This window comes from Ochlerotatus camptorhynchus, unplaced genomic scaffold (assembly GCF_037179485.1).
Source record: "Ochlerotatus camptorhynchus isolate MF236.1 unplaced genomic scaffold, CSIRO-AGI_Acam_v1.1 ptg000366l, whole genome shotgun sequence".
Taxonomy (NCBI): Eukaryota; Metazoa; Arthropoda; class Insecta; order Diptera; family Culicidae; genus Ochlerotatus; species Ochlerotatus camptorhynchus.
The window spans coordinates 569,556-678,276 of record NW_027040854.1 but is presented as its reverse complement, the minus strand read 5'-3'; the positions used below and the strand labels follow the sequence as shown (position 1 = coordinate 678,276).

The window sequence follows — 108,721 nt, the reverse complement described above, 5'->3', positions numbered from 1 at the left end:
CATGGAAAAATCTGGGAAAACATGAGGCAAATTTACTCATCGCTGAGTTCCTGCGCTTTATTTCTTATTTCTGAGATAACTAAACTCAAATTTGGGTCGATCTCATTCGCCGTGATATCACCTTGAAATATATCGGCGCCGGTGGTTTTGCCTTGATTACCTCTCACTCCAGCAGGCCTGGGTCCAATCTCAGTCGGAGCCACCGGCATGTTCTAAGGCATAACATCTATGATCATGCCTTCCTTCGGGAAGTAAAGCCATTGGTACCCGGTTGAGCTGATGGGTCGATTGATAGGGTCCAGATATGGGAGCTGCCTCCCTGGCGTCGGTAGCATTAGAGCTCAGTACGGAAAACATATCTCGCGTCACTTTTTAAAAGGTTCTATCTATATTGATCGATTCTCTTCATCGACACTCTCTTTCGTAAATAACTCGGCTTCACAAATGTTTCCTGCCGTCTTCGTCGAATTAGATGCTAGATTGTTGCTTCTTCCATCGAAAATATCCGGCCGTAGCGATTCAAAGTTGATCAAGGTTGATCAAAATAATTTGTACCCCTACTTCCAGTTTGATTACATGAGCTTTTTTTGTGGTCGTTGGTTCTGAATATGGACAAACAGGCAGATGAATTCTATTCCTACTCTTTACTGTAATAAGCTTGGTGGCCCTGAAAAGAGCCGTTTTGTTGCCAAAGTTGGTGATGATTTAACCTCGGAAACCAAACAGAGTGCGTCTCTGTCACTTCAAAACGTAGATGAAATCCATGGCCGCTTACGCTTGACGTGTTTAGTGTAGGTGACAGCATCACGGATCTCATTTTTCAGGAACACCTTCAGCACACTTCGTAAATCAGACCTAAGATACGTCACACACCGCCACGGCGAGCCAGACGACGGATGGTGGTTATCTCGAAGAATTTGTGTTTGTTTCTGAATAAGGCGATGAGTGTGCAAAATATTACGCAATTCCATCCTCCCTATTCGCACGCGCCCGACGATCGGAGGCGAATGCCACTTTGACTTGTTTCGTCTACTTACTACTCTCTGACGACTGTGCTGGGGAAGCAGCATATGCATGTAGGTAATTGGTGGATTTGTTAGTTAATTCGACGCTTTTGGACAATGCTGGACATTTACCAGTTTTGCAATAGTTTCTTGTTATAAATCAACATTCGAAAGCATTGTTATCGATGCGTAGCCATATTTCTGATCGATTGGTGATAAAACTATTGAAATTTAACCAGGGGCAGCTGAGTTTTTTTTTTTTTTTTTGTTGGGTACATTACCACTGCGACCATTTATTTGATCTATTGTAGTATATTCCCCGGTTTTTTGTTAACCTTATTAGGGTGAAAAACTACTATTAGCTGTAGTAGTCCCTTATCAAAGAACTTTTCCCTTCTGTTAAGAAGTGCTGCACAGTTGCACAATAAATGTTCGGAGGTTTCTGTTTCCTCGTTACAAAACCGACAAATATCATCATCAACTTTTTTAATTAGTCTTAGATGATATTTGGCTGGACAGTGCCCTGTAATTACACGCAGAAAAATGGATTTTTGTTTCAGGGCCTAATGTATTTTGTTATTGATTCAAACATACTGTATCACTATTTCAACAAAACATATTTTTGAATCAACAAAATGATTTTTAGATTCAACAAACAGATTATTGACTCTACAACCGGTTTGTTGATTCGAAAATATTTTTCTTTGAATTAACCTAATAATATATTTGAAACAATATCAAAAAAATATTAGGCCCTGAGTCAAAAATATATCCATTTGAATTTAAAAACCATTTCTCTGCGTGTAGTCCTATGTAAGTACATAGGTCTTTCTTTGAGAGGCTAAGGAGTTTTTGGGTGTTTGATGCATTTGGCATCACAAACTTTCTTGATTGTCGGGCTGTGACAGTATTATTCCAATTACAATCTATCATCATCTTTTTCCAGTTCCTTAATTCCATCTTGATGGAGCTTGGAGAGACCCCACAGAATGGTTCAGGTCCTAGAAATTGTTTAGATGATCCTTGCCTGGCTAGTTCATCAGCCTTTTCATTACCTTCTACTCCACAGTGTCCTGGCACCCAGTAGAGATTTACTGTATTGTTATTAGACAACTGTTGAAGTAACTGAATGCATTCCCATACTAACTTGGAAGTACATGTAAATGATTTTAAAGCATTCAAAGCTGCTTGGCTATCAGAAAAGATGCATAGATTTGCATGTTTATATTTTCGCTTTAAACACACAATAGTGCATTCTAATATGGCTTGAATTTCAGCCTGAAAAACGGTTGGCCATCCACCCATGGAAACTGAAATATTAACACCAGGACCTGTCACACCAGCTCCCACTTTATCATTTTGTTTTGATCCATCAGTAAAGAATACAACTGATCCTGGGCGGATTTGTGGTCCTCCCGCACTCCAGAGAGAGCGGTCTGGTTGTACCACATTGAACAGTCGACTAAAATTGAATTTTGTCTCCATCCAATCATTACTGACTGTAACTAATGGATTGATTCGAATTAGTTTTAATATATGTAAGTGTCCCTTAATGTTCCCTTCAAACAAGGTTTTAGTTCGCTTAAGTCTTAGTGCGCTCTTTTCAGCATCTAATTGCACAAATTGGTGTAGTGGAAGAAGATTTAGTATCGCATCTAAGGCTTTCGTAGGTGTGCTACGCATCGCACCTGTTGTAGATACCGTAGCCAGTCGTTGCAACTTTTCTAGTTTGTTTATTGCACACTTTTCCTTAGTTTTTGGCCACCATACTAATGAGGCATATGTAATTCTGGGTCGTATTATAGCCGTGTATATCCAATGGATCATTGCTGGCCGGGCAGCTGAGTTATTAACGTTCAAAATCTTTCTTAATTTGTTACATGTTCCATTTTCGGTTTTCACAAAGTGTACCCCCATATAGAAATCAAAGACGTAGTCCTACGTCAAAAAAACAATGACTTCTCTCGATGATGTCTCGGAAGCCATAGCTCTCCCTGTCAAATCGACATCACCATCGAGTAGAGAAAGACTACTCCTACCCGATGGATATGTTGTTTTGTGTAGGCGTGCCTTGAATTCCGAGAAATCCACGAGAGAAGTCATTGTTTACAAAGGCTGTTACGCCCTAATTCCAGCTCTATCTAGAGTTTTGACTTACTCTGCGCGAGAACGTCGTTTACTCAAAAGTGAGTAAAGGTGCGCCTACTCACTTTTGAATAGCCATACTTCCCGCTGAAAGGGCATGTTCGACTCAATTTTGAGTTGATGCGAGTTACCGTGTTGAAATCCTTGAATGTACACGGTAAGAAAAAAGTACCCAAAAGTAAGTTCTTTTCGCTCATCTCGGCACTATTGATCAGTTCACGAAGATTTGCCGCACTCTTCTCTCACCCGTAAGTTTTGACAGTTTTGGGTGGTTTGTTTTGGCTCCCATTCGTTGCTATCTCTTTTACTCAGAAGCAAAATGATAGGGAGCAAAAAGTGAGGTTAGGGACCGTGCACTGATCTATTGGCGTTGACGGCGACTCTGTAGCTCTTTACTCCTATGAGAAAATCCATTAGCAAACGTCAGACTGTGCGTGAAACATGGCGGACTTTGTAATATCCTTTCACTCCACCGAAAATTCCCATAAGAAACTGTCTATATTTGCTGGAAGAGCAAATTTGAGGACGGTGCCGTCAACGCTAATAGTGCAGGAACCCAAAAGTAGGTATAGCGGACCAACGTAGTTTTCATTTACTTGTGTGCAATTCGTATGGAATTTTCAACTCGCTTTATACCCAATAGTAAGGCTGTGTTCCATTTGGTGAATTTTCACTTAAATTTGACAGATGGAAAATTTTCAAATAAACCCAGGACCAGACTTATTTCTAACAGACGACGAATAAATTTTGACAAACACCTTCTCGAAAATAGGAAGATCAACAACAGAGGGATTTTCGAACATCTTAATTTATTTTCGAAGTGTCAAATTTAAGAAAAAATTCACCAAATGGAACACAGCCTAAGGCTCTGAACCATTTGGTGGATTATTTTAACTTCTGGTTAAAATTTGACAGATGGAAAGTTATCGATTAACCCTGCTATCCGAGCGTGGTTACTTCTGACAGACAAGAAGTTAAATTTTGACAACCGTGGCTGAGTTCTTCTCGGAAACCGGTCGATCGACAGCACGGGGATTTTCGAACATAGAATATAACTTTCGAAATGTCACTTTTAACTACGAGATAAATTTAACTCGGCAAATGGTTCACAGCCTAAGTTAGTTGTACCCAAAAGTAGGTAAATATGATTATACTCAACGTTCACTGATAAATTAAACTATTCCCATTTTGCTTGAAATTTAATCAATTTGACATTATACTCAGTTTAATCATATATGGAATGATTAAAAATTGATCCTCTCTTTCTTAAAAATAAGCATCTGATATTAATCCCAGTTTAATCATGGGTGATTAGATTGCAGATTATCTTTTTACCCTTCATACAAAGAAGGGTATAGATATCACTTGAAAAACCGACTATCGATCCGAGGCCCGGAGGGCCGAGTGTCATATACCATTCGAAAAAACATGTCTATGTGTGTGTGTGTGTACGTGTGTATGTGTGTATGTGTGTGTGTATGTAACGAAATGAATGCGCTCACGTTTCTCAGCTCAACCGATTTGGACAAACTCGGCGCCAAATGATAGGTCTTGGGGTCCCATTGAACGCTATTGAACGGTTTTGCAATCGGTGAACCGGTTCCGGAGATATGGCCGGAATAAGATCCGGTGAATATGGGCCTTCACGCTGGATTTAACGGAAAACGTATCAAAACCATCATGCGACACATCAAATTACTACAGAATTCAAAAATAAGATCAATGCAAGTCGTGTTAAGTGTTCCAGACCACATTGGACACACTTGGACATGTTCCGGGTACCCCGGGGAAGTTGCTTGAATATGAATTGAATTAAAACCCATTAAATCACATTAAAATACGATGATAAGGTGATTGGTAGCCTCACCAAATAGACTACACCCGGATATATTCCGGGTACCCCCAGGCAGTGGCGTAGCGTCACTGGATGACACGGGGGTGGGGGGCTTGGTCACTGATAATGACAATAAAATAAATAAACTTGAATAAGTAAGAAGGGTCTGATCACACCAAATGATTCAAATTTAATAAATTTTGATTGAATTTTAATCTTTTTTGTTTAAATATCAGTATTGAAAAAGAATAAAATTTAATACTGGCAAGATTATTTCGATTTTAATCATTCATGACTACTGCCGAAGTAATCATGGCTCGGACTCAATAAGGTGAAGCGGAAATCTGCATACTTTTTAAGCTTTTTTGATTTAATTTATCTCTGAGTGTTGGGTTCCCAATGACGTTTATATAAGGTCTGGGCCAAAGGGCTTATTGGTGTTAGTGAAATGTGCAAATGTTTAGTGGTGTTTGTATTTTATTGCAATGTTTATCTTTTTACACGAAACAGCTGTTGGCAGTGACGTATTTCTATCTGTTCTCAGTATGTTGGCAGTGACGTATTTCTATCTGTTCGGAGATGTTCAGCAATGTTTACAACATTTTTACTTCTAACACCAGCAAACTGCCTGTTGGCCCAGACCTTATATAAATTCTATTGGTTTTGCTCCACCATTTTTGACAACACGGTGTTGTGAAAACCCATTAATGGGTAAAAAAAATACCCATTTTCAAACCACACAGCAAAAAAAGTTGTTGAATATTACATCGAAACTGATGCAACCAGGTCAATCCATCGGTTGTGTAATATCACATTGTACGATGTACATCGATTTTGCGAACAAAATTACATCCATTGATGTAATATTGTATCTGCTTTTTGCTATTACATCATTATTTCATACATCAGCTTGAATTACGTTGATCGATATTACATTTTTTTTTGCTGTGCATGTATGCAGCTGTCAAAAAATGGGGGAATTTTGAAATCATAAAATGGGTGAAAAAATACCCATTTAAAGAATCAGTTCAGTGCCAACATTTCAAAGGGGCGTAATTGCTTTTGTAAACAATGACTTTAGCCGTCAATTTCTCGCGAATGAAATCTTACCTCTCCAAAATAACAATGCTAGCTGGTAGAGGAAACATTCATCTACCTGCTGGTGTCATTATTTTTCATGAGTGAGCTGTTATTCGTGAGAAATCGACGGCTAAAGCCATTGTTTACAAATGCAATTACGCCCCTTTGAAATGTTGGCACTGAGTTCACGGTTGAATAATGGGTATATTTTTTACCAACTAATGGGTGAAAAAACACTGAAATTTTTTCGTTTCATTTCTGTCACCGATTCATTGGTGTCCGCAGCTTTTTAGCAAAAATGGGAGATCTCCGGAAAAGATTAGAATCCGGAAGGTTGGAGACCCGCATAAACGCGAACCATAAATTGACCTTACCTAAAATGGTTAAAAAAAATTATAATCCCTGCTAAACTTTAACTGAAATGGTTATGGAACTTTACATGAACGTTTAATGATAAAGTTTCAACCTTATGCATTATGGTTTTTTGGAACTGGACCTTACAAATAATGGGTTGTTAAGAACCATTACCGTTCCAAATTCTTGTTTTCTCCATACATTTTCGGAAAGAGAACTATATCAGAACCTTTTAACTTATGGTTTGAGAACTTTAATGGTAATGGTTATGGTAGTCAGTAGGGTCCACGAATGGTTTTGTAACATCGATCAACTTTATGTGGAATATATCGCGAATTGGTTGCCCGTAATTTACTGATTACCAATTCACGATATATTCCACGTAAAGTTGAGCGATAATACAAAACCATTAATGGACCTTACTGACTACCATAACCATTACCATTAATGTTCTCAAATCATAAGTAAAAACGTTCTTATATAGTTGTCTTTCTGAAAATGTATGGAGAAAACAAGAATTTGGAATGGTAATGGTTCTTAACAACCCATTATTTGTAAGGTCCAGTTCCAAAAAACCATAATGCATAAGGTTGAAACTTTATCATTAAACGTTCATGTAAAGTTCCATAACCATTTCAGTTAAAGTTTAGCAGGGATTATAACCAATTTTTAACCATTTTAGGCAAGGTCAATTTATGGTTCGCGTTTATGCGGGGAGGCTTACGTATGAGTAAATACGATTTCATCCACCATAGTGTATCATAATATTTTGGGTACTAAAATTTGATCGGAACACCTGCATTTATTTTCAATGTATTAGAAAGTTTTTAATATCAACGAGGACAAAGAACCAAGCGCTTGCATTCTCCTTTTGAAAAAATAGGTATTTTTCACCCATTCTACGGTAAACACAATTTAAGAAAATGGGTAAAAAACACCCATAGTTTACCCATTAAATGAGGAGGGGAACTTTTAGCAGAAATGGGTGTTTTTTACCCATTAATGGGTTTTTGCGAAACACCGTGAATATTAGAAGGAGAAGAGGAGACAAACTAGTCAAAAGTAGGTCAAAGTGAACTGGCCGCTGGGTACTTTTTTCTTACCGTGTCGAAAATTCTGCTCCCATCAACTCAACATCAACAGAGCAAAACTGCGAATTTTATATTGAAAACATCAAATCAACTTGGTCCGATTAAGATAAAGCAGCTTAAATAGACACGTATGGAAATATTAGTATTTTAATGAATAAAATGTTTTTCACAACATTGTTTTACAATTTCAGAAAATGTCTTCCCAGGACTCCGAATCCGAAAGTTCGCCTACACCGTATTATGGCAGCTTTAACTCAGGATCTCAATACGATGCAAAGTCAAGTTCAAGCGATGAAGATGCATCAAGCGACAGCGAACAACCGGAAAAACGGAGAGCCAGTTTGGGCGACAATGATCTGTACCGGAAGAAAGCTAAATTTAGCGATTCCGTGCCAACATATTCCGCTGCAGGATCGGAAAATGCTATTTATTCCGAACAATCCCGAAGAATGATGGATCGAATGAACTACGATAAAAACAAAGGTCTCGGAAAAAGTGGCCAAGGTCGTCTAGATATCGTCGAAATTGCATCTCAGAAAGGCCGCAGAGGATTGGGTAAGTGCTTCAGGAAATACATACCTATGTGGCGTGAACAACCCAAAATGTATTAACATAACCGAGGATATCCGAAAAGATAATCGATCAATGCAGATTGCAGATTGGACCTTTGAAATGTACCTACATCTGTAGATTTGTGTGTGATCAAGTTCTCATATAACAACTACTGTGGGAGAGCTTAGACTTGCGACTTATAATGCGTTTATTTTTCCAGGCTGATTTGCTGTAGCTTTGCGGAGCCGATATTCATTGTTTAGGTTACAAAATTACTTAAAACTATCGTTAGTAAAGCGGGGCCGATTACTTGCGGCTATCTCGAGGTTAGGAATAACAAATTGTTACAAATGGATGGCAGGGTAGGGATTAAGAACACAAGGTCTGGAGAGCAATGTACTCTTGATCTCGAACTAAGCGACATACCAGCCCAGTGGCAGGCGCGTAGGCAACATGTTATACAGTGACAGCGGACCCAGCACAGCAAAATAAATGATTTGAGCCCGGGACATGCTGCCTACTGTCAAATGCTACTGTTGGTATAGGCCTTGTCACTGGCCTGCGACATACTGATCAAAAAGACATACATGGGGGTACACCGATGGGCAGCTAACAACTTGGGAGAACACAAGATGACACTAACTACTAAATCCTTAGATCTATCCGTTTTAAAAACACAAATTAATTTCAAATAGTCGAGATCTCGGCTAACCAAGACATCTCTAACGGGTATCGCGGGTTGTTTTTCTCGGGCCCTGAGAAATATGGATAACTCAGATCTGGCAACACGGTGTAGGGTACATGACCAAACAACATGCTCGATATCGTGATAACCACTGCCACACGCACATAAATTGCTGCCTGAGAGCCCAATTCGATAGAAGTGCGAGTCTAACGAACAGCGATTGGACATAAGCCTTAACATAACTCGTATAAAGTCGCGGCTCATGTCCAACCCTTTGAACCATGGTTTGGGAGAATAGAATTAAACCATCTTTCCATTTTTGTTGCCAACTGATGAGGACTTGCTGACGAGCAATGGAGAAAAATCGTTGAAGGCAATTTGTCGCTCAAAAATATCGCCTTCCGTAGCGTAGCGCCCACCTTAGCCAACGAGTCCGCTTTCTCATTACCCGGAATTGAGCAATGAGAGGCGACCCAAACTAAGGTGATAGCCGTACTTGCTAGGGAGTGCATCCACTCCATTTTCATTCTTTACTTTGAAAGATGTGAAAAGTTCGTCGACCTCTTGTATCCAGGCCGACAATTCCTTTTTCTTCCAGAAAATTTTGAGAGGAATTTGAATGGGTCTGGGAGACAAAATCCGTCCCCAGGGCGGGGGCACGAAGCTCTGCCATTTCGGCTTTGAGCTGCTCAATTTCCTCATTTTCTTGAGGTGCAGGATTTCTCGGCATTTTACTATGTTCACTGTTCACTTAGGCAGTGAACCATTTGCCGAGTTAAATTTAACTCGTGGTTTAAAGTGACATTTGGAAAGTTATTCACCTCTATTCCCGTTTTCATACGAACCAGATTCGTTCGAAACGAAAGCAATTTCCCATTCCCGTTTTCGTTCGAAGCAATTCTAGCTTTCGAACATCGCACGTTCGAACGATTTTGTGCTATTCCCATTTTCGTACGAAAGCGTTTTTTTGTCCGCATGTCAAACGTCACTCCAAACTCGCGAATCGCGAGACAGCCAGGGGATAAAAACTTTGAAATTTTTTGTAATCCCTAATAAAAATGTTAATTTGCTTAACGACTTGTTCGGGGTTGATTGATTGATTTATCTTTATTAAGGAGGCTTTCAGCCTGAGGCTGGTTCGCCACCAACGTGTTTGGGGTATCATCCAAACTATTTGTGGAATAGTTCAATCATTTGGGTTATCGTTTGTGTATGGTATTTTTTTATAAGGGATGGCCTTAGTGTACAAAAATATCTACAACCAAATTTTTGGTGTTTGATTGTAATAATTTTACTTAAAATTGCGTGAAGTTAAAGATCTCATATGGAAATTGATTGAAAAATCATGCAATAAAAATATAATTTAGATTAAAAAAAGGATCGAAACAGCTAGAAAATTTTGGACAAAGGCATTTTTGTAACAGCTTACATAACAAATATTTATGTATTTAATAATGACCCCAAAACATTGCCATAGCCATATACAGTCAAGATTTCTATAGTGCGGATTCGTTCTTGCCGGATTCCTATAGTACTGATGCCAGTGGATTCCTACACCGAAAATAGTTTTCATGTAGCTTCCATTGGAAACGCACATGATTTTCATCCATAATCAAAATTAATGGAATTCATCTGAATTTCACATAACATTTATGCGATCACATTAATTTTATATGATTTTTCATATGAATTTCATGGACCTCATAATATTCATGTAATTTTGTGGTGGGATTTGCTGCTATGTGATCACAGGAAAGCTACACAGCAAAAAAAGTTGTTGAATATTACATCGAAACTGCTGCAACCAGGTCAATCCATCGGTTGTGTAATATCACATTGTACGATGTACATCGATTTTGCGAACAAAATTACATCCATTGATGTAATATTGTATCTGCTTTTTGCTATTACATCATTATTTCATACGTCAGCTTGAATTACGTTGATCGATATTACATTTTTTTTTGCTGTGTATGTGAAAATCACATGGATTTCATCCATTAGATATGTGATAAATTTTTTGAGTGTATAGTACGGTCGATCCGGCATTAACGAATACACGTAGCATATGGGATTAGAGCTAATTGGGACCAAACACTGATTGTACGGCAATTTGAAGAGATAACTTCCTGATGTCTCTTGAGAAGTTGTTAAGCAGAAAGTTGGCCACCTTTTGGGACGATTCAGTTTCTGGTAGGACACAAGTCTGATCCTGTGGAAGGTCCGGAATATCCGTAAAAGTGGCCAATTCATGAAAATGATCCTAGAGCTCCACGGCTTTTTCGAAACCACTCATAAATGTCTTATCAGAATGAATTCGGAGTTGTGACTGGAATATGGGCCCTGGGGACCACGGGATGGTTCACCGGAAGATCCGGAACATCCGTAAAAGTGGTCAATTCATGAAATTGATCCTAGAGCTCCGCGGATTTTTTGAAACCACTCATAGACGTCTTATCAGAATGAGTTCGGAGTTATGACCGAAAAATTGACCCTGGGGACTACAGAATGGTCCACTATAATATCCGGAACATCCGTAAAAGTGTTCAATTCATGAAACTGATCCTAGAGCTCCACGGATTTTTTGAAACCACTTATAGACGTCTTATCACAATAAATTCGGAGTTGTGTTCGGAAAATGTACTCTGGGGACCATGGAATGGTTCACCGGAAGATCCGGAACATCCTGAAAAGTGGTTAATTCATAAAACTGTTCCTAGAGCTCCGTGTTTTTGTTTATACCTTTCATAAACGTCTTATTACAATTAATTCGGAGTTTTGACTAGAATTTGGACTCTAGGGACTACAGGATGGTCCACCGAAAGATCTGGAACATCCGCAAAAGTTGTCAATTCATGAGACTGATCCATGAGTTTGCGAAACCACTCATAAACGTTTTATCAGAATGAATTTGGAGTTGTGACCTTTGGGACCACGAGATGGTACACCAGGAAGATCCTGAACATCCATAAAAGCCGTTTTTATGAAGACAAAAATATTAGCACCGAAACCATCATTTTTAGGTAGGGGAATTTACGTATTCTCGGCAACCTAAGCAGCGACCTTCTTTCTATAGCCTTTTTCTCTAAGGAACGCACACATATGCAGTATGGGTTTGTTTACAATCTTTTGCTGCCAGCTGCTCTAACAATTTCAGTCGAAAGAATTGTCAAAAACTGTTTTGAAACGCTTTTACAAAGCTCCAATCTTCTCTAGTGAGAGCGAGTATTGTCGGCAACCAGTTTTTCTTCGGCAACCGTTCCATTTGAACTGCATGTAAATCTGCTGTTCTATTATCGGCAACTCGAAATCAGCTACAATTTGTAGTACGTGTGTTGCATTTCAAGAAAACCTTGCTAGATTGCTTTTTCTCAGTGGTAAAAATATAGTCAAATTGAAGCTGAAAGCATAAAGAATCGTTTGCATGCACTCAGCGAAGTGTTTTCATTAGAAAATCCAGTGAAAATAGTGTTTCAATTTGGGTTGCCGAAAATAGTCTGTCATGCCGAAGCCGTCATTTCCCCTATATGGTGTCTTGGGGAAAGCTTATTCGTATTTTTAGCCGATTTGAAATTAGGGTGGTCCTTAAAATTGGTGAATTGAAAATTCAACCTTTTTTATTACTTGAGATAGACTAATGCAGTTTTTTTTTTAAAGTTGTAGAACAATCAATTTGAACCAACTTTGCTCACGGCATCAAATTTTTATCTCTTATGGTTCATGACTTATGGCTATTTTAAACAAGTAGGTTGGAGTGGCCTCTAGAAAATATTTCTTTAAATATTTTTATTGGTGATCAACGTATAAACAATATTTAAAGAAACCCGATTTTCTATGGGCCACCCTAACCTCTCGTAAAAACATTACTCTAAATACTTTTAGAACTTTTTATGACGCATATTTTTGCAGAAGTCACTAATTTGCATCTCCTTTATTTAAAAGTTATGGCTAGTTTTTGATAAAAAAAAGATTTTTCTTTAATTAAATTAAATACTTTAAACAAAAAATGCTCTCACAGTTTTTCCACAAATACTGAAAAAAATTAAAGGGTTGTGTCCTAGACACGACCGCAGTATGACGTAGAACCACACAAAATTGATGTTTGTTGGAAGAATAGTTGCGGATGTCGCCTGAATTTGCCGAATTCATTAACGTTTATTACCGAGTAATAGGGAGGTTATAAATTCCTAGAGGAATTAATTAACAAATTAGACATATGCGAAATTAATTACCCTAATCAACCTACTTTTAGCAATTCAACTTCTCTTCCACATAATACTCCGAATGCGTCTTGAGCATCCCTAGCTATGCGCAGCTTTAGCGTTCACTTGTGTAGATCTAGCAGTAGTTTGTAGTATTTATAGTATAGCACTAATTTCTCCTTAGTTTCTAGCCGTAGTTGTAACCTATTTGTAAGAACACTAATCTGTAAGCAAATCGATCTTTTCCCATACACTACACCTCACCTTATCTTGAATTTAGTATTTACGGTCAAGGTATAAACACTAGATAGATTAACTTAGGTTTTAGCACTAGATTATAGGACGAATTTAGATTTTAATAATAGACCTTCACTATATCATGTAATTAGTATCTTCTTTTGTCTGATTGGTTTGTTGTCTATCCTTGGTATCGCAGCCGATCCCTTCGCCAGCGCCAGGTGTGGCGCGCAGTGATGTGGCGTCGAGTGGGGGCACCGACGCTCTAGTTACCGACGGGCGTAGACAACACTCCCCCCGGAATGCGCGAAGGATCATCCGATAGCGTATTCGTCCTAACGCCTACGTCGAGCACAGCCAACGAAACTGCCGGGCGCTCGTATATTCCACCAGACGCTGTTTGTACTGTCGCCCACCGTACCTGTCCGTCTGGAGCCTGATGCGTAGCGATAACTCTGCCCTTAGGCCAGCAGTTTCTGGATAGCTTCGCGTCAACGATCACCACAGTATCACCGACAGTAATTGGAGTCGCTGGAGTGAACCACTTCGTTCTTCGCGTAAGACAGGGTAGATAGTCTCGTACCCACTGCTTCCAGAACTTGTCAGCCATAATTTGTGACTGGATCCAGCAGTTCCTCCGTAGCACGGGACTATCGTTGAACGGAACCCATGATCTGAGGCCGTTTGCTGACCCTAGCAAGAAGTGGTTGGGTGTCAATACGGGTGACTCATCACCGTCTACGGGAAGGTCCGTCAATGGTCGAGAGTTGACGATGTTTTCAACCTCCACCATCGCATTCTGCAACACTTCGTCGGTCGGTAGTCTGCTAGGTTGTACCTTAGCTAGGTTTTGCTTCACGCTACGGATCAGCCGTTCCCATGCTCCACCCATGTGTGGTGAAACCGGTGGAATAAATGTCCACTGGGTACGACTCGTAGTGAACTCGCTGGCCAGTCTATTTTGATCGAGTAGCTCGATTGCCGCCTTTAGTTCCTTGCTGGTAGCCTGGAAGTTGGTCCCACGGTCACTGTAGATCACAGCAGGAACTCCTCTCCTAGCCATGACGTTTCGAATTGCCATTACGCAGGAGTCGGTGGTCAGTGTGTGAGCGATCTGCAAGTGGATGGCGCGTGTGGTCAGACAGGTCGCGAGAACCCCCCACCGTTTTTCAGAATGTCGGCCCACCGATACTAATATTGGACCGAAATAATCCACCCCCATGTAGGTGAAGGGACGACTGAATGCAGCCAGGCGTGACTGCGGAAGATCACCCATCATCGGAGGAAGTGGTTTTGCTAGGTCATTCTTGCACTGCTGACAGTATTTCCGAACAGCGTTGTAGGTCGCTTTCAGTCGAGGAATGCGGTACCGTTGCAGGAGCTCGTTGACAATCGTTGCGTGGTTCTGGTGGTTGAACCGCTCATGGGCCTCAGCTATAATTAGTCGGGTGACTTGATGACGACGAGGAAGAATAATGGGTTCAGCAGCATCACGATCGACGAATGCGCACGCCTTCGTTCGACCTCGGAATCGGGCAACTCCGTTTTCGTCGAGGAAGGCACTTCGAAAGAGTGGGTTGTTCCGAATGATCCTTCCTTGTGGACTCGTTTGGTGATATCCCGCTGCCAGCGTGGCGATCTCGTCCGCGTAACCTTCGGACTGTGCTAGGCGGAACAAGTAGTTTTCAGCTCTAACCAGTTCCTGCTGAGTTAGCGACCCATTGACACGTTGTTCCTTTCTTGTGGACCGCTTCAGGTTCTGAACGTACCGGAGAACATACGTTGTGCGACGAAGCAGAGGACTCCAGCGAGAGAAGTATTGTGGATCGATAACTGGTTTTGTTGTTGATTCGTGGAATAGCAAGTGTGGGCGCAGCTCTTCGTCGGTAGTTTTTCCGAAGCCTGTCGAGACAGGCCACTCCTGTTGTTCTCGCCAAAGGAATTCTGGCCCCCTGAACCAGCGACTTTGTGCAGATAAATCTGGAGTTCGTGCCCACTTTGTTCCATCATCGGCCACGTTCAGCTTCGTTGGAACCCACTGCCATTCACTAATCTCCGTCGACTCTAGGATCTCGCTGACCCGGAAGGCGACAAATTGGCTGTATCGCCGATGGTCAGATCCTAACCAGCAGAGCACGTCCTTGGAGTCCGTCCAGAAAAACCGCTTCGAGACCTTGATGGACAGAGACGACAGTATAGTGTCTGCAAGCCGCGCACCAAGAAGAGCCGCTTGGAGCTCAGATCGCGGGATTGACAGGAACTTCAGTGGAGCTACCCTAGTTTTAGCTCCCGCCAAGGCACATTCGATCGTGTCTCCCTCATTGAATCGAAGGTAGACGACCGCTGCAAACCCATTCTCACTGGCGTCGACGAACGTATGCATCTCAATATCTGCTTCAACGGATGTCAAGGATCGGTAGCATCGGGGAACCTCGATGGAACTCATCTGTGGAAACACTGCCAGCCATGTCAACCATTTTTCGAACTGCTTATCTTGAATCGGATCATCCCAGCCGATCGCTGTCCTCCAAATCTCCTGCAGCAACACCTTCAGGAACATCAGTAGATGTGAGATAAATCCCAACGGATCGTAGACCATCATCAACATTCGAAGAACTTCTCGCTTTGTTGGTCGACGGCTTCCGGTTAACAAGGCTTGTTCGTATCGGGATGATACTTTGTAAGTGTAACGATCTGTCATGGTGTTCCACCACATCCCTAGCACCTTCTCCGTTGTAGGTTCCTCACCGATGTTCAGGTTTTTCTCCTCCGTTGCTTCACCTTTAAGTGTTGCCTGAACCCTTTTGGAGTTCGAAATCCAGTTTCGTATCTCGAATCCGCCACGCTCATGAATTTCTTTCACCTCTTGCGCCAGTTTCACAGCTTCCTGTTCCGTTTCCGTGCTTACCAGCATGTCATCGACGTAGTGTCGCTTGATGATGGCGTCGACTGCTTCCGGGTGATCCTGTTCAAAACGTTTCGCATTAGCGTTCTTGACGTGTTGCGCGATGCTCGGTGAACAGCAGGCTCCGAAGGTCATTACCTGAACGACATACAAGCTGGGTTCTATTTCGTTTTCGTCTAACCAGAAGAAGCGTTGGCAGTGTTGATCCATATACCGCATCAGAATCTGATGGAACATCTCCCTGATATCCCCACATACGGCCACCTTGAACTCTCTGAAGCGAATTAATACGGACAGAAGCGATGCCAGCTCATCGGGACCCTTTAGAAGGACCGAGTTGAGAGAAATGCCGTGGACCTTGGCTGCAGCATCCCATACCATGCGTATCTTTCCAGGTTTGTTAGGGTTTTCTACGACGAATATCGGAAGGTACCAGACTCGTGGATGTGGCTCTCGGAGTTCTTCAGCGGTCAGCTTCCTAACATAACCCTTGCTGATGTGTTCCTGCATCTTCGTCTTCAGCGCGTCCGCAAAGGCTGGATCCTTTATCATCCGATTTTCCAGACACTTCCACCGCCGGAGGGCCATCGCTTTACTGTCCGGGAGTCGGACATTCTCGTACTTCCATAGAAGACCACATTCGTAACGGTTATCTCCTAAGCGGGTTAGAGAATCCAACAGGGATCGAGCTCGCTGTTCTTCCTGCGAGAGCAGTAGCTTGTTTGGTTTGACAACCCCGAGGCTGTCAAGCGCGAAGTATGATTTCATCGCTTTGTGGAGATCATCATCATTCTCCCGATTGCAATCGCAGGTTTGGACACTGTGGTAGTTCAGATATCCGGCCGCCTCTTCCTTTCCGGTACAGTTGCCGTACACCATCCAGCCTAAGCGAGACTTCACTGCGATTGGCTCATTCTGCTTTCCCTCCCGGCTTTTGATTCCATGTCCGAGTTTGGCGTTGTTTAAACCGATGAGGATTCGAGGACTGATGTCTTCGTACGCTTCGAGTGGTAGTCCAGCCAGGTGCGGATATTTGTTCTGCATCTCGGTAAGTAGCAGCGTTTGCGGACGAATTTGAAGGGAAGACATGGTGTACACTCCCGACAGGTCGTACTTCTTCGAGCTTCGTACACCGGATATTTGCAGATTCACCTGCTGCGACTCGTTTTCCACCCTACGGGTTCCGCCGGTCCATTTTAGGCACAACGATTTTCTCGGCCCTTCGACGCCTAGTTCATTAGCTAAGTCTTGTTCCATCAGGGTTAGCTCGGATCCATCATCGATGAACGCGTAGGTCTGCACTGCCTTTTCCGGTCCGTATAGTACGACAGGAACAATGCGGAATAACACTGCCGACTGACCTTGGTGGACGTTGCAGCTCGGCTCCGGTCCTTTCGGTCCAGACGGAAAGATCGTAGATGATTGCGACGTTGATGACTTAGGGTCGTGGTACTTTTCCAGATTGTGGAGCAGAGGATGATGCAGGAATGTACATCCGTTAGTACCGCACTTTTTCTGTTGCTTGCATGTTCCGTTATGCTTTCGCAGACACTTGCGACAAAGCTTGCACTCTTTCACCGTCGCCCACTTCGAATCGTAGCTCAATCCCTCGAACCTGGTACATTTTGCAACTGACGGACAGCTCCCTTTGCACACCGCGCACTGCTCCTTGATCGGATCCTTCAGTATGGACGGCTTTGGCTTGCTATACGTTTCGATTGGTTTTGCGGCACTCGTTTCTGGCTCGGAGTGGAAGTTCAGGAACCCATCCTTCTTGGTACTCCGCCTTTGTTGATCGCGTCCTGTATCCACCATAACAGCACTTGCATCTTCCGCTACTGCATACAACCAAGCACTGAACGTGGCGAGATTCGGGTTCGGGTTGTTACGAGCATACCTCGCCCAGTCTAGCTTTAAAGATGACGGCAGCCGCTCTACTAGCTCGTATCGGAGAGATGCGTTGAAGATAAAGTCGTCGACCTCACATGCTCTGATTGTTGCGACCATATTCTTCACCGTTAACGCAAAATTCACCACTGTCTCAAGCTTTTCCGTGTTTGGTGGAGGCAGGTTCCTTATCTTCTTGACGATCGACTGTACTATCGCTTCTGGGCGCCCGTAGAGCATCTTTAGCGTTCCCAATACGTCTGCTACGTTTGAAGGAAAAAGTAGCTCGCACCTCACTGCCTCCAGCGCCTTCCCTTTCAAACACTTCCGTAGTCTCAGCATGTTCTCCTCATTTGTGAATCCACACATCTGCGTGGACGACGTGAACACGGAGTAGAATAAAGGCCACTCTTCCAACGTTCCACTGAATTCAGGTAGATCCTTGGACACCGCCTGGCGAGCTGCAATTTGGCTCCGATTTAGAATACAGACCTGCTCCTCTGGAATTGTAACTGGTGTGCCTGGTCTCGGATTGCCCGATCGAATCGGTGTCGAGCGCTGGCCAGGAACGAACTGGTTGGCTTCCTCCAGGGTACCCAAATTCATCGAAGGGACGAAAGATGGTCTGGAACAGCTCTGTGGCTGCATCTGCTGGCGGTAGAACAAGTCATGGCGCTGGTCGTCACTTCGTGTGCTTGGATTTAATTCCGGAACGTAGGAAGATCTCGCACCAGCTGCTGGCTCCCGAATCCCTTGACCACGATGGCTACGGCACATATCCGGTATCGTTCCTGGCATGAACACTGTTCCATCCTGGGGATGTGAAGCACGACGTTCATTCACCGAAAATTGCTCAAACTGTATTCGTTGCGCGGTCGGAATGGATTGCGGTTGTCCAATATTAGGGTGATGAGAGCTTTGCCAGAAGCGGTTGCATTGAGCACCTAGATCCAACGGTTGCATGAATGGCTGCTTTGTATGTCGTACAGACTGTGACAGACAACTCTGATGCGGCTGACCGAGCTGAACATTGCGAAGAATTGGTGGATTTCGCTGACGCTGGACGGCATCCGGAGCTCGGTGCTCCTCGGGTCTCTCCGATGTGTTCGGTGTTTGCCCATCTGCCTCCTCTACTGCTAATCCAGAATCTTCACCGTGGAGTTCGGTTTCGACTAACCACTGCTCGATCTTGGACATGTTGTCTTCGACGTCATCAGCCTCCGTAGATGTCTCGCTTCCATAAGCCTTCATTAGTTGGTACTTCCGTTCGAGGAACCGCCTTTCCAACTCGAACTCCTCCTCGAGTTTCTTCAACTCGAGTTCTTTCATCCTTCTCGATCCACTGGTGTTGGAGCTGACCTTGCTCTTTGACCGTAGCGATGTAGTTTTCTTCGGGGGTGGATTTACTTGCTGTTGTGCGGTCGTTGTATTGGTGAAACTAGTGGGGGGAATGCGTGGGACCTTACAGTTCGGACAGACCCAACTGACATTGGCAATTTCTTCCGAAACTTCCACACATATGAAGTGGAACCACCGATCGCAACCATCACACTGCACCATTTCTTCGTTATCACGCTCTTCACACAACTGACACTGGTAATCCCGGTTTCTTCGAGCGCCGCGGATTGGATTGCGCCTGACTCCGATCGCGGTACCGATGGCGGTATTGCCGACATTGACAGCGTTAGGTACCGTTGACCCAGTTAAATGGGGATTTTTATTATTGGAAACGTCAGCATTTACGTGGCCTTCGGTGCTAGGAGGGGAAACGATGACAACGGGTGGACCTGCCTGCCCAGAATCTTTTCCAGTTTCTCCTACCATCCCTGGTGTTGGCATTCCAAGGGCGCTGCCTGCAGGGCTGGACGACTTCTTCGACATTATAAAAGAATTTATAAAATGTTGGAAGAATAGTTGCGGATGTCGCCTGAATTTGCCGAATTCATTAACGTTTATTACCGAGTAATAGGGAGGTTATAAATTCCTAGAGGAATTAATTAACAAATTAGACATATGCGAAATTAATTACCCTAATCAACCTACTTTTAGCAATTCAACTTCTCTTCCACATAATACTCCGAATGCGTCTTGAGCATCCCTAGCTATGCGCAGCTTTAGCGTTCACTTGTGTAGATCTAGCAGTAGTTTGTAGTATTTATAGTATAGCACTAATTTCTCCTTAGTTTCTAGCCGTAGTTGTAACCTATTTGTAAGAACACTAATCTGTAAGCAAATCGATCTTTTCCCATACACTACACCTCACCTTATCTTGAATTTAGTATTTACGGTCAAGGTATAAACACTAGATAGATTAACTTAGGTTTTAGCACTAGATTATAGGACGAATTTAGATTTTAATAATAGACCTTCACTATATCATGTAATTAGTATCTTCTTTTGTCTGATTGGTTTGTTGTCTATCCTTGGTATCGCAGCCGATCCCTTCGCCAGCGCCAGGTGTGGCGCGCAGTGATGTGGCGTCGAGTGGGGGCACCGACGCTCTAGTTACCGACGGGCGTAGACAACAATGTTTTTCATGCATTTTTCACTATTATACTTTATCTTAAAATTTTCAAGTATTTCAATGTTTCGGTTATGGTTAACTCAAAACAATTTACACATTTTTCTTGACAAATATCCATGTGAAATTCCACATGATTTTTATTTAACCACACATAAACAGAATCCACTCAGAAGTACGCATGAAATTTATACGCAAATGAATAGTATGTGTGGTCACGCATGGTTTTTATATGTACCGTAAAACGGGGTATCTTTGATAATACGGGTAACTTAGATAATATAATTTAGAGATTAAATTTACTCGCTACGCTTTTTCCAAATTAGAAACATTGGTTCCATATTATAGCTTAGGGTATTTCCGTTGATATCATAATATAGTTTTATATAGTTTTTATATAGTATGTCTTACATATTTTACAAACATATTAAAAAACAATTTTCGTGTTTTTCGCCTGTTTGAAAAACCACTCTAACCATCACTTATGAAATGTATTTCAAATATAGCCATCACAAATTCACTGTTGTATTCTTATTGCTTATGATGTTTTCTGATTATATACTCATACAAAGTTTCATATTTAAAGAACTAAATTGTTTGAGTTTCATCCATTTTTTTCTACATCCATCGAGCATTATGAAAGTAATCCCAAATCAAAAAACTGAAGTTCGGTCACAAATCTAAAAAAAATAGTGCGAATGCTTTAAGTTCCGTTAAACATATTACTAAGGAATTGACTATTGGATCCTCAGTACTTGTTTTAAAAATATAAAATTTGAAAAACATTCATTGCTGTAAAAATTATTTGGAATATACTTTAAACAACTATCAATTTTACCCCGTTTTACGGTACATATATTAAGTATGTGGCCGACACATACACACTTAGAAATTATCGCCGACTTCGGTAATTTTTACCGAAATCTGAACAGCTGAACTTTTCGGTAAAATTTATGCAATTCAATTCAATTGCTTTTGCTTTTTTTTATAGGAGAAGTTGTTGAGGGGGGGGGGGAGATTGTTGTGAAGGGGGGAGGGGGAGAGGTTGTTGTGAAAGGGGGAAGGTATTTACATACATTACGCCGTGATCCACCTTTAGCCGCTGATTTGGTCCTGCTTACTGCAGGACCAAGTGCCACGCCGTCCGAAGCGACAATGAGCAAAAGCATGACAGCTGTTTTATATCTTTTCCGGTTCAGAACCTGATAGGATTTCCCGCAGTTTTTTATGAATGCGGCGGAGCAGAAAGTTTCTTTTGTGCAGAATATGTAAAATAGGATGGATTTTGGATCTTAATATAATTGCATTAATAGAGGCACCAGATATGTTTCACCGTCAGTTGTGTGTAATTCACCAACTGAATGTCATCGAACATGTTTTTCAAGCAATTTGTGTTCGAATTTGAAAGTTTCGGTGTGGGAAAAAATTAAGGGAAAAACTGTTGGGGTTTGTTTAAACTTTATTTTCCGGAAAAAAGTGATCGTCAAGTCCATGTCTTTTTCGGGTTATTGTTGAGGGGGGGGGGCTTAGGAGAGGTATTTGAGGGGCGGGCGGGGGTGGGTGGTTGGGGGTAGGAAAGATTGTTGATGAGTGGGGGGGGATTAGAAGAGGTTGTTTTGAAGGGGGGAGGGGGAGATTGTTGTGAAGGGGGGAGGGGGAGATTGTTGTGAAGGGGGGGAGGGGGAGATTGTTGTGAACGGGGGAGGGGGAGAGGTTATTGTGACAGGGGGAGGGTGTTTACATACATTACGCCGTGATCCACCTTTAGCCGCTGACCAGGACCGCTGACTGCAGGACCAAGTGCCACGCCGTCCGAAGCGACAATGAGCAAAAGCATGACAGCAGCGCTGTTTTATATCTTTTCAGGTGATTTGTGATTGTGATCAGTGATTTGATTCAGAACCTGATAGGATTTCCCGCCGTTTTTTATGAATGGGGCGGAGCCAAAAGTTTCTTTTGTGCAGAATATGTAAAAAAGGATGGACTTTGGATGTTAATATAATTGCATATATAGAGGTACCAGATATGTTTTACAGTCAGTTGTTGGTAATGCATCGTACATTTTTTTTATAATGTTGGCTCTGCATGTAAAAAATAAATTGTTCATACATTATTAGGGTTTGCTTCAAATTTATTTCCCGAAAAAAAAAGATCGTCATAGTCCATGTCTTTCTCGGGTTATTGTTAAGGGGAGGGGGAGGGGATTGTTAAGCGGGACGGGGTTTTACATGCACGTTTTTTCAAGTCTCATTCCTTTACATGCACGTTTTTCCAAGTCTCATTCCTCATTGTGGTGGACACGCCGTGATCCACCTTTAGCCGCTGACCTAGTCCTGCTTGATGCAGGACCTAGTGCCACGCCGTCCGAAGCCGTAATGAGCAGAGGCATGAGAGCACCGCTGATTTATATCTTTTCAGGTTCAAGCAGAATGATGTGCAACCAAGTGGTATTCGTTTATGATGACTGGGTTTGGGAAAAAGGCTTATTTCATGAAATCAGTGATAAAATTATCATTTGTACATTTTCAAAAGTTTAATTACAGAAAAATTGGAAAAATATTTATTTTAACAGGTTTGTAATGTAATATCCTATCGATTGGCGTAATTGGATTTTAATTTCATCTATAAATGACAAAGTTACAAGCGTTCAAAACCTAACACTCCTTCACCACACATATTTTTTGATTTGCACCCCAGTATAGTCGACAAAGACGTAGTTCTACGTCAAAAACACAATCTTTTAAATGAAATCGAAAGTTTGAAAATCGGTTTGCTCCATTTAGAGACATTGTCATTTTAATAGAACCATTTTTTCGAAGAAAATCTCCATTAATTTAAAAAAAAATAAAAAAAATGGCAGCCTGGTTGCTTCAGCAAAAATATGCGCCATCATAAGTTCTAAATGTAACCAAAACAAGGTTTTAACGAGAAATGAACTAATGAAAAGATAAAAAAATCATAACTCATGAACCTTAAGAGATAAAAATTTGGTGTCTTGAGCAAAATTGCTTCGAATTGATTGCTCTACAAGTTTTAGAAAATTGCATTGGTCTATCTCAAATAATTAAAAAAAACGATATGTATTTTCAAAGCTCCAATTTTGTGGACCACCCTAATTTCACTAACATAAAAAGATCGGCCAAACAATATGAAGAAACTTTCCCGAAGACACTATATACCTAATGCTGACGGTTTGGGCGCAAACATTTTTGTCTTCCTAAATACGGCTTTGGGACCATTGTGCAGTGGATGGTCCTCCGAAAGATCAGAAACATCCGTAAAAAGGCTCAATCGATGGAACTGATACAAGAACTCCGTTTTTTTCGTAAACTCTCATAGACGTCTTATAATTATGAATTCTGAGTTATGATTGGAAAACAGATCCTGGAGACCATGAACGCTCCTCTGGAAAATAATAGACAACTCATCAGAATGAACTCGGAGTTGTGACTGGAAAATGGACCCCAGGGTCCATTGGATGGTCCTTCGGAATATCCGGAACATCCATTAAAGTGGATAAGTCAAGAAAACTGATCTAAGCACTCTATGGTTTTTTAGAACTGCTCATAGACACATTTTTTTTTTATTTATTATCATGGATGATTTCTAGGTGGTATTTAAGTAATTAATAACTTCTAGACACTTTTAACGGAATTTTTGATGATCTTCCGGATCTTTTAATGGACCATCACGACCATCACGATTATGCTGGGGACATACAGTATGACCCATAAAAAAATGCGACATTGATTACAGCTTATTTTTGGGTTTATTTTAAAACTGTTTTTACCACTATTTTATATGCGTGTATTCGTTAGAATCTCTACTGTCAAGTGATGTAAACAAAACAGTGATTTTCGTTTTAAAAGTTTGCAAAAATGTACGCAAAAGAAATTGTTACCAGTTTGCTTCTCGCCCAAAAGTCAGTGAAAGAGATAACAAAGATCGTAGGATGCCACCGGTCCACTGTTCATCGAATTAAACGTTCTCTCCTTGCTGGACCACATCCACGGAAGACAGGAAGTGGACGTCCGCGATCGGCACGCACTCCAGGGGTCATCAGATCGGTCAAAAGAAAAATAACGGTGAATCCGGTAAGATCGATCCGGAAATTGGCAAAACAAGCCAATATCTCCAACACCTCGATGCAACGGTTGGTCAAAGATGACTTGAAGGCTTCGTCTAGGGCTAGAGTGAAGCGCCACCTGATAACGAACCGGATTAAGGGACTGCGGCTTGAGAGATCTAAGCGGCTTCTCTCCATCTTGAAGAAGAAAAAACCAATAATCGTGTTCTCTGACGAAAAACTTTTCAACATCGATCCGGTGTCCAACACGCGCACTGACCGGTTTATTTCGCCGAAGAAGATCGAGGAGGTTCCTGAGAACATAAAATTTAAGTTTACCACCAAGCATCCCGCAGGAGTTATGGTTTTCGGAGCAGTCGCGTCCAACGGCTTGAAAATGCCTCCGGTATTCATCAAAGAGAGTCTAAAAGTGAATACGGAGGTCTACATCGGCATTTTGAAGGACCATCTGATGCCATGGATTAAGGTCAACTTTGGAGAAGACCAATTAGTCGTTTTCCAGCAGGATGGAGCGCCCTGCCATACTTCTAACAGGACCCAAGCTTGGCTCACCGAGAACCTGAATTTTTGGTCGAAGGAGCTTTGGCCCCCCAGCAGCCCGGACTTGAATCCATTGGATTATTCAATATGGGCCTATGTTCAGGCTAAGGCCTGTGAAACCCCCCATCCCAGTGTGGATTCGCTCAAGTCATCCATTCGCAAGGCATGGAACTCGATGCCAGCGTCATATATTACGACCGTGTGTTCCAGATTTCGACCCCGCCTGGAGCAGGTGATCGAGAACCAGGGAGGACACATTGAATAAATGTATTCAAAACATGTCAAATAAACATGGGAAAGCAAAAATATATTTGTTTCAATCAGCAGTTTAGAAGGAATCACATTTAATTGGAAAAAATGTCCCATGTCGCATTTTTTTATGGGTCATACTGTAAACTGTCTGGTCAAAACTCCGATTTTATTGTGATAAGATGTCTATGAGTGCCTTCTAAAAAATCGTGGAGCTCAAGGATCAATTTCATGAATTGAGCACTTTTAGGGATGTTCCGGATCTTCCGGTGGATCATTCTGTAGTCTCCATATTCTGAAGGAAGTGTTACTACTACAACAAATTTAAACAGCACTTTTCAGTGCTCAACCTGTAAAAATTTTCTACCTTGTTCAACTCTTATTCCTCTTCGATCCTTGTTTGGACCCTACCCGAGGTAATCCTTCTTGGATATCGATTTGGAAAATTCCTCTTCGATCCTTCAGATTCTTATAGTAATCTGCTTGGAAGTCGATTTGGATAAAAATTTACTGCCGCCATGGCGCCTAAACGCAAAAGAAAGGGGCAAACTCTTGACCCCCCTTCTGATGAAATTAATTTGAGTAATCAATTTGATTTGCTCACGGATGATGAGAATGATCCTTTTGAATTTCGTGAAAGTTAAGTTTTCACTACAAACTGGACGTCGGGGAGAATGCCGTGTATTGGCTGAAACCTTGGACGGATTTAAATGTCTTCTCAAGTATCTTACTGAGAAGAAACACACATTTTTTACTTACGACACCAAAACTGAACGTGTGTTCAAGGTTGTCATGAAAGGACTGCCCAGTGGTGAATCCCTGGATCAGATCAAAGATGAACTGGCTAAATTACTTGGAGTTGTGCCACTTCAAGTAATCAAAATGAAAATGAAATCCCGTCCTGGCGATTCGCGCAACGGGATTTCTAATGATTTTTATTTAGTTCACTTCAAGTCTAGTGAACTAAACAACCTTAAGGCCTTAGAAAAAGCTAGCCTTATGCTCCATGTCCGAGTGAAGTGGGAACACTTCAGGAAGACTGGAGGAAATTTCCAAAACCTCACCCAGTGCCGTAAGTGCCAGGGATGGGGTCACGGAACTAAAAATTGCTACATGCCAGCTAAATGCATGAATTGTGGTGATTCCTCTCACGCAAAGGACGACTGTCCTGTGAAAGAAGATCCTAAGAAATTTAAATGTTCAAATTGTGGTGAAAACCACAAATCCAATTTTTGGGAATGTAAGACTCGCAAAGCGATCCTACAATCTCGTTCTAACCGTCAGGTAGGAAACGCTCCACGGTTCCGACCAGGTACAAATTCCTCTGCTGTTAACAACGGTCAGCGAGGAACAAATTCTACATTCGTACCCGTAGGTACAAATATCACCCCTGCTTCAAATTTTTCATCTGTACCTACTCCCCTCGCTGCTAACAATGTTCAGCGAGTTAATGGAGCTACCTATGCTGCTATTGCAACGGGTAGAAATCCAAATACTAACCAAAGTAATTCTAACGGAAATTTTGACAATTTTGACTTAGGAAGCATTACTCACATCTATGACACAAACGTCATTCCCATATACTTTGCGTGAAGCCGAAAAATCCTGGTTCTCTGGTTCGATCGAACCAGAGAACCAGGATTTTTCGGCTTCACGCAAAGTATATGGGAATGACGTTTGTGTCATAGATGTGGCATTACTGCCCCTAAAATGAAATTTGCAAATAATATTGTCATGACTTTAAAATTCAGTAATGGATTTTAAAGCATTAAATATTGTAAATTGGAATGCTCGATCTCTTAAAGATAATGAAGACGAGCTATTTAACTTTTTGAGAGTTCATAACGTGCATATTGCCGTTATAACTGAAACGTTCCTTAAACCTGACCATAAGGTTAAGAAGGACGCAAATTACTTGATTTATAGAAATGATCGTCTTGATGGACCCTGTGGTGGCGTTGCCATCATTATTCATAGACGAATCAAACATAAAATTCTTTCTTCATTTGAAACCAAAGTTTTTGAAACTTTGGGAGTTTCTGTTGAAACAAAATTTGGACAACTTACGTTTATAGCTGCCTATTTGCCATTCCAATGCGTAGGCCAGCAAAAGAATTTTCTCACGGGTGACCTCCAGAAACTTACCCGTCATAGGTCTAAATTCTTCATTATTGGTGATTTTAATGCAAAACACCGCTCATGGAATAATGCTCAAAGCAATTCCAATGGTAATATTCTGTTTGATGATTGTTCTGCAGGTTATTACACTATTCAATATCCAAACAGCCCAACATGCTTTTCTTCTGCAAGAAATCCCTCCACTATTGATTTGGTCCTAACTGATTCATGTCAACTTTGTAGCCAATTGGTTACCCATGCTGACTTCGGTTCTGATCACCTTCCAGTAACTTTTGAAATATCCCAAGAAATAATTTGTAATCCCAACAGCTCTACTTTCAATTACCATAGAGCTGATTGGGAGCAGTATCGAACATTTATGGAATATAACTTCGATCCAAACATTCCTTTGCAAACCAAAGATGAAATTAATTATGCTCTTGAATCTCTGACTACTTCTATAGTTGAAGCAAGAGCTGCCTCAGTACCAAAATGCGAGGTTAAATTCGATTCAATTATAATAGACGATGATCTTCAGCTCTTGATCCGTCTTAAAAATGTCCGTAGGAGACAATTTCAAAGAACACGCGATCCTGCCATGAAAGTTATCTGGCGGGATTTGCAAAAACAAATTAAAAAACGATTCTCTGCCCTGAGGAACAAAACTTTTGAAAATAATATTTCTAAATTAGACCCGAGTTCCAAACCCTTTTGGAAACTCCCAAAAATTTTGAAAAAACCTCAAAAGCCTATTCCAGCGCTTAAAGAAGGTGGTAAAATTTTGATCACAAATTTGGAAAAAGCTCAGAAACTTGCTAAGCAATTCGAGAGTTCCCATAATTTCAGTTTGGGTCTTACTAGTCCTATTGAGAATCCGGTTGCTCGGGATTTTCTGAATATTTTCTCTCGGGAAAATATTTTTGATAATTCCTGGGGGACTGATTTGGACGAAGTAAGGTCTATAACTAAAAAGTTTCAAAATATGAAAGCTCCAGGTGATGATGGAATTTTCTATATCCTCATCAAAAAACTCCCAGAGACCTTGTCTTTCTTGGTAAAATTATTTAACAGATGTTTCCATTTGGCATACTTTCCTGATAAATGGAAAAATGCAAAAGTTGTTCCAATTTTAAAGCCGGATAAAAATCCAGCTGAAGCTTCTAGCTACCGTCCAATAAGTTTGCTTTCTGCAATAAGTAAACTTTTTGAAAAGATAATTTTGAATAGAATGATGCTTCACATCAATACGAACTCAATTTTTGCAGATGAGCAGTTTGGATTTCGCCATGGGCATTCAACTACTCATCAACTCTTAAGAGTTACCAATTTAATTCGTTCAAACAAATCTGAAGGCCACTCAACTGGAGTTGCTCTTCTAGACAAAGAAAATGCATTCGACAGTGTTTGGCATGAAGGTTTGATTGCTAAATTGAAAAAGTTTAATTTTCCACTTTATATTATGAAATTAGTTCAAAATTATTTAACTGACAGAACTCTTCAAGTAAATTATCAAAATTCCAAATCTAATCGACTACCTGTTAGGGCAGGAGTTCCTAAGGGTAGCATTCTTGGGCCTATATTGTATAACATTTTCACTTCGGACCTCCCTGATTTGCCTCAGGGTTGCCACAAATCTTTGTTCGCTGATGACACAGGCATTTCCGCTAAAGGAAGAAGTCTTCGTGTTATTTGCAGCAGACTGCAGAAAAGTTTAGATATTTTCTCTTCTTATTTACAAAAATGGAAGATTTCTCCCAACGCTTCCAAAACTCAACTTATAATATTTCCACATAAGCCTAGAGCTTCGTAGCTAGTAGTAGTCACATAGTCACTATGAACGGAGTTCCAGTTTCCTGGTCAAACCAAGTGAAATATCTTGGATTAATACTTGACCAAAAATTAACTTTTAAAGATCACATTGAGGGCATTCAAGCCAAATGTAACAAATATATAAAATGTTTGTATCCTCTTATAAACAGGAAATCCAAACTTTGCCTGACGAATAAACTTTTAATATTTAAACAAGTTTTTAGACCGGCCATGCTTTACGCTGTGGCAATATGGTCTAGTTGCTGCACTACCAGGAAAAAAGCACTTCAAAGGATTCAGAACAAAATTCTGAAAATGATTTTGAAGTTGCCTCCCTGGTACAGTACTACCGAGGTACATAGAATTTCGAATGTTGAGACTTTAGAACAAATGTTCAACAAAATAATTAATAATTTCAGGCAAAAGTCGTTGCAATCCTCAATTGCAACGATTAATTCCCTTTATACTTAGATAAGATTTGTTTTAGTTTTTAGTTTTAAGATATCAATTGTTATACTGACATGCAGCTTTAAAAAACCTGTTTAAAATACTGAATTGCCAACCCTAATAAAAATGTTATGGTTAATTTTCTTAACGACGTGTTCGGGGTACCATCCAAACCATTTGTGGAATAGTTTAATCATTAGGGTTATCGTTCGTTTATGGTCATTTTTTATTAGGGAAGGCAGGAACAATGTAAAAACACTTAGCTATATATCATAACAATTAAGGCTGGTAAGTTACTGCAGTAACTGGAGCACCTAGGTTAAACTGAAATGTAATTTATTTTGAATTTGAAACAAATAAAGAGTTAAAAAAAAAAAAAATTGACCACTTTTACGGATGTTCCGGATCTTCCGGTGGACCATCATGTAGTCCCCAGAGTCCAAATTAAGGTCACAACTCCTAATACATTCTGATAAGACGTCTATAAGTGGTTTGAAAAATCCACGGAGCTCTAGGATCAGTTTCATGAATTGACCACTTTTCTGATGTTCCGGATCTTCCGGTGAACCATCTCGTGGTCCGCAGGGTCCATATTTCGGTCACAACTCCGAATTCATTCTGATAAGACGTTTATGAGTGGTTTCTAAAAAACGCGGAGTTCTAGGATCAGTTTCATGAATTGACCACTTTTACGGATATTCCGGATCATCCACAGAATCAGACTTGTATCCTACCGGAAACTGAATCGTCCCAAAAGGTGGCCAACTTTCTGCTTAACAACTTAACATCAGGAAGTTATCTTTTCAAATCAGTGAGATTTTCAAATTTTCAACCAAAACATTTCAACAATGTTATTGTTTTGTTGACATCGTTTGACAGTCCACTTGACCGAATAATGTCAATTTCATGCGCGGTCTATGCTTCGAATTGTTAAGAAATGTCAAAGTGCATCTGGTACCACTAACACTGTTTATTTTCGAAAAAGCTTGCGTTCGAACGGGTTCGTACAAAAACCAGAATGCCGTTTTCGAACTCGTTCGAATCGAGTCGTTCGTACGAACGAACGATTCGTACGAAAATGGGAATAGAGGTGATTTCCTATGTTCGAAAATCCCTTTGCTGTCGATCGACCAGTTTTCGAGAAGAACTTAGCCAAGGTTGTCAAAATTTAACTTCTTGTCCGTCAGAAGTAACCACGCTCGGATAGCAGGGTTAGGCTGTGAACTATTTGCCGAGTTAAATTTAACTCGTAGTTAAAAGTGACATTTCGAAAGTTATTTCTTATGTTCGAAAATCCCCGTGCTGTCGATCGACCGGTTTTCGAGCCACGGTCGTCAAAATTTTACTTCTTGTCTGTCAGAAATAACCACGCCCGGATAGCAGGGTTAATCGATAACTTTCCATCTGTCAAATTTTAACCAAAAGTTAAAATAATCCACCAAATGGTTCAGAGCCTAATCGATAACTTTCCATCTGTCAAATTTTAACCAAAAGTTAAAATAATCCACCAAATGGTTCAGAGCCTTAGGCTGTGAATCATTTGCCAAGTTAAATCTAACTCGTGGTTAAAAGTGACATTTCAAAAGTTATTTTCAATGTTCGAAAATCCCCGTGCTGTCGATCGACCGGTTTTCGACCCACGGTTGTCAAAATTTAACTTCTTGTCTGTCAGAAATTACCATGCTCGGATAGCAGGGTTCATCGATAACTTTCCATCTGTCAAATTTTAACCAAAAGTTTAAAAAAATCGCCAAATGGTTCAGAGCATGGACCCAAAGGTCAGGACCAATAGCGTGGAACGAATTTATCGAAAAATCATGGTTCTCGGTAATAGAATGGAAGTGCACGCAGTAGTAGGTTTTTTAGATTTGTGGGTAGTTATATTTTTGAGTGCATGGGGGAATGCTGTCAACAATGCTGTCGGTTTGTTTACCAACAATAGCTGACGTTTTGTTTTACCTAACTTTTTTCCTAACCTGAACTTCAGAGCTAGGTTCGCCAAATGGTTCAGAGCATGGACCCAAAGGTCAGGACCAATAGCTCGGAACGAATTTATCGAAACATCATGGTTCTCGGTAATAGAATGGAAGTGCACGCAGTAGTAGGTTTTTTAGATTTGTGGGTAGTTATATTTTTTAGTGCATGGGGGAATGCTGTCAACAATGCTGTCGGTTTGTTTACCAACAATAGCTGACGTTTTGTTTTAAACTAACTTTTTTCCTAACCTGTACTAACCTTGATGTTGAGCAAAATCCCACATACAGCGGGCTAGTCGCCCACGGCTCGCCCCCGGACCGCTCGGCGGACGGGGCGGAGTTGGGCGACTCGAACCTCGTGGCGCCACTTGGTCCAAATTTGGTCGCCGGCGCGCCGGGGGCGACCATATTTCAAGAGCAAATTTTCAATATGACGTAAGTAACATTCGCACCAATCCGAGAAAAATAAAGTTTTGTTTTGATGACCGAAAAGTTATTCCTATTTCCAATTAAACACATATAATCTCATAGTGATAACAATGTTTAACATATTTAGCAGGGTTTTAATCATACAAATGCAAATCGCTAGCTTTCATGATAAAAAATACTGGTTTTTGAGTCAAAAGTTATTATACGTCGTTTGGTGGCCCCTATTGTTACTTAAGTCAAAGTGTATTTACCAGGATATTCGGGAGAATTATCAATTACGTCTCCTTACGTGCAGCCCATTCATCATTTTAGGACCACCGAAATAATCTTGGCAACAAACAGTTCAATTTATTCACTTTAATAATGAGAAAGCGAAACGACGAACGTACAGTTTTCACGGGTTTCTCAGCGCTGTTACTTAAGTTTATTTATTTATTTATTTATTTGTCGTCAATCAGTGTAGACCGTTTTACAATTGTTGTCTTAAGTGCTATTTTTACAATTTTGTCTTTGTTTATATTTTTTATAATATGTCTTTAGAACAAGTTAAAACATTACTTCTAGTTGACGTTATGCGACGAATTAAAATATTGCTTTAATTTGGTTTTTGTCATTGTAAAGTCAATGTTATCGCAGTGCTTATTATATGTATCCATCATTTGGTTCAAGGGTCCAAATTTGGCATAATTCGTACGATGACGATTTGTAGCAAATATATTCCTATTTCGTAAATGCCTAGCTGTGTAAGATGGCAGAACAGTCCAACCTAACTTGCGGAGTGCATACAATAGAAACTGCTTTTGAACGGACTCCATTCTTTCTTCGTGTGTGATTGAAAAAGGTTACCAAACTATGCTGCAATATTCTAATATCGATCTTACATAAGCAATGTACAATGTTTTAATCGTATACGGATCGTGAAAGTTATAGCAGAAACGTTTTATGAAACCAAGCATGTTGTTAGCTCTGTTAATAATTGTGTTATAATGATCGATGAAAGTAAGTTTTGAGTCCAAAATAACACCTAGATCCCTGACTCTATCACACTTTTCTACGATCTGGTTTCCTAAAGTGACTGTTATATCGGGTAGCTTTTGTTTTCTACTAATGGTAATGGAGTTACATTTTTTTATATTTAATTGTTGCAGGTTTTTTTTGACACCAAGTATGGAATATTTGAATTTCCTCTTTGAATGTGATGATGTCTTTGGCATCTTTTATTTCCAAAAAAAGTTTAATTTCGTCAGCATATATTAAAACTTTCAATTTTTTAATAATGAAAGATATGTCGTTGACGAAGAGAATAAATAAAAGTGGTCCTAAATGGGAGCCTTGAGGAACTCCTGAAGTGACGTCAACGGGATTTGATATCTTTCCTTTGTATTTTACTATTTGATGACGGTCAGTTAAATATGATTCAAGCCACTTGAGGAGTGCGTAATGAATTCCCATTTTTTGAAGTTTAAAAAGAAGCATGGGTATGTCAATTCAATCAAACGCTTTGCTGAAATCTGTATACAACACTTCTACATGGTTTCCGTTATCCATTGCATTCAAGGAATAATTAATTAATTCGAGCAAATTCGTAGTTGTTGAACGGCCTTTAAAGAAGCCATGCTGCATATTAGTTATTCTGTTTTTAATTTGAAGAAAGAGTTTTTCATTTACAATCGCCTCGAAAAGTTTCGGAATGCAAGAGATAATAGCTATACCACGATAATTACGTATGTCGGATTTTTTACCCGATTTAAAGATAGGCACTAAAAACGAGTTTTTCCATATTTTAGGGAAGTTTCCGGATTCCAGTGACATATTGAATATCCAAGTCAAACGGCATCTCCATAGAAATCGGGTGACTTAAGTAACATCGAAAACTATTTTGATCGGAAGGTGATTATGTCAAAAAGCAATTTGACTGGTAAATAAATTTAAAAATGGGATGTGATCCTATATTCAGACAGTATATAGTGTAATAGCAGGAGAATCGATTGACACTGATAGCTCGACTTTGTTTACCTTTGTTACTTTCGACGTAATGAAAATTTGCTCTTGATTTGCAACATTTGGGCGCCTGAGGCAAAAACGATACCTGTCAAAAAACTTATCGTTTTAGCGAACTGAAGTATTACTGATGTGCTCTGAAAGGATCCCTGAAGTTCCCTTGTAATAACTTCAACTTCACTTATTTATAACATGTACTGCAATTTGACTTAACTCTAACTTAAGTGTCAACTAATTCTATAACAATTTAAACATAGCTTTAGTTTAAGTTTAACATAACTATCTTAACTTTAACCAAACTTTAAATTAACCTCAACTTTAGCTTCAACATGTTTAACTTAACATCAACACATACTTAACTTAAGCTTAAGTATCTATTAACATATCTTTACTTTAACTTTTACTAAACTTTAACTTAACATTTCCTAAACTTTAACTAATGTCTAACTTAAATTTGATTTAATATTAACGTAACTAAACTTTATTATATTTTTTAAACCGCAACTCATTAATTTATCGTCACTTTGAATAAGTTTTGCCTTAACTTAAACTAAATCTTCACTAAACTTTAACTTACATTTGTCAAAATTTGATCCTAACTTTATCTTTAACTTAACTTTACCTCTACTTTAACTCAACTTTAACTTAACTTTAACTTAACTTTAACTTGACTTTAACTTAACTTTAACTTAACTTTAACTTAACTTTAACTTAACTTTAACTTAACTTTAACTTAACTTTAACTTAATTTTAACTTAACTTTAACTTAACTTTAACTTAACTTTAACTTAACTTTAACTTAACTTTAACTTAAGTTTAACTTAACTTCAACTTAACTTTAACTTAACTTTAACTTAACTTTAACTTAACTTTAACTTAACTTTAACTTAACTTTAACTTAACTTTAATTTAACTTTAACTTAACTTTAACTTAACTTTAACTTAACTTTAACTTAACTTTAACTTAACTTTAACTTAACTTTAACTTAACTTTATCTTAACTATAACTTAACTTCAACTAAATTTTAACTTTACGTTAACGTTACTTTGACTTTACTTTAAACTAATTACTTATTTTACTTTGATTTTATTATAACTTAAACTGAGTTTATCTTTAAATAAACATTTATTTAGTTTTATTTAACTTCAACTCATTAATTAACCATAAACTTGAAATAAATTTAACGTAAATTTAAGTAACGCTAAATATAACATAAAACTAACAAAACTTTAACTTTATTTTAACATAAATTTAAATAAACCTTATCTAATTCATTTAAAATAAAACTAACTTAACTTTGATTTCACTTTAACTTTACTTCAACTTAACTTTAACTTTACTTCAACTTAACTTTAACTTTGCTTCAACTTAACTTTAACTTTACTTCAACTTAACTTTAACTTATCTTTAATTTAACTTTTACTTAACTTTAAACTAATTTATTATATAACTTCGTTTTTATTTTGACCTAACTTGAGTTTATCTTTAAATAAACATTAATTTAGTTTTATAAAACTTCAACTCATTAATTTTTCTTAACATTGAATTAACTTTAACATAACATAGTTAAACCTTACCTAATTAATTTAACATAAAACATACTTAACGTCAACTTAACTTTAACATGGCTTTAGCTTAACATATCCTTAACTTAACTTAAACTAATTAATTAAATTGACTCTAAGTCAAAGACACATAAGCATTAACATAACTTTCACTTAACTTTAACTTACCTTTAAAATAACTTAGTTTTAACATATCTTTAACTTAGCTTTATCCTAACCTTTACTTAATAATATATTAACTTTAACTTAACTTTATCTTTATTGAAACTCAACTTGATTTTATCTTTTAAAAAACTTTAACTAACTAATTTTAATTTTAATTTAACTTACTTTAACTTTACACCAACATGAATTTAACTTTCGGGATCTGGCTTCGGATTCGCTAACGGGATAGGGATTCGAATCCCTTATCGGGATCCAGATTCGAATTCCTGATCAGGATCTGGTTTTGGATTGTTCATGAATTAAAAAATAGCAAACTGTTACAAAAATATTAAAACACACACACACGCATACGCCTATACACAGTGTGTACAGAATAATCTCGTCGGAAGCAGTAGGCATTATCGCCGGAATGATCCCTATCGGCATCAACTTCTTGGAAGTTATTTTTAAGATAAAATTAAGTCAAAGTTAAGCTACATTTATTTTCATATTAAGTTAACCGTTATGTGATCGACAAAAAAAAACACCTTAAACAGCTCGACAAGGGTACCCGGGTACCCACAAATTGAAATACTTGCTACTGTGGCCTATTGTGACCGATTCTGAATCTTTTGACACCAATGGATTCAGAAACTTATCTTCTTTCTGGACATTGCCAACAATGTCCATCCGGAATAGTCTGGTTCCCGGAAATCCGGATTTTCTGTATAATGTTCCAGAACTAAGCATTTTCTTGGCACTTTCGCTAGAATTTTGAAGGAATCGATATCAAAGTATCAGAATTTCCTTCAAAAACAATTTCAGCTTACTTGAGGACCAGTTAAAGGTTTCTCCCCGGAACGGCCACTCCGGCACAGGTTTCCGTAGGGCCACTAGTGGCCATAGAAGTGTTTTTGAAGAAACCCCTGTAATATGGGTATCCAAATTCAAGAATTCACAGCAGGAGACTGTTAATCATAATTTTGTGATCATCCGATGGATTGTCCCCGGGACGGCTATTTCGGAACAGGTTCCTGTAGGGCCTCTAGTGGCCATAGAAGTGTTTGGGAAGAAACCCCTGCAATATGGGTATCAAAATTCATGAATTTACAGCAGGACACTGTTTATCATAATTTTGTGATCATCCGATGGATTGTCCCCATAACGGCCATTCCGGGGCAGGTTCCTGCAGGGCCTCCAGTGCCCATACAAGTGTTTGGGAAGAAACCCCTGTAAAATGGGTATCAAAATTCATGAATTTTCAGCAGGAGACTGTTTATCATAACTTTGTGATCATCCGATGGATTGTCCCCGGGACGGCCATTCCGGAGCAGGTTTCTGTTGGGCCTCTTGTGGCCATAAAAGTGTTTGGGAAGAAACCCCTGCAAAATGGGTATCAAAATTCATGAATTTCCAGCAGGAGACTGTTTATCATAATTTTGTGATCATCCGATGGATTGTCCCCATTACGGCCATTCCGGAGCAGGTTCCTGCAGGGCCTCCAGTGCCCATAGAAGTGTTTGGGAAGAAACCCCTGTAAAATGGGTGTCAAAATTCATGAATTTCCAGCAGGAGACTGTTTATCATAACTTTGTGATCATCCGATGGATTGTCCCCGGGACGGCCATTCCGGAGCAGGTTTCTGTTGGGCCTCTTGTGGCCATAAAAGTGTTTGGGAAGAAACCCCTGCAAAATGGGTATCAAAATTCATGAATTTCCAGCAGGAGACTGTTTATCATAATTTTGTGATCATCCGATGGATTGTCCCCATTACGGCCATTCCGGAGCAGGTTCCTGCAGGGCCTCCAGTGCCCATAGAAGTGTTTGGGAAGAAACCCCTGTAATATGGGTATCAAAATTCATGAATTTACAGCAGGTGACTGTTTATCATAATTTTGTGGTCATCCGATGGATTGTCCCCGGGACGGCCATTTCGGAGCAGGTTCCCGTACACACTTAGAAAAAATTACCGACTTCGGTAATTCATTTACCGAATTCTCAACAGCTGAACGGTCGGTAATGTTTTCGGTAATCGAGAATATTACCGAAAAATCTGTAAACTGAATCAGAAAAATTAGCTGTCAAATTTACCGAACGATCGGTAACGTTTACCGAAAAAATAAGCATGATTTGTAATCGACTTTACCGGAGAACTGTAATTTTGGAGTCCATATGAAAAATTAAATTTACCGAAAGATCTGTAGTTTTTTAAAAGGTTACCGACTCAACTGTAATTCGCTAAATATTGTTTCAAGGTATTTTCTTGGTTTTATCAATTGAATTAAATAATTTTTCCTTATCCTTTATTTTATTTGATTCTTACGGATATGCTTTTCGCAAATCTAAAAACCCAAAACTTACTCGTAGCGCTGGCGGTCACTGCAATCCATGCAAATATTTGGCTCCAGTTGTGGTCAATGTATTAATGTTGAAAATTGCTGCCGGTATAAAATTTCTCTTCTTATATGGTTGATATGTCGGTGCAGTCCGGTAACATAGCCTGGTACTTGCGACCGACAGAAAAAACAAGCAACAACATCGGCCATCTGTAACAATGGGTGTTTATTTAGATAACGAAATACCATTACTTACGGAAAATATCTACGATTTGCTCATCTTTATGCGTTGCAGCTGGTCCATAAAAGCCTCCATCATTTCACTTTTTGTTTTTCATAACAGTTTCCACTTACACACTTTTTTTTAAAGGTCGAAAACACATTACGGCGGATTTGACGTTTCTCGCTGTGAAAGCTACCGAATTCGGTAATGGAACGCTTTGTTTACCGAAACTTCAGTCAAATATCAGTGATTAAGCTGATTTACAGATCTGCCGGTATTTTTTTTACCGTTTTCGTTGAATTGAAATGAAATCACCGAAATTCGGTAATTTTATTTACAGTTTTCAGCAATATAGCGAGAAAATACCGAAACATCTGTAATTTTTAGGATTACCGATCTAAAACGGTAATTTTATTTACCGAACTCAGGGTCTCTGTTTAAGTGTGTAGGGCTTCTAGTCGCCATAGAAGTGTTTGGGAAGAAACCCCTGCAATATGGGTATCAAAATTCATGAATTTCCAGCAGGAGACTTTTTATCATAATTTTGTGATGATCCGATGGATTTACCCCAGAACGGCCACTCCGGAGCAGGTTCCTGTAGGGCCTCCAGTGACCATAGAAGTGTTTAGGAAGAAACCCTTGTAATATGGGTATCCAAATTCATGAATTTCCAGCAGGAGACTGTTTATTATAATTTTGTGATCATCCGATGGATTGTCCCCGGGACGGCCATTTCGGAACAGGTTCCTGTAGGGCCTCTAGTGGCCATAGAAGTGTTTGGGAAGAAACCCCTGCAATATGGGTATCAAAATTCATGAATTTACAGCACGAGACTGTTTATCATAATTTTGTGATCATCCGATGGATTGTCCCCATAACGGCCATTCCGGGGCAGGTTCCTGCAGGGCCTCCAGTGCCCATAGAAGTGTTTGGGAAGAAACCCCTGTAAAATGGGTATCAAAATTCATGAATTTACAGTAGGAGACTGTTTATCATAATTTTGTGGTCATCCGATGGATTGTCCCCGGGACGGCCATTCCGGAGCAGGTTCCCGTAGGGCTCTAGTGGCCATAGAAGTGTTTAGGAAGAAACCCCTGCAATATGGGTATCAAAATTCATGAATTTACTGCAGGAGACTGTTTATCATAATTTTGTGATCATCCGATGGATTGTCCCCATAACGGCCATTCCGGAGCAGGTTCCTGCAGGGCCTCCAGTGCCCATAGAAGTGTTCAGGAAGAAACCCCTGTAAAATGGGTATCAAAATTCACGAATTTACAGCAGGAGACGGTTTATCATAATTTTGTGATCATCCGATGGATTGTCCCCGGGATGGCCATTCCGGAGCAGGTTTCTGTTGGGCCTCTTGTGGCCATAGAAGTGTTTGGGAATAAACCCCTGCAAAATGGGTATCAAAATTCATGAATTTCCAGCAGGAGACTGTTTATCATAATTTTGTGATGATCCGATGGATTTACCCCAGAACGGCCACTCCGGAGCAGGTTCCTGTAGGGCCTCCAGTGACCATAGAAGTGTTTAGGAAGAAACCCTTGTAATATGGGTATCCAAATTCATGAATTTACAGCAGGAGACTGTTTATCATAATTTTGTGGTCATCCGATGGATTGTCCCCATAATGGCCATTCCGGAGCAGGTTTCCGTAGGGCCTCTAGTGGCCATTGAAGTTGTTTGGAAGAATGTTCCTACAATATGGGTATCAAAATTCATGAATTTTCCGCAGTAGACTATTCATCATATTTTCGTGGCTATCTGACAGATTGTCCCCGGAATGGGCTTGGATAGAATGCTCTTTATTTTTTGAAATCTAAAAAAAGAAACTTTTCTCATTATTTGTTTGTATCTGACTAAATGTCCATGGAATGGCCATTTTTAGAACAAGTGAATAATCGAGTGGTGGTGAAAAATTCAGGATGAAAGCTCATGCAATTTTTATTTTCTTGAGTTTTCCTGGGGTTCAATCTCTCTAGGGGTATAAACGTTGTGGATTAATGTTGTATGGAGTTTTTGCAGTCTCTGCTGTGCTAGAAATAAACTGACATTTCTCTGGACTTTTAATCCTCATAAAAAAAATTGTTAAAAAATTAGAAGCACATAAAAAGCAAACGGAAAAAAAATTAGCAGTTATCGCAAATTTCTTGGCAGTGCTGATTGCACACATGTCTTGAGCATGACTTCACATCTTCCTGGTCTTCCTACAGTTGATGTCTTCACTTTTGCAGATATGACAGATGCCAACTTGTGGCTCCCGTCCGGACGGATCTCGTTCAACTGGAGTAGAACTACCTGCACACTTCGATAAAAATCATATAAATTCAAGTGCTCTGAGACTGACATATATGAGCGTCAATTTTGACATAGAATTCAGTCGACTTTTCGTCGAGTAACGAACTTTTCAGTCATTAATTATGATACCCATATTATAGGGGCTTCTTCCCAAACACTTTGATCGCGCACGGGAGAGATCCCTACGTTGTGTTTATTTGTTTATCTTTCAATTGTTGATCCCGATCGAGACGGATCGTAATGAAAAGCACCGATTGCTTCGCCGTCCTGCCATGGCGGAGGCATACGAGACACTAATTTATTGTTTTTTGTTTTGTATATTGTAATGGTACAGTGGTTAGGGTAGTTGCACATATAGATGACATTGCACAAACATACTCCCCCCCCCCCCAAACTTTCGGTTTTCTATTGATGCAAACAGGTAATGCTGAAACGACTAGTGTTACAAAAATACATGCAATGGTTGCACAAACCCTGTTGAAATGAAGACTCTGACACTGACACTGAAAACAAATACGATCGTTGCTCAAGAATCCGTCATACGCACTCGCCCTTGTACGGTGAGCATGTTTCCTGACCAGAACTCTCGTGGTTCGCGGTGAGCCAGGAACGTACATACTCTGCCAGATGGCTACCTTTGGGCCACACCATCGTAGCGGGAAGTGAAGTGGTATTCTTCCAGTCGATTGCGCCATTCACTGCAGCATCTCCATAATCGTCCTCGTTGTCGTTACGGTTTTTGAGCCGTGGTTTGCCAGTCGGTCGTCGGTGGTTTTAAATGATGTAGTTTGCCCGTTGGTCACTAGTGGTTGGTCACGGCACCATATGATCGCGCACGGGAGAAATCCTTAAGATGTGTTTATTTGTTTACCTTTCAATTGTTGATCCCGATCGATACGGATAGTAATGAAAAGCACCGATTGCTTCGCCGTCCTGCCATGGCGGAGGCATAGGAGCTACTAATTTATTGTTGTTTTGTTTTGTATATTGTAATGGTACAGTGGGTAGGGTAGTTGCACATATAGATGACATTGCCAAACACACTTCTATGGTCACTAGAGGCCCAACGAGAACCTACTCAGGAATGGCCGTTCCGAGGACAATTCATCGGATGGTCACAAAATTATGATAAATAGTCTTCTAATGTAAATTCATGAATTTTGATACCCATATTTCAGGAGTCTCTTCCCAAACACTTCTATGGCCACTAGAGGTCCTACAAGAACCTACTCCGGAATGGCCGTCCGGGGACAATCCATCGGATGACCACAAAATTATGATAAACAGTCTCCTGCTGTAAATTCTTGAATTTTGATACCCATATTGCAGGGGTTTCTTCCCAAACACTTCTATGGCCAATAGAGGCCCTATGGGAACCTACTCCGAAACGGCCGTCCCGGGGACAATCCATCGGATGACCACAACATTATGATAAACAATTTCCTGCTATAAATGAATGAATTATGATATCCATATTGCAGGGGTTTCTTCCCAAACACTTCTATGGCCACTAGAGGCCCTACGGGAACCTACTCCAGAATGGCCGTCCCGGGGACAATCCATCGGATGACCACAAAATTATGATAAACAGTCTCCTGCTGTAAATTCATGAATTTTGACACCCATATTGCAGGAGTCTCTTCCCAAACACTTATATGGCCACTAGAGGCCCTACGGGAACCTACTCCGGAATGGCCGTCCCGGGGACAATCCATCGGATGATCACAACATTATGATAAACAGTCTCCTGCTGTCAATTCATGAATGTTGATACCCATATTGCAGGGGTTTCTTTTATGGCCACTACGGGAACATAATACGGAATGGCCGTCCCGTGGACAATCCATCGGATGATCACAAAATTATGATAAACAGTCTCCTGCTGTAAATTCATGAATTTTGATACCCATATTGCAGGAGTCTCTTCCCAAACACTTCTATGGCCACTAGAGGCCCTACGGAAACATAATACGGAATGGCCGTCCCGCGGACAATCCATCGGTTGATCACAAAATTATGATAAACAGTCTCCTGCTGTAAATTCATGAATTTTGATACCCATATTACAGGGGTTTCTTCCCAAACACTTCTATGGCCACTAGAGGCCCTACGGGAACCTGCGCCAGAATGGCCGTTCCGGGGAGAAACCTTAAACTGGTCCTCAAGTAAGCTGAAATTGTTTTTGATACTTTGATATCGATTCCTTCAAAATTCTAGTGAAAGTGCCAAGAAAATGCTTAGTTCTGAGACATTATACAGAAAATCCGGATTTCGGGGAACCAGACTATTCCGGATGGACATTGTTGGCAATGTCCAGAAAGAAGATAAGTTTCTGAATCAATTGATGCCAAAAGATTCAGAATCGGTTAAAATTGGCCGCAGTAGCAAGCAGTTCAATTTTGTGGGTACCCGGGTACCCTTGTCGAGCTGTTTAAGGGTAAAAAATTTCACGATGCAATTTGAGATCTTTCTTCACGAAAAGTTGTCACTCCATGAGTTCTAAGATGTCACTGAATTCTGGTTTCCTGTCGTGAAAATAACTTCATAATTTATTAACTTGAAATCTGAAAAGGTACCCGGGTACCCTGTCGATCACATAAGGGTTAATGTTTAGTTTATGTTAAATTAAAATTAAGTTATTGAAGATCTCTGAACTTCTTGACAGAGCTCCAAGACGTTCCCAAGAACTATCGGTATCAGGATCGGGATCTAGCTTTGAATTCGTAATCGGAACCCTGGATCCTACCCCTTTGGATAGGTTTTGGATTCCCTATCTCAATAACTTCCAAGAACCTCGATTCCCTATCGCGATCCGGCTACGGAATCTCCATCGGAATCCGTCTACGCAATCCCCATCGGGATCCGTCTACGAAATCCCCATCGGGATCCATCTACGGAATCCCCATGGGGACTGCTAACATGCTGGATGCTAATCAATAAAAATATCCTCTATAAAAATAATAAAAATACATAATTCAACATTGTAGCACTGATAGCGGACACACAATCAACTGCTTTCAAGTTAAATTAAACCCATCTGATGTGCTCAACCCAAACGTAAGCAACCTTAACTAATCGATAAACTATCAACAAGCCATCCACTGGCTGCTAGCTAGCAGTTGGTGAGCATCACTGTCTCTGCTGGAGTAAAAGTACACATAAAATTACTGAATTCAAAGCAATCCTCAGCAACAGATACGATTTCCCGCTGATTCCATCCGTCGTTGTTCGGGAGGCTGTTTTCCTTTTCCCTCGCAATGCAACCCTCACTCATCCTTTGGAACATATCCAACGAAGACATGCCGGAACATGCGTGGACATACATAATTTCATTTCCGACTGGGGCTAGGACATCGATTGCTGCTGCTGCTGTTGCTCTTGATCCTGCCTGCTCGCCGACGCATCGTCCGTAACTAAACCAGCTGCAACAGTTGGTCCATTTCCGGTAGCCAATGCCGTGTCTACCAACAACGCGATCAATGCCAGGGCCGGTAAAATCTGGAACAGATTCATTATCCTTTATTCCGTCGTTGTGGTTGAAACAAAATCATGGCACTTTTTTTCTTCCCTTCTTCAACAGAGGGCAAAATTTTCCGAATTTTTTTTCCCGACTAACCCCCAGCTTTTTCACGATTCCGATCTACTAACTATCACCCTCGTTCCTTGTCGCTTTTTACGATATTCACAACATTTCGGCGAACAAATTTAAGCTGGATTTACGCGATTTTGGTTCCGAACAAATTTTACGGAAAACAACCGAGGGAAAAAGGAAGTACTCACGGGAAACTACGAAGCAAACTAATTGGTGTTGACGGCACCGTAGAAAATCATCTTCTATTGTCAGAGATTGTCAGATTCTTATGAGAATTTTCAGTTGAGTGCAAGGATAGTACGATGTCCGCAATGTTTTCGCACAGACTGACGTTTTCTTATTAACTATAGGAGTAAACGGCGCCGGTGGTGTAGCGGTAAGCGTGATTACCTCTCACCCCAGCAGGCCTGGGTTCAATCCCAGTCGGCGCCGCCGGGATGTTCTGAGGCATAACATCTCTGATCACGCCTTCCTTCGGATGGGAAGTAAAGCCGTTGGTCCCCGGTTCATGAGTTGATGGGTCGATAGGTAGGGTCCAGGTGTGGAAGCTGCCCCTTCCTGGCACGTCGGTAGCATTGGTGCTCAGCACGGAAAACAAGATCGACGGAAAAAACAAACCAAAGGAAAAAAAAACCATAGGAGTAAAGAGTAGAAATCCCCAGATGGATTGCTAGTAAAGAGTTACAGAGCTGCGAACACACTCGAGTCGAGCTAAAGTCGACTCGAGTCATGTAGCCCGAGCATAATTCGACCCGAGTCATGCAGATCGATCATCATGGTCACGTCTAACGTTGGTCTAACGCTAACATTTTTCCATCTGGGCGACAGCGGGTACCGCGCTTTTTTTTTGTTGGCGCTTTTGCTGGCAGTTGTGCTGTCTGTGTCACTTTTGACACCTGTTCTGGTACAAATTGCTGTCTTTTGCTCTAGTACCGGGTGCACCAGGTACACTAAAAAAAACAGCTAGGTGAACCAAAAAAAAAAATCGCGTGAAGGAGGTCCTTACCCTTTGGGTCCATGGTTCAGAGTCTTTAGTAGAAAAATAAAAGGTTGTGGGTACTTACAGTAAGAACATGGGGTGCGCTCGTGGCGGACAGCAATGCGTCGTCCGGTGTTCAATTTGTTGCGTTCGGCTGCTACTGCTGCTGCTGCTGTTGCGGCTCGTAGATACAGGAGCTATTTTACCATAGAGGTAACTCTAAGACCAGAAGGTTCCGAAGAAATGTGCTCAACTTTTTGGCTCAGCTCTGGTACTCTCTTCGGTCCCAAGCTAATCGATTCACCTCTCGAAACATAGGAAAAACCAATAACCCCTCATTTTACCTGTCAAACTTTCATAGCGAATCAAAACAAACATTGTGTAGTACTAGAATTTCGACTAGAATGGGATACGTTAATCGTTTGCTTGGGACCAATAGGCTAGTCAAGTAGTGAGCCAATTTAAAATCGTTAGTTTCGTATTGATTGTTGATTTTACTGTCACTTTAACAACACCACACTCGCGTAATCCCACTTCTGACACCAGTTAGGATTTTCTCTCCGGGAATCACTTTTTTTTAAAGTTATGGCCCCCATAACTTAAAAAAAGTGATTCCCGGAGAGAAAATCCTAACTGGTGTCAGAAGTGGGATTACGCCCCGACTCCGGCGTAGTGGTTAGCATCCATACCTCTCACGCCAAAGTCACGAGTTCAAATCTCACTCCGGACAAGTCTCTCGTAACATTTGAAAAGGGCCTATCCTCGTTGATCGATTCTCTTAATCGATTTTCTCTTTGGTTTACCACGGCAACATAAACGAATTTCTCGCTAAGCTCGCAGCACAGTTCGACAGAAGATGATGTTAGTTTGCGCCTGAAACAACACACTGAATGGGAAATTCATTTGCAGTCGGGTTATTCGCTAAAGAGAAAATCGACGAAGAGAATCGATCAACAATCATTGGCCCTTTTCTCGTCTTGCGCGAGAAGTCACGAATGACTCAAGAGCGTTAAAGTGACTATGATAAAAAAAAGTTAGAAGTTCACAAATTTATTCTTCCTTAGTTCCTTAGGTAACTCTAAGACCAGAAGGTCCCGAAGAAACGTGCTTAACATTTTGGCTCAGCTCTGATACTATTTTCGGTCCCAAGCTAATCGATGCACCCCTCGAAACATAGGAAAATCCACGAACCCTTAATTTTATCTGTCAAACTTTGTGTAGTACTAGAATTTTAGACTAGAATGGGGTACGCATCGTTACATTAATCAACTTTTCGTGGAATATATTGCGAATTGGTTGCCTGTAAATTAATGATTACCAATTCACGATATATTCCACGTTAAGTTGACCGATGGTACAAAACCATCCATGGACCTTACTGACTACATTAACCATTACCATTAAAGTTCTCAAACCATAAGTAAATAGGTTCTACTATAGTCCTCTTTTCAAGAATTTGAAATGGTAATGGTTCTCAACAACCCATTATTTCAAGGGCAAATTTTCATTACGACGAAAGTAACAAAGGTAAACAAAGTCGAGCTATCAGAGTCAATCGATGCTCCTACTATTGCTCTATATACTGTCCGAATATAAGATCACATCCATGTATTAAATAATGCAGACCGTTTTGTTTTGCTCAGATTTCTAGCCATAAACATTTTATTTTTCAACGGTCTGCATTATTTACGACACTGAAAACAACGTCGGTCACCACAACCCCATCTTTAAATTTATTTACCAGTCGAGTTTTGACGTAATCACCTTCCGATCAAAATATTTTGCGATGTTACTTAAGTCAACCTACTTCTATGGAGATGCCGTTTGTCTTAAGTAACAGCGCAGAGAAACCCGTGAAAAGTCCACGTACGTCGTTTCGCTTTCTCATTATTAAAGTGAATAAATCGAACTATTTGTTGCTAAGATGATTTCGGTGGTCCTAAAATGATGAATAGCCCATTCACGAATGGAGACGTGATTGATAATTCTCTGGTAAATACACTTTGACTTAAGTAAAATTAGGGGCGACAAACAACGTTTAATAACTTTTGACTTAAAAACCAGTATTTTTTTAGCATGAAAGCTAGCGATCTGCTCTGTATGATTAAAACTCTGCTTAATATATTAAACATTGCTATCACTATATGTGTTTAATTGGAAATAGGAATAACTTTTCGGTCATCAAAACCAGAGATGCCATTCTGCCCAGTGTAAGCAGGGTGATGAGTTGAAAAGACACCTCGCACTATGCCAAATGCTAACTCACCCGAGAGATCTTTATTTGGTTTTAACTTCGGTTTTCACTTCCTACCGTTTCTTCCACTTCGAAAACAAACACAGTTTCTGTCGTTTGCACCTCCACCAATCCAACACAACGGACCGTATGAGTGATCACTAGGGAGCACCGTAGAGAGTTCGTTTGCTTCTCTGGGGAGAATCACCCCGGTGAAGACTTTGGTTGTTAGTTTGTTGCATCCAAAGATTTTTGAAAGGTTACTTTTTCTATTAACGTACAGTAGGTATATAGTCAATTATTTTAAAATTTGGTAAAATAATAATGTACACAGTTTGGAAATGCTAATACGGGAAGTGCATCAGCTCATCATTATTGAAATTTGCTTCAGTTTTGTTTGGCATGTACTAGTGATGTTTTTTTAATTTATTTGTTAAGGCTCAACCGAATTAACTTTATATAGCCAAGGATTCATGTTCAATATACAATACATCTTAAAACTTTCGTCAAAAGGTACAACACAATAAACATTTTATCTTCCGTTATCCAATAAGCCTCCTCCACCAGAACGGGAGCCACTTCCAGTGGTTTCATTGTAAGGCAGATTCGCCAACGGGGGTTAGAGCGCTTCCATTGCAGCAATAGAGTTCTCTACCACCGTTAGTATTAGTGAGCAGTTTCACTAATACATGCGTTTTACTGGTTGAAAATAAAAAACAAACCGCTGTCAAGTCGAACACTTTGACAGCTGATTTCGTGGTTGAAAATAATAAACAAATCGATTTTACACGAATACACTGGCAAGGTTGTGTTAGTGAGATATTGCGTCGAGAAGTCAATGGACGCAAAACGTGGTTAGCACTCACACACTCATCACTAAACGGTTGCTTTCCAAAGTCGACGACGCATCGACTAAAAGAACTGCTGATGAAGAACAACGAGGAGGACCACAAAATGGTTGCTGCCGAGTTAACAGACGATCGCGTGACACATATTGAGAGAGAGTGGTCTGCTTCTGTCGACAGCCGAGTGAACACTCCTACTAGTGATGTTATTCTATGTGATTTTAATAAATAACCTGATAATGGGATTTGACCGTTACCGTAATGTTATGTGCAAACTACTCAGTTATAACATGTTACAAGGTTCGTGCTTTTTTTTTATAATTACTTTATTTGTACAGGCTCAATCGAATAAACTTTACAGAGACGAGTTATCCTTTGCGTTATACATTATTACTGTCTTAAATTTAAAGTTAAAGGAACTGGACCGAGTACTCGCGGTTGTCTCGAGGTTAGTGGAGATTTACAATTTTTGGATGGGAAAAGGGAAGAAGGAGGTTTGAAATGTGGTTTGCGATACAACTATTTAATTAATCCTAAAGCATGAAATTATTTCTATTCATCTTGAAAACAAACATTGAAAAAAAAAACCCACACGTACAAAATACAAACTAAACACAGGTTAATCAAACTTACAATCTAAGGTTAATATCCTTAAAGTAAACATATATGAGTTTCATAAACTCCAGATCGCGTCTAGCCAAAATATCCCGAACTGGAACATTAGGTTGTCTACCTCGAGCCCGAAGGGAATCATAAAAATGTGATCTGACTCCACTATACTCCGCACAAGACCAAAGGATGTGATCAGCGTCCTGGTAACCATGTCCACATTCACAGAGATTGCTGTCTCCCAACCCCACACGGAACAAGTGAGCGTTTAGACAATAGTGATTGGACATGAGACGAGACATCACGCGTATGAAGTCTCGACCCAAGTCCAACCCTTTGAACCATGCAAACTTCGACACCTTAGGGATAATTGAATGTAGCCATCGTCCCAAGCTCCCTTCACTCCATTGATGTTGCCAGCTAACGAGCGACTGCTGACGATAAATAGAGAAAAATTCACTATAGGCGATTTGTCGATCATAAATGTCGAGGCTATCCGTTCCATGAGGCCGGTAAAGCACTTCTCGTATTTTCTCTTGAAAATACGAGAAGTGCTTTACCGACCTCATGGAACGGATAGCCTCGACAGAACTGAGACTATCCTTAAAAATAAAGTAGTGGTGTGGAAGAAGTGAAGCAATAGTTTCCAAAGTGTAGTGAATTGCTGCCAGTTCAGCCACATACACAGAACAAGGAGCTTCAAGTTTTCGAGAGGCGCTATGAAATTCATTAAATACACCAAAACCAGCGGACTCCTCTATTCTAAATCCATCTGTGAAAAACGTAGAATCAAGATGGCCAAACTTTGCAGCGTATAATGACGGAGCAATTATAGGACGATGATGCTCTGGAATTCCGCGGATTTCCTGCGTCATAGATAAATCAAAATTCACTGAATTGCCGAAATCGGAGAAGACTACACGATTGGGAATATTTTTTGAAGGGCTGACATCCTGTGTTAAATATATGTAGTACAAAGTCATAAAACATGTTTGAGGATTTAGCTCCAGAAGCTTCTCAAAATTTTCGATCACCAGTGGGTTCATTACTTCGCAACGGGTGAGGAGCCTCAGAGATAACTCTGAAAAACGGACGGATAGTGGCAACATGCCCGCCAGCACTTCGAGACTCATAGTATGAGTCGAGTGCATGCATCCTAACGCGATACGAAGACAACTATACTGGATCCGTTCCAGCTTGATGATGTGCGTTTTAGCTGCCGACTGGAAACAAAAACTACCATATTCTAGAACCGATAAAATCGTTGTCCGGTACAACGTCAGAAGATCTTGTGGATGGGCTCCCCACCACGTTCCGGTTATTGATCGAAGGAAATTGATCCTTAGTTGGCATTTTCGTCTCAGATACTCAATGTGGGATCTCCAGGTGCATTTGGAATCGAACCAGACCCCGAGATATTTAAAAGACATGGAATGAGTGATCGGTTTACCCAAAAGTTGAAGCTTCGGTTGTGCTGGGCTATGCTTCCTAGAAAAAACGACCAACTCAGTTTTCTCTGTGGAGAATTCGATACCTAAATAGCTGAATAGCCCAAGTAGACAAATTTTCCAAGGTATCCTGTAAGGGTCCTTGCAGGTCAACCTCTGATAGACACTACGCCGTCATCTGCAAGTTGTCTGAACGTGCAATTGTCACTAAGGCAGACATCAATTTCTCTGACGTAGAAATTGTACAAAAGGGGGCTTAAACATGAGCCTTGGGGGAGACCCATGTAGCTAAATCGAAAAGCTGTAGAGTTTCCATGAGAAAAGCTCATATGTTTTTCTGACAGCAAATTGTACAAAAAATTATTCATTAATGGAGACAATCCACAAGCGTGGAGTTTCTCTGAAAGAACTTCCTTTGGTTTGTATTTTTCCGTCGATCTTGTTTTCCGTGCTGAGCACCAATGCTACCGACGTGCCAGGAAGGCAGCTCCCACACCTGGACCCTACCTATCGACCCATCAACTCATGAACCGGGGACCAACGGCTTTACTTCCCATCCGAAGGAAGGCGTGATCAGAGATGTTATGCCTCAGAACATCCCGGCGGCGCCGACTGGGATTGAACCCAGGCCTGCTGGGGTGAGAGGTAATCACGCTTACCACTACACCACCGGCGCCGTTTCTGAAAGAACTTCAACGGATACTGAATCAAAAGCCCCCTTGATATCCAAGAACACAGAAGCCATTTGCTCTTTCTTAGCAAAAGCTAACTGAATTTCCGAGGAAAGGAACGCGAGACAGTCGTTCGTTCCCTTACCCCTACGGAAACCAAATTGAGTATCTGAAAGAAGATGGTTCGTCTCAACCCATTTGTCGAGGCGAAAAAGGATCATTTTCTCCATCAATTTCCGAATACACGACAGCATCGCGTTGGGCCGATACGAATTGTGATCCGACGCGGGTTTATCAGGCTTTTTAATGGCTATCACCCTCACTCGTCTCCAATCGTCGGGAACAATATTGAGCTCCAAGAGCTGATTGTACAAGTTCAACATGCGCTTCTTAGCGACGTCTGGGAGGTTTTTCAGCAAGTTGAACTTGATTCTATCAGATCCCGGGGCAGAATTGCCACACGAAAGGAGAGCGAGTGAAAGTTCCACCATTGAAAAAGGCTGACTGATTTCGTCTACCGAATTCGCGGTTTCGCGAGGAATCAACTGCGACGACACGGAATCCGGACACACTTTTCGCGCGAATTTAAGAATCCATTGATCCGAGCATTCCTCGCTTTCGTTGTTAGTAGACCGGTTACGCATTCTTCGCGCCGTACTCCAAAGCGTATTCATAGACGTTTCGCGCGACAATCCGTCTACAAGCTGCTGCCAGTAACCCCGTTTTTTGGCCTTGATGAGGCTCTTGAGTTCGCGTTCAAGAGATGTGTATGCGTCGAAATGCTCGCGTGTTCCGCGTTTCCGAAAAAGTTTAAACGCGTCGGACTTTTTACGGTAAACCTCCGTGCATTGTTTTCTTACGGATTGACGATCGCGGCACCGGTCGTGTTTGAGTTTGAAGTGCGCTGTCGACGATGAGATTAGAGAGGAAATTATATTCCTCCAACGGCGGAAGCTCTTCCACTAACGATACTGTATCGTCTATCGCGGATTGGAACTTAGTCCAATCGATGTTACGGGTTAGATCATACGCGACGTTAACGGATTCTGACGAGTTGAACCCACTGGCAATCGAAATTTTGATCGGCAGATGATCACTACCGTGCGGATCCTGGATTACATGCCAAGTGCAATCCAACGATAGTGAATTAGAGCAAAAGGTGAGGTCTAATCTGCTACCATTCGAGGATGGACCAGCCAAACGTGTTACTTCTCCATTGTTAAGTATTGTCATGTTGAAGTTGTCGCAGAGATCATAAATCAAAGTAGAACGGTTATCATCGTACAGTTCCCCCCAGCCTGTACCGTGGGAGTTAAAATCTCCCATGATCAACCATGGAGCGGGAAGTACCGCACATATGTCGAAAAGTTTTTTGCAATTAACAGAGACTCTAGGAGCAATATATACAGAAGCAATACAAAGGCTCTTACCTTTAATGGTAGCCTGACATGCAACAACTTCAATACCGGGGGATTCGGGAAGATTCACTCTATAGAAGGAATGGCACTTTTTGATCCCCAAAAGTACCCCTCCTCCACGTGAATCCTCACGATCCAATCGAATAATGTTAAAATCATAAAAAGGGAGATCAATTTCTGAAGAGAGCCATGTTTCACAGAGGGCAAATGCATTGCAATTATTGTTATGGACTAAATACTTGAACGAATCTAATTTCGGAATAAGACTTCGACAATTCCACTGTAGAACAGTGATCAAATCCCCGACCTCGTTTGGAAAATTATCCATCGAAGGAGATGATAGCTGCAAGAAGGGGCCATTTTGAAGTCAATTGCTTCAAGAAGGATTTCACAGTGGGAAGCAATGTGAGGACAATGCTTTTCAGAGGATCAGAAATGTTGAGGTATTTGAGAATACCGTCCACAATGTCATCAAATGAGAACAGCCCAGATGAAGAAGGGGTTTCTGTTCTTAAAATTGGGGCATCAGGGGTTTTGGATGTCCCCGGAAGAGGTGGAAAATCCTGGGTATAGTCAGTTCTGCGGAATCCAGGAGGAGTAGAAGTCTCCTTTTTTCCACCACTCCTTGATTTGGGCAAGCTGATTTAGGGTTCTTTATTTGCAACAATCCGCGAACGGATGCGCTTTCGTTTCCGTGCAGAACCTTCCGGAAAACTGAAAGAAGTTCCCTCCTCAGCCAAGTCAGAATCAGTCTCGTCATCTGACAAAAGAGAAAAGGGATTTTTGTCATTGGTCGCTGGCGTGGCTGTCTTAAGCATTTCTGCAAAAGACCGCCTGGAACGTTCCTTAAGGGAACGTTTCATTTTGTCCCCGAGCTGTTTGTACGCCGGGCACGACGAGAGAGCATGAGGAGGAGTTCCGTTGCAGTACACGCATTTTGGTGCAGTAGCTGCGCAGGCGCCATCCTCATGCTTCTCCCCGCATGTTGAGCAGCGTGCCTAGTTGCCGCAGTGGGAGGCTGTATGTCCCAACCGCTTACAATTCCGTCAGTTCATGACCCGAGGTACAAACAACCGCACAGGAAGACGAAGTTTTCCCAGCTCGCTGTATTGAGGAAGGGCAGATCCAGAAAAGGTCACCCGAAACGAGTCTGTGGGGGTAAAACTCTTTTTGCCCTCGCTGAGCGATACTGACTTCATCCTATGAACGGCCAGTATCTTTACCGGAGGAAGCAAGGGGTTCTTGAATCGGCCAACCGCTTGCTTCTCCAGTATCTCGGGGTTCAGGCTCGCCTCAGTGACCACGCCTTCGATTTCCACATCAGAGGCTGGAATGTATACCCTATATTCCAGTGTGAAAAACTGGGAAACAGCAATTTCATTGGCCTGTTTCAGGTTAGCGACGGTCACACGAAGTTTGTTGTGCCTAACCTTCGTTATTTCGGTCACGGCAGAGAATCGCTTTGTCAGATCATCAGATATCTGAACAACATTCAAGGGTTTGTTTTTGGGCTGAAAATAGACAACCCATGGGCCAGTCGAGTCATTCGGGTAGGCCCGCAATCTGGAGCTTTTCTCAGCCTGCCCATTGACAGACTGAGACGACGAATCATGGATGACATCATCATTTTTCTGAGATGAATGGTCATCCATGTCGTCTTCTGACAAAACATCCATTTTGTTCAACTAGTGGGAACGCAAAACGCTCGCCCACTGAACGCACAGACACAATACACAGAAAACACTACAAACACAGAAATACAAAATGAAAATTTAACTAATGGGGGAGGAAAAGAAACAAAAAAAAAACAAAAACTTATCTGATAATTCTATACTACTACCACCGAGCGTTATATGTGTAGGCGTTTACACAAATGGCTGGAAGAGATGCGCTGCGTGGATGACCTTCGTTGTGGTGCACTTGATCGAGGCTCGGTACTTAGCGCACATAGGCGCACGATGATTGATGAACGATGTAGATGTAGAAACGGGTGCTCACACTCGATGATGATGATACGTAAGCGGGTATGCGTGAGCGCGTATGCGTGAGCGCGTATGCGTGAGCGCGTATGCGTGACCACGCAACGATGATGCCCAAATTGTTTTGCGAATTACCAATAGCACGGATTAATCGTTCCGAAAATGACACTTTCTACTACAAAAAAAACTCACTTTTCGATCAATTTACCGGGAACTATGCCAGGAGTCACTTAGTGAGAAAAAACTGATAATTTATATCAAGCGAATACCGAGAAAACTTCCAAAACAACGGAGCGCGAAACAAGTCGACCTACTTCTTGCTAGGACGCAGTGAGATGACAAGGTTCGTGCTGATGGCATAGTTACAATGCCGTAGAGTTTTGCTATAACGATGATATGATGACTTACTTGATACTGGAAGCAGTACATGAACATACTTTGCATCCATAGTTTATAGGAAAGTTTGAACATACTGAGAGGTAAGCACATATCATCGGTAAGAGACGTGTGTGTGAGAAAATTTGCGAAAAAATCTAAGGTCACCGGTGGGATTCGAACCCACAATTCCCATTCAGTACACGGGTGCATTGCCAATTATACAACGGTGGACCTATGGTCTACGGATGTATTTGGCTAATGACATTTGAGTTTCGAATCCGTTCCCCCACCCTAGTCTTTTTGCGCAAGCGTTCTCTGATACACAACAATCGTCTATTATCGACGATATGTGCTTGTACCGCAACCACTCAGTATCAGTCGATGTGAATCCATAATTCAATGACTAATTATTTCAAAGTACTATGTAAACCAATGAAAAAAATAGATATTATACAATCTTGATTGTTAGATCGTTTTATTCATTTCTGTTCAAAAGTAGAATTTCAATATGCGTTAATTTGAGGTTAGAAATTGTAATTTTGATGTAAACAAACGGTTTGGTTGACGTTTCCTCTCATAATCGCCTAGCGCACTCTACATTGGTGGTGCATAGAACAGCCTATTCACAACCACCTTTTCGGTACCGTCGTCAAACCGCACTTTTTTCTTCTTCTTCTTCTTTCCTTTATTTAACGTCGGTCTCTGTTCCGCAATCTAGTGCCAATCACCGTCGGACATCGATTGCCATCCATTGACGGCAATCGAATGTGCAGGAAGGCAGCTTCCACACCTGCGTAGGATATCGCACCCATTCAACACACATGGGCTGGGACCAACGGCTTTACTTCCCTTCCGAAGGAAGACGTGACCAGAGATTTTTATGCCTCAGAAAAATCCCACCGACCTCGGCTGGGATTGAACCCAGACCCATCGGGGTGTTAGAAAGCAGTCACGCTTACCACTACACCATGTACGCGGAGACATCGTACGGGTTAGGCAAAAATGTGCGTCTATCTTTAAAAACTGTCGCATTAATGGCCCTTCGCTCATTTTCAACTTCTATTCAATTTTCATACTGCCGTACTCTAACGGAACTATCCACCTACCCTCTTCTAAAGATCATTCTCTAGCTAATAAATCATCACACTAAAGCTTCATGTTAGCATTTCCAACCAACTCTGATGTTCCGTTAATTTCCGGGAAGTACAGAGACCTTCAGAGAATTTATGAAAACTTCAGAAACATCACAGAAGTCCAATGAACTTAAGGGGAATTTGAAGGTGTTAAGAAATAAGAGCTTTATGGAAGCCTCGAGAACATCCAGATAGGTCAGAGAATTAAAGGGTAGTTCAAATAATTTCAAGGAAATATTAGAAACCTTAAAGAACTTTCGAGACACTCAGTGCATTTCCAAAGACCTTCAGAGAATTTATGAAAACTTCAGAAACATCACAGAAGTCCAATGAACTTAAGGGGAATTTGAAGGTGTTAAGAAATAAGAGCTTTATGGAAGCCTCGAGAACATCCAGATAGGTCAGAGAATTAAAGGATAGTTCAAATAATTTCAAGGAAATATTAGAAACCTTAAAGAACTTTCGAGACACTCAGTGCATTTCCAAAAACTTCAGCAAAGCTCCGAGAGAATTCCTGGAAATTTTATGAACATCCGGAAAACGTGAGAGTATTTTAAGGGTGTGTAGATTTCAAGAACTTAAAAAATGCGAAAATTTAGCTAAGTTGATTAGAGAACATCTAGTCTAGTCTAGTCTACTCATACACAGCCAGTACTTGAAAGAATCCTGGAAAATGATACATCTATCATTTTTCTTGTCATTATTAATGCCTGCTGCACATCAAGGATGTGAAACAAACAATAAAGCGGCCAGGCCTACTGTGTAGCGTTTAGTTAATTTTTGTGGAACTGAATGTTTACCATGTCTACTTAATAAGTATAGACAGTGGTTAACATTTAATCCACAGGTAATCAAAGAGCGGGGACATACCGTACCAACCGCTCCGTATGCAGGATTTGAAAATAGGCTATATAAATCGTTGGGAGTGACAGAGCTAAGAAAGTTAATGTACACTCCTTGGTTGTCCGATCTCCTGGGATGGAACACAGGTATTTACCCCTTGTGTTCGAGCGTACAGTCCTCCCTCCGTACAAGCGTGGACGGCACCGCCCACCCACTGCCATCCCTCAATCGATCCAGCCGACCTCAGTCGAAGGACAACAGAGAGCGGTGTGCGGACGTAACCTATACGGAGGGAATGCTGTATTCGCCTAGGTTATAGCGCCCTTGCTCGCTACCATTTTCTTCTAGCGGTTGGGACCTGAGCACCAACTCTTGTCCTAGCCCTATATGGCATATGGTTATAGCGCTATTACTCGCTTTCTGAAAAGAGAAGAAGGGAAGGGAAGGAGAGGAAAAGGACTTGGGAAAAGGAAATGCGGAATTCCTTTCCTCATTAGTATTTGTATCGTCAACTTTTATGAAAACTATATAAATCATTTTTCCTTGGTCAGAGGTATTATTACGACATTTGAATAAGATTGTCTTATCATTTGTTATTCAAAATTTAATGTTATAATGATCAACATAGCTTTGGATTATCCAATATAAATCGGTAACACTGTCCTGCAACCGATGATTTTTCTAATCCGAAAACTAAAAGTTACGAAAAAGCACTTAGACCTTCATTAAGTTCCACTTTCACGCGACGTTCTATGTTTCGCGGTTTGCTCTTTACGCATTGTTCAGGCTATCATAACAAGCTATGACCGACGTGACGATTGCTTAAGCCCTGGTTAAACAAGTAAACAAGTTATTAAAATGAAATTACGTTCCCGAAAGCAGTCAACAATGTATCTTAAACCGGATCAAGCGTGTGCCCTATTTTTCTAAACATTCCGACGCGTTCCGCCCAATATCTATCAATTACGTTTTTCTACAATAGCAGCCTGGGATAAATCCTAATTCGACCGACACGTGTTTGTTGAAAAATTATATTCTGCCTAATATCAGTAGTCAGTAGTCATTAGGAAACCTGTGACTATATTAGCTAAGTTGATTAGAGAACATCAACGAAAAACTTTTAGCTGGCAGCGATATCTTTAAGAAATTCCAGAGATCTATATTAAGTTCTTTAGTTATTTTTAGATTATAAAACATCAAAAAAGGTTATCTTCAATTTAATTCCACTTAATTAATTTTGGTATCTATGACAGATACGTATTTCGACTACAATGTGCAGTCTTCATCAGTGTCATTCCCACTGAAGAACTTATCAAGCACATTGTAGTCGAAATACGTATCTGTCATGGATACCAAAATTAATTAAGTGGAATTAAATGGAAGATAACCTTTTTTACTGTTTTATTTAAGCATTCCGCTAACAACCCAATTTCATTACTTCCTTATGGTGGCTACAAAGCCTTTTTGATTTTCCTTATAAGAGAGTTGTATACATTTTTCTCCTTTAGTTTACTTAAATCTTTGGTTTTTGTTAGTTAGGTAAGTTCCGATTCAACACATTGTAGTTTCATTTTTATACCTGTGATCTTGACTTTTTTACCTAAGGGATGAGTATTTAAGGGGGTTAGATTTTGATAAGTTCTTTAGTGGGAATGTCACTGATGAAGACTGCTCATTGTAGTCGAAATACGTATCTGTCATGGATACCAAAATTAATTAAGTGGAATTAAATGGAAGGTAACCTTTTTTGCTGTTTTATTTAAGCATTCCGCTAACAACCCAATTTCATTACTTCAATATTTTTAGATTGTTTAATGATATTCAGCGAAGTTGCGAGTACTCGAGGACAATCGAGCTTCAGAATAATCCCATTACCTTAAGCAAATTTGCAGAGACTTACAAGGAGTTCCGTGGAATCATAGGGTCTTCCAAGAATTCTATAATTTATCCTAAAATATCAGAAGCGTCAGGGAGCTATGAATATATATTAGAAAAATTGCTGGATTATTAAACAAATTTAGAAAACTTCAGGTAAGCATAGATAAATTTAGGAAAAAGTGAGTGTTAATAATGGTTATAATAGTTAAGGAACATTTTTGAAATTTCATGGCAAATTAATTAATTTCAGTAGAGTTGTGGGTTCTTAAAAAATACTGATGAATTTAGGGCAGTCTAGAGAATTTGAAATTCAGTATTCGTTTAGGCATCTGGAAAGTCTAGACTATTGATGAAGTTTTAGATTAGTGTCGATAATTAAAGGGAAGTTTTATGAACTTCAAAAAAAAATCTGGAGAACTTCAGTGAAAATCATAAAACTATATTAATTATTTCGTTCTAATTCCATGAAAATTGCGGGAGCACAAAAGTTTCATGAATTTAGAAAAACTTCGGAAACTTCACAGACGGACAGTGGTCTTCCGAAAAAATATTAATTTTTCAAGTTTATTTCTTACTAAAGATTAATCCACTCTGAATCTTTAAAGATCAAAGTGTGAATGAAAATAAGTAGAATTCATTATTTTCTTTAAGATATCCTTAGTATTTTTTTGACGTAGGACTACGTCTTTGATTTCTATATGGGGGTACACTTTGTGAAAACCGAAAATGGAACATGTAACAAATTAAGAAAGATTTTGAACGTTAATAACTCAGCTGCCCCTGGTTCAATTTCAATAATTTTATCACCAATCGATCAGAAATATGGCTACGCATCGATAACAATGCTTTCGAATGTTGATTTTCAACAAGAAACTATTGAAAAACTGGTAAATGTCCAGCATCGTCCAAAAGCGTCGAATTAACTAACAAATCCACCAACGCATATGCTGCTTCCCCAGCACAGTCGTCAGAGAGTATGAGAGTAAGTAGACGAAACAAGTCGAAGTGGAATTCGCCTCCGATCCTCGGACGCGTGCGAATAGGGAGGATGGAATTGCGTAATATTTTGCACACTCATCGCCATACTCAGAACCACACGCTCCCAACGTGGTGGTGTTCGGTCGTCGAAATTAGTAGCAGCAGTAGCAGTGCTTTCGGCGTGTGGCGTTGAAAATTGTTCTCCAGTAACAACGAAAGGCTGCCTGCAAGCAGCGAGCTGCAGAGCCCACATAAGCAACCATCAAAGGAGGAAGAAGCTGCACCGTTATGCTATGGATCGGAATCAGTAGCTCTTCGTGAGTCGCTGCGGGTCGGTCATCTATGCCAAGCGTGTCACCCTCGCTCCAAACGACATACAGCTCGACAGCCTCATCCGTGTTGAACACCCAGCTCAGAATTACTCAACCATCACTACAAAACGGTCCTTTTCAGGGCCACCAAAAATGTGTTAATGAGTATTATTTAGATATTGGTCAAGGGCATCAGTTCCCACAAGCAGCTAGCCATCAAGGCTCAACCTGTCTATAGAAGGTGTGAAATTGTAGGCCTGAATATATTGGTGCAATTAGTTTTTCCTCGGCTTTCATTCCGCACGATTCGTTTCTTTCGTTAGATCAATCACCCTTGTAGTGACGTCGAAAAGATTGTTTCAATCGGCGCTTACATATGCAATTTATTGTGGATCACAGAATTTTTTGTATGTTACCAAAATTTATGAATGGTTTGCCACTAAATGTTGAGATAATTTATTGATTATTGAATTATCACACTGTATACCATGAAAAAGTAGCCTGTTTGTGAGTTTTTGCCTGTTATCATAAAAAACAAATCGCCAGCTGGTATTTCCCGGCGACTTTACAAATAAATAAAATCAAACAAAAGCATCATGCAGAACTAGCTAGGATTTGTTTTACTTCATATTTCACAAAATTGCTTTCGAGTGTTAAAACATCGTCTCTCGCAAAGTTTACATTTTTCCCTCTACCAACACATACATCAGGGCTAGATAGATCTCCACAGGATCTATAGAATTCACGCAATTTCAAAAAACCAAAATACACAGCATTACGAAAAGAGGTCAGGTTTCGACCAATAGCAGACAGATTTTAATTCTAAACAATCTGCTAAAATGAACACTTAGTTAATTTTCAATAGGTCACTATTGAAAAATACCAAATGTCCAACTGTTGCAATGGTGATCAAAATTATCACCCAATGTCTGAAAACAGCGCATTCCCTAACACAGACTTAAAAATCGAATTCGATGCGGTCCCACTGAACGGTGCTCATTCAATCACCGTATGTGGTGGTGTCCAGTCCAGCAGCAGCAGTAGTAGCAGCAGCAGAAGGAGGCTAGGATCGGAATCAGTAGCTCGTCGTGCTCAGCTCAGTATTACTCAACCATCACTACAAAACGGTCCTTTTCAGGACCACCATAAATTTGTTAAAATGTATTATTTGGATATTTGTCAAGGTCATCAGTTCCCTCAAGCAGATAGCTATCAAGGCTCAACCTGTTCTCTATAGAAGATGTGGAATTGTAGGCCCGAATGTATTGGTGAGATTAATCATCGTCCGACCATTTACCAGAACACGCTGGTGTTAAAAATTAAAAATCCATGTAGAATTTGAGAGAAGTGGGAATAAATCGCTTTGAGAAAATTCGGCCCCGCTCCATTCATATAATTTGGAAGGAAATCCTGTGAGGGGTGAATTCAATACACTTTATAATACCAAAATGCACAAACCTTAAAAATTCATAAATAACAAAAAAATCTAAATACACCTTATAAAGTCGGGTAGATGAATCGAAAATACTCAAGTTGACAGTCCCTTGGATTCGCTTCATCAACTTTCTCTTTGAAATAAATACTACAAATTTGATACGCTTACAAATAAAAAACTCCTCACCGGGAAGCGATATGATTAAATTCAATCTTCTGAAAAATCTCCCAGATATCGCTAAAAGACGCTTGCTAGACTTATTCAATTTCTTACTAGAAAACAACATTATACCGCCTGAATGGAGACAGGTCAAAGTAATAGCCATTCGAAAACCTGGCAAATCAGCGTCTGACCATAACTCATACCGTCCGATTGCGATGCTTTCGTGCATTAGGAAATTATTGGAGAAAATGATCCTTCGGAGACTCGATCAGTGGGTCGAAACAAATATGGGCCTATTCTACGCGGCGTGTGAGGTGAGGTGAGAGTGAAGTGATGGTGAAGTGACAATTGTCACCTCGGGTGAGGTGACTCTCCATTTGATTTGCACGAAGAGTCACCTCACCCGAGGTGACATTTGTCACTTTACAAGTGACAGCGTGTCACCTCACCTCACACGCCGCACAGAATAGGCCTAATAACTTGCTATCAAATACACAGTTTGGGTTCCGCAAGAGCAAAGGAACAAACGATTGTTTAGGGCTGCTTTCCACAGATATTCAACTGGCCTTTGCGCACAAGGAGCAATTGGCTTCAGTATTCTTGGACATTAAGGGGGCTTTTGATTCAGTTTCCATTGAAATTCTGTCAGACAATCTGCACAGATGTCGACATTCTGGAATTTTAAATAATTTCTTGTACAATTTGTTGTCAGAAAAGCAAATGAACTTTTCCCTTGGACAACTGGCAACTTCCAGAATTAGCTACATGGGCCTGCCCCAAGGTTCATGTCTCAGCCCTCTTCTTTATAACTTTTATGTCAAAGATATCGACAACTGTTTGGCAGAACAATGCAATGAATCTAGGGATCGAATTCTCGCCGCAGAAAACTGAACTGGTAGTGTTTACTCGAAAGCGGTACCCAGCCCAAATGCAACTTAATCTTTTGGGCAGAAACATTACTCAATCATTGTCTTTCAAGTACCTTGGGGTCTGGTTTGATTCAAAGTGCACTTGGAATACCCATATTACGTATTTGAAGCAAAACTGTCAACAGAGGATCAACTTTCTCCGTTCAATTTGCGGCACATAGTGGGGTGCTCATCCGGGAGACCTCATAACGCTTTATAAAACAACAATTCTCTCTGTTCTAGAGTACGGCTCTTTCTGCTTTCTCTCGGCAAGAAAATGTCACCTAATAAAATTGGAACGAATTCAATATCGTTGTCTGCGTATTGCTGCGGAGTGACGAACACACTTATAATTGCAAATTTTGAAGAATTTTTTGGGCTGAACACACAATCTCGATTTATGAGAATCTACCACCACTACGTATCCTCGGATATGTGTCTTCCTTGTTATACTCCAGACCGTGCTCACTTCACCAATCGCAGTTCCTCAATTGAATATGATCTGTCCATGAAACAAGTGATTAACGGGATTCCAGATCAACTTCGAACTATTATTATCCCACGTATTTTTACTGAAAAGTACCAACACGTCAATTGCGTGAACAGATATTTTACAGACGGGTCTCGTCTCAGTGGATCCACTGGCTTCGGTGTCTTCAATGAAAACTCTAGCGCCTTCCGCAAACTTCAGGGACCTTGTTCCGTTTATGTTGCTGAGCTGGCAGCAATCAACTTCGCTTTGGGGATGATTTCCAACATGCCCGCAGACCATTACTTCATCTTCTAGGATAGTCTCAGTTCTATTGAGGCTATTCGGTCGATGAAACCACCCGAAAAAAAAAATTACAGTGAAATTTTCAGTGGAAACAATGCTCTAACATTAATATTTATTGTCGACAATAAAAATGATTGTTATAATGTTGTACCCTTCCGAAAACGGCAAAACTGCTACCTAGCTGTACAATGAATGTATACATAATAAAATGTTGTTACAATGATTTTTATTGTCTTTTTTCATTTATTTCAAGAGCAAATTTTCATTATGTCGTAAGTAACATTCGCACCGATCCGAGAAAAATAAAGTTTTGTTTTGATGACCGAAAAGTTATTCCTATTTCCAATTAAACACATATAATCTCATAGTGATAGCAATGTTTAACATATTTAGCCGGGTTTTAATCATACAAAGGCAAATCGCTAGCTTTCATGCTAAGAAATACTGGTTTTTGAGTCAAAAGTTATTATACGTCGTTTGGTGGCCCCTATTGTTACTTAAGTCAAAGTGTATTTACCAGGATATTCGGGAGAATTTTCAATTACGTCTCCTTACGTGCAGCCCATTCATCATTTTAGGACCACCGAAATCATCTTAGCAACAAACAGTTCGATTTATTCACTTTAATAATGAGAAAGCGAAACGACGAAAGTACACTTTTCACGGGTTTCTCAGTGCTGTTACTTAAGGCAAACGGCATCTCCATAGAAATTGGGTGACTTAAGTAACATCGAAAACTATTTTGATCGGAAGGTGATTACGTCAAAAAGCAATTCGACTGGTAAATAAATTTAAAAATGGGATGTGATCCTATATTCGGACAGTATATAGTGTAATAGCAGGAGCATCGATTGACACTGATAGCTCGACTTTGTTTACCTTTGTTACATTCGACGTAATGAAAATTTGCTCTTGATTTTGTTGTTAACATGATTCGATCACGAACAATAATGAACAACTCTATTACAAAAAAAATTGTTGTTATATTAAATATTGATATGTTTTCATTGTGGCTTACTTCACGAACAATAAAAATAAATCTGATTGAAGCATGCAGACTATGAGAGGGTCGGCAACACTGCCAATGTAATCAAGATAGGCGCTGCTCGTATGGCTCTTGCTTTGACAGTTCGTTTGGCTCTATTCGTTGCCAAGTCAATTGAACGCCTACGACCAGATCGGTTTGAGTTGAACTCAACTCTCCTGCCTCATCTAAATCCCGCTTAATGCAGACCTTTTCCGTGCAGTCAATAATCATACAATAATAATAAAACAAATCCACCACTTGAAGATGTCAGGAAATAATTCTCAGGTGGAAGCATATTTCATGGGCGATTCTCTCCAGTAGAATGCATTTACTTATCAACGACGCTCAACCACCAAGGCGACGTGACCTAGAGAGATCGAGTGCAGGGGAGTTGGCCTCCATTTCTCACAAGTTCCGGATCGAATCTCAATCCATAATCAGTAAAAAAAAGGACTCACCCGTAACAGACATACCACCCCCTTCCCTTCCCGGGGCGATGTTTTATTTTTTCGATTTATTTTTAAAGTCGATAAAGTAGATCTGTCAAGCCAACACATACACTCTAAAGTACACTGTTATTTTTTTTTAATCAATAAATTCGCCAACCAACAGTAAAATAACAATAATATATAATGTTATTGAAAAAAAAAATTATATGGGGAAATCACGAAAATTTCATTGTTAAGATACTTAACAACCCCCCATTTTTATTGTAAATTTTCCATTTACCATGAAATTTACTGTTTTGTACAACATAAATCTAGGTAAATTTATTGTAGACGTAACAATATAAATCGTTGTTAAGACAATAATTTTCGTCTTATTGTTACATTGTTTTTTATTGTATTTTTGTTGTTATATTTTTTTTTCGGGCAAGCAGGCACTCATCTTATTTCCTTTGAAAGGTAAGGGAGCAGATGAGTGTGCTGGTCGAAAGATCATATACACTGAAACAAAATCCATTGTTAAAAATACTATATTGCTGGTTTGAATTAAATACCCTCACCAATAGATTTGTGCAGAAAACAATTTCATTAAATTTTACTATTATTTCTACCAAAATTACTATGCATTTTGACCAAGCATAGTAATTTTTCCAAAATCATAGTAAATTTGTTGACATTCATAGTCAACTATACTGAATTCATAGTAGTTTTAATGGTAAAAAGCATGGTTATATTAAGAATAAGTATTTTCTGCAAAATAGTATTCCTAACTTTGGTCCTTGTTTCTGAGTATGATTACCTTTGTATGGGTCCCCTCACATTGCTCAATCCCAGGCAATGAGAAGGCGGACTCTCTCGCAAAGGTGGGCGCGCAGGAAGGCGAATTTTATGACAGGTAAATTTCACACGATGAATTTTACCATTTAGTGCGTCAGAGTACCCTTTCGAGTTTTCAAACCGATTGGGACAATGGAAATCTTGGACGGTGGTTACATTCAATTATTCCTAATGTTTCTTTGAGAGCGTGGTTTAAAGGCTTGGGCTTAAGTCGTGACTTCATTCGCGTGATGAGTAGACTTATGTCCAACCACTACTCGCTAGATGCGCATCTCAATAGAATAAACCTCGTGGACAGCAACATTATGTCGGTGTGGAAACGGTTACGACGACATCGATCACGCAGTTTGGCAATGTACGGATAATGACGCCGCCAGAGAGCGACTTTTGTATACCCTCGAGGCCCAAGGAAGACAACCCTATATTCCTATCAGAGACGTGTTGGGTACCCGCGATATCTGCTATATGCAGTCGATTTATGTGTTTCTGCAAATGTCTAGTATAAGAATTTAATTCGTTTGCCTTTTGTATCTCTTTATAAGTTTTTATTTGTCTTGTCCCCCGTCTCGATGAGTCTCATCGTCGCCCACTGGTCACCATAGCCGGTCGAACTCCAGTCGAATCTAGAACCACACTACCGTTCATACTGGCGACATCACTCTGATGAGACAACGAAACCCTACCCCAAGCTCCTCCCCTTTTCCTATCCTTCGACAATGTACCCCTCTAACCTCGAGTAAGCCGCGAGTATTCGGCCCAACTCCTACTAGACATAGAATTAAGTGAATTTTGTTACAAACAAAGAACAATGAATTATCGGCTCTGTAAAGCTAACGCGATTGAGCCTTACAAATAAACGAACTAGATAAAAAAATATTAAAAAAAAAACGGAAAGAGTTAAGATAATTGGGTTCTTGGGTATTGAGGTAAATGCATATTCGTAATCTGCATTAAAAATGGAACCCAAACCCAAAATTTGATCAACTTTGGTACACTGGAACTATTTTAAATAAGTACGATTACATTTGCAAAAAATCACCTTATTAGCGCCCCTCGGTGTCACTTTGTATGGGAGAGAGCTGTCAGTTTATCAGTTTAGTGTCAAACAGTGAAGTCATTATTTTGCTTTGAATCTTGATTTAAAAATCGAGATGAAAGTGTGTGGGTTCGAAAAAAATATCATTGTGCTCAGAAAACGAAGCTCTTTCACCAGAGACGAACCAGCCCAAGGCTGAAAGTCTCTTTAACAAAGAAAAAAAAAAGCTCTTTCAGATGAAATTCTTTGAGACTTCCAGGTATTTTAAGGAAATAATCCTGAGGATTCCCAGCTTTCCAGATTTTTGAAGTTAGTAGACACCGTGACTAATACCGTAGGTTTGGTTATAAACTTTCTATTGAATCTTTCGCTTTAAAGGTTCATAGCGTACATAAGTGTTTATGAGATAATAATTGAATGAGTCTAAAACATCAAACATTTATTTGATGCGCCTTCTCTTAGATCACTTTTTAGTCACTATTTTTACAAATTTAAGTCACTATTTGCTCACTTATTTATTCAACATGGTCACTAAAATCACTTTTTCTGACAGCAGTGATCGCTACCAGCCCTGTGAATGTTGCACGTGTCGTAGAAGCTGATATTTGTGCACTTAAAGTTTCGAAGTGCTTCAGAGAATAAAGTTGTCACAGCGATTCACTTTTATATAGGGATGTTTCTAAGCGTCACTCTTTAATTGCGCGGTATTAGGCACAAATTGTGCGGCACAATTATAATTTTCATTATTTGTTGAGGGCCACCCACATTAGATCCGTTTGCGTTGCGTTGACGTTAATTTGACAGTTAGACAATAGATTTACCTGTCACTTTACCGCAACGCGTCCGATCCGGATGTAATGTGCGTGGGTCTTTAGGTTGTAAGAATATCGCAAATCAAATTTTTATGGAAATGTATACATTGCGTATGCTTTAAAAAAAAACAAAAACACATGTCACGCGATCGACTGTTTACTCGGCAGCAACCATTGTGCGGTCCCCTCATTGTTCTTCATCAGCAGTTCTTTCGGTCGATGCGTCATCGATTGTGGAAAGCAATCGTTTCGTGATGTGTGTGAGTGATGACCACGTTTGCGTCCATTGCTGCAATGGAAGCGCTCTGCTCCCCGTTGGCGATACTGCCATACAATGAAACCAATGGAAATGGATCCCGTCTTATGGAGGAGGCTTATTGGATAGCGAAAGATAAAATGTTTATTGTGTTGTACCTTTTGACAGTAGTTTTACGATGTTTTGTATAGTGAACAAGAATCCTCGACTCTGTAAATTTAATTCGAATGAGCCTTATCAAATAAACTAATAAACAAAAAACAATATTACCTCGTGGTGCGTACTGGGTATATTTCCCCTTTTGATTTCAACATGATTTTTTATGGAGGTTGATCTATTTTTAGAGAGGTATTAATCGCTGTTAAATACGTTCCCTTTTTTTCTTCATTACAGGCCTTAAGCTCGAAGGATTAGACATGGCCGCCGCTACATGGAATGCGTCCATGGAAACTTTGAGTATGCCAGAGAAGGTCATCTGGTTGGAGAACAATGACGAAGATGACCTAGCCGATCTTAGCGGAGATCTATTAGAGGCCTGGATTAAATATGGCCCAGTAAAAGAAACTATCGATGATGAAGATCGATTTTGTCGAAAATTAGTCTTGGAGAAAGTACTCGAATGCAAGTCGGCTTTCGACAATCTCGGTGGCACAGATATGAGGAAGGCTCGTGCCAGGTCAAACCCATTCGAGACCATCAAGTCCAACATTTTCATGAATAGGGCGGCTGTCAAAATGGCCAATATGGACGCTATGTTTGACTATATGTTTACAAACCCCGTGGATGAAACAGGCAATTCGATGGTGAAGGACGATGACCTGATATATTTTGCCGATGTTTGTGCAGGTCCTGGAGGGTTTTCGGAGTACTTCCTGTGGCGTAAGAAATGGCAAGCGAAGGGTTTCGGTTTCACGCTCAAAGGAGAGAACGATTTTAAATTATCGGATTTTATTGCTGGGACTCCGGAGACCTTTGATCCCTACTACGGACCGAAAGATGACGGTGATGTATTTGAACCGGTTAACATCGAGGGTTTTACAAACTATGTGATGAAGCAGACGGAATCTGGTGTACATGTAATGATGGCAGACGGTGGATTTTCGGTAGAAAATCGTGAAAACATTCAAGAAATTTTATCAAAACGATTGTACTTATGCCAGATCCTCATGGCGCTTAACGTGGTACGTACTGGAGGACATTTTGTTGTGAAGCTGTTCGACCTGTTTACACCCTTTAGCGTTGGACTGATATATTTGGTTTACAAATGTTTTAAAAAAATTTGTATCTGTAAACCTAATACTAGCCGCCCGGCTAATTCAGAAAGATACTTGGTATGCAAATGGAAAAAGGCTGGAACTGATACAATTCAGCGACACCTTTTCCAAGTGAACAAGCTTCTGGCCAACAAGAAAGATAACATTGACATTCTGGAATTGGTTCCCCACGACGAGCTGGTCGGCAACGATACATTTTTTCAGTACATTTGTGACAGCAACAACGAGATAGGTGAATATCAGATAATAGGGCTGTTGAAAATAGCTGCCTTTTGTGCAGACCCAACGTTAAATGAATCCAAGCAGGCCGAAATCAAGCGGAAATGTCTAGAGCTTTGGAAGTTGGAAGACATTCTCCGGAAGGTACCGTCAAAATCAGCTCTGGATCAGTACGTTGGAGAACTCCTAAAGGAATGGGATGGTGAGAAAAGGTTTCTAGGAGCGCATGAAATGAAATTGCAAACATCATCTATAGAAAAGTACTTCCCGTCGGTACACGGTTGGTATTTTGCACCGCTAGAGAACAACAACGATTGGAACAAGTATATTCGTACGTTTTTTCTGGGAAAAGGTGGCAAGGAAGTATTATATTATAATACTAAAATCGGGTCATGGCAACCATTGAAAGACATGCAATTGGAACTAGCTCCATCGACGTTGGTGTACGGCGAGATTGTTACGGAATTGCAAGGGCAAGGAAACTCGCAGGTAACTATTTATGCATTTCACATAATAGACGGAATCACACTTGGTGGCGTGGACATCCGGAAAAATTCTCTACAGGAGCGAATAAAAATGTGTGAAAAGTATGCAAAAGCCTTGAACAAACCGTACAGGATTATTAACAAAGCGGATGCACCTTGCGTTTCGTCGATGCCAATTCGGTGTAAGAAATTGTTCCCTCTTTCCGAGAGTGACCGGTTCTTTGACCGATTAGAGAGCTATAAACTCAAGGGAGGCCGGAAGTCTCGCCTGGGATATCACTTACGCAATACCGTTGATCCGGACCGATTTTACGTCCCAAGGGGGCTGCTGTTTCTCAACGAAATACGCGATGATTACTTGAAAATGTTTTCAAAAACACAAAACAAATTCTATTATTTTAACAAGCGAACAAAGTCATCCTCGTTCCCGGAACAAATGCCCTGTATCGACGAAACAAAAGCTTCGCTTAAGAACACTTTCACGCACCGAATTATATGGGAATGGAGCGACGAGAGACAAGTCTCCGACGACGAAAAAGTTCCGGGGGAACCTGATCTTGCATGCCGAGTAGATATCAAGGAATTCTTACTACGTAAAAACAACCATTGACCATTACGGCGTAAGTAAACAACAACGTATTAGTTTATTCTTCAATTATCCGTTCGTTTTACTGTTTCGCCTTTTTCCGCTAGAATTTCTTCGATATTCCTCTTCCCATTCAGGTCGGTAAACCAGTTCAGATTGTCGGCAATGATGTGATGGATGCTGCAACCTTCACATGTGACAATAACCACACCTTTCTCGTAAGCTTGTCTCGATATAAAGTTCGTGTTCCTGGCTGTGCACTGTTTGCATGTATAAGTAAGCTGGAACTGCTTGCTTTCGATTGTGCCAAGCTGCTTCCCCCAACACAACGGGGTTTCTGTCGAAGTACAGTGTCCTACAATATACAATAATGTAGCATTATTCTTTCGTGATTTGGCTAATACTTAGTCAAAAATGCACAAGCTATTAATCATCTAAAATCCATGCTCATTTTCCCGGATTTTAATGAAGTAGGGTAAATGGCTCTAATGTTGGCCTATGGATTTAAAGATGTCATATTTTCTTAGAACAATCCGTCATCTGGACAAACAATTAATATTTTTGGTTACTAATAAAAAAATTAACAAAAAAAAGCTTTCCTTATAAACTTATGTATGTACCTAATGTTAGGGACACTTAGGCCAACATTAGAGACATTCATTCATGTATTGTAAAAAATTAAATAAAAATAAACTTTATTAATAAATTTGACTGTTCGACTTACTTTGCAACTGCTTGTATGTCAATGGGAGTCGATTGCTAATGTATCGGTCAAAAACTCCCAATGAACTGCTACTACGAAAAGGATGACAGTACTGCCGAGTAACATTGCATACCAAACGACCGAATGGATACATTTCCCTAATTTTGTTGAATTCTGAAATTGTAAAACAACATGACGTTATTTCAAAACTGCAAACTGGAAAGCTTATGTATAGACAGGCATGGAAAATCATTTGCATTTATTTCGTGCATTCATTTACATTCATTTGCCCCTAACTTTTTTCATCAACAGAATTCCGCAAAATGATGTATGGAGCTTTTGTAGGTTTTGTTATTAACTACAACTTTTGTCAACAACTCAAATCCCCTCCCCATGGACATGGAGGTTGACGGTACTGAAGCAAAGGGTTATGTTTAATTTCTTTATATTTGCAACGATGATGATTTCCCATAGTGACACATATCACCTTCTTAATGCTTCAGTATACCTCAAACGATTAATTCTTGGTTGTTAATAGAACTTCCTTGATGCAATCGGCTGCTTCATGCAGACTGAGCAATTCTGATTATAGTATCAGATTTGTTCTGTATACAGAGGAACTGGGAGGGCTTATTAGAAACTTCTCACCAATAAAGTAATGACCTTCTAGTAAATTTTGCATATCATTTTATTAATATTTTATTTTATTTAAGCATATTATTTTTGTTACAGTCAATTAGCATTAGCATACAATACAAGAGATTTAATATTACTTGCTCGGTTTTGCGTAAAATAATCAATATGTATTTTGCTTGTAATTACCTTTGAATTTTTTTTTGTGATTTCAAAATTTTCCTAGTTTGGTTAGAAGTTTCGAAGCTAACACATGTCAACAGGCCTAATAGAAAGATAGACAGACAAAGCGTATCATGAAGAATAGTTGCATGCAGGGTTGCTTCCACTCACTTTCTATAGATGAGTGATTTTCGGAGTTTTGAATTCGTTAGATGTTGTAATGGAGGTTTGTGTTGTTGGATGCGGGAGGAGATTGGAGGGCGGGTGTTTGACGCATAGAGCCTGTCAATTTCGCTTTCAGAGTGTCGCAGTCAGCGGTTTTATGATTCGTGAGCGCTCGCGATTCGTAGAATCGTTGATTGTGACTGCCAGTGGATTTGGCGGGTTTTGTGTGTCGGACGCTTGCTTTTTGGCCTTTTCTTGTGTCTAACATGTGCAGAGTATCATTAAAGCGTCTAATGGTTTTGAGATTCCTGGTTGCGTGAAATATACTTGTGAGAATATAAAGATATTTGAGATTTTAGTAGTCACGTTTTGTTTGTAGTTTATATGATATTTCTTTCATGTAATTATCGTAAATAATAGTTATTCAATAATAGATAATTCATCCATATATTCAATAATAAATTTACGAATGACTATAATTTGGATACCTAACAATTGGACAGAATCACTAGCAAGAATAGGTTGTGCTCGCCTTCGAAAATATCGATTCGATTTTTTCAGGGTTGTAGTTTTGGTTTTCATCAGTGGCCCGGCTCTGATTGTGAACGATTTAGGTAGTATTTTTAGGTAACTATTTAGCTTTTAGCACAACTTTGCTACTACGAATCCACAAAAGACATTAAATTGGAGGCGGATTCTGGTACGGAATTACAGGCTGCTATTTTGAGCAACTTATCTTCATAAAATTAAAAATTACATTTAGGTATTAATTAGCAAATATGAATAGTAGTTAACTTTAACATAATTTTGATAAAACAATCATTTCATCCAGTTCACTTTAAAACAAACAAGTATGAAAGGAGATTGCTTAGAATAAAGATAAAAGTAATAAGCGCAATATTAAACGACATTAAATTTGAATCTGATACGGTAGGCCATATAACAGAGTCGATAGCCATTGCAAATCAACCATCTCTACCTGCTTATTTTCCTAACTTTCACTATTATTGCTGTTACTCTGACTATCCCCTATGTTCAACAGCTTTCCTGACTATCCGGTATCGTAAACAGGATTCATTTGACCCCTGTGGTTATTATTCTGTGATGCCAAATCTATACCTCTACCCTGGTGCAGTATGGACAGCGATTTTTCGCTGGTGACTTGGCCCTATGACCCCCTTCTGTGCTTGAAAATGAAAATGAAACTACAACTTTTGTCAACAACTCAAATCCGTATCTCTTATGTATGACGGACCAGAGCGAACAGAACCACTACTGTTTTTCAGTGAATGTATTTTACATTCACTGAAAAACAGTAACAAGTTCTGCCCGCTCTAATTCGTGATGCATAAGAGATACACATTTGAGTTATGGGCAAAAGTTGTAGCTAATAACAAAACCTACTAAAGCTCTATACATCATTTTGCGGATTGCTGTTGATGAAAAAAGTTAGAGGCAAATGAATGTAAATGATTGCATGAAATGAATGTAAATGAGTAGTTCAGCTGTTCTGATTTCGGTAGAGTTTGTTGAGATCGGGTATAGTTCCTGAGTATGTTGTTTGTGGATTCCCATTTTGAAATAGCTCAGATTAGCACAGAGTAATAAGTTTATTGCTAGGGAACTTTCTTTTGGGATCGTCTTTTCTTCATATAATTCTCATTATTCATACTATATTAATCATGATCAGTATTAGAAAATGTTATATGTTTAAGCTCAGTTCTAGATTAGTTTGTTATTAATATCTTTTGCATTGCAGCTCGCGAGAGGTTACCAAATATGGGTTCTCTTTTTCATCCACAATAGTTTGGGGGGAGGGGGGCGATCTGAGAGCTGAATAGAGACAAATAAAATTGGGACACAAAACCATGACCCAAACGACTAACCAACGATTCTATAACATTCCCCAGAAAACCATTCCCCATAATCTCATTCCCCAGAATACACCATTCCCCAGAAAAGCATTCCCCAGAATGAACCATTCCCCAGAAAACCGTATGCGTAACTGTATAACCATTTTGTAACCGTGAAAAGTATGCCATGTATTAGATTGACTATTTTTGTTTATTATAGTCACTTCTGGAATCTTCTTTCGCGTATATAAAAAGAAGAGAAAAACTTCTTAATGGGTCAAGGGGTTTTAGGAGACCTTAATGGATCAAGGGGTTTTCCCTTTTTTTAAATATAAGTAAAGGAAATAATTAATTCTTTGTATTTACGATAAAGAAGGGAATAATCCCTTCTTTGAATATATAAAAGAGTACACGATTAATTCTTTAAATATATGATAAAGAAGGGAATATTCCCTTCTTTGAAAATATAACAAAATAAAATAATTAATTCTTTGGATATACAATAAAGAAGGGAATATTCCCTTCTTTGAATATATAAAAGAGAACATCATCAATTCGTTAAATATATAATAAAGATGGGATTATTCTGTTCTTTGAAACATTAAGAAAAGGAAATCATTAATTCTTTGGATATACGATAAAGAATGGAATATTCCCTACTTTAAATATGTAAATAATATGAAAAAGAAGGGAATATTCCCTTCTTTAAAAATATAACAAAAAGAAAGAATTACTTATTTGGATATACGATAAAGAAGGGAATATTCCCTTCTTTGAATACATAGAAGAGAACATCATTAATTCGTTAAATATATGATAAAAAAAGGGAATATTTCCTTCTTCGAAAATATAACAAAAGGAAATAATTAATTCTTTGGATATACGATAAAGAAGGAAATATTCTTTTCTTTTCATATATAAGGAAAATATATAATCAATAGCTTTTCGCAAGGGATTCGGGGTAATGACTATTTGCGATAATAACGTGTGGACTTATGTTATAAGTTTGTAATCGGTAGTTCTGTAATATAAAACTAATATATCAGGCATAACATTTGATAACGGCACAAAAGCATTTGTTAACAAACTTTCTAAGGCCCTTTACACGCGAACCAAAGTACGCTCACGCAAACCAACAACATCATCGGATAGGGGCAACTATCACCTTTCCCGAAAGTGGTATTGGATTGCGTGGGCGTACTTTGGTTCACGTGTAAAAGGCCTTAGAAAGTTTGTTTACAAATGCTTTTGTGCCGTTATCAAATGTTATGCCTGATATAATATCAAATGACCAAAAAAATTGATAAATTACTAATTTCATCATCTTTTCTGTGAAATGGTACATTCTGGGGAATGGTACATTCTGGGGAATGGTTTTCTGGGGAGTGTTATAGAATCTTAACCAACGCATGCGGCTCACACTCTTGTTTTATTTCTTTCTTCCTCTCATGTACCATTATTACCTGCCTGAGAACAATTGTGAACACGGTCAGATGTTCAATAGGAGGAAAAATAGCGAGAAAGCATGAGCAAGAAAAGAAAATAAAACATGCATCGGAAAGAATAAGCACACACCTAATATTGATCACTAACCTTCATATAGTTTCAGCATTATCGACATTATAATCAAAAGGTGAGTTGAAAAGTATTATTACCATGCATAGAGATAAGTTGATGTACCAGAACCTGGACGGACACGAGCCTACCCAGGGAAGGATCCGACTACGACCACCCATGTGTGTCTAGAGTATCTCACGAGCTGACGAGTGCACAAGAAGGGCAGTAGGTGTATAGACTAGGGGGTTAGACCCTAGATAAGCCAACTTAGCGGTTGGCATAGCTTATACACTGAACAATTACAATTACAATTTGGGTATTATCTTGATTAAAAATTAAAACGAAAACGGCTACATTTACCTTTTAATCTATACAGGCACTGCCAAATACTGTATTATTTATTGTAGCTTCAAGGATTTCGTTTTTAAAGCGCTTCCAAACCTACCGTAAATTCTCACGTAATTTAATGCGAACATAATGTAACAAAACAAAATATTGTTTATAGTTTCTAGAATGTTTATGCGCACTTATGTCAAATATTTTATGGCACACGACAGTATCAGAGTCAACGTTATCACGCTAACTCCAGAGTACCCATTATGTGAGTATCTTGTACTCATTTTTTGAACTGGTTCTAAGGCTGTGTTCCATTTGGCGAATTTTCACTTAAACTTGACAGATGGAAAATTTCCAAATTAACCTGCTATTCCAGCAGACTTATATCTGACAGACAAGGAATCAATTTTGACACACACCTTCTCGAAAATTGGCCGATCAACAACAGAGGGATTTTCGAACATTATAATTTAGTTTCGAAGTGTCAAATTTAAGTGAAAATTCACCAAATGGACCACAGCCTAAGGCTGTGTTCCATTTGGCGAATTTTCACTTAAACTTGACAGATGGAAAATTTCCAAATTAACCTGCTATTCCAGCAGACTTATATCTGACAGACAAGGAATCAATTTTGACACACACCTTCTCGAAAATTGGCCGATCAACAACAGAGGGATTTTCGAACATTATAATTTAGTTTCGAAGTGTCAAATTTAAGTGAAAATTCACCAAATAGACCACAGCCTAAAATGTCAAAAAATGATTATTTTCGAAATTTTGAAAAATGGGTACTTTTCCCCTTTTTTGTAAGCCATGTTCTGGAATAAAAATGAGTAAAAATTATTCATTACTGATTCAGTGAAAATTGACGCCATTTTTAAAAACGCAGAAACAAGCACAGCGTGGTAGCATAAAATCGTCAAATCAGTGCCAACATATCAAAGGGGCGTAATTGCTTTTGTAAACAATGGCTTTAGCCGTCGATTTCTCGCAAATAAAAGCCCACCCCTTCAAATTACCAATGCTAGTTGGGACAGGAAACATTCATCTACCTGCTGGTGTCATTCATTTTCATGAGTGAGCTTTCATTCGCGAGAAATCGAAGACGAAAGTCATTGTTTACAAATGCAATTACGCCCTTTTGAAATGTTGGCACTGAAATATATTTTTTCAACTTTTTATTGCACTTCTAGGATACACGGATAGAAATCCCCTTATACCTTTTGGCAAATTTCTATTGCTGATTATTCATAAAATGTATAAGTAAACTAATAAGCAGACGCATATTGCAAAAAAGTAATGAATATCATGTGTCTAATAAAATGTACAAATGACCACACATACCGTTTATGAATTCTTATAGGACCTATGTGGTATGTCTTATGGATTGTATAAGGCTGATGTTTTGGCAAAAATGTATAAGTGAAACCCATGAATAAAATAATTAATTTTTGTTTCGTGTACAGAATCTTCCCTGGCCGAGCAACTTGCACGTATGAGGTTGAGGAAGGTACATCTGTAGCACCACATATCATCGCTAAAGGTGATGAGTATTTCATACACATTCTGGGGGAACTCATAAACTGTGGAGACAGCTCAGCACAATTGCTTGACCTTTTTTTAAAATGCTTTTCAGTATTTAGGCTGTGAACCATTTGCCGAGTTAAATTTAACTCGTGGTTAAAAATGACATTTCGAAAGTCATTTTCTATGTTCGAAAATCCCTGTGTCGATCGACCGGTTTTCGAGAAGAACTCAGCCAAAGTTGTCAAAATTTAGGCTGTGGTCCATTTGGTGAATTTTCACTTAAATTTGACACTTCGAAACTAAATTATAATGTTCGAAAATCCCTCTGTTGTTGATCGGCCAATTTTCGAGAAGGTGTGTGTCAAAATTGATTCCTTGTCTGTCAGATATAAGTCTGCTGGAATAGCAGGTTAATTTGGAAATTTTCCATCTGTCAAGTTTAAGTGAAATTCGCCAAATGGAACACAGCCTTAACTTCTTGTCTGTCTGAAGTATACTTGAAAGTACTCATTAATGAGTAAAAAAAGACCCATTTTGAAGAAAAGTGGCTTAACTCATTAATGATTAAACAATTTTACCCATTAATGAGTATCTGTTACCCATTAATGATTAACAATTACTCATTAATGGGTAACAGATACTCATTAATGGGTAAAAAATTTACTCATTTAATGAGTTAAGCCACTTTTCTTCAAAATGGGTCTTTTTCAACCATTAATGGGTACTTTCAAGTTAGCGTGTAACCAAGCTCGGATAGATCAGTGCACGGTCCCTAACCTCACTTTTTGCTCCCTATTATTTTGCTTCTGAGTAAAAGAGATAGCAACGAATGGGAGCCGAAACAAACCACCCAAAACTGTCAAAACTTACGGGTGAGAGAAGAGTGCGGCAAATCTTCGTGAACTGATCAATAGCAGGGTCAATCCAATGAGATACAGAGAGAGGTGGCGCAGATCGTGAAATAGGGTTGATTAGTAAACCAAAAAATCAACGTAAACGCAAGTAGTGACGTCACTACTTGCGTGTACTTGCGTGAGTGATTGCTTCACCTCGGTAATCCAGCTCATTGGGGTCAATCGATAACTTTCCATCTGTCAAATTTTAACCAAAAGTTAAAATAATCCACCAAATGGTTCAGAGCCTTAATGTGCCAGTTTCACCACATACACGGAACCGAATTTTGTTCATTTATATCAAAAATATAAATGTTCATTCTATAAACCAGTGCTAACATTTGAAAACGGCACAAAAGCCATTTGTAAACAAATGGTTTGTGGGCCCTTTACTCACTACTTGAAGTACACCCACGCGACACAACAGCAACATCGGGTAGGGGAAATTTTCCCCTTCCTGACGATGCTGTTGGTTTGCGTGGGCGTTCTTCGGGTAGCGAGTAAAGGGCCCACAAACCATTTGTTTACAAATGGCTTTTGCGCCGTTTTCAAATGTTAGCACTGATATGAATAATGGATCATTTTAGATGGCTGAGTTTTGAACCCACCACAGTTTTCATTTGGCGCTCTCACGGTGTTTCGCGAAAACCCATTAATGGGTATAAAAATACCCATTTCCGCTAAAAGTGCCCCTCCTCATTTAATGGGTAAACTATGGTTTACTCATAAATGGGTAAATGGGTGGTCTGTCAATAAATGGGTGTTTTTTCACCCATTTTCTTATATTGTGTTTACCGTAAAATGGGTGAAAAAATACCCATTTTTACAAATGGAGGATGCAAGCGATCGTTGATGTAAAAATGTTTTTAAAACATTGAAAATAAATGCAGGTGTTCCGCTCAAATTTTTCACGAAACATTATAATACAAATTATCCATTGTATTGACTTATCCGTAAGCCTCTCCAACGTTTTGGATTCTAACATTTTCCGGAGATCGTTGCTGCGGACAGTAACTGTTTGCATCGAGGTTTGCATTCCCAATGAGCCGGTGACGGAAATGAGACGATAAAATTTCGAAGTGTTTTTTCACCCATTAATGGGTAAAAAATAAACCCATTATTCAACCGTGAACTGATTCTTTAAATGGGTATTTTTTCACCCATTTTATGATTTCAAAATTCCCCCATTTTTTGACAGCTGCATACATGGTTTGAAAATGGGTATTTTTTTACCCATTAATGGGTTTTCACGAAACACCGTACTGTATACGGACGAACCAATGTAAAATACTGTGGTAGCCACAGTACGGTGCTGTCAAAACCTCAGCATCTTCAATGATCCATTCGAAATAAATTAAAAACATGTTCGCAACAAAAATATATATCAGTGTCAACATTTCAAAGGGGCGTAATTGCATTTGTAAACAATGGCTTTAGTCTTCGATTTCTGGTGAATAAAAGCTCAATCATGAAGATTAATGTCACCAGCAGATAGAGGAATGTTACCTTTACCAGCTAGCATTGTTAATATGGAGAGGTGAACTTTTATTTGCGAGAAATCGACGGCTAAAGCCATTGTTTACAAAATCAATTACGCCCCTTTGAAATGTTGGCACTGATATGTTTAAATTCAAGAGCAAATTTTCATTACGTCGAATGTAACAAAGGTAAACAAAGTCGAGTTATCAGTGTCAATCGATGCTCCTGCTATTACACTATAATACTGTCCGAATATAAGATCACATCCCATTTTTAAATTTTTGCTTTTTGACGTAATCACCTTCCGATCAAAATAGTTTTCGATGTTACTTAAGTCATCCGATTTCTATGGAGATGCCGTTTGCCTTAAGTAACAGCACTGAGAAACCCGTGAAAAGTGTACTTTCGTCGTTTCGCTTTCTCATTATTAAAGTGAATAAATCGAACTGTTTGTTGCTAAGATGATTTCGGTGGTCCTAAAATGATGAATGGGATGCACTTAAGGAGACGTAATTGATAATTCAGTGCCAACATTTCAAATGGGCGTAATTGCTTTTGTAAACAATGGCTTTAGTCGTCGATTTCTCGCAAATAAAAGCCCACCCCTCTAAATTACAAATACTAGCTGGTACAGGAAACATCCCTCTGCGTGCTGGTGTCATTCATTTTCATGAGTGAGCTTTCATTCGCGAGAAATCGACTACTAAAGCCATTGTTTACAAATGCAATTACGCCCCTTTGAAATGTTGGCACTGAATTCTCCCGAATATCCTGGTAAATACACTTTGACTTAAGTAACAATAGGGGCCACCAAACGACGTATAATAACTTCCCAACAAACAATTGAGAGCTCTTATAAAACACCTGAGTTGATCAAACGTTGAATAATAGCTTCCAGAGTTGAACAAGAATGTAGTTGTATTGGCATTTGATTAAAAGTTTTAAAAGCTGTTGGAGCACTCTTAAATGATTGTTTACGTTCGGTTTAACTATATGCTTTATAAGACCTACGATAACTTTTATAGCACCTTAGTTAAACTGATTCACAAGAGCTATACAGAACGTGGAATAAACGCATCAAAACAAACAATTTTGAGCTCTTATAAAACACCTGAGTTGATCAAACGTTGAATAATAGCTTCCAGAGTTGTACAAGAATGTAGTTGTATTGCCTTTTTGGTTAGAAGCTTCAAAAGCTGCTTGGAGCACTCTTAAATGATTGTTTACGTTCGGTTAAACTGTTTGACAGGAGCCATATAGGATGTGGAATAAACGCATCAAAACAAACAATTGGGAGCTCTTATAAAACACCTGAGTTGATCAAACGTTGAATAATAGCTTCCAGAGTTGTACAAGAATGTAGTTGTATTGCCTTTTTGGTTAGAAGCTTCAAAAGCTGCTTGGAGCACTCTTAAATGATTGTTTACGTTCGGTTAAACTGTTTGACAGGAGCCATATAGGATGTGGAATAAACGCATCAAAACAAACCATTGGGAGCTCTTATAAAACACCTGAGTTGATCAAACGTTGAATAATAGCTTCCAGAGTTGAACAAGAATGTAGTTGTATTGCCTTTTTGGTTAGAAGCTTCAAAAGCTGCTTGGAGCACTCTTAAATGATTGTTTACGTTCGGTTAAACTGTTTGACAGGAGCCAAATAGGATGTGGAATAAACGCATCAAAACAAACCATTGGGAGCTCTTATAAAACACCTGAGTTGATCAAACGTTGAATAATAGCTTCCAGAGTTGTACAAGAATGTAGTTGTATTGCCATTTGGTTAAAAGCTTCAAAAACTGCTTGGAGCACTCTTAAATGATTGTTTACGTTCGGTTAAACTGTTTGACAGGAGCCATATAGGATGTGGAATAAACGCATCAAAACAAACCATTGGGAGCTCTTATAAAACACCTGAGTTGATCAAACGTTGAATAATAGCTTCCAGAGTTGAACAAGAATGTAGTTGTATTGCCTTTTTTGTTAGAAGCTTCAAATGCTGCTTGGAGCACTCTTAAATGATTGTTTACGTTCGACCAACCACCAACCACAATTTTGTTGCTAAAAATAGCACAAGTGATAGGCACGTTTATATGACCATAAGGCAATGATTATTCGACTGCAAGAGAAGTCACTCAAGATGAGCTTCATATACTTCTCTCATATTATCAAAATATGTATTCAAGAATAGAGCAGATGGAAACAGAAGCGGCTGGCAATCCGGGACCATGAGTTCGAATCTTGCTTCGAGAAACCCTCGGTGGAGTAGAAGTAAATTATATAAAGGTGTTATTAATAAATGCAAACATTAATTTAAGACATATATCATAATCATATAATCAACGATAACATTTCTAGATAAATTCTCTCAATTAATGATTAGAGAGATTAATTGAAAGAATATCAATCAAAGATTAAACAGATGCTTGTTACTACTTCCTCTATGATCACAGAATGTGAATTATGGCATAATTACATATTTTTTCAATGTGCACAAATAAATTAAATAAATAAAAACTGTACAAGCAATTATTTTGGCGTACCACGACAATTTTTAAACTAATTTTAATCTGTGAATATTGTGAGTACTTACGCAACGGTTATTAAGGAGTCATTAAAAAGTGCTATAAACGCTTTTCACCGCTTGCTGTATAGTGATTATTTAGGAGTCATAAAAGAGTGTAACAAACGCCTCTCAGGTTCAATCTCTAATACATTTCGAAGCAGCTGTTAGGAGGTGTCTACAAACGTTGTATTAGAGCTTTCGCCAAAACAATAAAGCTTGAAATATGTATCTATAAACGTTGTATAAAAGTTGCTTCTATCCGGTTATTAAGGAGTCATTGAAAAGTGTTATAAACGCTTTTCACCGCTTGCTGTTCAATTAATATTTAGGAGTCATAAAAGAGTGCAACAAACGCCCTTCAGGTTTACTCTCTACTAAATTTCAAAGCAGCTGTCAAGAAGTGTCTACAAACGTTGTATAAGAGCTTTCACCAAAATAATAAAGCTTGAGTTAAAATATGCATCTATAAACGTTGTATAAAAGTTGCTTCTATCCGGTTATTAAGGAGTCATTGAAAAGTGCTATAAACGTTTTTCACCGTTTGCTGTATAGTGATTATTTAGGAGTCATAAAAGAGTGTAACAAACGCCTCTCAGGTTCAATCTCTAATACATTTCGAAGCAGCTGTTAGGAGGTGTCTACAAACGTTGTATTAGAGCTTTCACCAAAACAATAAAGCTTGAGTTTAAATATGTATCTATAAACGTTGTATAAAAGTTGCTTCTATCCGGTTGTTAAGGAGTCATTGAAAAGTGTTGTAAACGCTTTTCACCGCTTGCTGTTCAATTAATATTTAGGAGTCATAAAAGAGTGTAACAAACGCCTCTCAAGTTTGCTCTCTACTAAATTTCAAAGCAGCTGTCAGGAAGTGTCTACAAACGTTGTATAAGAGCTTTCACCAAAACAATAAAGCTTGACTTTAAATATGTATCTATAAACGTTGTATAAAAGTTGCTTCTATCCGGTTGTTAAGGAGTCATTGAAAAGTGCTATAAACGCTTTTCACCGCTTGCTGTACAATGATTATTTAGGAGTCATAAAAGAGTGCAACAAACGCCTCTCAGGTTTACTCTCTACTAAATTTCAAAGCAGCTGTCAAGAAGTGTCTACAAGCGTTGTATAAGAGCTTTCACCAAAATAATAAAGCTTGAGTTTAAATATGTATCTATAAACGTTGTATAAAAGTTGCTTCTACTCCTATACCGCGTATACATATAATGCTGTAGTTGAACAGGTTCTCCAAACCAGTGTAAACAAGAGTTTTACAGAAGTTGTAATAAACAAATTGAACAGTTATTATTCAGCATGCAGTTGAATAAAATCACAATGGAAGCGTTTCTTCAACAAGAAATTGATTTTGGGTAAACGTTTTACTGAATACGTTAGACAACACCTTTGTGTTGCAGTTGTATAGGTTCTCCAAACCAGTGTAAACAAGGGTTTTATAAAAGTTGTGGTGAACACATAGTGCAATTATTATTCAACATGCAGCTGAACAAAATCAAAACGAAAGCGTTTCTTCAACTGGAAATTGTTACTTGGGTTTTGACTCAAAAACCAGTATTTCTTAGCATGAAAGCTAGTGATTTGCCTTTGTATGATTAAAACCCGGCTAAATATGTTAAACATTGCTATCACTATGAGATTATATGTGTTTAATTGGAAATAGGAATAACTTTTCGGTCATCAAAACAAAACTTTATTTTTCTCGGATCGGTGCGAATGTTACTTACGACATAATGAAAATTTGCTCTTGAATTAAAGTCAATAGCATGTTTATTTCAACAATATAGAATTTGGGTAAACGATTTTTAGCGTGCCCTGCCTTTTTTTCCATCGCTGTTAAATCTTGATAGGGCTGAAATTGGGGCGAAACAGCTTTTGTAAACAATGACTTCTCGAGATGATTTCTCGAAACTCAAGGCACGCTCACGCCAACCAACATAATCAACGGGAAGGGGAAGTCTTCCCCTACTCGATGGTGACGTTGATTTGAGTAGGCGAGCCTTGGCTTTCTAGATATCATCGAGAGAAATCATTGTTTACAAAAGCTGTTACGCCCCAATTCCAGCTCTATCTAGAAATGCGTGTTTACATTCGGAAAAAAATTGCCCGTGTTTAAACGTGCACGAGTGAGAAGTGCGTTTTCGGAAAAAATACGTTCTGTTGTGGTTTCGAGATTTGAAATACGCCGCGTAGTGAGTGAGGTGTCATAAATGGCACCAGAAGACGCTGAAGAAAACCAGCAAGCGAACCCTATCCCTAGGTCGCCAGTTAGCAGTTCCGGTTCATTTCACGGCTTCGAGTGGGAAGCAGCAATGGATCCTGAATCTGCACAACAGTGGCAGGGAATATCCAGGCAACGTGAACAAGTGAAGCAAAAGATTGTGCGATTCGGCGTTCTCTCATTAGTGGAAAACCACCAACTTAGGCGCAACTGACAAATATGTCCAAGCACCTGTCCGTTGTGTACACCGAGTACAGCGGATTCCACAGCAAAGGACTGGCGTTTCTTCCAGATGATGCGCTGGACGAGCAAGAACATGAATATGCCAACTTTGAAGATCTCTACAACAACGTTACCGATGCCGTGCAGGAGTTGTTGCAAGCAAAAGCGGCCGCTCCATCGCCGACAACCGTCCATAACCCGCAGGTGGTCGTCAAGCAGCAGCCGCTCAGCACACCAATTCCAACATTCAATGGCAATTACTCTGGGTGGCCTAAATTCAAAGCCGTCTTCAAGGATTTGATGGCCCACTCGGGGGATACAGACGCCATAAAACTGTATCACCTCGATAAGACACTCATCGGAGATGCAGCTGGTGTATTGAATACCAAGATCCTTAGTGAAGGGAATTATCAACAAGCTTGATACATTTTGGAGGATCGCTACGAAAACAAGCGGGTTCTCGTAGAAACCCACATCCGTGGTCTGTTTTCACTATGAGACATGTCATCGGTGACCCATAAGGAGCTGAGAGGTCTGTTAACCGAAGTTACTCACCACGTCGAGAGTCTGAAGTTCCTCCAGCAGCAGATCACTGGCGTTTTGGAGCACATGATTGTGTATCAGTGTGGTAGTCAGGTTCCAGTCCCGTGTATCCAATTTCCACGCAAGCCTCGAGTGTCTGGTTACCCCGTGAGTGACCGGCACGATCCCTGCATCGAGAATAGACATCACCAAATGGACGATCCCTGAAGGGGTAATCCTAGCTGATCCCAAGTTCCACAGTCCGGATAAGGTGGACTTGCTGATCGGTGGGGAGTTATTCTTCGATATCCTGAAACCTGGTCAGCTGAGCCTAGCCGAAGGTCTTCCACAATTGCGAGACACTTATCTGGGGTGGATCGTAGCAGGTGCCATCAATGATCAGCTCGTGTCAAACGTGTCGCTCCAATCCAACACAGCCGTTGAAGACATTGAGTAAAGGATGCACCGGTTCTGGCAAGTCGAGGAGGTGCCGGACGTTCCCAAGCTGTCGACCGAGGAAGCAGCATGCGAAGCCCACTTCCTTTCCACCTACCAACGTGACGAAACTGGAAGATTCATCGTGAAACTGCCGTTCAAAGACAATCTTCTCCAATTGGATAACTGTCGCAGTCTAGCTTTGAAAAGATTCCTGATGTTGGAGAAGCGATAAATCCGCAATCCCGAGCTGCAGGCTCAGTACGTGAACTTCATCCGGGAGTACGAAGCTCTCGGCCACTGCACCGAGATCAACGAGTCTGAAGATCCACCCAACAAGCAAAACTACTATTTGCCGCATCATGCAGTGTTACGTCCGTCCAGCTCGAGTACGAAATGTCGAGTCGTGTTCGACGCAAGTGCAAAGTTGTCGCCATCGGAACTCTCCCTGAACGATGTACTGCAAGTTGGTCCAGTAGTACAGAACGATCTGCACCATATCGCGCTACGGTTCCGAAAATTCAAGGTTGCCATCACCGGAGACATCTCTAAAATGTACCGTCAAATACTCAAAGCCCTGTTGGATCGTAGTTTCCTTCGAATCTTTTGGAGAGAGCACCCATCGTTACCCCTACGAGTCTTGGAACTCTGTATCGTTACGTACGGTACGGCATCGGTACCATATCAAGCAACCAGGTGTTTGCTGAAGCTCGTCGAAGAGGATGGTGAGGACTTCCCTGTCGCCGCTCGTATTGTGAAAGAAGAAACGTACATGGACGATGTACTCTCCGGTGCAGACTCGGTGGAGGACGCAATCGAGGCTCAACAACAGCTGAAGCAGCTCCTTGGACAAGGAGGTTTCCCAATACACAAGTGGTGTTCAAATTCACCGGAATTCCTAGAGCATATTCCCGTGGAGGATCAAGAAAAAAGGATCACGTTGGAAGAGCATGGAGTGAATGAAGCCATCAAGGTGCTTGGTTTACTCTGGGATCCCTCTGCAGACTCGATACTCATAGCCTATCGTCCAAATCCAACATTGCATCCGCAACGGCCCACGAAAAGAACGATGTACTCCGAGATCGCCAAGTTTTTTGACCCCCTGGGACTGGTTTCACCGGTCATTGTTTTGGCGAAGCTTCTAGCGCAGAAATTGTGGCAGCTTAAGTCCGGGTGGGACGACCCGGTTGACGAAGAAATCGCACACCAGTGGCGACAACTCCAAGATTCCTTGTCGCATCTTCACGAGATCGAGATCCCAAGGCGCGTGACGATGGACAAGGTGGTCGCCTACGAGCTGCACGGTTTCTCTGATGCCTCCAACAAGGCTTATGGAGCCTGCATCTTTTTGCGAAGTATTTTTGGCGATGGCTCGGCGAAGCTTCGTCTCCTCACCAGCAAATCGAAACTGGCTCCCCTAAAAGAGCTGTCCATCCCACGAAAGGAATTGTGCGCCGCTCTCCTACTAACCCGGTTGGTACAGAAGGTGCTACCAGTCCTGGATATGACTTTCCGTGAAATAGTCCTGTGGTGCGACAGTACGGTAGTCCTCGCTTGGATTAAGAAACCTCTCAACCAGCTACAGTTGTTTGTACGGAATCGAATCGCAATTATACAAGAGCATACCAGTAAGTACCGGTGGGAGTATATCCGGTCCCAACAGAACCCAGCAGACATTCCCTAATAAAAAATAACCATAAACGAACGATAACCCAAATCATTGAACTATTCCATAAATGGTTTGGATGATACCCAGAACACGTCGTTAAGCAAATCAACCATACAATTTTTATTAGGGTTGTATCCCGAGGTCAACTAGTTGAATCCCTGAAGCACAACAGCCTTTGGTGGAATGGGCCCGAATTCCTGCAAAGAGTTGAGTACTACGTAGATGCCCGTGAAGACGTTCCAGACGAGAAGCTACCGGAACTTAAGGCCTTGGTAGCAGGGCCAGATGTGAGTATGGACTTCCTATCTTTTCTTCCAAAGCTCAGTAGCTTCCGCAAAATCCAACGAATTGTGGGCTATGTCCTGCGATTCACTGCCAATTGTCGGAAAAAGGACCCGACCAATCGAGAGATAAAGCCCCATCTGACCGTCCGTGAGTTACGCCGCTCATCTGAAGTCATCATGCAAGTTTTGCAGAAGTCACATTTCTCCGACGAGATTAAGCTAATTCTGGCAAACAAACCCTGCAAGAGACTCGGAGGTCTTCGTCCAATTTACCACGACGGACTGCTTCGAGTACCGCTCCCAATTACCATTCGAAAGTCGCCATCCAATCATTCTGCCAGATAAGGATCCGGTAGTACGACTACTAATTCAACAAATGCACGTCGAGCTCCTTCACGTCGGGCAAACGGGCCTGATGAACGCCATGAGACAACGTTATTGGTTGTTGAACGCAAGATCCACCATCCGATTTATCACACGCCGGTGCGTGAGATGCTTCTGGACAAATCCTACCACTCCCAACCAATTGATGGGAAACCTGCCTGTATCGAGAGTAGTGCCGTCACCCCCTTCGCTGTGGCCGGCGTGGATTACGCCGGGCCTTTCTGGACCAAGCAAGGCACACGTCGTCCAACTTTGGTGAAGTCGTACGTGGCCGTTTATGTTTGCATGGCAACCAAAGCCGTCCATTTGGAGGGCGTCTCCGATTTGAGTACCGATGCCTTCATGGCGTCCCTTCGACGATTTATTGCTCGCCGTGGAATGGTCCAAGAAATCCATTCGGACAACGCAACCAATTTTCGTGGTGCTTACCACGAATTGAACAACCTTTACCAGCAGTTTTGTGACCAACACGCCGTGGAGACCATCGAATCTTTCTGCCGCAATCATGAGATTGAGTGGAATTTCATTCCACCCGACGCACCCGAGTTCGGTGGTTTGTGGGAGGCAGCCGTGAAGTCGGCCAAAACCCATTTGAAGCGGGTAGTCGGCAATATGAATCTAACGTTCGAGGAATTGTGTACGATCCTGTCAGAAATCGAGGCCGTCTTGAACTCCCGACCATTGTTCGCAATTTCCAACGACCCGGCGGACCCGCTGGTGATAACTCCAGCGCATTATTTGATTGGACGACCGCTGATCGCCCCAGCTGAACCTTCCCTGGAGAACGTCAAAGCATCCCGCTTGACACGGTGGCAACACCTCCAACTTATGCGCGAGCAATTCTGGCGTGCCTGGAGCCAGGATTATTTGAATACCTTGCAGCCTCGGAAGAAAAATCGACAAGAGAAGCCGAACATTCGGGAAGACATGATCGTGTTGCTTCACGATCGTAACCAACCACCACTCAACTGGAAGATAGGTCGCATCGTAGCCGTCTATCCTGGAACCGACGGCCTGGTCCGAGCAGTTGATGTCTTCGTGAATGGAACCACGTATCGACGTCCCATCAATAAGGTGTCCATTCTGCCCATCGAGGATAATGATCCCCGTCAAAGCCCTCCGACTTCCAAAAGGTGTTGAGATCTCTCAACCGGGGGGAGGATGTTCCGCCTACCGCCGAAAGAGAGGAGAAAAACGTCGACCAATCAGCAACGAGCAAACAGTCGGTGCCGCTCTATAAAAATCCCCGCAGTAGCGTGCTTTAGTTTAAGTTTGAATCCAACCGAGCATCCGTTCGCAGCAGCAGCAGCTGTAAAACGTTGTATTAAGAAGCAAAGAGAAATAAAACAGTAGTGTCTAGTGTAGTCGGCAGCATTCATCATTTCTACTGCATGTCCACCGTGTCCCGGAGAGCAGCGTCAAACCCCCCAGCTCTTTTCATAGCTTCTGAGTTTAGTACTTCGATTGACGCTAGCCAACTCCGTTCGCTCCAGCCCAGTACAGTCCACTTCGCCTTGACAAAACCCGTTCAGAAGGAACAAATAGCAATGTTCCTTTAATTTTTTGAAATTTTCTAAATACACCAAATCAGCATTTTTTATGATGGCATGTTTTACTTGTAACTTACACCAAGAGGCTACAAAGTATGCGTTTGAAAATTTTGCTTTCTATGAGTCACAATCAGCGATTTTCTTGTCGCTGAGTGAGTGAGTGAGTGTGTGAAAAATCGCTGATTGTGACTCTCATGAAGTGAAATAAACAGGTTTAATATGTCAAACTCATTCTTTGCAACCTCTTCTTGTATCCTACCAATTCAAAATATGATCATGGCAACTAATTATTTCATAATAAAAAAAAACATTGTTTTAGCTGAAATGAGTATTTGCAACCTTGTTATTAGCGTCGTTTTGCCGTTTCTGCCTTGGTTTCTGCCACTGGTCCTCATACCGCACGTAGAAAAAAACATAGTTCATCCAAATAAAGCACGATTCATTTCAAACAAAATTTTGAATAGAATATAGATCAATAAAATCCATAGAGTAATTCAATAAAAATATAGAATTGAAGTAATGCCAGCAGCTTTATTGAATTAAACGTCAAGTTTTATTGATTCAAAAAAATGTTTGCTTGAATCAACCTGAAGCATTTTTTAAAGCAACGAACAATTTTAGTTGTATCGAATCATATTTTTTCATTATATCAAAATCAAATTTATTTAAATTAATAAATATTATTTTCATTATTTATTCTATTTCAATTCAGGTTTATAGCAAATTGCTAACAATACACTGTCTCGCATAAAAAGCATTGTTTTGACTCGGAACCAAATTCAATCATTATTACGAATATGAAAACGTTAACGAACAAATGCAATCCATGAAAACAGTAAACCGAAGTAAAACAACAGATCAACTATTTATATGTACTTCCGCCCTCCGTCAATAGTTAATAACCTCTTAAGTATACTCGATTGTTTTGTTTTGCGGTAATTACTCCAACAAGTCGTCTGGTATTTGATCCGGTTTAGCTTATAATTGCGTGTCTACTGCAATTTGTTCCGTCACCGCTGAAATTTTAATTACATTAATTAATTTGAACGATTCAACACAATTTATAAAATTATAACTTACATTTTAAGAGCAAATAACGGAGGCATAGACAGGAGGAACTTCTTATCGTTTGCCAAACTATGCCGATACAGACTGACTGTTTGAAACGTGCACTTAAAAAAATATTCAGTTAAAACAATCAAAGTAACCATTTGGATTGAATAAAATATATAATTGTTACAAACCAAATTTCGTTTATTTAAATCAATCGCATTAATGATGCATTCAATAAAATTTATAGATTTGATGTGAATGGAGTGCTATATTAATTTAAAACTTCTTCATGAACTGAAACAAACCGAGACATTGTATTGAAAAATAACAAAATATTTTATTAATTCACTACAGAGCGTTTTTTCTGCGTGCGGTTTCTTTCCATGTTCGGTATCGGAGGAGGATCCGGAATGGATGGCCGTTTTCTGTTGAGGTTGAGCAAAGCTGGGGCAACTTTTTCCGAATGTAACAAAAAGGAAATAAAAAGGCATGACACGCTAAAAACCGTTTACCCAAATCCTATATTGTTAAAATCGAGGTTAAAATCAAGGTTGCAAAGACTCATTTCAGCTAAAACAATGTTTTTCTAAATTATGAAATAATTAGATGCCATGATCAAATTTCGAATTGGTAGGATGCAAGAAGAGGTTGCAAAGAATGTGTTTGACATATTAAACCTGTTTATTTCACTTCATGAGAGTCACAATCAGCGATTTTTCACAAACTCACTCACTCACTCACTCACTCACTCACTCAGCGATCAGCAAATCGCTGATTGTGACTCATAGAAAGCAAAATTTACAGGTTTTATGTTTCCAACGCATACTTTGTAACCTCTTCTTGTAAGTTACAAGTAAAACATGCCATCATACCATCTTTTGGTTTTATTATTCCGAAAAACATTATTTTAGCTGAAATAAGTCTTTGCAACCTTGGTTAAAATAAGCGTGCTCTTGAATTTAATTCAAACATAAATATTTTCACATGCTTTCAATTTACTTTGAATAATTCATATGTTTATAGTATAAAATTTATATTTTTGTTTTAAATGAACAAAATTCGTATCCGTGTAATCCGTTTTAAATTGAATTTTAACGTATTTATGATTCATGGTAATGAGCCCTATAAAGATTTTTTTACAAAAAAATGGGTACTTTTAACACATTACCGAAAAAGTACGATGATTAAAAATTACCCATTTTATGAAGTACTCGTCAAATACTCATTAATGAGTAATAGCCCGTACAGACTATGGCTTATATCATGTAATATATGCTGTCTTGCAATGAGCACTCATACATCTAGTTTTCACTGGAAATCCTATGTATGAGTGCTCATTGCAAGACAGCCTATATTACATGATATAAGCCATAGTCTGTCCGGGGTATAAAGTTGGTTTTACTCATTTCATGAGTTAAGCCACTTTTCTTCGAAATGGGTACTTTTTTACTCATTGATGGGGGGTTAGCGAGTCAGTCAGAGTCGATGTTATAAGAGTCCCGCCAAGAGAAAATGTTGCGAACAAGCAGCACTGTTTGTGATTTATTTTTCGTCAGAGTAAACCGCAACCAGATTTTTTGCGTTAGCATCGGATGACTTTCATTCAGAAGTGAAAAATGTCATGTCGATAACCGAGCATCTGGGAGACAAAAACAATTATAGAACCTGAAAATTTTTCAAGCAGTTCTTGGTCTAGGGGCACGCAATAACCTTTAACTCCAACGCAGGCAACGGCTGTAATTAAATTCATTCCATTAACTACTGCTTTTTTTTAACTCTATTTGTTCCAAATTCAAAATAAATTACATTTCATGTTAACCTAGGTGCTCCAGCTACTACAGTAACTTAACAGCCTTAATTGTTATGATATATATCTTAGTGTTTTTACATTGTTCCTGTCTTGGCAATTCAGTATTTAAAACAAGTTTTTTTAAACCTACATGTCAGTATAACAATTGAAATCTTAAAACTAAAAACTTAAACTAAGGCTGTGTTCCATTTGGGCTGTGTTCCATTTGGCGAATTTTCACTTAAACTTGACAGATGGAAAATTTCCAAATTAACCTGCTATTCCAGCAGACTTATATCTGACAGACAAGGAATCAATTTTGACACACACCTTCTCGAAAATTGGCCGATCAACAACAGAGGGATTTTCGAACATTATAATTTAGTTTCGAAGTGTCAAATTTAAGTGAAAATTCACCAAATGGACCACAGCCTTGGTGATTTTTTACATAAATTTGACTCTTCGAAAATAAATTAAAATGTTCGAAAATGCTTCTGTTGTTGATCGACCGATTTTCGAGAAGGTGTTTGTCAAAATTGATTCCTGGTCTGTCAAATTTAAGTGAAAATTCATCCAATGAATCACAGCCTAAATCTTATCTAAGTATAAAGGGAATTAATCGTTGCAATTGAGGATTGCAACGATTTTTGCCTGAAATTATTAATTATTTTGTTGGACATTTGTTCTAAAGTCTCAACCAGGGCTCTACATTTTCGAAGCTCTAAAATGAACTCGAGTTTTGTTTCTCTCATACAAACGTGTTCAACGCTTCATTTCTATAACGCCTGTCTATAGATAGTCTAGCTTATACCTTGTACAGACATACAAAGTTCACTGTTGTACTACCGTTGTACTGCTTTAAGCTAGTACCACAAATTGTACGTTTAGAGGTACTAGATTAAAGAAGTACAACGGTACTATTTTGTATGTCTGTCTATGGTATTAGACTATCAGCAAGAAATGATAATGAAAAAGAAGCACGCTTAGAAGGAAACGCTGGCTGTGGATCTTCTCGTCGTTGCTTTCCCGCATAAACGCGAACCATATCTTGACCTTACCGAAAATGGTTAAAAATTGTTTATAATCCTTCCTAAACTTTAACTTAAATGGTTATGGAACTTTACATGAACGTTTGTGTGATAAAGTTTTAACCTTATGTATTATGGTTTTTTGGAAGTGAACCTTACAAATAATGGGTTGTTAAGAACCATTACCATTCAAAATTCTTGTTTTCTCCATACATTTTCGGAAAGAAAACTATATTAGAACCTTTTTACTTATGGTTTGAGAATTTTAATGGTAATGGTTATGGTAGTCAGTAAGGTCCATGGATGGTTTTGTATTGTCGGTCAACTTTACGTGGAATATATCACGAATTGGTAATCATTAATTTACAGGCAACCTATTCGCGATATATTCCACATAAAGTTGATCGATGTTACAAAACCATCCATGGACCTTACTGAATACCATAACCATTACCATTAAAGTTCTCAAATCATAAGTAAAAAGGTTCTAATATAGTTCTCTTTCCGAAAATGTATGGAGAAAACTAAAATTTTAAATGGTAATGGTTCTTAACAACCCATTGTTTGTAAGGTTCACTTCCAAAAAACCATAATACATAAGGTTAAAACTTTATCACACAAACGTTCATGTAAAGTTCCATAACCATTTCAGTTAAAGTTTAGCAAGGATTATAAACAATTTTTAACCATGTTCGGTAAGGTCAAGATATGGTTCGCGTTTATGCGGGTTGCTCATCGCTTTCAATGTAAGTAACGTCGATTTTCTAGTTAAACGAAACCTCATTATGGCTTTCAATCCGCTTTCACGAACACTCTATCACCGCTCTTTCAATTTGTTTAAAATGCGTTATGTCCCGTTTTCGTTAATTTTGTTTAGATAAATATGTGGATGGAAGACAAATTAAACATTTTACGTGTAATCTTCAAGTGTTTTCAAGTGAGAAATGCTTTAAATATGTAATTTCATTTTCCATCATATACGTCATGAAACCTCTGTTGATGTGTTTCATATGTACCTCAGTAGTACTGTACCAGGGAGGCAACATCAAAATCATCTTTGGAACTTTGTTCTGAATCCTTTGAAGTGCTTTTTTCCTGGTAGTGCAACAACAAGACCATATTGGCACAGCGTAAAGCATGGCCGGTCTAAAAACTTGTTTAAATATTAGAAGTTTATTCGTCAGGCAAAGTTTCGATTTCCTGTTTATAAGAGGATACAAACATTTTATATATTTGTTACATTTGGCTTGAATGCCCTCAATGTGATCTTTAAAAGTTAATTTTGGTCAAGTACTAATCCAAGATATTTCACTTGGTTTGACCAGGAAATTGGAACTCCGTTCATAGTGACTATGTGACTACTACTAGGTTTCAAAAAGAAAGCTCTGGGCTTATGTGGAAATATTATAAGTTGAGTTTTGGAAGCGTTGGGAGAAATCTTCCATTTTTGTAAATAAGAAGAGAAAATATCTAAATTTTTCTGCAGTCTGCTGCAAATAACACGAAGACTTCTTCCTTTAGCGGAAATGCCTGTGTCATCAGCGAACAAAGATTTGTGGCAACCCTGAGGCAAATCAGGGAGGTCCGAAGTGAAAATGTTATACAATATAGGCCCAAGAATGCTACCCTGAGGAACTCCTGCTCCAACAGGTAGTCGATTAGATTTGGAATTTTGATAATTTACCTGCAGAGTTCTGTCAGTTAAATAATTTTGAACTAATTTCATAATGTAAAGTGGAAAATTAAACTTTTTCAATTTAGCAATCAAACCTTCATGCCAAACACTGTCGAATGCTTTTTCTACACGCAGAAAAAAATATTTTAAACGTAATAATATTTGACGTAAAATCAATAAGAATTTCATTTTGTTTTGGCTGCAAAAAGAAATCATTATTGTTTCAACAATCCAGTATTTTTGTTCCTCAAAACCCATGGATTGTTAAATCAAAAAGAAAATCTTTTCGAATTTACAAGAGCTTTCATGGTTTTGACGTAAGCTGTCAAATTTGGCAGCTGGGTCAACAATAAAAATATGTTTGTTTTTAAAAGAGATTTCTTGTTGATTCAATCATATTTATTTTATGAAGTCTGAAAATTCACGCAGTAGAAATAAAAATATGTTTATTGATTCAAAAATCCGGGGTGATTTGAGATTTGGGTGTAATTGCTTTTGAAAACAAACACGTCAATCACTGATTTCTTTTGAATAAAAGCTCAATCTCACAAACAAACTATACCAAATGATAGAGGAATCATTCCTCTACCGCATAGTGTTAATACTTTTCGAGATTGAGCTTTTATTCGCGAGAATTCGGTGATTGACGTATTTGTTTACAAATGCAATTACGCCCAAATCTCAAATCACTCCGGAAATAATATGGCATTTTTTTATGTTTTGTTATCTTTTTCACTGATCATCCTTCGGAAGGGAAGTAAAGCCGTTGGTCCCCGGTTAATTAGTTGATGGGTCGATATGTAGGGTCCAGGTGTGGGAGCTGCCTTCCTGGCGTCAGGAGCATTGGTACTCAGTACGGAAAACAAGATCGACGAAAAAAAAAATCAAGGAAAAAAACAGAAAATTGATTATATTTAGCAACTGCAGCTTGAACTGCAGCATACTTACTTACCTCAAGTCTCAAGATTTTCGGAAATTTTGCACTTATTTCCCGAAATTCACAAGTTTTGTTATTGTTTACACTTTTGTCCGGGTGAAAACGAGGGAATGGTTGGTAGTTATTTTTGCATTCATGGCCCGGGGAATGGACACAGCAAATAAATGCTAAATTAAAATGAACTATTGTTGGATTAATAATAGAATATAGTTATTTTTACAATAGCTGCAGTTGAAAAGTGGCTTATTAAAACAAAAAGAATCCTACTTTGAATTTATATGAATAAGTATTATTGAAACAACAAAATGCAATATAATTTCAACCGGAATTGTTTGTTTAAATACAACTAAAGTTTTGTTTGGTTCAATGCAAACAATTTTCTGTCCGTGTATGTCTAGAAAAGCAACTGCAGTTGAGTGGCCTTCAGATTTGTTTGAACGAATTAAATTGGTAACTCTTAAGAGTTGATGAGTAGTTAAATGCCCATGTCGAAATCCAAACTGCTCATCTGCAAAAATTGAGTTCGTATTGATGTGAAGCATCATTTTATTAAAAATTATCTTTTCAAAAAGTTTACTTATTGCAGAAAGCAAACCTATTGGACGGTAGCTAGAAGCTTCAGCTGGATTTTTATTCGGCTTCAAAATTGGAACAACCTTTACATTTTTCCATTTATCAGGAAAGTATGCCAAATGGAAACATCTGTTAAATAATTTTACCAAGAAAGACAAGGTCTCTGGGAGTTTTTTGATGAGGATATATAAAATTCCATCATCACCTGGAGCTTTCATATTTTGAAACTTTTTAGTTAAAGACCTTACTTCGTCCAAATCAGTCCCCCAGGAATTATGGGGCCTCCCTTAGCTCAGTCGGTAAAGGCGCAGCTACAAAGCAAGACCATGCTGGGTTTGATTCCCGGTCCGGTCTAGGAATTTTTCGGGTTGGAAAATTTCTCGACTTCCCTGGGCATAAAGTATGATTGTACTTGCTTGCCACACAATAATACTAATGCAAAAATGGTACAGGCATCGAAAGCTCTCAATTAATAACCGTGGAAGTGCATCTAGAACACTTAGTTGAGTGGACGCAATAAGCTAATATGCGATATGCAATAAGCTTGAAATGCGGAGAAGAAGAAGAAGGAATTATCAAAAATATTTTCCCGGAAGAAAATATTCAGATAATCCCCAACAACCTGATTCTCAATAGGACTAGTAAGACCCAAACTGAAATTATGGAAACTCTCGAATTGCTTAGCAAGTTTCTGAGCTTTTTCCAAATTTGTGATCAAAATTTTACGACCTTCTTTAAGCGCTCACGGAGAACAAATTATAGCAGACGCAATTATTTTTCCGGTCAAAATAACTATATTGTTCAATTGTTTTAGAGATAACCCGAAACTATAGTTAATTTGACTATATATAGAGAGCAGCAACTATAGTCCATAGTTGGCTCCTCGGTTGGCTCAACTATATTTTTCAGTAGATGAACAGACGTCACACTTCAACATACTGCTATGCTTTAGTTGATTTAAGAAAACTATTGTTAGGAAAGCAAAATTTTACAATGCTTATTAAACGAACTGCTCTTCATTATCGACATATTAAGGAAGTTTGTTTTGCTCCTTTATCGTTCTCAAAAACACAACTGCAAACTCATAAAAAAGTGAACAAGAACATTCGCTGGAAATGCCTTTATTAAATAGATTTTGATTTTTTCCGCAAAATAAATGCATTTTTAAATTGCTCACACCTCAATCTGACTGCCACGGCAGCGGGTACTTTTTTTTTGCTGGCAGTTGTGCTGTCTGTGTCACTTTTGACACCTGTTCTGGTACAAATTGCTGTCTTTTGCTCTAGTACCGGGTGCACCAGGTACACTAAAAAAAACAGCTAGGTGAACCAAAAAAAAAAATCGCGTAAAGGAGGTCCTTACCCTTTGGGTTCATGGTATTACCAACAATCAATACGAAACTAACGATTTTAAATTGGCTCACTACTTGACTAGCCTATTGGTCTCAAGCAAATCAATTAACGTGCCCCATTCTAATCGAAATTCTAGTACTACACAATATTTGTTTTGATTCGCTATGAAAGTTTGACAGATAAAATGAGGGGTTAGTGGATTTTCCTATGTTTCGAGGGGTGAATCGATTAGCTTGGGACCGAAGATAGTACCACAGCTGAGCCAAAAAGTTGAGCACGTTTCTTCGGGACCTACTAGTCTACGAAACTAACGATTTTAAATTGGCTCACTACTTGACTAGCCTATTGGTCCCAAACGATTAACGTACCCCATTCTAGTCGAAATTCTAGTACTACACAATGTTTGTTTTGATTCGCTATGAAAGTTTGACAGATAAAATGAGGGGTTATTGGATTTTCCTATGTTTCGAGGGGTGAATCGATTAGCTTGGGACCAAAGAGAGTACCAGAGCTGAGCCAAAAAGTTGAGCAAGTTATTTCGGGACCTTCTAGTCTTAGAGTTACCTCTATGGTAATTTATATGACTATATAGTATTATTTATTTATACTAACCTAAACACAACGTGGGGTGACCCAAATCCAAACGATCACTAACCAAAATAATAGACTTCGACAGTGAGCATGCATAAGGGCGTATACGCGATGATCGATTCTCTTTATCGATTTTCTCTTTGCATTGCTACAGCTAAGCGAAACAATTTTGTAGAATTTGTTCAATGTAGAGTTGTAACAGGTTGTATTGGCTATCAAAAGCAACAGCAAACGTACCGACAAACGTTAAATCTAGCGAGTTATTAACAAAAGAGAAAATCGATGAAGAGAGTCGATCATCGCGTATACGCCCTTATGAATGCTCACTGTCGACTTATCTTTTTTCAGCAGGTGTAATTTCGTTTAGTTCTGTTTCTCTCTTTTCAGCAAAACAACTACAAAAAAACCTCTATAACTCTTCTTCATTCTTTTAATCTCCTACTATCCCCTATAAATGTATCGGAAACTAGTGGGACTGTCTGTGCAAACAGAAACAGACCTGCTAGTGGAAGAAGGTCGTTATAACTCGCTTAACTCGTACTCGCACTCGCTTAACGGCAGATTGGTTTACAGTGGTCGACCAGGGTGTGTGCTGATAAATTACAAAATTACAATTACATCATTATTTCATACATCAGCTTGAATTGCGTTGATCGATGTTACATTTTTTTTTGCTGTGCACTACACCAGCCAGCAAAGTTCAACAATCCATCGTTGCTTATGCCTTTGTTGTCGTTTGGAACCAGTTTTGCGAGGTAGGCAACGATTGTGCGTATTTCTCGCGTAACTTTTGAAAAGGGCCTATTTATAGCCTGAACAATACGTAAAGAGCAAATTGAAACATTGAACGTCGCGTGAAAGTGGAACTTAATGAAGGCCTAAGTACTTTTTCGTAGTTTTTAGTTTTCGGATTTGAGAGATCGTCGGTTACAGTGGCCTGCTTACTGAGCAGGAAAACGCGTTCCCAGGTCCTTACATATCAAAGAGATTTATGGTAAAATCGCTTGTGTATCGTGTATTTTGCGAAACTCGTTGTTGTCGTTAGTTCCGGGTTTGAATGGATACAAAAATTTGAGCAACGGTATTATGTGATATGAGGGGCTCGGTGGCCTTAGAGCAACCGCTTTTGCTTACTGAGCAGAACATCATGAGTCTAATCTCAGGCCCATCCACATTCAAGATTCGTCAATCGTTTTATTTGTTAATATGACTACATGGTAATAACAGGAACTCGGTGATTAAAAATGTGCTCGTCTGCCTAGTGGCAAACGTTTTTGCTTACTGAGCAGAAGACCGTGGGTTTAGTCCCAAGCTCCTTCGCGTTATATGATCGTTAGGACATCAATTCAGCTTATCGTTTACCAAAATGAACCCTGCTGCAAACTCAACCCTCTTATCCAACATCCCAGTGATTCCTCGTGGAAGTGCAGAGGTGTTCTCGGCTTCCATCAAAACGAGTGTCATGTCAACACAATCCTTTCCATTCCTTTCTTGACCTGTGTTCGGGCGCGGCCGGCGCTGGTATTGCCTAATTTAAGAACACCAGCTTTTACACATTGGGGATGATTGCTAGTCCCAAGCATTATCTATTGGTTCTCTGTGTAATAACAGCTGATCTGGCAATAACAGAGTAGCAACCGTGGGCGGTCAATCAAGCTCAAGCTCAAGCAAGCTCAAAAATAAATTCATTTTTAATTCGGTCTTATACCCTGCCATACTAAATTTTGAAATCTGATTCATATTATTGATTGAATGATTGTCTCAAGGTGCCTCATTAAAGCTGCCAATGACCATATTTTTTAATTCACGTGGGATTTGATGTGCCGCATGATGGGTTTTACCTCAAGTTAGATTCTTGCCATTTCTCCGGTATAAACCTGATCATGTTCGGGATGTACACTTTCCCAGCGGAATCTGGATATGACTAATGTGGTCATAAGGATTATCATTGAATTCCGATGTGACTTGATTTGTCGCATGAAGAGTTTTAATTTACGTCATTTTGACCAATTTCCCGGGGGTGCCCGGAACATTTCCGGGTGTGGCCAGTGTGGAATTCTGGAGTAATTTAATGTGTTGTATTATGGGTTTCACACGTTTACGTTGTATCAAGTATGATGAACGATATTCACCGGAACTTGCTCCGGCCATTTTTCCGGAACTGGTTGACCAATTTCAAGAGCATTCAATAAAGTTTGATTAGACCATAAGACCTCTTAGTTGACCATTTTGCTCAACATCAACAATCCCCATAAAAAGTTTGACAGATGGAAAATTTCACAGTCGACCGACGAAGTCGGGTGCCGATGAAATCAACTGATTAATATACCGACTCGATCCGATTTAATCGGCAGTCACTCGTCAACAGTTTTCGTCACTGTATCAATCAACCGACTAAGTCAAGTTTCGTCTGTTGCTGTTTTCATCGCTCTATTGATCAACCAACTAAATCGGTTTTCGTCTGGTGCAGATTTAATAGGATTATTAATCGGTAGGTAAAATCGGATTGAATCAACCAATGATTTCGACAGTGAGCATTCATAAGGGCGTATACGCGATGATCGATTCTCTTCATCGATATTCTCTTTTGTTAATAACTCGCTAGATTTAACGTTTGTCGGTGCGTTTGCTGTTGCTTTTGATAGCCAATGCAACCTGTTACAACTCTACATTTAATTAATTTCTCAAAATTGTTGCGCTTAGCTGTAGCAATGCAAAGAGAAAATCGATGAAGAGAATCGATCATCGCGTATAGGCCCTTATGCATGCTCACTGTCGATTTGTTCTTTGTATATATTAGTAGACAAAGTCGGATTTCATCGAGGATTTCATCTTGTTTATTTTTTTTGTTGTGCTGTGATATTGTATGCTGGTTTCCAAGAAAAAGTGAAGTCCTGTGAAAAGTATTTAATTTGTTAGTAAGTCCTGAAATTTGTGATAGGGGAATTTACGTATTCTCGGCAACCTAAGCAGCGACCTTCTTTCTATAGCCTTTTTCTCTAAGGAACGCACACATATGCAGTATTGGTTTGTTTACAATCTTTTGCTGCCAGCTGCTCTAAAAATTCCAGTCGAAAGAATTGTCAACAACTGTTTTGAAACGCTTTTACAAAGCTCCAATCTTCTCTAGTGAGAGCGAGTATTGTCGGCAACCAGTTTTTCTTCGGCAACCGTTCCATTTGAACTGCATGTAAATCTGCTGTTCTATTATCGGCAACTCGAAATCAGCTACAATTTGTAGTGCGTGTGTTGCATTTAAAGAAAACCTTGCTAGATTGCATTTTCTCAGTGGTAAAAATATAGTCAAATTGAAGCTGAAAGCATAAAGAATCGTTTGCATGCATTCAGCGAAGTGTTTTCGTAAGAAAATCCAGTGAAAATAGTGTTTCAATTTGTGTTGCCGAAAATAGTCTGTCATGCCGAAGCCGTCATTTCCCCTAGTTAGAATGTCGAGTAGGTGGAGTACTTGGAGGACTAAGCAAAAAGCGGAAAGAAATAGAGAATATGATGAGCTTTACCGGCGTCATTTAAACAATTCCGAAGGCGAAGATTCTGATACAATAGAGGTACATTAAAGCCATTCACAACAATATTTTTTTTTCCTTTGGTTTGTTTTTTCCGTCGATCTTGTTTTCCTTGCTGAGCACCAATGCTACCGACGTGCCAGGAAGGCAGCTCCCACACCTGGACCCTACCTATCGACCCATCAACTCATGAACCGGGGACCAACGGCTTTACTTCCCATCCGAAGGAAGGCGTGATCAGAGATGTTATGCCTCAGAACATCCCGGCGGCGCCGACTGGGATTGAACCCAGGCCTGCTGGGGTGAGAGGTAATCACGCTTACCACTACACCACCGGCGCCGTTATTCACAACAATACAATATGTTTTATTTACATTAAAACTTTGCTAATATATCCTACATTTTACAAGTATGATACATGTACAATACATATTGTTGATAACCATTTTTTTTTGTATTGCATTCTATTTTACGGTACTTTCTTCCGGGATGCAACTCAACCGGTACTCTGTCAGGATGTTGATCATGATTCAGAGGGGCAGGAGCTCGACGATGTCGAGCATCGCAATGACAGTGGTACCATAGAGCTAACTCTAGTACTAGTAGCAACAATCAATACGAAACTAACGATTATAAATTGGCTCACCACTTTAGTAGCCTATTGGTCCCAAGCAAACGATTAACGTACCCTATTCTAGTTGAAATTCTATTACTACACTATGTTTGTTTTGATTCGCTATGAAAGTTTGACAGATAACATCAGGGGAGTGTGGATTCATGCAGAACATGCAGGGGTGAGTGAAATAGCTTGGGACTGCTTGGGACCGTTGTTCTGGTACTGAGTGAGCCAAAAATAATAATGATTTTCTTCGGGACCCGTTGGTCTTAGAGTTACCTCTATGCTAGTAGGTCCCGAAGAAAAGTGCTCAACTTTTTGGCTCAGCTCTGGTACTTCTTCGGTCCCAAGCTAATCGATGCACCCCTCGAAACATAGGAAAATCCACGAACCCCTCATTTTATCTGTCAAACTTTCATAGCAAATCAAAACAAACAAAGTGTAGTACTAGAATTTTGACTAGAATGGGGTACGTTAATCGATTTGCTTGGGACCAATAGGCTAGTCTAGTAGTGAACCAATTTAAAATCGTTAGTTTCCACCGGTTGGTGGTACTGTGGAGAACGATGATGGCAAAGATGAATCAACCGGAAACCGCTTTGAAGCAGTATATGATTCAAAAGTCCCTCTAAAATACCGTCTGGCTCATTTTGTGTCCCAGTTAAAGATGTCCGATAACAACAGCATGAGGCGATTCCTAGAGCGTGAGTTTGAGAGAGTTCATGCACGAATTGATAAAGGTAGCTTCAAAATATCTAACTAAAACGAAACAATTAATATGTTCTTCAATTCACAGTTGAACAGCAAAACAGGGACATCCTTGCCCATTAACGGGCCACGCGGGACCTTTTAACACAATATATCGAGCAGTATCAAGGATTGAAAGAAAGCATGGAAAAGCACTTCGAGGCTCCAATCAAGAGAACATTTCCTATTGGTTCTGTCGAAGAAGTTGGAAAACTGCTCGAAAATTCGAAGATCCTGAACTTATCCATAATTTGAAACGGGAAATTTCTTATGCGATTAGCAACGTACGGAAGGAAGATTCCCTAATAAAAAATAACCATAAACGAACGATAACCCAAATTAATGAACTATTCCATAAATGGTTTGGATGATACCCAGAACACGTCGTTAAGCAAATTAACCATACAATTTTTATTAGGGTTGGCTTCGGGCTGTGCTAACGGATCAAGTAACAGCCGAATTTCACATGGCTGACGATATCAGGAATCTTAATTTCATCAAACATATCATTCGTAAGTATGTTATATGTTCAGAGCACGAATCACAACATTAACCAACAATATTTTCCATAGATAACATCACTTTCACAAAGGAGAAGCAGTTTACCGCGATGGTGGGACAGGCAAAAGCTCCAGTGTACTCGAAGCGACGCAGATATGTCAGAAAACGCCAGGAAGTGTCGAATCCATCAGAGCCTCGCCTGAATATAGCTACGCTAAAAAATCTCGTATTATCCCCGGAACTCGACAAACAGAAGCTGAAAGCCCGAAGTCTGAGATCACCGTTACAGCACAGGAGGCTAGTTTCGGTAGTGGTTCTAGCTCTGAAGAGTCCCCCGCGTATTCACCATTGAGAACAGAGTAAGGTTTTTGGTTTACTTAAATTAAATAAAACATTAATTTATATTTATCTATTTTTATTGTTTTCCGCTTATTTTATATCCGCAATCCATAATGGAGAACACTACTTTCACAACCTATTGCTCAGCCGATTTAGTTGGTTTTAGTCGACCTATTTACTTCTTTCCCATCAACCGATTTCGTCGGGTTTCGTCAATTTGTTTCCTATATTTTAATCGACCGACGAATTGCCCTACTAAATCGCTTTTGGTCGATCAATTTAATGTACCGATTACCCGCATAAACGCGAACCATCACTTCATCTTACCGATAATGGTTAAAAATTATTTATAATCCCTCCTAAACTTTAACTGAAATGGTTATGGAACTTTACATGAACGTTTGTGTGATAAAGTTTCAAGCTTATGTATTATGGTTTTTTGGAAGCGGACCTTACAAATAATGGGTTGTTAAGAACCATTACCATTCCAAATTCTTGTTTTCTCCATACATTTTCAGAAAGAGAACTATATAAGAACGTTTTTACTTATGATTTGAGAACATTAATGGTAATGGTTATGGTAGTCAGTAAGGTCCATTAATGGTTTTGTATTGTCGCTCAACTTTACGTGGAATATATCGTGAATTGGTAATCAGTAAATTACAGGCAACCAATTCGCGATATATTCCACATAAAGTTGATCGATGTTACAAAACCATTCGTGGACCTTACTGACTACCATAACCATTACCATTAAAGTTCTCAAACCATAAGTTAAAAGGTTCTAATATAGTTCTCTTTCCGAAAATGTATGGAGAAAACAAGAATTTGGAACGGTAATGGTTCTTAACAACCCATTATTTGTAAGGTCCAGTTCCATAAAACCATAATACATAAAGTTGAAACTTTATCATTAAACGTTCATGTAAAGTTCTATAACCATTTCAGTTAAAGTTTAGCAGGGATTATAAACAATTTTTAACCATTTTAGGTAAGGCCAATTTATGGTTCGCGTTTATGCGGGTAGTCGGCCGACGTCCCTGTTAAACTCCCATAAGCGTCAGTGCAACAATCGGCCGATTAGTCGGAAACGAAATCGGCCGATCATACCGACGCGAACCGACTTAATCGTGGGGAAAATCGGGAGGATTTTTTATGGGGATGACATTAATCCTAGCTCTGAAGTTCAGGTTAGGAAAAAAGTTAGGTTAAAACAAAATGTCAGCTATTGTTGGTAAACAAACCGACAGCATTGTTGACAGCATTCCCCCATGCACTCAAAAATATAACTACCCACAAATCTAAAAAACCTACTACTGCGTGCACTTCCATTCTATTACCGAGAACCATGATTTTTCGATAAATTCCTTCCACGCTATTGGTCCTGACCTTTGGGTCCATGGTTATAACTCTCCAGTCTGTATATTAAAATAAATCATTATTAAGGTTTTCATTGTCCGGTGTCTAGCTGTGATTTTTTTAAATAAAATAGTATTGAATCCGAGCAATCTTTATTTTATCATTGACACAATTAAGAAAACTTACTTTTTACAAATTTTACTGTAAAAACCGTACTTGAAGAATGTGTAAAAATGCTCTTCTATTGACGTTTGATGGGTTTACACATAAATAATTTTATGAGTAGACCCCTTTTTTTCTAGCTTTTTTCACGAAATGTGTGAAATTTTACACATTAATGTGTTTACACTGGGTACCGTGCAACTCTTCTATTATCAACAGGTCAGTGACAAGGCCTATACCAACAGCAGCGTTTGACAGTACACTCAAAGATAAATTGAATCAAAAAAGCTTAAAAAGTATGCAGTTTCCCGCTTCACCTTATTGAGTCCGAGCCATGATTACTTCCCGAAAAAAAAATTACAGTGAAATTTTCAGTGGAAACAATGCTCTAACATTAATATTTATTGTCGACAATAAAAATGATTGTTATAATGTTGTACTCTTCCGAAAACGGCAAAACTGCTACCTAGATGTACAATGAATGTACATAATAAAATGTTGTTACAATGATTTTTATCGTATTTTTAATTTATTTTATTGTTAACATGATTCGATCATGAACAATAATGAACAACTCTATTACAATAAAAATTGTTGTTACATTAAATATTGGTGTATTTTCATTGTGGGTTACTTCACGAACAATAAAAATAAATCTGATTGAAGCATGCAGACTATGAGAGGGTCAGCAACACTGCCAATGTAATTAAGATAGGCGCTGCTCGTATGGCTCTGGCTTTGACAGTTCGTTTGGCTCAAAACCAGGCAGTCCGCGTCCGCTCATATCTTATCCTAGACCCTCTCTAAAGCTTAATGGAGACCTTGTCCGTGCAGTCAATAATCATACAATAATAATAAAAAATTCCACCACTTGAAGATCTCAGGAAGGAACTCTCAGGTGGAAGCATATTTCATGGGTGATTCTCTCCAGTCGAATGCATTAACTTATCAACGACGCTCAACCACCAAGGAGACGTGACCTAGGGATATCGAGCGCAGGGGAGTTGGCCTGCATTTCTCACAAGTTCCGGATCGAATCTCGATCCATAACCAGTAAAAAAAGGACCACCCGTAACAGACATACCACCCCCTTCCCTTCCCGGGGCAAAGTTTTATTTTTTCGATTTATTTTTAAAGTCGATAAAGTAGATCTGTCAAGCCAACACAAACACTCTAAAGTACACTGTTATTTTTTTAATAAATAAATTCGCCAACCAACAGTAAAATAACAATAATATATAATGTTATTGAAAAAAAATTATATGGGAAAATCACGAAAATTTCATTGTTAAGATACTTAACAACCCCCCTTTTTTATTGTAAATTTTCCATTTACCATGAAATTTATTGTTTTGTACAACATAAATCAAGGTAAATTTATTGTAGACGTAACAATATAAATCATTGTTAAGACAATAATTTTCGTCTTATTGTTACATTGTTTTTTAATGTATTTTTGTTGTTATTTTTTTTCGGGTTCGGCAGTAGTCATGCATGAATAAAATTGAAATAATCTTTCCAGTATTAAATTTTATTCTTTTTCAATACTAATATTTATCAAAAAAAGATTAAAATTCAATCAAATTTTTTTTTAAATAGAATCAAAAATGATTAAAAACTATTCAAAATAGATAATCTACAATCTAATCAACCATGATTAAACTGGGATTAATATCAGATGCTTATTTTTTAGAATGAGAGGATTAATTTTTAATCATTCGATATGATTAAACCACAGACAAACAGACATAACACTCCTAAGTTGTGCATCGAACAAGCATTTAACGGTAAATTTAAAAGTATCGTAGTTGGTAGTACCACCACCTGTGGCGCGCATAGTCAATTCCCTTGCATTTGACGTTTACACACTACCGCCATCTGTTCTGCGTACTACCAACAATCAATACGAAACTAACCATTTTAAATTGGCTCACCACTTTAGTAGCCTATTGGTCCCAAGCAAACGATTAACGTACCCTATTCTAGTTGAAATTCTATTACTACACTATGTTTGTTTTGATTCGCTATGAAAGTTTGACAGATAACATCAGGGGTGTGTGGATTCATGCAGAACATGCAGGGGTGAGTGAAATAGCTTGGGACTGCTTGGAACCGTTGGTCTGGTACTGAGTGAGCCAAAAATAATAATGATTTTCTTCGGGACCCAGTGGTCTTAGAGTTACCTCTATGGTACTACCGACCATAGTGTACTCAACAGATGGCGGTAATGTTTTAGCGACGATGTTTTACAGTGAGAAATATTCAATGAGTTATGTCTGTTTGTCTGTGATTAAACTGAGTTCAATGTCAAATTGATTAAATTTCAAGCAAAATGGGAATAGTTCAATTTATCAGTGTAGGCAGCATGTCCCAGGGCTCAAATCGTTTATTTTGCTGTAATGGGCCCGCTGTCACTGTATAACATGTTGCCTAAAGAGGCTGAATTTATAAAGAGAAGACTTGTCAAAATTGGAACAATCGATTTTCTGTCAAAGTCATAGGAAAAGTCATTCCAATCGAGCAGAAGACCTGTCAAATGGATAAGATGTCGCCTCTTTATAAATTCAGGCTCGTTAATGTTGCCTATTCATCCCACTACGTCCTAGCAAGAAGTACGGTCGACTTGTTTCGCGCTCCGTTGTTTTGGAAGTTTTTTCGGTATTCGCTTGATATAAATTATCAGTTTTTTCTCACTAAGTGACTCCTGGCAAAGTTCCCGGTAAATTGATCGAAAAGTGAGTTTTTTTTAGTAGAAAGTGTCATTTTCGGAAAGATTAATCCGTGCTATTGGAAATTCGCAAACAAATTTGGGCATCATCGTTGTGTGGTCACGCATACCCGCTCACGTATCATCATCATCGAGTGTGAGCACCCGTTTCTACATCTTCATCGTTCATCAATCATCGTGCGCCTGTGTGCGCTGAGTGCCGCGCCTCGATCAAGTGCACCACAGCGAAGGTCATCCACGCTGCGTGTCGCTTCCCAGCCATCTGTGTAAACGCCTACACATATAACGCTCGGTGGTAGTAGTAT

The 108,721-nt window shown here is 39.5% G+C and overlaps 2 protein-coding genes across 2 annotated transcripts; one reads left to right on the top strand and one right to left on the bottom strand.

Moving 5' to 3' along the window:
* The first annotated feature begins 7,546 nt into the window (after positions 1 to 7,546).
* Positions 7,547 to 70,477, top strand: Cmtr1 (Cap methyltransferase 1). The gene is made up of 4 exons (XM_065232273.1): positions 7,547 to 7,636; positions 7,700 to 8,063; positions 68,109 to 70,313; positions 70,387 to 70,477. The coding sequence occupies exons 2-3, from the start codon at positions 7,703 to 7,705 to the stop codon at positions 70,301 to 70,303; spliced, it is 2,556 nt and encodes an 851-aa protein (XP_065088345.1). The 5' UTR covers positions 7,547 to 7,636; positions 7,700 to 7,702; the 3' UTR covers positions 70,304 to 70,313; positions 70,387 to 70,477.
* Positions 12,837 to 20,491, bottom strand: LOC135709856 (uncharacterized). The gene is made up of 3 exons (XM_065232279.1): positions 20,240 to 20,491; positions 12,992 to 20,179; positions 12,837 to 12,932 (listed from the first exon to the last, which is right to left on the bottom strand). Exon 2 carries the CDS (start codon positions 19,855 to 19,857, stop codon positions 13,450 to 13,452), a length of 6,408 nt encoding a protein of 2,135 aa, XP_065088351.1. The 5' UTR covers positions 19,858 to 20,179; positions 20,240 to 20,491; the 3' UTR covers positions 12,837 to 12,932; positions 12,992 to 13,449.
* Positions 70,478 to 108,721: the final 38,244 nt, after the last annotated feature.

Bases quoted from the DNA above. Each gene is read 5' to 3' on its own strand.
- Cmtr1 (XM_065232273.1), top strand. From the start codon at position 7,703: ATGTCTTCCCAGGACTCCGAATCCGAAAGTTCGCCTACACCGTATTAT. The intron at 8,064-68,108 runs GTAAGTGCTTCA...TCTTCATTACAG, and splicing joins GAAAGGCCGCAGAGGATTGG to GCCTTAAGCTCGAAGGATTA.
- LOC135709856 (XM_065232279.1), bottom strand. From the start codon at position 19,857: ATGTCGAAGAAGTCGTCCAGCCCTGCAGGCAGCGCCCTTGGAATGCCA.